The sequence below is a fragment of the Gobius niger genome, assembly GCF_951799975.1.
Source record: "Gobius niger genome assembly, chromosome: 5".
Taxonomy (NCBI): Eukaryota; Metazoa; Chordata; class Actinopteri; order Gobiiformes; family Gobiidae; genus Gobius; species Gobius niger.
Genome location: NC_136856.1, coordinates 12,706,299 through 12,850,477, shown reverse-complemented (window position 1 = coordinate 12,850,477; position 144,179 = coordinate 12,706,299). Strand labels below are relative to the sequence as shown.

Below are 144,179 nucleotides of genomic sequence, written 5' to 3'. Positions count from 1 at the left end.
TCGGACGCATTACATACGTCATAACCAAACGCTAGCGAAAATCAGATCCAATCGTTTCAAAGGAGTTCACCCCTCCCACCTGATAACAGAGCTCAATTGTGAAGGTCCAGACCCATGTACGAAACGAAGTAATTACGAGGGTCTGGTAAAACCAGGCTGGGTCCGATCTGGATTTTCTGGATTTTATTGCCTAACGCAGTGGTTCCCAAAGTGGGGGTCGGGACCCTTCGGGGGGTCGCGAGGCCTTGGGTGGGGATCCCCAAATTTTTCAAGATGAAACAAAAAGAAAAATGCTACTTTTTTGGTACATTTTTTAGTGTAAACCAGCCTATAATTAGTGAAATCCATTCAATTATTCAAAATAAACTGTTTAGATACATATTAACTTGATTATAATGTGTTTATCTTCCCTAAAGTAGCGTAAAAGGCAATATCTTTATACAATGGGGATCCCGAGTTGTTTTTGTGTCATTTTTGGGGTCCCAGCCAAAAAGTTTGGGAACCCCTGGCCTAACGGATAGTATTCAGAAGTGTCCTCTGCATTTTTAAAGTCCATAAACCACCACCAGACCCAATGCATCAATCATATCAATTTACCCATCCCATATTTGAATTATAAATGAAGAACATCAATTTTGAGGTTCTGTAGCATCTATAGCTCACAATGATGCATGAATTGTCCACTGCAAAGCAAGTATTGAAGCCACGACGGTCCAGTTCTTTTGCTGAAATGGTATGTTTTCCTCGACTGTGCTGTGGAAAAAGCTAACTAGCAGAGTTGCGCACACTTGCCTCACCCCAGACACTCCCTCCAGCTCGAGTAAATACAAACGCAGTGTGGGAAAACCGCGCACAAACACCATGATAATAAATGTAACTAATTAGACTTCCCCAGTAAGACTAGCTGAAAACCACTGGCCCAAATCAAATTAAGTTGAACGGCGCTCCGTGACTTATTAAACTTTTTAGCTATGAAACTTCTCCTCAACTCAAACTCAATAACTTTGTTCATAGACGGAGATACGCACCGCTCAGCATAAACTGCACAACACCCTTGTTTCTGCAAATAAAACTGAGCACTTAATAGTAATTATACAAGCTGGACTGGGGTAAAAGTATCGAGCATTTGGATGGCAGCTTGGTTAATTAAAGAGGGGAATATTTGGGCATATCACCAGATCTCACTTCGATTCATCAGCAGCTGCCACATTGTACCTCTAAATGAAAGCAGTGCGTTGTTGCAGAGAGGAACCGGCTAATGTGAAAGATAATATATTGGCTGGGAATTTGGCTGAGCGTTACCCCCCGAAATCTTGGATCTGTGTCTGTGCGCTCTCCTGGTGCCAATTAATTCCCCCCCATAGTCCTACTGTTAAGTGATGTAATTTTTCATCGTCACAAATAATTTTCCGCACAGGACACATCATTGCTCTTAGTATTTATTCTGCTCACTCACACTTTTGCCAAGACAGAAATTAAAATGTTTATCTTCGTTATCTGGATTTTATCTGATATTTGAGCTAACACCGGCCTCGGTGCCAGCGCCGAAGCAAAAGAATGGGCAGTTGGTTTATATACTGGATGGGACACAATTTTTTTTTTTTTTTTTCTTTTTTGTGATCAAGTTTTTATTGGGTTGTGCGGGTTATCAGTTTTACATAACAATTTCATATGCAGCACAGATTTTTTATATTTCCCCCCCCCCTCACCCTTTAATTTTAGTGTTTTCAACAAAATGTTTAAGCTCTCAGTTGTTCAGGAGTTTGGAGTCTGTCATGAGAGGCTGTATATGGATGTGGACAGATATAGTATGGGTTTAACGTGTTATTGGCTACATCCATCTTTACTCACTTCAAGAGGTACCATGGGTTATCTCCAAAAGACTCACAGAAACAAAGTGGCATTAGAAAAGTTGGTAGCACTTTATAATAATGGTACATAAGTTCATGCATGATTTTCATGAACTTATGTATGAATTAATGCATGATTTCATGAAACATTCATGCATTACTAAATCATGACTTCTCAGGAACAAACATGATTACATGTTGGTTCATGGATGACTTCATCTCTGAATTAAATGTGTATGTATGATGTTGTTTGTAATGAATGTACATGAAAATAATAATAATTCATCAGGATCACATAAGAATGCCATGAATTCACTAAAACAGCAATGAAATGACAATAAAATGATGGGGGGGGGTTCAATTTGAATTTTTGTGTGAAAAACACAATTAAAAACTTGTATAACAAATGATTACAAATGATTACAAGTACAGCATCACCAAATAACATCTGCAAAGCTGGACTTTAACAGGTTAAAAAGTTTATTATAATGCACCACTTTAGTTGAGGGGACATAATCGTAATTAATTCATACATAAGTTTTTTTGTTTTCATTTGTATTTCTAACATTTTTGTGAAAGTGACCCTGAAAAGTGACCTTGCAAGTTGTGAAATGTGCCTTTAAACGTGTGCATGTAAAGAATTTGGATACTACAAATATATTCTGAAAGTTACGAATGAGTCTGGACAACAACTAGCATTTTAATTTATTTGCTTCCCCTTTCATTGTTTGCAATAAAAAAAATCAGGTGCAGGGCCTTTAATGTTGGACGCTTTTATCATTTAGTAATGGGTTCTCTTTTCTCACCAAAAATGCCCCCCTTTCAATAATTTGCCTAATCCAGTTTATATTAGACATTTCAAGTTTTACAGTTTGAAAAATAAGGGAGTAAAACTCATTGGTTGGTGTGTGAAATTATTATTCAGGTCTGAACAAAAAAGAGCAAAATAATGAATATTGTGATAACAATATTGTCGAAATATTTGACAAAACCCTTTCAACACAGTTCTATTCAAATAAATTCAGACACAAATGGAAAGCAATTCGTTTCTACATCAAAGTGTGTCAAAACTGAAAATACTAAATCAGGATCAAAACAGAGCTAAGAAAAAAAGGAACTTACTGAACTGAAACTGTTTTTTAATTGACCTGTTTTTGTCGCCAAACAAATGTAAATCTCAGTCGAAGGATCTCAATGATCGTTATATTGTGGCTACTTATGATCTGGATATTTTGCATCACCTGTGATTAGGATAACAAATATGTATAAGGATAAATAATGCGCCGAACTGGTATTTTGTCGTGTCTTGAGTTTGATAATGAAAGTATCGAGGTTAAGTCTGCGTCATTTCTTTGGCCGCTCTGATTTCGGCTGCTCTGTGCACAGCGCTGCTTGTTGAGTGCAGCTGTGGAGGTAAATTAACTGAGGACTGCCGGGGGGCACTTCTGTTGCTCCACTGGAGAGGACCCCATGCCGCCTCACACCCTGAGCTACTCATTAATTACCACTGTTTACCCGAAGATCTGGTTCAACTCAATGCCACTGCTCTGAAGATAACTGACCACGCTGTAAAGCTGCTACTAGAGAAGAGTGTTGGCTCGTAGCAGGTGAGAATATCCGCTCTGTAGTTTTAGTGTTCTGCTTCTGCGTTGGTGTTCTTTGAGTGCTCCAGGTTACTCTCAAAAAATCTGACACTGACTCTACAGTTAAAAACAAGGGCCGGATGTGTCCAAGGCGAACAAGGTCTCCGCTTCAGCCAGCATTAATGCGGGAGGTTGATTGGTATAAACAGGAAGAGTGTCGGTCTAAAGGCCCTGAGCAAGAGCACAAGGGGGCGTTCGATGTGGGTCTACATGTAAAATGAATAATCATGTGCACACAATGGTTAGAATTAAAGGGATATTTCAGGTTATTTGACATAGGGCCTCATTGCCTAGTTATGCAGAGCGTTGCTGATTTCTGGAGATTTTTTTTTTGTAATTCATGCATTTCTTATATTTGAAGAGTTATGTGGCGTAACAGTTTGACCCGCTCCACAGTGCACCTGAGGCAAATCACTTGTAACACCAGGCTAACCATATAAATGTCTGTGTTGATAGAATCATTTTAACCATTTAGCATTAAAAAAAAACGTATATTTGAGCAGCATCAGCTTTGTGGTTGTGCTACGCAGTGGTGGAGTGATATGCTCGAAAATAGTCCCTCAAAATGCGATCATTTATGTGATGCAAGGTCAGTTATATTCCAAAAATTACTCTATCGACACAGACATTTATATGGTTAGTCTGGTGTTATGAGTGATTTGCCTCAGGTGCACTGTGGAGTGTGTCAGACTGATTTTAATGCAGGCTCGCTGATGCCATAGAAATGTGCTAGCCTTGCATTAACCTAACACCACGAAACTCTTCAAATATAAGAACAGCATGAATTACAAAAAAAAAAATCTCTCCAGATATCAACAACACTCTGGATAACTAGGATTTGATTTGATGTAAAATATCCTGAAATGTCCCTTTAAGGCCTTGTCCACACGTACACAGGGTAACTCACAAAACAAAGACATTTTCCTACGATTTTCTTATGATTTCATCCGGAACCAACCGCAGATTTCTGTCATTAAAAACAAAGGTTTCTAAAAACAAAGGTTTCTAAAACCTGCGGCCAAAGTGACGATTTTGGGAAACTCCGGGTACGCGTCTGAGCCTGGACATAAATACTGTAACTGGAATCTGCTCTGAAGTCACACGCGCAGCCTGTGTTTATGTTTATGTGTTTAAGAATGCCTTGAAAACTGTGTTGCTTTTAATGATGGCTCAGACGCTTTTTGCTTGCTTGTTTTTACAAGTGCGAGCACTTTGAGAAGGAAGCCGTGTACCTTGAGGATTGGCGAGACAATTTTCGAATGTCACTTTCCCACGCTCCCGGCGTTGTCAGAGTTATTACGTTCTCGCCACGTCCTCCAGGTCTGAGCACCGTGTTTTGCTTCAAAGCGGGGGTGGGTTGGGCTGAGGTGACCCGGATGTGACGCTGCTCCATGCCAGGATAGTCTCACCGACCTCCTCCACAGCGGCACCTCTTCACCATTAGAATGATTTGCACGTTACATCCAGATATTTAACCTTCATCTGCATTAAACCAAGCACTTGAAAATCTGAATTATATGACACGAAATTCACAGAAATCTAAATAGAAAAGTTCATTAGTTTCCCACTTATCTCATTAGATTTGTTATGTAAAAAATGTCAGTAGCTAATTTGTTTATAAAGCATATACTAAATGTCTGCCGATGCTTTTTTTCTCCCTCTAGATCGAGGCCTTCAATAGATAAATAAGCAGAGTGTGTTGAGCTGACAGCGTCTCTGCAGTACGGCTTGTTTTCAGCCCTCACAGAGAAGACAGGCACTTCCCGCTCCTCGGACAGTAAAGCTCTGGTATTGCCTCCCTGACACCCAGAAATATATAAAAGACAATTGGACTGCACTCCTCCTGGATAAAGCAGTTGTCTCCAGCCGCTCTGCCGCAATGCCACTTACCAGACCAGAAGAAGCAGTCACTTAAACGTGTCTTTGGTCGTTCTGAAGACTGACCAGTAAATTGGGCTGCACTAGTTGAGTTGTTACAAAGCGAGAAAAAAAAGAAAAAGAGTCCAATGGCTGAAAAGAAATGTGTAAAATCGATGAGTACTTGATGGTAATGATGTTTAAAGGCCCTGTGTCATGCTGAATCTTTTTTTTTTTTTGTTTAGCTTTTAATCATGTTATAGCCTATGTTTTATGCCACAACCGGCCCAGGATGCACATATAAGGCAAATGCGCTTCTCTCTGTTTCATTGTAATAGACAGAAAGGAAAATGAAAGCAAAACTGTGCCCCCCTCGCAGCTGTTCAAGTGCACTGTTAAGCAGGGCAGCATAGTTTAGATTATTCTGTATTATTCAATGTATTTTTTAAATGCAAAAGAGTCTTGAAGCCTTTTATTTTAGGAGTGAATGTTTACAAGTTCAAGTATTAATAAAGCATTGGAAATACAAAAACAAAAAAATCTCACTTGTGTCCCTTCATTAGGTCGATAGTCATGACTAATTGTAAATCTCAATATTTTCTCGACACATCTTCACCAGACGTATAGTGATTGGTCAATCTGATTAGCATGTTTGTTGGACGTGCTCACGAAGCACACAATATGAAGAAGTGCCCCCTCTGCTGGCATCTTGTAATGTTGCATTTTATAGAATCTTTTGACAAGGGGTATTTTTCAAAGAATAGCACATCCTGAGGCTTGTCTTTGATATAGACTTTTCTATATGTTTTTCTTATTACCAAAAAATAAGGAGTCTATTCATTAATTTTGGTGGAGATAGTGATTCATTCACACTGATCACAGAGATTTTTTTCTTCCCCTGGGACTGTGCACGTAGCCCCCAAAACAGTTTGAGGTACTGAAGAAACTAACATCTACTCACAAAAATATCAAACAGTGTTCGTCTGAGAACCTACTCTTCATTTCAAGAGAGTGCACACTTCTTTGTTTATTCCCCTTTCTTTGTTTAAAGCGTAAAACTTTTTTCCCTTTGTGTTACTTGACAACTTCTTTGTGAACACAAGGCTGAACCTGGTGCTTTCCCGCTTCATATATTTTACTGCATTTTTAAAGTTTCCTCACCAAAAGTGCGGCTATATTTATCGACTTTTGCTACACCCCGCCGTGAGCGAAACGGTCCTCAACAAAAACTTGGAAGAAAGAGACTTTCTCCATTTTAAGCCTTGCAAATGAATTCAGCCACCTTGTTTCCCTGTCATTATTTATTCATTGTGAGCAAATGTTTTCCTCTGTATCCATACCGCCTCTTCCCCTTCGGAGCACAAGGATACTGTAACCAAGGTGCACAAAATGAAAAGAAATGCCTCTAAAGAAAAGTATTTGAACTCTGCATGGCCTGCCTGCAAATGCTACATTATGCAGATATCCTTCCTGACTTGTTTTTCAATAATTGCTGAGTTTTCTACGCGAGAGACATTTGCATAAAGTTGGAGATTAAAGCAGAGATGTTTTAACTGTTGATGTGGTGTCAGTCATAGTTACCGAGATTTCTTTAGATGCCACTGTACTTCATGTGGAAGTCTCACTTTGAGTTGAGCCAACCCCATAGGTTGCAAGCATTCATTATGGCTTGTTTTTGAAACTGAACTGAAGAAAGCACTGATCTTCTGAAATGGTGTCTCAAAAAGATACTGTTAGATACTGTTTTTGTGGCTCTAATGAGCACTTGGTGAGATTTGCTTACCTTTAGGCAGGCAGCTTTGGTCAGTATTTGCCACTTCAGTCCACAAACCTAATGCCTCATTTTGTAAATGTGTTTATTAAAGGAGTTTGTAGAAAATGTGGCTCCAATCACTGATCATGGACTGTTTGTTTAGACACAAAAACTGACTTAAGAACAAAAAACTGGGCGTCATAACACTCATGTGGCTGAGGATAGATTTAAGATAGGCTGGGAATTTAAGTTTATCCCATGAACCCAAAACATGCATAATATAAACCTTCAGCGACAAATGCAGAAGACAAAATTCACTACTGGGACCATAAAATCTACAAATACACATGCAAAATACATGCTTTCTTTTAAAGGCACACTGTGAAACATGTTGGATCATTGTTGTAATGTCGAGCTGCACTACAGTATCAATGTGCATGTGCACATGTCTTTGTTTCATGGAAGTGACCTCCCTCTCTCCTGGTACTACTGAATTGTTGCCTTTTTCTGCAAACTGCATTTGTGGTTTCTGCTCCACCTCATTTTTCTGGATACTTTGGTATGTCTTTGCTGTGTTCTTGTGGAGGTTTGGTGGATTTGTTAACTTTAACTGTTAGCTGTTAGCTAAACCCATTTCAGACAATTTCTTCTTCTGAGACACTGAAAAGGCCCCAAGAGCCCCCTACACCTGCAGGCATCATAGAGGAGCTACAGGAAACAAAAAAGGGACAAGCGATGAGAAGATGGTGAAAGACTGTTGTGGAGCGGAGGGAGCTGCGCAGGAGGAAGAGGAAGGAGGAGCTGACCAGCGCAGGACACCAGGCTCGAAACTGGGACAAACCCAGGAGCCGCTGCACCGTTTCAGAGGATCAGTAGAGACACAGGGCAACCCATCAGGTTTCCTCTGAGTGCTACAGTTTCCCCGTCCTCCCGTCATACTGGTCAGGTTGACACACAGTGGCAGCACGGCTCAGCTGCAGCAGCTCAGGACTAACACCTGAACACAATTTTGTTGTACACTTGTATGACAATAAAGTACTGTCTTGTAGAATATTACAAAACTAAAGAGCAGGAGAATCTTACGTCAGCAACTTTTATTACTATTAAACGCTCCTGCTTTATGATTATTGACAATTCACTAGCAAGGACCACACCACAACAAATTGCAATTGAAGAATTTATTGATGTTCAAATGTGCAGAGTAAAGCTGGGTGAGACTGTGGGTGGGGGCTTGGTCTCGAATTAACCCAGCTCTTTAGGACCCCCCCTCCAAGCAGAAGAATCAGGGCTGAAAGATAAAACAGACGTAGAGGGAGGGAGGGTGGGGTCGACAGTTTCAAGCAAGCATAAATGAAGAGGCTTGGCCTGGTGTATATGAAATGGCTGGTGGGTAATCAGAGGCGTGGTAAGGTGAAAGCAGGAGGGGTTGGTATGCAGAAGGTGATTGGCTGAGGCGAGGTCCTGCTCCCGAACCTAGTCAATAAATATTGACTCCATAACTTGTACTTTAGGGTGCTTCTAAAAAATGAAAGTTTCAGGGCAGTGTTCTCCAACCCTGCATTACATGATGCTTGTTATAGAGAAGCTGTAAAAAAAGTTTTAGCTGAAAATATTGATATTTAGGACTTGCTCAACTCTATTGAAGTTTTTACCTTTTAAGTCACATGGCGCCAATCCAAGATTCAGACATTTTTATTACTTTCAATTAAATCAAAACAAGCTCAACTATGTATGGTCTAAAAAGACTACAGTTTTGGTGTCAGGTGGTAAAACCGATGTAAATATTGGAAAATGTTACTTTAGTTTAAAAGTCTTCAGTTGTTTTAAAAGAAAATGTTTACCCATGCTAACAAATGCTAACGCTAATTCAAGAGTCCACATAAAAGCCAATTTAATTTGAAATTAGTTGCTAATGTCAGGTGGTGCAACTGCAAAAAACACCAAATTACCATCTAAAAAATATAGGGATGCACCTATGGGTCATATAAAGATTCAGTAGCCAAAATATTATTTAATTCAAAGAATATTTAGAACTTGCTCAATGCGATTTAATATTCAAAAATATAAATAATAGAATCGAATGATCCTGGAGCTCTGTTGTCACAGGCTTCGTGCCCCAGTAGGGTCTCGCAGGGCAAACTGGTCCAAGGTGACGGGTCAGACAAAGAGCGGGTCAGAAGCCCCTTATGAGAGACCAGCAGGCCCGGTCAGAACCATGAGGCCGTCCTTCTGTGGACCCACCACCTGCAGGAGTAGCCATAGGGGCTGGTGCAGCTCCAACAGCTGCCCCCACAATCCGGCAACGGAAAAGTGGAAGAAAATGGATGGATGTGTTGTATTAGGGTCTAAAAGCATATTTTCAAAACGTTTTTTCAAAACTGATGGCATGCATATTTTTGATTCGATAATTTTGTGTTTAAACAAGTTATGTTTGTTAAATAACATTTAACAAGTATCTAAATGTATTTTGATGTATTTGTAGCTTCTCTGTATAAAAAGTGTCAGGTGGAGTTTCCAAAAAAATTGTACAAAGTCAAATCTTTGCCAAGTGTATCTTAGACAGCCTTTCTCCTCTGAACATTTCATCAGTAATTTGTAACTGACTGATGCTGGAATCAGCAATAAAGCCAGAGGACCACGGACAGAGTGCTCGGTGTCAGCCCAAAACAGTGATCGGTTCAGTATCGGATGTTTTAAACCAATATCTGATTTTTTTTCTAGTTTTGACTCTGATAACTTATACAAGTGTTGGATCGGTGCATCCCTATATTTTTTAGATGGTAATTTGGTGTTTTTTGCAGTTGCACCACCTGACATTAGCAACTAATTTCAAATTAAATTGGCTTTTATGTGGACTCTTGCATTAGCGTTAGCATTTGTTAGCATGGGTAAACATTTTCTTTTAAAACAACTGAAGACTTTTAAACTAAAGTAATATTTTCCAATATTTACATCGGTTTTACCACCTGACACCAAAACTGTAGTCTTTTTAGACCATATATAGTTGAGCTTGTTTTGATTTAATTGAAAGTAATAAAAATGTCTGAATCTTGGATTGGCGCCATGTGACTTAAAAGGCAAAAACTTCAATAGAGTTGAGCAAGTCCTAAATATCAATATTTTCAGCTAAAACTTTTTTTACAGCTTCTCTATAACAAGCATCATGTAATGCAGGGTTGGAGGAAAGCAGATTTAAAAAAACTTTTTTTTACATAGTACGAGGAAGCACCCTATTGTACTTGTTTTAGTTTTTAAAGCCTATATTATTAACAGACAGATATTTAAAGGTAAATTGTTTTAGCAGCTACATCATTTACTAATTACATGTAGCCAGCCTAATTAGGACAGCTTAATTCGACAGTTAAATGCATGAAATTATGCCGAAAAAGTAGAACTCGATGGCTGAATGTAAAATGACTCGATAGTTCTGCACATGCGCAGCAACGAGAAGCAGTGATGGTACCGGCCATACAAAACCTGCTCCTAATGACCAGCTGGACACAAAAAGAGTGTATTTTTGCAGCACCAATTTGAATTATTACTTATTTGAATCATCATATTTGGCTGCCTTTAGTCAACACCTCCACGGAGAGGAGCAGGAGACATCCCCACCCCCAGTAAAGTTTACAGTCAGGTCTGAGGAGAGGGGAGCCACTCATTTTTTATTTTATTTTTTTACCATAAAAAATATATGTAGTAAAATAATGCTTGTATTTGATTATAATGGGTGAAATGTTACTGTGTCTTGAACAAAGAATATCAAACGTGCGACTTTCTTTCCATGTGATGAGAGTGCACTGCGCCACCATACAGTCCAATAACGTAATATAGTATCACTTATATTCACGCAACAGAATAAATTTCCCCGCACCAGTCACTAAGCTAACATATATCACAGCAGGAGGCGCATTTAATCAAGGGAGACCCCGGCTTGGACAGGCCGCGATTACTGCGACTGCCTTTTCCCGAACCTTTAAACGTTTTTAAACATACCAAACGTCATAAAAACCTGTATCGATCCTGCTTTAACCGTTAAACTATCAATGCAGTCGTATAATCCATGTGCATTATGATTGAAGCACGTAGGAAAACATAGGCTCACGCGCAGAGGTCAAAAAGAGGTCACCTACTATAAACCTTAGCATTTGTTGATGAGCTTGCCCCACCGCGTCACATCGCTAAGACACGTGATTTAGTGTCTCTGGAACTATTACGTAACAGAGGTGATGAGGCCACTCTACCAACTCCCTATAGTAAACCCTGTTGTCCAAACCTGCATGGTCAAATCCTTACAGCGGTGACACAGAGGAGCCCAGTCTTCCACTATCACAGTGCAAAGACACCTGATCAACTGTGACCAGCAGCACCATGGGAACTATTACGAGTCCCTGTGGCAACTGGACTTCATAAGCTATAGGTATCAATGGGGACAAGCGCTTATATAAATAAAGCTTTGAGAGGACAGGCCGTGTAATTAAAGTGCAGGGGGCGCCGGTGGGCTTGGTGCCACGTTCGCCATTGACTTTCAACAGCCGCGGGAAGGTCAGCGCGAGGTGTTCAGAGCAATCTCCACAAATTGTTGGGACTGAGGCTTGATAATCTCCAAGGCTTTAATGGATCGCGGATCTGTTTACCAAGTGGGTGCACCTTACAAAGTCATTTGGCAATTGTTTTACCCTCTAACACAATAATAGAACTGGAATTGGCTTTTTGATCAATGACATCAGTGGTTAAGTTGATATATTCAATAAGCACGACAACCTTGAGGCTCGTAGCACTACTGCGAGCAGCGAGAACGTAGTGTCTGTGTGCGGGCGGGCGGCGTGGGCGGCAGGGTCTGCCCTGCGCCAGACATCAGCGAGAGAATTCTTACTTTTACTTCTGAGATGTTCCGTTGCATTTACTTAAAGCATCACAGTGCAACTTACTTTCTTCAAAGGATCGGCTGATAAAAACCCAAGAAGTCAAATTTTGAAAACCCTACTCAACATTAATGCTGCTAAACTATGTGGTATATTATTACTGCAGACTGTATAATGCAGCGCTCAGAGTTCCTCAATAAGATGCATTTTAATATTTTGATTTAAACCCATGACTTATCCGCATTCACCTACATTTTTAACATTGTAGCATGACAATCTCTCTGAGTTAGTAACATGTAAGTAACCAGCTCCCTCTAACTTTTCACTGGGACCAGTAGTGTGAAAGAAAATAAGCTCAGTTTGAGTGATACATCTGCACTGCACATGTCTTGATCTCTTTTTGTTTTGACAATTGTCTTTATTTGTTTATTTACTTAAAATGGACATACACATGATATTGGATGAACAGCATATGTGGTAGTCAAGTCAACACCTGTCCATTGTGGGCTTTTAGGTTACAATAGAGAAGACACTTTATTTAACCAAAGCAAGACCAAGCACTTTTTATACATGGAAACAACCCTGGTCTGCTTTTAGTCACTGTTTGAGCTCTCTGCAAAAGAAGTTGATATTAGTCTGCAGTTTTAGTCCAGTGGGGAGAGAGTTCCAGAGTGCGGCCCCGTTTAAGGATAAGCTGGACTGTCTGAAAGATATACTGAACTTTGGGAGCACACTGTTCCCACTGACAAAGGCTTTGGTGGAGGGTCTGGGAGGGAGCCTGGCGTCTCACCGTGGAACAAGGAAACAGTAGTGACACACAGTTTGTAAAATGTACAAAATTTAAATCTGCAAAAAGATAACAAGCTTTTATGACAGCACATTGCCCTCACATAGGTTTGTTGTCCAATAACTTAATTGCCTGTTTAAACAGAGAGGTCAGAGGCTTCAGAGTGGAAGCTGATGTGATGTACAGCAATATGACTGATGTGAAAATAGCATTGCGTGCATAGGAGAAGCACTGTGTGACAACTCTTTTCTGATAAGAAAAAAAAAAACATCAAGGCGGATTATGCTTATCACTTGCCCTTTGAGTTACACAATGATACAAGTAAAAACAAAAATACTTACATGGTAAATGGTCTCAACTTACAATGTTGCACAATGGTTATTTCCTCTAAGGGTCTAGATTCAAGTTGGTCATTTTATACTCTCTGCTGCCACCTCAGCTCTTGTGCGTAACTGCAGCTTCTATATTAAGCTCGTGCATGACGGCACTTCTGATCCAAATAAACAACATTTTGAGTGACAGTGCAGGATTTTAGAGGCAGTTGTGGTGAACAGGTCTGAGCTCATTCTACACATTAGGACATTGCTGGAACATGTAGAAATACATCATTTTAACATTTTACAACTAAACAAATATCAAGGTTAATGTGTGAAAGAGTTTCGAAAAACCTGAATCATGTAGAACCTTTCATCGGGGCAGTTTTATGTTATACTCATAATATTTGATGTATACCTAAAATAGCTGTCTGCACATTAGAAATACACCACGTTTCTCCTGCAGCTTGACCTATAGAATATTTATGTGCCAACAGCTGTTCACAAATTCACTTCCCGGTACTGAACTCCCCTGGTAGCTTCTTATTACATTGCAGGTAGCTATAATTAAAAAAACTTGTACACTAAAAGTGCTGAGTACACAGAAGAGTACATTAAAAAAACGCGAGAGGAAGGGAGGGAGGAGGCGAGCGTTGCCATGTCCTGTCATGTGTGAGAGTCCTTTGCTTTCCCACTGCGGCCGGGGCAAAAGGAAGCTCGAAGCTGGAGGAGGCTGGGGACCTTGGCGTGTTGATCTGCGATGTTTCCTCCGGTCCACTCTGGGGCATTAATGCTTGAATGGGTGGGATTGGACATGCCTGAAGACTCAACCAGCCTCTAGATTTGCTGCGAGCCAATCTCAACAGCCTGCATCTTAAGCTCAAGTGCGCGCTGTGGTCACTGCCCTGATAATTTGCGCGGTTCCCCAGCGAAAAGCCCTATCTCATTTGTAGCTCATTTACTAGATAGTTATGCGGTTGGCAAAGGCACAGACAAACTAAATAGGGAGCGGGACAAGATATGAGCGCCACAAATCATTTCACTTGTACAAGCATGGGGGGGGGAATGAGACGCGTTATTTGAGGTTCCAATCGCTAATACATACTGATGGTTATGGCCTATAAGATTGGTAGTCGCCCAGTCCCTTAGGCTGATATCAAGATAAAAGTAGATGGAGAAACGACTGGGATAGCTTCATAACTCTTAAGCTGCTCATGACTGGCTACGCCGCATTGCAGATCAGCTCATGTTGTGAAAAGTTGACTCTTAGGAGACTCCTTTGAGGCGAGATTCAGAAATGGTCATCTTAATTCCACTGCAGCGATATCCATAATTCAAAGAGATTTTCCCCTAGTCTTTTCCCGTATAAGAGAAAGGTGGGAGATGGATTCCCCCAATACGTTTTGCGGAAAAAAAAGAACGAAAAAGTCCAAATCTCCGGTGAACAATGGGAACACTATTACAAGAGTTGGCGCCTCAAAGGCCTTGGCACAAAAGCCCGTACAAATTGAGAAGATGGAAGTGCAAACCAATTAGCTTACCAGGTTCCCAAATCATTGCTTTTTTTTTTTTTTTACAGGCTGGATGTCTCTGAGTTCCCACCAGAGGAAAGGCAACTTCAAAGGCAGCGCTGAATGTTGTGAAAGACGTCTGGAGCATTTTGCCGAACATGCATGTCGTGAAATTCCATCTAAGAAGCCCATTATCAGCTGTTAGGATGCAGTGCTATCTTCCTCTCAGCCTAGACAGAAAATGATGCATTGTTATGTATGACCGCCAGTACCCAGGGACTATTTTGTACTTTCGCAACATGACAAACTTCTTCCCTTTTTATTCGAGGACTTTTGAGAGCGCCCGTCCAATATAGAGCGAGCTGAGATATTTCCCAAATGGCACGCAATACAGCACAGAAACAATACATGACTCTGTTTCGGGGTTGAGCTGGGTTGGAAACTCGGATGAATCAGACAGTTTGATCTTGCACTTACTGCGCCACAAATTTGGGAAGACAAAAAAAAAAGCGGGCCGAATCAGAAATAGCATTGTCTCGGCTTTGTAACAGGTATAGAGTGCTTCGTGCTCGGGATCTGAATCCAGGTAACACATGCCAACACCATGCACAACAAAGCAACGTTTGATGACAGCGGAGTCACAAATCTGCCTCTGAAAAGCGCTCTTTGTGATGCAGATGAGGCCCTTGTAAACACCTTTGACTTCGATGTTTAAGCACATTTTGATGCTGGCTCGCCTCCTTGTTTGCTTTTCTTCAAACCAGCTGTATTTGTACGTCTTTGCTGCTGCACCATCCAAGACTTTAATCTGAATATTATGATTGCGCTCATTTCATTTACGTAAGTGACTGGATCCAGAGTAGCAGCCGCATACATTCACTCCACCGAGGCTATCAATGTGCTCTACTTTTAATCGTCCCTGTGGGTACACCATATGGGAGATGTGGAAAGATATACTGCTGTCATTCGTGATTCTGTCTTTTTTTTATGCGCTGCCTTGGACAATGATGGTGTAGGTAAGATATTACCCTATTATCCCATTAAGGCAGGTACCTTTGAATCTGCTGCTCATTTTCAGACAGCTCGTCTTCTGCACCATTTTCACTGTTGGTGGAGACTGCAGCGTGGTGCTGCACTACCCTCTGCTGGGGGAGCCACAGGCAGACGCTCCTCTCGGCTCCCGCTGAAACAGAGATTGATTTCTCTGTCTGTCACTGACGACATTGTACGACTGCTGTGTTTAAATTAGAGCCGCTCTGATAAAAGAATGAATAGAATCTCCACAGACTCACAATCTTAGTATTCATTGACAAAAATATTGAAGTGCTGTAGCTGTTACAAAAGCCCCATTGATATAGCTTAAAAGTGACAATGACCTGTGACAGCTCCCATTAATGATTAGGCCGGCGTCTGGCTGCACGCACTAAAGTGAGGGGAGCTCGACTTGAGCAGCCAGTTTCCACAGCTGTTTGACACAGGGAGACACACAACACATTATGTAATGCAATTATGCATCAGCATTAATAGCAGCCAATTGTGCCGGCAACCAGCCAGCTGCAAAGGGTTTATATAACCGCCAAAATTTGACAAATAAAAAAGACAAACGAGCACCTTTCCTGTAAGATGCACACACACATGAATGCAGCTGCACTGGAGCCATCAGTCCTCATTGGGCCCATGTGGTCATCAGCTATCAAACAGTTTAACAAATTGCCCGAACATAACAGTAATATTGCTTCCAGTATGTGACATTGTTAATCTGTATAGCTTGGCTTACATTCAGCTTCTAGTTCAATCATTGGTGAAAGTGCACTCACAAAGATTCATTGAATTAACTTTGCATGCATAAAGAAGATGGAGAATAGCCCAGAGCACTCGCAATGTACAATTTGCATAATGCCTTTAATTTTAGTACATCCTTTACTGTACCCAACGGATACTTCGATCAGCCGACTATAGACAAGGCCCACAATATGTATAATGTATAGAGTATATAAAGGATCTCGAAAACAAATATGTTCACAATTGTTACATAGATTAACGCACATTATTCAAGCGCTGAGAGATGAAAGGTCACTGCTACATTGTTCAGGGCAAATGTAGAAGTAAAAAAAAATACATTAGAAAGTCAACACTTTAGCTTCATTTTGAACAGCAGTAACTTTGTCTGCCGCCATCCCGCTAATAACAACTGCATTGTACCACGAGGGCTCATTGCGATTCATACCTCATGACATGGAACTGTTTGTCAAGATGCAAAAACACACGGAGCTAAGAATAGTCAAGGTGACGACAGGCGGCAGCGTCTCAAACACCACTCTGCCTACTGTAAGTGTCATTCCGGCGCAAACATTTCACTGCGCGCCGTGCATTAGACCAGATCGATTCATGTATGTGCGTTCTTGATGTGCTGTGGTCGCTGCCTTGAATAGTAATCACGCCGAGCGCATAGAGGAGATGCGCGGTCTGTGCTGCCCCCTACAGGCGCTAGACGTAGCATCCACGTAGAAGGGGGAAGAAAAAAAGAACAAAAACATTAGAGAGTTTCTCATCCCTGCGGCAGCTCACCCCTCCTCGTCTGGTTCCCCTCACTGCCAGACGTAGTAAATATTACTAATGCTGTTATTGAACCCACTCATTGTGATTTTTTTAACAGCCTGTGATGCAAAATCGACTTATAATTTTACAGCCTTAGCCTATCCTTTTCATAAACACACTCGCTTTGTTTCTTTCATTTGTGCTTCTGTTCCCTCTTCCGCAGTCAAAACGCCGGCCCACTTCTGTAAATGTCAGACGGAGGAATCCATCAAATTTATGTGAGTATTGAAGTCTAGACTCCACAGTGTTGTAGATTCATAAAAGTAATCCAACTACTGATTACTCTGATGATTGACTATTAGTTACTTTTTTGAAAGGGATCAATCCGGCACGGTTTAGGTTCATCCCTCTTAGTTCCTTTTCATTTGAGAATGTCTATAGATTCACGCACAGAACCGACAATTGACCACAATGTTCTTTGCTTTAGTTACTTGATAAAGCAATTATAATCTAATAAACAGTTTGTGGATTACTTAAAGGAATAGGCCACCGTTTTTATTTCATACTATTATGTTCTTACCTTAGCTTAGACGAGTTCATGTGTACCTGTCTGGTTCTCACGCGTGCCCTCAGTCACGTAAACACAGCACAGACTGCGTTAGCATTTAGCCTCTCCTCCTCTCCTCTATAGCTCCAAATGAAGTGAAGATCGAAGCAACCAAGCTCTTCCACATTTTCCCTTTTTAGATATGGTTGCGTGAAGTGTTACACTATAAAGTATAGTTACTCAAGGAGTGGAGGAGAGGCACGCGTGAAGACCAGACAGGTACAAATGAACTCGTCTAGGCTAAGGTAAGAACATCTCAGTATGTTAAAACAGTGGCCTGTTCCTTTAACGACTTCATCCTGTGCAAGGTCAAAGTCTCTTCCGTGTGCAGATCCGCATGTTTTCCGGTTGTTAATGTTGATGTTACCTTATATTTAAAGCTTTTGCCATCTCACTGCAGGAGTAGAAGGCAGAGCAAGGCGAGGCAAGTTTATTTATAGAGCACAATTAGTGCACAAGGCAATTCAAAGTGCTTTACAGCTACATAAAATTACAAGAAGGCAAATAAAATCAGTCCATAAAACATAATTATAATCATTAATTAATTACATTAAAAGCAAAGAGTGCTGATAAAATACTCTCAGTTGTCACAGCGAAGTAGAACGTGGGTTTGAGCTGAGGCCTGTGTCACATTTCACTAAGCCTGCTCCGTCTTTTGGCCTCATAAAACTGATACGCAGCCTCACCGTGTTTAGTCCTGACTCTGGGCTCCAGCAGGAGACCACTCCCTGAGGTTCACAGAGTACGAGAGGTTCACGTCAAAGACCAGAGCGCAGAATGTAATCAGCATTAGGAGTAGAAGCAGCATTAAACCCTCTGCTGTCCTTTCCGTCGTATTTTCTAGCTACTACAAAACATAACGTCTAATATGTACTAAAGTAGTAGTTGAATACTTTGAATCAAGCCCTGTATAGGACCTTAAAGAAGAAGAAGAAAAAAGAATCTTTTATCGACTTGCTATTTGTATATGCAGACGCCACGGGGAACTGACTTACAGTCCAGACCGCTGTAAATCTCACAGTAGCGCGGCCCCGGCCTGTGTCAAGATTTTATAACTCAGATTGATTGGAATTATATAACGCTCCCAGAGACTGACGGACTCCACTCAATGGACCAGTTAAAGGGGAGAGCATTGTGCATAGGCAGGATTGTAAAAGAGGCACATAGATAGATAAAGGTGGGCTTCACAGAGAGGGCTGCGGCCACAACAGGCTCAGCCAAAACCAGAGACCTCCGCAGTGTGCCACATCTTGGGAGCGGTATTTCACTATTTATTCCCAGAGAATAAAATGCTTGGTGAATCACTTTTATTTTTGGCTCAGTAAAACTCAGGGGCAGCTCTGCGTACGGATTTAACAACTGAGCGGCCACAACTTGAATCCTCTGCTGCCCACTGAACATGTTTTATAGAAGTCAAGCGGAAAGGATTACTCAATTTCCATGATTTTGTTTTGTAATACGCCATGGCTAAGTGTGCGGGATTGTCTTTGTCCAAGTGTGCGGCACAGTAAATGTAGTGAAAGGATCTCTGTTAAATGGATTGGAAAAGCGAGTCCTGGGAGGCCGAACCCCAGACCTTTATTAGCAGCAAACAGTGAGCGGCTTTAATTCAAATCAGCCAAACCTGCTGAGAGGCGCGTTTGCAAAGTGCTGTTCATTAAAATGCTGTTAAGTGGAATTAGCCTCATGGATTTTAACTTGGGGAAGCTGCCTCAACTTTAGCAATTAAAAGTCACACATTTGATTTTTTATTTGATCAGTAGCAAAACATGAAGAATCTAATCATTATCTTTCTCAAAGCTTGTTACACTCGTGTAGCATTTAATGGATTTGGGACAAAACAATGTAGTTTCTCAGTCATCAGGACAGGATACTTTGAATAAAAATTAATCAGGATCACTGTCAGATGAAAGTTACACACTGACAGACATGATGCATTGGGAAGTTGCTGAACTAGGCTCCGGGGGGAGGGAGAAGAAAAAAAAAGAAGCAGAAGAAAAAACAGTACAAAAACAACATAGCCTACGGCAACGCTTATGCATATGATTGGAAAGCTCTCACGTCCAGTGATGCAACCATGGGGTCCATTCTCAATGACGAGCACAACGCCTCTTCATTGTGTGTGCTTCCAGATGCTGTTCTTTTTTGCGTATTTTTGTGTGAGCAAACGTAAATATATCGTTTCCGTGGCAAAGGCCTATAACCGAGGGTTCAATGTATTGAGTAAATCTATTAGTGTTTTGGGGAGTGGCCATGGTCGACGACAAGCACAACTGAACTATGTTCGCCATGCCCATAGCTCTAAATCATGAAGATCTGGGACCTATTCAGCCCCATTCATAGTAGTTTTCTATGGCCTGTGAAATTAACATGGCTGCTCAATCTCCCTCTACGAAAAAATAGGCAGGAAGCCCTGCCCTCCCAGGGCATGTGGACTGGCTATGAGTCTCCACAGAGCTCCAGAGCTCCAGAGCCTGTCAATCATAGATTTAGGCTTCCACTTTTTATTTCTACTATACAAAAACCAGCGTGTTGAAAAATTTATCACCTACACCAGCGTTGTCACATGGGTCATAGCGATTTTTAGAAAACATAAAACTGGTATTACAGCAATGTCAGCTCCCTGAGGACCAGAGAGGACCTTTCCTCACCCATTGGCCATGCCTGTGGTTTTCACCGTTTTTCAAGCAAGCAATGTGCCTAAATCACCAGACGGTCCGCGGTGCCGGGAGTCCCACTATTAGCATTTGGTGCATGGGGAGAACCCCGGCGCACCGTGCAGTTCCAAAAAGGCCTAGTAATATTAATATTAATATTAATTAATATTAATATTAATATTAATATTAATATTAATATTAATATTAATATTAATATTAATATTAATATTAATATTAATAATAGTAATAATAATACATTTTATTTATATTGCACTTAACATTTCAAAGTGCTAAAAGTTTAAATTAGACTTGTGTCTATTAATAATTAATGAGCTTGTAAAATATGTCAGATTTGAGCCCTATGCTAATTTCCATGCATCTAGAGTCACTGTTCCAGTAAATTAACTTTAAAACGGGTAAACCTTTCCTTTACCATAACAGTGAAAGATAAATTGGTCGATATTGTCCATGCAGACTCTCCTAAATCACTTTTTTTCCCTCTCTTATTCTTTTTTATTTATTTTTGTTTCCTTTTCATAATTGTGAATCTCCACTTTCAATATCACCTTGGCAACAGATATGAACTCTTTGCAGCTGAAGATAAGGCAGAGAAGTGTGCTCTCTTCACGCGGTGTGGGAGGAAACGTGTCCGTTCAATAAGCAGCAGGAGGATGTTAGATCTCTTCATCTCTATCTCACTTTTAATTGCAGAAATATGTGTCCCTTACCTTCCCCTTGTCAATCGTTAATTAAGTCCTGCTTGGCGTGTCTGGGCTAATTAGGAGTGCACAGCCTGTACAGTGACAGCCCGGATGTGGCCGTTGAGGAGCCTTTGATTTTTATGGTTTTGTGCTTCCTGTGTGAACGTGCCGAATGAACTGGGCTGTAGACGGATCCATCTCCAGAGCGTGTTTCACTGACGCTGCTCAGTGATCAGCCTAACGAGAAGCCATCTAGTTAGAAGTAGTTAAAGTCACAGCGGCACAGCGATGCCTCTGCATGGGGAAATATTCTGACAATGAGCTCTGTGCTTTTATACTCCATGTCTGCTCCAGGGGCAGGAATTCTTACCATAACCAAATTTGAACTGTAAAAGGTTTTATATTTTTTACTCCTACAGTAAAGCCATAGGGTCAGAAAAAACAAAAAATCCCAATGTATCCACTAGTGACTTTACAAGAGAATTAAACATGTGCACCTTTGTTACAGCCGCCGGTTATAAGACAATAACAGTCGCTCTCTGGAGCCCAGCTCACCTCGAGTGACTCAGCGATGGATATGAGTTTCCTTATAATATTCCTTGAAACTAGAGAACTCATTTTTGGTCCTGATCTTTGAGTTTGTCTGTCTCTGGGGACGTTAATGAAATCACAGAAAAAGGGACTCCTCAGGTAACGCGTATTGAACCATAATATAAAAGTTATAAAATATAAAATGTTAAAATTTTAAATTGACATTGTTTACTTTATGGCATTTAGACTTTTATTAGAACAGCACAGGGTGGCAAGGGGTAAATAGGGAGAGACATTTAGCAAATGGTCAAAGTCAGGACTCAAACTTATTATAGTCATACTTGAAACACTGCAAACTGCTGAGGTCAACACAGTGTACAGCCAGACCTAGGCTGCCAGTGACCTAGACTAGGCCAAAGGTTCTTTCTTTCTTTCTTTCTTTCTTTCTTTCTTTCTTTCTTTCTTTCTTTCTTTCTTTCTTTCTTTCTTTCTTTCTTTCTTTCTTTCTTTCTTTCTTTTGAAAAAGAAAAAAAAAAACGCACAGCTGTGTCATGTGTTACCCACTGCCATAACTTTAAGTTTAAGACATTCGCCTCTTACTTTATGTTTTGCTAGAAACAAACCAATCATGTATTCATTTGTAAATCACACTGCTGTGCTCGTGTGTGTGACTGAAAAAGTAAATAATAACATTTTTGTTATTATATATATATATATATATATATATATATATATATATATATATATATATATATATATATATATATATATATATATATATATATATATATATATATATATATATGTATATTTATTAGTAGTAGTAGTAGCAGTAGTAGTAGTATTAGTATTAGTATTATTAGTATTATTATTATCATTATTATTATTATTAGGACAGTGCTTGAATCAACAGGTCTTTGTGACGAGTTACTGTATTAATTATGCCTAAACCTTATTAATTATGCGGTAACAGTGCAAAATGGCACAACCATTTCATTGTTAGTTGCAATTATTATATTGTTTTGGGGTCAAGGCTTGTCATGAAACGTGAAGAGATTGTCCCAAAGCTGCCGTTGAAAACCATTGTTTTAGCAGCCTCTTGTGGCAAAGGTGTTGATTGCAGTGTTTCAAGTATGACTATAATAACAATTTAACACTAAAATACAAAGTAAATGTAACGTTGATGTAACCCCAGAAATGGAGGGATAACAGGCAAGGTATTGAATAAATACATGTTTAGCCTACTCAATAGTATTCGCTATTCAAAAGTATTCGCTGATTTAGGCCAATCTACTAAATTTCAAATTACAATTGAAGATATTCATGATGCTAATTGAATGTGTAAAGTAATTCTTTTTATAATGTGATATGATAAAGACTGAATACACTTACTGTATGTTTGCAGTTCTGTCCATTGTGATAGTGATACATTTCCCCCGTTCTACAGACATATATTACACCATTTGGCATTATTTGAACACAAACGTGTTTTATTTCACTATGAACATTTAAAATGATTGTAACATCTGCATTTGTCCACCAGGGGGCAGGCGCTACTTACAAGTAAAGCCATGACTGACCGCATCCTAAGCTTTATTAAATGTAAAAATGCATTTGCAATGTGGCTCTGAGTACTGGGCTTTAACAAAGAACTGCCAACTGTTACGTAACATTTGCTCCAGTGTGCCCATTCAAAAAGAACACTCCTTTTGTCCCGTAAAATACGACTGACGTTTCAGGACCATGGATAGAGCACATGTGCGCTTCAGCACCGTGGACAGCTACACTCGCATTACACTGTTCAGCAAGCGGAGGCCTTCCTTTTGCACTTTACACACAATAACCAGACTGCGCTTGGTAAAAAGCTACACAAAGGGTCATTAAGTCTGACGCTCAATTACACGTAGCCAATATTCGCTGTTTTGCCACCGGCTGCCTACTCTACTGGGGCCAAATGAGACACGACACACATCAGAGAGCCAGCTTCATGGGATTTCCTCACAGGAGGGGGAGGAAGGGGAGACGCAGCCACTCGCCCTCGTTCACAAGGATGACGTGTGCCCACGCACGTCAGACGCGGGGGCAACAAGGAAGAGGAGGGTGATTTAACCATAGATTCCTCTGGGTTTAAACCCCTTCTCACTGGATGCAGATCAGTGTAACGTGCCTGATGTGCCACCGGAGACATGTACACGAGCGCAATCTGGGTTTGCTTTGTCAAAAGGCTGCAGCAGCTTGAGAAATGTCGATACTGAACCCGAAGAGAGTCGTGATCGACGCTAGGTCATGCTCTGCTCTGATTGGCCGAGAGCTCACGATTGTAAAACACAAAATTCCGTGCCTGGCGTCGTGTTTCACTTCTCTAAGACACGGTGCACCCAGGTCTGACGACAGAACTACTGTGGAACACGTCAAAGATGAATTGTGAATGTAGCTTCCAGAGCGAAAATCGATCCAGCTTGTAGCCCGCCCCTTTGTAGCGGGCGGAAGTGGCATTACCTTTGCGCTGCTTGGCGGGGTTTATGGGGTTTATTAGTACTCGGTTCAGGATGAGCTCATTACTGCTGGGTCCACTGAGAAAGTGAAGTAATTGGGGCAGGTAAAAAATAAATATAAATCATAATATAATATAGATAGTAGATAATATCATATCATATATCAGGTAGCATAACAAAAGCAACGTCTTTTTGTCACTTTATAATTTAGGCCTTGATATCACGCAGTTGTGTTTGTTTACCTCGTTGTCTGTGTGCACTGGGGTGACAGAATAATAAGATTAGGCTGAGGAGGTAATCTTCAAACTTAATGCTCAGCAGCAGTTGTACAACTGTGTGTTTACATAGTGAACGCACTGGGCCATGCGTTTCAATTCATTTGGACATTTTCTATTCATAAAAGGCAATAATAATGGACAATTCTAATCAGCAAAGGTTCTGTTATTATCATCAAACAGGACATTTACCGAAGTTGAAGTAAAACTTAAGCAGCCCTACCAAGCTCTTATCTGGGCAGTTTTATAAAAGTCGATTATAGATTCTGATCACTTCAGAGACACATCAGAGCTTGCATCTCTTGATCTTATGCCAATGTTATGAATATGAGGAGATGCCATACACCCGAGCAGCTACTCAGAGCCATCATTTAACCATGAAATTGAGATTTTCAATGTGCCGTCTTCTAGCTCTTGAAAGCCACACTTTGACCAACCCAAATGTCCGGGTTGACATCTGGGTTGATCGATAGCAGAGGCAGCCGGTGAAGGAGAGCAGGAGGGCGGGGTGGATGGAGAGGAGAGAGGGAGGAGGGAGGGAGGGAGGGACGTGATAGTCTCCACCGCACTGAGAAGGGGGCCGTGCCTGTTTGTGGAGATCAGCTCGTGGAAGGCCCGTGCGTTCATCTTCTCACGATATCTTCCATTCCGACCAGAGTTTGAAGCTTCCCGTGCGCCTCGGACATAGAGGGACAAGTCGAAGGCTATTTGTAAATAGGTAAGTCGTTTGCTGATCGGGTCACGCTGTGCGTTTTTGGCCAAATTTCACGCGAATAGAGGTCAACACTGTTCGAGGAGCGTGCGCCGAGCGTCGATGGAAAACTGTGCACCTCGCTTCAGCACTGTGGCTACTCCTCTAATTGCAACCCGATCGATTAACTTTGCAAAATAAGAACTGTTGCTGCGATATTACGTGCACACCAACGTGGGGGAAAATGGCAGCACCTACGGTTACTACGTGAAGGCGCGACGCGTAAAATTGCTGCATGTATGAAGCGATTAAAGGCTTGACCCGCTGCTTTCACGATGGGACCCTAGATGGAGTAATTCATGTACAACGTGACTGTGTAGCGAGCTGTCAATCTGCAGATGCCTGATGATTTTTTTTCCTTCTCTCTCACACTCTCATCTCCACCAGTCTTGCCTTTTTTTGCGCGTAAAGCCTTCGCGTCACGTCTCCGTCCATGAAGCCCCATATTAAAACCGTGGCGCGTGTGCATATCAGATTGGATCGCGGCTGCCCACCCTTCCCCCCCACCACCACCCCCCATCAGCAGCGTAATGTACTATATGTGCCCGTACAGCCCCGGTGTCCCTCATACAAAACGGGCCTTGCGCTTTTCGCTGTCCACCCCTTGTCCTCACCCGCGCGCCTCGGCTGAAGCGTTGCGTTACAGCCTCGCAATAATTCATGAGCGCGTTCACAATTAACCGTTTCATTGAAATCTTCGCGCCGCTGAATATTTTATAGGTTGACGGGGGACATGAAAAGGGGGGCTCGTATGCTTGAATGAACACGGGGTTTTTTACTACTGCCTTACTGGGCTGCAAGCTGTCAGGGATGGCCATAGGAGGAGGAGGCGGCGCTGTTTTTTTACGCACCACCATGTAATGCAATAGCCTCAATCAATATGTGTCTTGAAAAATTACCATTATTTCCATTGACTACCAAATGTGATTTATTCTAGTGATTTTCTTTTTTCTACTCCAAGACAATGAAAGCACTGATGGAAGGGTGACGTTTTTCTTGTGTCCCTTACAGTATTTCGGCCAAGATGGATGTGTTTATGAAGGGTATGTCTAAAGCTAAAGAGGGGTTGGCTGTGGCCGCCGAGAAGACCAAGGAAGGAGTCGCAGTGGCGGCCGAAAAGACTAAAGAAGGAGTCATGTTTGTTGGTAAGACAAGTGCAATTTATTTCACACTATTTTACTTGCAATGGAAGCTGTGCACTCACAATCCATTCATTCCTCAGGGCTGTATAAGAGACAGGCTTATTTTTACTATATTTCAGTACACCAGCCTGAAAAAACTCATCTGAGAACTAACGCTGGGGACGCACACGTTTACTATAAGGTTGGCTCTTGCCTTTTAAAATCCTTCAAACTTGGGGCAGAGTGATACGTTTCCTCCACGTTTCCTCACTCACTCCTCCTCTCGCTCAGAGTGAGTGGCGGCTGGATTGGGCCAGTCGCGGCGAAGTGTGCACATACCCGATGATACAGCGTGAAGCCGCAATATGTGTGAAGAAGCATAATCTAGGCTTTAAAAAAAAAAAAGTGATGTTTCCCACCACTTCTACATTTCCTGTATGTGAAATATCACTGAATACCTCAAGCTTTCACTCATGTTGCGCTTTACTAACACTGGGCATTGAGCAGTCTTGTTGCCGTTATATGACCAAGAAAATAGTAGCCGTTTTCTTGTAATTGATGGTTTAGGGGAAAGGTCATGATCGATCTTATTATCATGAGAGAAGCTACCATGTTAATACATTTAGAGTACCATACATTCCCCGTGCTTTCACTGTGCTGCAAAGTAAAATGCCACCATAATCCGAAAGAAAATGATTTGCCTCTTTTCGCAAATCAGCTCAGTTCAAAGGGGCAAAAGATCAGATTTGGTCATCAAAGTCCAATTGTTAACACCATACACCATTGAGCCCGTCTGTGTGTGATTTATCCACCAGCCCGCTCAATGATCCCGCAGAAGACGTAATGAACAGAAGGCCTGCATGTTCCCTCAAAAGAAGAGTTATATATACGAACAGTGGCTCCACAGAGCTGCGATCGCTTTCATTGCATTACAATATCAGAGATCCATCGCCGCCTTTATTGAATTTGCTTTTAGCAATGCAAAGCTCATGTATTTGTATCGGAGGAAGCGGTGATCCAATTGACCGACCTGTCAGGGATTGCCAGATAATCGATACCTTTGCTTTTACAGATTAAGCCACAATGACGTCGTGCAAATGGTTCGATAAGTCTCGAAAACTTTAATTAAAATGCCACGTCATCATTTTGAGTTTTTACTGACCTTTCCCTTCATGCTAACTGGGCTGTAGGCGTGAGGTTGGGGGGGGGGGCGGGGCAGTAGACGGGCAGCAGATTGTAGAACACTCGCCTCCCGGAGACCAAACCATCCTCAACATCTCAGCATCTTGTCCACTTTGCCAAGACCTAATCTGTAACACACACCGCGAGAGAATGGCGCGGATTAACACAGTGAGGGCACAGGAGAAAGGTGGCGAAGGACAGGTATTACGAAATTAATCTGAAATGTTCCGATCAGTGAGCTGTGATGTAACTGTATAGAGCTTTAGGCCAAAGGGGATCAAAAGGTGCGGTCAATGTTGGCCTTTTGAACAATACATTTTTCTTCACAAAACAAGTAATTGGAAAAGAGTGCACTAGGTAACCTTGAGCGTTAAAAAACAACCGTCCATGAATCTATGATCTGATCTACAATTATGATAATGACAGTTTGTCGAGATTACTAGCTATGTTTTTCTTGATTTCACTTATGTAGAACCTGGACTATATGAACAAGATATCATTTGACATATTACAAGTGAGTCTGTAGGCTTTCTGCTTGTCCCATGTCAGGAAAAATGGAGAAAGTTGTATCGCAAATGTCATATCGCTAAATTATAGTAGGCTATCCCATTTACCATTATGTAGTAGCATGAGAGCAATCTGTAATATATTAGTTTAGTTGGTCGGTACAGTGCATGTTAAAGGGACTATACGGAGTTTAAAAATGTCAAAATTAAGTATTTTCCTCCCCCTACATGTTCCAGCCATGTCCAAATGTGTAGAATGAACCCAGACCTGTTCACCACAACTGCCTCTATAATCCTGCACTGTCACTCAAAAAGGTGTTACTGCGGGTCCGAAGTGCCGTCATGCACGAGCTTAATATAGAAGGTGCAGTTACACGTATGACCTGAGGTGGCAGTAGTGAGTATAAAATGGCAAACTTGCATCTAGCCCCTTTAATGAACAGACACAGATACAGAGGGTGTCTTTGAAATTGCCCATATATGGTCTGAATTATGAATATATTTTTCTACTGAATCAAGATAAAGATTCAAAAATGGACAATATTAACCAGGAAGCTACGTTAGCTTCATGCTACATATGCTAACGTTAGCGACGAGTGTTGTTTTTCGCTTATACTGAACAATTTTCTGCAGAAAAAAACATCTATATGGACCTGATTTTGACTTTATTGGTGTGTGATGAATATGTTTTAGGTCCCGCCCCCTTTCCGTCTGTATGCCAGACTAATACATGTAAACTCACCGCGCCGGTTTGTCGCCACAAGCTAACATTTAATTGTCGTCACACACTCACACTCCCTCTCTCATTCATCCTGGCCTATTGTACTATTGTGTATTATTAGTGGTGGAGGAAACCAATCCAGGCACAGGGAGAACGTGCAAACTCCACACAGAGAGGCCCGGGAATCAAATCTTCTACCTTGCTAGGATGCGCTGTGCCACTGTGGAATGAGTAGACCAAACCCCATCTGCCATTCATAGTAGAGTAGCTCATAAAATACAATATAGCATAATGTCATCAACTTTAAAGCCACAGTGCTAAAAGTGTGAAGAGAATCCTAACAGATATTGACTGGGCGAACACTTGTAATTGGCCTCCGCGCTGTGCATTTAATATTTAATCAACTATGGGCAGCACCTGGGCCATTTGGGTATTGCACTTTGGGTATCTGGCCATGCGCGAGTTAAATTATGTCGTCCTTGTTATTCTGCGTTTGTTCGATCGTGGCTGAGCAGAGAGCAGCCGATGACTCAGGGGCCCAGAGCTGGACAGAGGTCCTGGAAACGGCTGGGCTGAACATGACATCAATATCTTAGCTTTAGGAATCGCAATTGTGCTTCAACTTTGTGTGCAAGACATGGCAGGGAGTTAGTGCAGTGGACTAAAGAGCTACAAATCACAATATCCCCACAACCAAGTCACAAGTGCGGAGACGTCGGGGTGTTTTTGTGACAACCCCAACCTCAGATATACAATTATGCAGAAAGGATACTGAAGTGTGATTTTTGGACGATATGTCTCGCTATCCACTCTTAAAAATGGTCAGTATTAATTAAAACCAAGCTGACCATGGTTTAAATAGATTTAAAAAAAAAAAAAACATTGCCAAAGTATTATTCTTGCTACATTAGGAAACATAAGAAGTCACAATGTATCACAGAATCAATGATTTCATTCATCTGACTGAGATTTACAACTGCTTAAAGTGACCTAAAAAAAACTGTATACAAGTGTTTGAATTTGATGAAACTTACTGAACACTTGAATAAGGGAATATACTGTATATCCAAGATTGCTTTGAAAAGTTGAAGTTTGTTGTGCAACCCTATTTCATATGGATAATGCACAGACATCACCAGTAAGTTTCTCCATGCTCTGCAGACCTGTAGTCACGAGTTTGTGAGAGGGTGAAAAGAGACAAAAAAAAAAGCTATTCAGTTTTCTTTCTTCTTGCCGGCAACAAGGCAAGGATCCAATTAGTCCCCAGAACGTATACGTCTCTGTCACTCCCGTACGTGTTTCCTACAGCGCGTGTGAAACAGAAGGGAAAGCAGAAACGCCTGCACCGTGTTGCCGAGCGTGGCCTAGAAAGCCGCGTGTGATTTGCTTGTGGGCTGCTTCTTTTGGAGGAGGGGCAGGAGCCATCCAATAGGTCTGTGGCCCACCTTTTGACAGATGCCACTGCTGCAGACCGCCCACCAGCCCGACGAGGAGACGGGAAGGCACGGATCTGAGAAATGTTCAGCCGCACAATTGGCGGTTCCATTGAAAAGATGAAAAGAAAGGATCAGTCAAAACATTTACTCCGAAAATCATAGCTGTGAATTGCATAATTACAGTGGCGGTTTCAAAAGAACAATGTGTACAGTCTGTGGTTACTATGAAGCCAGTGCGCTTCTCTGGTAGCATATGTGGCTGGAGCAGTTCAGCATTGTTTAGTAATGTGGAAGTATTACAGTAAAGCAGAAACATGTGAGTGCGATAAATACAGTACAATACAGGCATCATCAGATTATCTTGTGTTTGCATTAATAATCTGACACTAAAGGCCCTACAGGTTATTCACGTACAATGAATTTTTAAAAAAAGGCTTTGTCCCAGCCTTTTAATAAATCCTGAAAGTTGTGAAACGTGTTTATAAACAATTTAAAATGTACACACTCTCTCTTTTATTGTTTCTAATCATTAAAAAAAAGCATTGTTACAGGACACTATTACAGATCAAGACATGGTTTTAAGGCGAGACACTGCAGGTGAATAGGGATATTTTTTTAAATTTAAAGATATCAATTTGAAACTTCTGCTGTAGATTATTGGCATGAATATGAAGAAAAAATGTATGTCATTTTATGTGGTCATCTAAGAATAAGGTGTTTTATGCCTAATATTGCCCAAAATGTTGCATTTTTTTTGGCAACGATAACTGAATAATGTATTGAGCCAGATTCAAATATATGGCTTTATTTTGTTGATATATTAGTTACAAAGACTTTGTCAGATGGGATTTTGGATATCATGTTCAGTTTTAAAATTTTACCCTGTTTTTTTGACATTCGAAGCTCAATAAATCAGGCTAGAAATGACATATTAAAAAATCCCTTTGAAAAATCTTCCAAATCTTGTTCAGTCCAAGGTTTGAAAATTTGAAGTCTGTAGGAGCTGCTGACGTCGAGATGTTGTTGCCCCAATGAGAGAAAAATGCATTTTGAGGAAATGGCCCGTAATTTCCCATATAAATCTATGGGGAAACAATCAGTGCGATATTTAAACATGTTATTGTGAAGATTAGATCTGATTTTTATTTCCAGGTGAAAGTTTATATGTTCACAGACTAATTTGGTCCAAAACCTTAAAACTGAACAAATTAAGTTTAGCCTGTAGTGTCTCCCCTTAAAAGAAAAAGCTCAACTTCTAAAAACATTATTACACAAAAGAAGTTCTCCGTCCAACAGCAGTAGTTTCCATGAACCTGATCAAACGGCGTCTAAAGTCGTGATTACCCGCCCGTTTGACAGAAACGGCGCGATGCTAAGAAGTCGTTCCCAGGATGGAGCTGAAATGAACGGTCTGTGTCATCGAGCCGTGTTTTTCTCTGTTAATTAAGGGATCAATATCGCCCTCTGTGATAAATTAGCGCCTTGTTCAGTGCAGTTTAAAACAGATGCCAGTGAGAGATGCAGCCACAACAGACCTGCGAAGCCCCCAGAACTGTAGATAAGGAGGAGAGAGCGACTTGAAAGACTTCATTAATTCAGCGGGACTCTCCGGGCAACTTTAAAAAAAAAAAAACACTCTCACAAATATGTCAGGTTGTTTTGTAGTTTGACACTCAACACTCAAATTCAAGATATACTTATTTTTCCCACGTCTGGAGCAGTGCTTGATACAAAGTGGATGCGCTTTAGCCACACCTACATCAGGAAAGTAGAGAAATGCATACAAGTGCTCGTGATATAACCAGAATATCATGAAAAAGTGCATTTACTTCTGATATTAAACTTAAACTGTGAAACTATTATATGATAGACTCATTAAAGGCAAAGTGAGATATGTAGCCTTTATTTCTCATCATTTTGATTGTTATGACTCACAGCTTTTTTTTAAATATTCTAATTTTGAACTTAAACCTAAATATGTCACTTTGCATGTAATGAGTCTATATCATTTATTAGTTTGAAATGTTAAGTTGAATTACAGAAGTAAATGCTCTTTTTCATGATATTCTAACTATATGACGAGCACCATACATTCATACTGCCTTTGCTCTGCCCTGGGCCTGGTCGGGACTTGGATGGGAGACCGTTTGGGAAACGAAGCCTGGGGTGAATGTAGTGAGTGAGTGGTTGGTGGTGGTCGGAGGGGCCGATGACACAGAGTCTACCCCAAGGCAGCTAATATTATAATTATATATTATTTGGCAGCAGAGATGTATTCTACAGTATATTGCTAGAATGCAGTAAATATACATGATGAAATTACATTGTGTAGATACTTAGCTTGTTTGATATGGTCTTAGTCCTCATGAGTAAGAGATACACAATGGAATAATATGTATTTGTAGCTTGTAGGTATAATGTAATAAGACACAACTCTAACCCTAATCCTAACCTTAAGCCCTAACCCTAAGGGTCTTGTGTCCTATTACATTATGTACTTACAAAGTACTAATATTTATTTATTCCATTGTGTACGTACAACATAGGTACAAGTTATTACAGATTGTTACAGAGCAGATTACATTGTACTAAATGTAGTTAGGTACAATGTATCAAGGTACTGTAAAATAAAGTGATACCAAATTATCATTGCATAAAATATGAAGAAAACTGTACTTATATCTACAGGTTACCATTTGCAGTCCAGTAATAGATTTCAAAGTTGTCACTGTGAATGGGCTGTTTGAGTTAAGGACGTTTGGCCTCTCATCTTCTCAGGAGCATCTTCCCACTCATCGATTTTTTTTTAAATTTTAGAACAATTATCAAAAGAATAAACGCTCCCAAAAAGTCGCTTTAAAACTCCCGCAGCTCAGGGCACGTCCGCACAGTAAGAATCACTTTAGTGTCATGTAAAACGACACGGTGCCGACCTTTCAATAATGACTATATTGTAGGCTCTTAAGCTCTAATCTATTAGGAGAAAGAAGGTCTGTAATGGACTGGATTTTTGGTGCCCTCTAGGGACCACAGCCCTTGGGATACAGCAGAGAGGGGCAGTTTCTGAGGCCCAGTGAGTGTGCTGCCGATTGGGCAAATGTCTCGGCTGAGTGCCCCAGAGATGGATGACGACTGTCGGGGGCCACACACAATTGAACAATGCTGGCTCTGAGTTTAATAAGTCCAAAACAAGAAAACCCGAGGCCAGGCTGCGGCGGGGAAATAAAAATATAGAATACATCAATAAAAAGGTTTATGATTCCCTCTCTTACAATATTGGATTATACATTAGATTTTTGTCACACAATAAAGCCGCTTTATCTGGAAACATGTCGGGTTGAAAAGGATCATCCCAGTGACGAAACAGCCTCTATTCGTGATGTGTGAAATCAGGTTTAGAAAGCTCCTCCGCTTTGTCTCATATCGTTTTTACTGACTCAAACCTCTCTTCTCTTTACAGGAAGCAAGGCCAAAGACAGTGTGGGCTCAGGTGGGTTTTAAATCTTTTTGCTTAAATGTCTGTTGCTCCAGTTTATTACGCCTGGTAAGTGAAAGCAGTGAATGCACTATACTGTGGAGGAGGGCGGAGGCTCGCGGTCGTTATGTGCAATAATCAATTGGAAAACTGAAGAAGGGCAAACATGAGACCAGCCGCCGATGTGGTGCTTTTAATCTGTCTGCAGAACCGGCTCAGATAGAGTTACATATGGAGTGTCCGTGTGGAGAGCCTGTGGTTTTCAGACATTGCTTATCTGATTCTGTTCCTATATAACCCTCAGAAACAAAAACATAGCACTTTTATTTTCTGTTGGTGAATTCTATTGCACTACTCACAGTATTCACGTGTAGCCCATAGTCTTAGTCATAGTGTTTTTGACTTATTATTATTCGAATTAAACCGTTTTACATTGGTGTCGTATTACAGTTTGGTCTCGTCTTGGTTCAGATCAGGTTTAACTCCAGTTTCAATAATTTAATCGTATCTTTGCCCATTTTAGACCTGGTTTAGTTCAGATTTGGGAGTGTTGTCCTGGTGGTGGTTAGAAAGCTACATATACACTGCTTTACAATAGAACTTAAAAAAAAATGCTATGATATAATGGCTTACTCATTAAATTGTTTTCACTCAATGAAAAAATGCCGTCTTATCTTCGATACATGGCTTGAAATGTGCTTGAATTAAGACAATTAATACTAAAGGTTTGGACTACCTTGAAATAAGGTTGCTTAAAATAAGAGCAATTTCCTGGTGCATTTATAATATAGACAAAAATCCTTGAAATGAGACCAATAAAACTTGCTCCATTGGAAATAAGACAGTCCAAAACGTACTCAAAATCAGCACAGTTTCCGATATTTGAAGCACTTTTAATCCTTGTCCAAGATAAAATGGCCGTTTTGGCGTGTGGAAAATGTTATTAGTTGCTGTTTTTGTCATGAATTGAACATTTTGAGTGTCAGGATGGGCTGCAACATCAGTAAATCATGCATTGTGTGTCTGCAGTGGCTGAGAAGACCACTGGAGCCATGGGGAACATCGCCGCCGCCACTGGGCTGGTGAAGAAGGACGAGTTCCCGACTGACATGAACGTAAGCACCGCCAGATTACATTCACAGTTATTATGTTACAAGCCTGATTGAAAGAGTGTGACAGAAATGAATAAGTCAAAGTCAAACAAGAGTCACTTAATGGTCACAAGACTGGTTTGCTTTAAGCCACACTTTGAGTTTGGTTTTAAATATAGGAAGTGTGTGACATTTCCTGACAGTGAGGGGGGAGACTTTTCCATAACTTACAGGCCCTCACAGGCATTTTGTCCAAAGGCTGTTCTTCTGAAAGGCACCTCAGTCATCTCTGGAGGAGGCCCGTGTCCTGCCACCACTGTGAGTTTGTGGTTTAAAGAAGTCCGACGGGGGAGGTGGGGCTAATCCATTTAACACTTTTAAACAAAACAGGCATATTTGAAATGTTTAAAATTAAAAAATTAAAAATTAATTAAATCAATAAGATAAGAAAAGATAAGATAAGATAGCCTTTATTGATCTCACAATGGAGAAATGTTCTTACATTCAGCTTTTAGAGCCACTCAGGGTGTGCTAATAGGCAGGAAATGTGAGGAAAAAAATAATTAGATAGTAAATAGTGGTATCTTATATACAATGACTACCAAGGACTTTGTGGTGACAAAAAGTAGAAACAGTAAATAATAAGTAAGCAGACTATAACAAAAAATGTTACAGTCAGTGTTAGCAGTGCAGGTTTACATCATAGTGCAAGTGATTGATAAAGTGACACAGATAAGTAAATACAGGGATTATTGCATGTGTTCTGTAAAGGGGTTATTGCACATGTTACTTTACAGTCTTGTTGTACAGAAGGCCTTGCAGTTGCGCTCCTTCTTGCACTGAGGGTGCCTCAGTCTGCCACTGAAAGAGCTGCTCAGCTCCTCTACAGTCCCGTGTAGTGGGTGGGAGGTGCTGTCCATGATGGAGGTGAGCTTGGCTAGCACCCTTACCTCCTCTGTGGGACAAGAGGAGCTGCCCAGAACGGAGCTGGCCCTCCTGGCCCTCTGTTCAATAGATTATGCGGTAACGCTTAATATTAAGGTGTTCTCATTAAATATTAATAAGGTATTAATAAGTATTAATAATATGCTTGTAAAATATTAATACACTGGTTAATATACTTTTATCTGTTAACATAATAATTGGCCATTAATAATATGCTTATTCAAAGTCAACCTTTAACCTAACCCTGACCTTAACCCCCAAACCTAACCCTAAAATGATTTTCTAATGCTTATTAATACTTAATGAGAACACCTTAATCTAAAGCGACACCAATAATGCTTTTGTAAAACATTAATCCAGTCCAATCCACTATTTCTATAGCACATGTAAACAACATGACAGTTCAAGCGCTGCACACACAAAAATTTACATAAAAAAGCAGTACACGAAAACATCTCAGTCAATAAAATAATTAAATAAAATTACAAATATGGAAGGACATTGGCCTTTTATCAAAGACTCTTAAGGCATTTTATAGTGATTGTATTAAGTGTGTTCACACCAGGGAATGACCAACCTGTAAAACAATATGCAATATGTGATCAAGTCATTGAATGTAAAAGCACTTGGGCAGCCCCGAATGGTATGAATTGACGAATTTGTTTCAAATTTAAGTGTACTTTTCTGTAGATCCTTGCAAGAATCCCAATCAAGCCGCTCGATGTGACAGGCTAAGCATTCTTTGGCATCCCACGTAAAATACTGTGTCAAGTCGATATTCACAGCTCTGCAGGAGACAGTGGCAAACGAGGCACATCTCAGACTCAAATCTCACATTGCCTGTTCGACATTATAAAACCCTTAATTCTCGGTCGGATGAGATGGACAAAATAAGCCGAGCGAGGAGGACTAAGAAACACAAAAATGCTGGTTTAGTAACTCCTATTGTTGAATAAAAGTCATGTTTAGGTTGAAAGTTTGAATAGACTTTAGATCAAATTTTAACAAACTTGCAGTATATTCATTGCTCTTTGTCGAATGAAATTCCAAAACCTCTGTCCACTTAAAATGAACTCATATATGGAGCTCAAGTTGTATGAGAAGAACAGTTAAGAGAGCGGCTAATGACGACGGCCGGCGGTGTTAATAAGCTCTCAGTCTTTGTTTTGAGGAGACCTAGTTTTGTAGATGCTCAAAGAGACAGAGAGAGAGACGGGAGCAGGGAGAGAGGGGCAGAGCTTTGATCCTAATCCAGGTCTCACTTACACTTGGCAGAAGGCCGTGGGCACTGGTCATTAAAGTCTGGACTGGAGAGACTGCTTTGGACAGCAGGGAGACATATGAGCAAATGAATCTCTGTCACTCTACTGTATCTCTCGTCTGTTCTCTGCGGAAAGAACGAATCAAAGCAAAGACTTAGCTCTTAAATATGATTATTTCATTATTTGGTGAAACTTTATGTCAGCTTTTGATTTGTGTCTGGCATTAGTTTGTTCACTAACATTCACACTCATTTGAATCAGAGATGTACATTATAATATAAACCACAAATGACTCTTCTTACAGTTATATGTACTGCTATTCATCTGCTGCTGCTTCTACATCGGTCGCTCTTACGGCTTTGCTCCAACTAGGCCTAACCAGTGTTGGGAAGTAACTCAATACATGTATTTAGAATACATATTTAGAATACTCATTTTGAGTAACTGGATTCAGGTACAGTCTATCATTTGCAAGTATTTAGAATACAGTTACTTTCCTAAAATCAAAGGAATACATCACTGTTCTCAATAATCACATTTTAGATTCATATTTCACAACATTCTTAAGAAAGAACTTTTAATGATGACATAATGGTAAAAATGGTAAATGGTCTCAACTTATATAGCGCTTTTCCACCTACATTAGGCACTCAAAGCGCTTTACAGCAAGGATCCACTCACCCATTCATACACCAATGTACGCAGACACTGGGGGCAATGTGGGTGAAGTGTCTTGCCCAAGGACACAACGACAGTGTACACTTTCAGCAGGTGGGAATCGAACCCCCAACCTTCCGATCACGAGACGACCCTCTCTACCATCTGCGCCACCGTCGCCCCATACATAAAATGAAATGAAGATTTGAAATATGTTCTTGCAAACAATGTGTGTCACATGACCTGCTGCTTCTGTGCATTTGGCAAGAGCCTTTCCTAATTAGTGGTAAATAAGTTTATAACATCCTTTCCAGCAAGCGTAGCCTAAATATTTGCAAGTATATGGCATATTTTAGGGCCCAACCAATACATTCAACTTCCTGGGCCTCAGGGGAGCAGAGAAACATCGCAGTGAAAATTGGTCACAAGTTTGTACCTCTTTTATACACTTTCTGTTGTAGACGTTTGCATATAATTTTGGAACCGTAAGAGATAGAAACTTACCTTTCTTTGTTTTGGAATCAACTGATGTTTGTCTCTGAAGTACATACTAAATATGGATATACATCGCCCCTGCTGTCACAGTTCAACACTGACATGTTTAGAAACAGCATCAGCCATTCAAAATCCCCAATAATCAGCTTCGACCATTATCGGTCGACCTCTGTTAGATACATTTATATATTTCTATGATTTAAACCTTTACTATGATAATAAATGTTTAGCTATGGACTGTTTGAGAGATTTAAAATACAATGAAAATACTTAAAACATCGGCCAGGCCAACCCCGTTTATATCAGTATCAGACCCAAAAATCCATATCAGTCGGGCCCTAATATTTTTACATATATGTTCGTATACTTTATTGTCCCTGTAGGGAAATTTGTCCTCTGCATTTAACCCATCCTTCGATGCCGCTGGGGCAACCCATAAGGAGCAGTGGTCGACGGCAGTGCCGCGCCTGGGGACCATCTCCATGATGTGGAGCCAGGCTGATGGTCAGAATCACCTGGCTGGAGGATTCACCTATTGCACATGTTTTTAGTTGTATGGGAAACCGGAGTACCCGGAGGAAACCTACAAATCGAACCCAAGACACTCTAGCTGTGAAGTGGAGGCGCTAAACACTGCGCTCGCTAGCCGCCCTCAAATCAACGTGAAAGTATTCTAAGCATTCAGAAATACAATTATCTGATTGGACAAAGCAACTGAATACATAACAAAATACATTTTAAGGCAACTATTTTAAATTCTTTATCTGAATATAATTAAGTATTCTCCTCCACTGGGCCAAACCACTGTAGGATTTACTTTTCACTCATCATTTCACTCAAATATTTTGTTGTGTAACTGTTTTAGCGGAAAACTCAATCTATCTAGCTATCTATCTATAAGACATGGTATCATGTTTTGTGAACTAAACCATTTCCAAAGAAATAGATTAGAAGAAAAAGTTCAGATAAGGTATGAGGTGTTTATTTTCATGTCAACACAAGTTCATTTCTATTGAATATAACAATCAGGCTTTAAAATCTGGTGAAACCCATCTCCATCTGTGGACCAGCCCAAGTAAGCATAGCTTGAACTTGACTTCCCAGAATAGGTTGAAGTGCAAAGCGCCCGTAGGTCACGCGTGTCATGGTGAAACCAGTAAATGAAGCAGGAGGATTGATCGCCGCCTCAGTCTCTGTCCATAGATCTGTCCTCACTCTTTAAGGAGGTCTCAGTTCACAGGGTGCTCTAATTGACCCAAACAATCTCGCCGCGGGACTATCATCTTTCTCTGTCACATGACGTTTCCATTATAGCTCTGCGCCTCTAACCCCTCTGACCTCGGCAAAATGTCACCACTTAGTTCCCTTCGCTGCCCTTGCTCTGTTTGGACCCACTGTGATTGAAAACAGGGGAGAGGCTTGTGTACGACAGCACAAGAGCGATTGGATTTTAGAACAAATCAAGATAGTAAACTCTTTCTTAAAAGATAAGTGCGTGTCAAAGCACGTTTGTCCTTCCTCTCGCAATAACAAGTGCATCTTCCTCAAAAATCCTTTATCTTCAAAAGAAAAAAATATCAATCAAAACTTTGTCCTGTGGCTGCACGGTGGCGGGTTAGGTTGTAGCATTATGGTCGTGTGGCCATTCCCAGCTATGACCACTTGTTGAAATTCAATCTTCTAAAACATGTTCTCAAAGTACTGTTGTGTAAAAACAGTTTATAATAGATGCAAAATTGTACTAGTTATACACATTTTGTAATGTTTTCTATTCTTTTGCATCTTCAAAAATCATCTGAAGTACATGTTTTTTAAGATGTTGGTTTCAAAAACTTGAAGTTGAACCAGATCTTGGGATAAATTGAACCACCAGATTTAAAGGTGAAATTAATACTAAACATCATGAAGTCTCATCTTTTACAATTCAGTGTTTCCAATTAGCAATTTTATTCCAAAAACATATTATAACAAATCTTTTTTTTCTTTTCATATGCTCCTTCTACAGATTATGACATTTTGCCTAAAAAAAATGAAAATAAATAATTTATAGAATTGTACATTAAAATTTTCTGTAATTTATCATTCATTGTTTCTTATGGAGCTGAGGCGGCTCAACGATTTTGGGTCAATTTACCCCATTATTTCTTCTTTGAAAATACCAAAAGAGTTGTGTTTATTTAAGAAATCTTCCTAAATTATGAATCTGCTTTTATACCTAAACTTTATACTTTATAACTTAAAGAAAAAATTTACCTCCATGTTTTTGTTTGTTTGTGACGATCGTTTTTGGGATCAGCAAAAAGTGGGGTTAGTTCACAGCCAAATTGTAAATTTTTGTTGTCTATCAAGTTCAAATCATGTAAAGCTTAAATCTATAATCTCACATTTCCAAAATATAAGGGTGGTTCATCTTACCCACAGACTCATCTTACCTCACTCTCTCCTATAATAATTTTAGACATCCCTCTAAAACTGGTTCTGCTCAATATCTCACCAAATTATGCGTTCTACAAGATTCAATTTATTGTCATTTCTATGTGCACAAAGAAACACTCTGTTCCTCAAAACCCAGACAGTGTGTTAAAAAACAAGATTAATTTGACAAACATAGCCATAAAAATACACAAAGTATGCTAAAGTGCATCCATTATAAGTGTATTCAAAGCAATATACTATAAGTCACAATCATAACTGTCAGAATCGCATTCCTGACAGTTGCTTTGTTAAAACCTTCCTCTGGTTCGCAGCGCCCCGTGACCTTATAGCCTCGAGTTGTCAGGATGTTAACATATCGTCTTGATGTCGAGGCTGTCAGGGAATCGGGGAGGTCCGGGCTCGGCACTAAGCCCTCTCCTGCCTCAGACTTGGACCCTCTCCACTCAGTCGCTGATCTAAACCTGGCAGCCTGCAGTAAAGTAATGGGCTTCTTCTATGCGTCGCTGGAGTGATAAAACTACTAATTTTAGCAGCTGACATCACGCCTCTAATCTGGGGATGGGAACCTCCTCACGATCCGATCCGATACGCGATACATGGCTTACGATAAGAATGATCTCATGATGCGCCGATACTGCGATAATCAATGTATATGCGCACGGCAATCAGTTATTTACTGTGGCATCAGAACGGTTTCAGACCACTTTTAATTTTTTCGATTCAGTTATGTAGCTGTCAGACACTAACTTCAATTCATACGTTTCTCTTCGGAGTGTGGGATGTCGAGCCTCCAGAACTTCCCCATGTTTGGAGGAACAGCAAACATTGTCCTCACACTAACATTTGCCAAGAACAATATTAAAAAGTAGAAAAAAGAGCGGCGGAAAAACTCTGTTCCCTCCCAGGCCACCGCTGGTAAATACTGTGTCTAACATGTCCAAATGCTTTCATGTGAACAATAACTCCAGTATTTTGCATGTTAAATCAAAGCTGGATGTAGAGACTCAAAAATGGAGATATTCATTTGCTACTGGAGCTCATATAGTCAGAAAATGTGCAATAAAAGTAGAACAAGGTACATTTGAAAGAAAAGTAATAATCATCGAATAAAGGTACGTTATGTCCACTTTTGAAAGAATGATAGATGAATAAATCTGTTCTGGCAAACTGGAGCAGATTGAGAGCGCTGAAAGAAGCCGGCCCCACAAGGTCGATGTATTGTTTGTCCTGCTCTAGTTATTTCCTGAAACTGGTCTGTGTTTGATAGTAAGTGCATGGTATATTAGCCTTGGGATGTGCACAGTTAGGCCCCCAAGAACAATTTTGCTGACGGCCACAGAAAGGCCTGTTGAAATCATCCTTGGTTTATTATTATGTATGAATATGAATTATGTATGAGCGTATCCCTTTTCACATCATTAATTGTGACACAAGTATTAAATGCATCCCACAACAACTATAAATCCATCCTATTGCTCTGAGTCATTGCTGTGCTCAAGGCCGGCAGTAGGCATAGGCGACTGAGGTGGCTACGCCGCCAGCAGCGGGAGGGGGGGACGCCGTATTGTGCTTTAATTTAATTCTTGAACCCCATACTCCCGCCACTTACAACATCGGCGACATAACTTTGGAATATAATTGTTTCAGACCCACAACTGGTCCTTCTAGCCTCCGGAAAGTCGTGTAACATTGCGATAAAAATTTGTAAATTTACTTCAATATACACATTTCATGATGCACATGCTCTGTTTTTTTTTTCTTTTTTTATGAATACATAATAATATAATATGACAATCAGAATCAGAATAAAATAAAATACAACTAGCCTTTTCGATATCCAAAGTGTGTCCAAAAGGTAAAAAAGATTATTTGTAAAAAAATAATAATAATAATAAATACAGAAAGCTTTTTGGGTCAAGAAAAAGAAAGAAACACGCAGAAATATAAATATAAAATATGGAAATGAATAAATAAATTATTGATTTTCTATTATATATTTTTTTAATCTTTAAGCTTAAAGGGACTATACAGAGTTTAGAGGGGATAGATGCAAGTTAGTCATTTTTATGCTAACTACTGCCACCTCAGGTCTTATGTGTAACTGCAGCTTCTATATTAAGCTCGTGCATGACGGCACCCTTTTGAGTGACAGTGCAGGATTTTAGAGGCAGTTGTGTTGAATAGGTCTGGGCTCATTCTATATCTTAGCACATTGTGGAAATATGTAGGGGGAGGAAAATACTTAGTTTTTACATTTTTAAACTCTGTATAGTCCCTTTAAGCTTAATCTTGCCTTGGGCACAAAATTGGCAAGGGCCAGACTTCAATTTAATAATGCAGGAATAAAGGTATTGCGTCCTGAACCCACTGCATAGTGTATATTACATTAAACATTAGAATTTCTCCCTGGACTCCGGAGCTATGATTATTTTGCAGGTCATAACGCGCTGTGTTGTGTTTTGCTGAGTCTTGAAGCCAAGTTAAGTATGTAGGTGGGCTTACACTACAGGGCCTGTCGCGGCACATGGGATTATGGGCGGTGCGCCGCTGACCTAATTGACTTGATTAGAGCAGCATTTAAAATTAAATGGTGACCCACTAGTTGGGTTTCCAGGGCTCAGTGCGGCAGGTGCGCTCAGGAGCCTGCACACAGCAGATTATTATGTCTGCAGTGTTATGAAGACCCAGCGGAGGCATAGCCATCATTATGGCATTAGTGGACACTGTTTTACCAAGGTTCATTACCAGTGGTGGTCAAAGTACTTGATTCAAGCAATACATAAAGTGGTGGTTGTGGTTATATTTTTGAGTTCAATTGATTGTTTTTAGGTTCGCCAGTGTTTAAAATGTACCAATGTATCAGGCTGCAATTTAGGGCATGCACTTGTCATAACTCAACATTGTCATCAACAGTGACATCAGCTGCATACCCTCAATAATAAAAGAGAAGTAGCCCACTGTAAATCATTTAGTGTTGTTTAGCCCGGCTCTCGTTCTGTGTACATGCGTGTTGTGAGTTGTTCTTCCGCCTGCATTAACTTGCCCTGTGTCCGTGTGTCTGTGCAGCCTGAGGAGTACGGGCAGGAGGCCATGGAGGGCCAGGGCGAGGCCATGCTGGAGCCAGAAGGGGAGACATATGACGAGTCCCAGCAGGTAATCAGCTCTCTCGACATGCAAGAATCATGCACAGTGGAATATTTGACCAAAATAAGGACGACATTTTACAACTGCAACAGCTCAAACTGGGATTTTTAACCCTATACTGCTGCTGTGTTCTTAAAGGCACTATACCCGATTATTTTGTAGGAAATCCATCTCTCTTGTAGCATATTGAGATGCTACAGACGGCTAGCCTGGTGCAGACTAGTACCATATTTTTCGGACTATAAGTCGCATTTTTTCATAGTTTTGAGTGAGATTTACACTCAGGTGCGACTTATATATCAAAATGTATAATTTCATGTTTGTTATTTTTACACTGACAGCTGTTCAGCTTGTGTACTAGTATCTGCTACTCCTGTATGGTTGTACAATGACAAATAAAGCACATACGTACTTACTTATTTACTGTACCACTGAAAAAGTTTGGAGTGAGCAAGAAACTTGTGAGGGACTGGCAAAAAGTGGAAGTTTCTCTTACTTCAATAAATGGTAAATGGACACAACTTATACAGCGCTTTTCTACCTTCATCAGGCCCAAAGCGCTTTACAGTAAGGAAGCAGTCACCCATTTGCTCTTTCATTCACACATCAATGTATATAGACACTGGAGGCAAGGAGGATGAAGTGTCTTGCCCAAGGACACAACAACAGTGTGCATTTGCGAGAGCTGGGATCCGACCACGACCTTCGGATCATGAGACGACCCGCTCTACCAACTGCGCCACTGAAAAAAACAAAAATAAGCTAATCGCGGGCTAAAAGCTAGATGGCCACAGAGACGTGCTCGCAAATGGGTGCTTGAACAACGTGCTGCCGGGAGAGGCTTGTCAATGGTACAGTTGCACCTCCATGCCCAGGTAGTTGCCAAGGCTGATGCGACTTATACTCTGCTTGCTTGTGAGCACCTCCCCTCAATTCCAGATCTAACCCACATCTATAACAGGACTGAACCAGGTCCAGACTTGGGATAAATAAGGTCTAAACTGTAGTAGTTCTGAACGTACCCAAAAAGGACAGGAACATGAATAATAAAATAAACTAAATTGATATTTATAGCCTAATTGGAAAGGTCACTGCGCACTTTCATCCTTGGTATTGTTTATTTGAGTCCCAGATTCAGTGGTGAATATTCTCCCCACTCTACCCTGCCCTGTCCACCAAAGACTCAACAATTTAAGACGAGAACTACAGTAGAGTCTGAGTTCAACCTGAAGCAGCGGTGCCCCAGAACCAATGCTGTCATACACATCATTTCTTCAGTGAATTATCTTCCTCCCAGATTTTATTCCAAATGGTTCCTGTTTGTCTCACTTGATTTTATTTCGGGACATGCTCAAAGTGAATTGTGATACTGCGTCTCGTCTCTTTTCTAGTCCTGGAAAGCGCTTGCACTTGCCTTCAACAGATCGTATGGAGGCAGCGCTGCGCCATTGACATACAGTAGATCCTCATTACTATTCATTGCTCCGTGTGTTAAGCTGGAGTGCATCTCCACAGCACTAAACCTCTGCCCTTTGCTTCCATCCCACACATGTATTCCAGCGCTTCATTCTCCCCGGGAAATGAGCAGAGGTCTTCACAAGCCAATCGCCCCACACTGACTGTAGTGATAGATTATAGCACCACCTACCACTGCCGGGCACTGCCTGTGTGTAACTGCGCGCATTGACTCTCTCACACACACAAGTTATTTTTAGATTTTTGGCAGCGAAGGAGGAGACAGTAGCAGTACAGGAACTAGTGCTTTGGGAAGACATTTTAATAGCAAGTAGTGTGAGTATAAATATCGCTTAGTGGAGGCTGTTATGTATAGGGGAATAAGAGGCGTCTTGTATCTTCAAATCTCACAAATTGTAGGACTGAGCAAGTTTTTTGTAGTTTATCTTAAAGATTTCTGAGGTTATTTTGAGCCTAGGTTTTGTTGTCTTGGTCGGGCTTGTGTGAGGTTTTGGATTTGACTTAATTCAAGTGTCTGCTACCTTTTCAATCCGAGCAGCTATTTCATCCCCATTATAATAACCTCTCATCTGTAGGACTTTTAAACCAGGGCTAAACCGGCACTAAAACCAAATCTACATGAAGTCTGAACAAGGACTGACTCCAGATTGGAAAACTAAAGCAGGTCTGGACCAGGAATTTACAAAACCATCACTAGATAGACCAAAAGCTGCAAGAGTATAGGGCTAAACCTTTTGTCCCTAGTTCAGTATAGCTGCCATTCCCAACATAGGAGTTTGGACCCAAAAGTGAAGGCCTTTTGTGGGTCCCCAGAGCTTTTCATTACAGGGATCCAACCTATTGTATAAATCATAAAGGGATGGACTGTTTTATGTTAATATTTTTGATTTGATAATTTGTTAACCACTGACAATAAGGACGCTGATGTATCCACAGGGTCACTGAGTCGAAAATGGAAAAGGTTCTTCATGATTGTTCATACAAAGTTTTTAAATTTGGGATTAGAGATAAAGGGGAAGCATCCATTTTGTAGTGAGCATATTAAGATAATGCATAAACAACAAAAAAAACGATATTGGATTTCCTTTGATTTCCATTTTAGCTGGATGTGGCACCAGACTCTCTTTTTCAGTCGATCTTGGCGTGGCCGCTGCTGCTTCTGTCCTGGATCCGCGGATGAATCATTTAAGCAGTAAAATGGAGACGTAAATTAAAAGTGAATTTCTCGTCGACTGTGTGTCCTGCGTCCTCGTCCTCCTCCTCCTCCTCCGCACGCTCCCCTCCCCCACACCTCCCTCCCTCCCTCCCTCCCTCCACGGCCACACCACCACCGCCAGCGTCTGGATCATGGGTGTGGTGATGACGCGCTCGGGCCTCGCTGCATTGTGGGTAGATGTCAGGGTCTCCCCTCCCTGCATCGCTGTCAATATGGAGTCTGCAGTAGAGGGAGGGGACGGGGGACGAGGTTTGGTTTGGTTTTGTCGACATGTTTTGGAGCGTGATTTATAGCTTCAGTGACCGCTCATTGCTGAAGGCTCTGCTGCTCTGCCCGGTGATGTGAGCTCTTCGTGTGACCGTGGAGGAAGAGGAGGAGGAGGAGGAGGAGGAGGAGGAGGATGCACGAGCCCGGGAGGATGAAGGGAACATACTCACGACTCGTCCTTGAAGCAGAAAAAGGCTTGTGCTGCCCTCTGCTGGACAAAGACAGTTATGACACAGGGGATAGTGACATCATCAATGGCTAGTGCTTCCAAAAAAGAAAATTCACATGGTTTTATTCCCATATCACCAGCATTATGCAATAATATTATGTCATAAAACAAAGCTGTGGTGAGTGTTCTACTATTGTATATCGACATCCAGATGGAACGACGCCAAACCAGCCTTTTTTATATTTTAATAACCACAATTGCCTTCAGTGGGGCATGGCATTAAATGTTATAGTGGACCGTAATGGGACTATAAAGGGAGTCAATGCTGCCTCAATGCTCATTATTGACTTTATAATGGCAATTTATAATCTGGTGCAGTTTGTAGCGAAGTGTAGTACTGTTTGAACGAAGGGTGCTCAACAGAATCCCACTCAGGTTCTGGAGGTGAAAATACCATTCATAACTCCCATACAGTTTAAAGGGGGGGGGGAAGTATCTCAAGAGTTTAAAAGCATGGAGGAAGCTAATCAGCTATGCATCTATATGGTAACAACATAATTGCAAGAAAATACCACCTAAAAATGAGTAAATGCTTTTATAAGCCGTTCTTTTCAACTCTTTTAAATTGTCTACCGGAATTTTGAATGACAGTTTTCCTTCATGAACCAAGAGCAGTTCGATGTGGGTGAGACTTTGAGAACTCATGCCCCTTTTTCAAACCGTTTATTGCAGAAAAGTTTAGTTTTATGAAATTACCACAAACAAGTGCAACATCACCATAGACTCTAATAGGCTGCTGGCATGACTTTCTCCACCAATTCACCAAAGGCGATGGAAATCAGTGAGGTTTAGTGCGACCTCATCTACTATATTAACCAAACAAGAGGGTGCCTTTTCACTCACAAAGACCACAACCTCAAAATAGAGTGAAATAAGCTTTATTAAACAAGCAACGGTGACGATAGAAGGTGAGCGTTGTGACGATGGCCGTTTTGGTGCTTTCGGTGACGACAAGCTCTCTGGCTTTCATCCTCCCTGACCTAAACAAAAGAAGGAAAGTGAATTATGGGTGGGAGGGAGGGGAGCATAAACGAGACCGCTGAGGAGAGGTATTTATAGGAAGGACAGAGACCGGAAAGTGCGTGGGTGAGGTGTGGTCCTGCTCCTTACTTAATATAACCCACTTATCTTCATTTAGGGCTGGACAGTATGACGCTTCCTGTTCAAAGCAGCTCATATACAAACCCTTTTTCCCCACCCACTCCTCATATGGATCAATTCAAAAAAAAGTGTGGACTAGCAGATGGCTCTAGTTGCATGTAAAAGGCGATATGAAACAACTGTGCTTGAGTCGTGGCATGATATCGGTGATATGATCTTTGGTATGGGTTTTGTTAGTGTGTAGAATAATGAATATTCTCACCATCGATAGAAATCCCCGAACTGACCTTAATTTCTGTGTGTGCTTTGTCCCCAGGAGAATCAGGACTACGAACCGGAGGCGTAAAAGCACCATTCCAAGTCGACATCCAACCAGCAGCACAACAGTATTTCTAATAATAATAACCACAAAGGACAGATGCTGATACAATTCCAATTACACCCCGTTGCAAAAAAGAAATTCTAAAAAGCATTCCCACTGAAAATGTTCTTCCTTCGAGACAAATCTTTTATTATTATATATTGTAAATGTCATGTTATTAATGTAATGTGTTTGGGTGTAGGTATTTATTGACGCGTAGGACGCCCCGCCGGTCTCACTTCCTTGACTCCCTCCCAATGAACTGAGACCAGGGCCGGGACTTGTGACTTTGTACTCGTGCGTATCTGTATTTAGAAGTGTGCAATAGATGTTCATCAGCTTCCAATGGAAACGTTGGGAGTGCAAAAAATAATAATGTCCGGTTGCAAGCAGATATGAATACAATAATATCCTCTTATAAGTGTCGAACAATGCCTGTTTGTGGGTAATTTTGATTTCGTTACGCGTTTCTTTATGGAGATTGACTTCACGTTTTTTGGAGTAACAATTTTCTTTTCTTTTTTACATTGTACCTCTTTCTAGTTGCTTGTGATCATTCCAGTAAATCTATGTTAGAAATGGACAAAGTATACATGTTTGTGTGCGTGTGTTGGTGTGAAGATTTTAAAAGTCGATATATTATGTCTTGAGGTCATAATGGTTGTCATATCACTATGTGCTTTAAATTGCAGGACTTGTCCATATAAAGGTTTATGTGTAAAGCCAGACATATGATTCCTCTGTAAATAAAAACTAAAAAGAAAAATACAGTTCTTTTGTTGGTGTAAGGATTGAATAGTTATTTGTTCTATAGTTATTCTCAGAGTAGATATTCAATCCAATTCACTGGCTTGTTTTCTTTCTTCTGAGTCATCTTCTTTACTCTCTTATCCGGAAAAAAATAAAAGAGCGATGTAGATTGCTCTTTTTAGTCAAGGTTCAGGCTCACTTCTTAAGGACCTTGACTAAAAGATACATAGCACGTTTTTGGCACCTTTATAGTTCATGAAGGCATGGTGATAAGATATGATGTAAACAGCATAGTATTAAAAAAAAAAAACATGATAACTATGGGGACTTAAAGCAACACTTTGTAATATTTCACCCAATACGAACGTGTGTTTGCTGTGAGCGGGTCACCTCTGCCTGTAACTGGGAGCGGGTACATCTCCAGCTCGTCTCCATGGAGATGTTGACTAAAAGACGACCAAATATGAGATTTAATAGGTTAGGTTTTCATCCAAATCCATTCCTTGATTACCCACTGCAAAAACAGCAGTTCATGTGTTGTGTTGGTCATTAGGAGCCTGGGAAACACTTTATTTTACCCTTTATATGTTGTACCTAATTAAATTTAGTAATTAGGTACAACATATTGTAATGTGCAATATGTTGTACTATTGCAATGTAATAGTACATTGCAATAGTACAATGTAATGTGCTCTGTAACAGCTTGTAATGACTTGTACCTATGGGTTAGATACATAATGGAATAATATGTATTTGTAGTTTGTAGTTTGTAGGTACATAATGTAATAACTGAACTCTAACCCTAAACTTAAGTCCTTACCATCCATCCATCCATTTTCTTCCGCTTTATCCGGGGCCAGGTCGCGGGGGCAGCAGTCTCAGTAGAGATGCCCAAACTTCCCGGTCCACACACACCTCCTCCAGCTGTTCTGGGGGGACCCCAAGGCGACACCAGGCCAGCTCGGAGACATAGTCCCACCACCGTGTCCTGGGTCTTCCACGAGGCCTTGTCCCACTAGGACATGCCTGGAACCAGGAGGCATCCGAAACAGATGCCCGAGCCACCTCAGCTGGCTCCTTTCGACGTGAAGGAGCAGTCCTAACCCTAAGGTTCTATTACATAATGGACCTCCAAAGTACTAATACACATTATTCGATTGTGTATGTAGCACATAGATACAAGTTATTACACACTGTTACAGAGCACATAACATTGTAATACATTAAGTTAAGTACAATGTATGAAGGTAGTGTAAAATGAACTGTTACTGGAGCCTGTTTTATCTTGGCAACAGTATAATCTAAAATGTTACACAGTGTGCCTTTAAGTCACTTCATTTTAATGTGATTAACCCTACCTTAAACCCACACCGCGCAGAATTTTACTTATAAATAAAATTGAAATACTAGCATTTATTTTATGATAGATCATTTCATCATTGGAAAAATACCTCATAAATGTGTTTTTGCTGTGAGCGGCTCAGCTCTCCTAAGACATGACTGTAACTTTACCTGGAGTGGGTACGTCTCCAGCTCGTCTCCATGGAGATGTGACTAAAGTCAGTAGAATTCGAGATTTAAACAGGTTAGGTCCTCATCTAAATCCATTCTTTGATTATTCACTGCAGTAATAGCATTGTCTGTGTTGAGCTGGTCAATAGGAGCGTGTTTTGCACTGATGGCAACAGTATAGTCCAAAATGTTGTGCAGTGTCCCTTTAAATCTGTAATTGACCAGTTCTTGGTGATAATATGAAAATCCCTTTTAGATTCTGTTTCCATTTAAATACCGTATACATTTTTATTAGCTGCACCTTGTGTGGACATGAACATGAGCGCATTAGGGCTATCAGAGGTGTGGACTTGAGAGCCATGCACCAAAAAGACTTGAAAGGACTTAAAGTACTGGATCCGCCTCTAGATAGAAACGTTGGTGCTTGATTTAGTTCATAAACACTTGTTGCTGTTGGAGAATTATCCCCCCTTTTTAAACTGTAGTGTTGTCACAGCTGTTAGATGCACTTTATGCTTTCTATTTCTTTTACTATTTTTGAAACTTTTGCATTGTGTGTTAGTGTTTTCTGTCCCATTTGCAGCTTTGTCCAGGCCCGGCTTACCAAATCTGCTGAGCACGCGCCGGGCCGTTTTGGCAGGACAGGCCCATAGTTGAGATGCCAGTCAGAGGGGGCGTCTTTGGGCTGGTTTTGTTTGGGTTAATCCTTCGCGCTGTCCCGTCACAAAACAGAGGGTATAAACCTCGTCCGCTGTCTGGCTGCGGACTGTCAGATGGTTTTGCGCTGCCTTTGGGACCGAAAGCAGACATGGCCTCTTTCAAGAAGTCCTTTGAAAGCCTGAAGGGCGCGAGCCACTCCGCAGCAAAGGGAGTTTCAGACAGCGCAGGTAAAACAGGAAAGCTGTCAGACTTGCTTTTCAAAATGTGTTACATGTGCAATATATTTCCCCCGAGGTCTCGCTCAAAGTGCAAATTATTTCATTACTTTTTTCTCTTTCAAGCGCAAGCAGCTCAAGATGCCGTGCAGCAGGTGGCAGACTCCTCCAAAGAAACAGTCAATGCAGGTACAAGGTTTTTCACTCTATTAATAGGTTTCTTTCTCTCAGCACAGTCGATGCTCTGTTTGTCCCACACATCACCCAGCTGGATGAGGTTTTTTTTTTTTTCTTTTTGCACAATCTGACTCATTTCGCACTTCACTGCCTCTGGCCTGATTTGAGTATACAGTTTTTTTAAAAGCAGCTGTTTTTCATTTTTATGAGATGAGCTGTCAGAAAAACATGTCTTGTTAGCGCCATGCTTAGTGCTGCCATTATGTTCTTCTTGGGTTTTGTTTTTGAAGCTTTGAAGTGGATTACACACACCTTTGACTGGGTTTTGCAACATACAGTTTTGCAGAGGCTCTCAAAGTTTTTACTCCAAGTACCGAGTAAAAAAAAAAAAAGAAGCTCCCCTGTTTACCACAAGATCTGAAGTCGGGCTAATACAGGACTATATCGTTATGTTCTAAATAAGAACTGCTTGAAAGAGCTTCAATGGCATTAGTAAAATCATCTCTAAATCTAAGTGGACTGATCCAGGGGCGGACTGGCCATATGTCCATTCTGGAAGAGCACAGACGGGCCACTGGCTCTCGGGCCACCGGTCTGGCCTCTCAATTTTCTACCTTTAACCTCTTACCCCCCGCCTTAACCGAGCTTTACCCAAATCTAAAAGCTCAAAAGAGAAGCATTGAAATAGCGACGAAAACGAGGGTGAAAAGCAACAAAAATGCGACAAAAACGTGAAAACATGACGACAAAAAGCCACAAAAAAAGTAATGAAAAGGCAACAAAAAACAACAGAAAATGTGACAAAAATGCAGCGATCACTTTTGTAGGCTTAGCTTTCAAATTAAGCGTTACACCGTTGCTTTCCAGCTGAGAAGCTTTTAGATTTGGGTAAAGCTGAACTCGAGAAAAGGCACTCGGTTAAGACGGGAGGTAAGAGGTGAAAATATGTCTTTGTGGAAGTGCTTGGGCCAGGCTGGTCAGAGTCCAGGGCCGTTTTTCAGTCCCAGTCCGCCCCTGGACTGATCTGTTCCCAAACAATTTCACAGTTTGAGAATCATTGCTGTGTTGCAACATTGAGCAAAGCGTAATGTTTTTGAGGGGTACAGTATATGCTTGCACAGGCAAAACTTGCTTTGAACGTGGGACTGCGCAATTTTCAAAATCAGATTGCAATATATACACATACAAGAACTGCAACTGCGATTGGACTCTTAATTGATGCTTTAAAGTTTATATTTGGTTCACAGTGTGCCTTTTATAGAAGCATTAACCCTTCAAGAGTGAAATATGAACAGCTAAACTAATCCATGTGCACATTAGGACGTGTTTGAAGTAGCAGGGTTAGCAGGTTTTACAGGCGAGTGATTATTTTATTATTCAAATCTTTTTATTGTTTTTAAATGTAAGAACAACAAACACAAATAACAATAACAATAAAACAGCAGCAGTCGGTGCTCACAAATAAGGACAAAGACAGATGAAACAAAAGGGAAACATCTAATTGAGCATAAGTGATATTGTTAGTGATGATCGTTATCAACAAAATAAAATGGTTACATACATGATACAATAGGTAGACAGAAAGTAAGTAAAGAGATGGGCTATACTCTGAAATCAGACTTAAAAAAATTGAGGAATGGTTGCCAGATCTTGTAGTATGTTTGAAGGGAGCCATTCACGGTATGTCGTAAATGTTCTAGTTTTAAATAAGACTTCCTCCATTAGGCCCTTTAAAGAAGGGCCAATTTTCCAATTGAGTAGAATCAAGCGTCTTGCCAGTAATGTTATAAAAGCAGTTGCACAGGCCTGATGCCCCGTTACAAAAATAATTGGTGGAACAACCCCAAACAAAGCTGTAACACGATTTGGTGCAATATCTTTCTTACATACAAATGAAATTGCTACAAATATTCCACCCCAAAAAGAATTAAGTGTGGGACAACCCCAAAACATATGACTTAAGTTAGCTGGGCCATAGCCACACCTTGTGCAAGACCAATCAGCACCTGGATACAATTTAGCAATTTTACTTGGGGAGAAATGCAACCTGTGCAGTACTTTGAACTGTATTAGACTGTGAATGAATTCTTGTAACTGCAGCCGGCCAGGTATTATCAGTAAATTGTTCACCTCGTTCTTCCTCCCATTTACTCTTTAAATGATTCAATGATGGAGATGCAGCATTTTGGATTCTGTTGTACAAGGCTGACACCAGGCCTCGAGTGATTATTTTGGCCGTTTTTGTTTTTAATTCTCAGCTGTAATGACCGTACGCTCTTTGCAGCTGCCCAGGATGTGAGCAGACAGACCCAAGCCACCATCGGCAAAACTGCGGACAAGGCCTCGGACTCCATCAAGGAGTTTGGACAGAGCCTGCACACAAAATGATCTGTAAATTATCACCACCGATATGTATGAGAGACACGCAAAGAAGTAGAAATTCACGTAACACATTTTAGCACATTCCAGATGTTTATACCTTGTCTTTTGTTTTTCATTATATTGTATGTAAATAAAGTTCATTAAAATGGGAGTAACTCTTGTGATGATGTTATGTATCATCTGGTTGAAATGTATGTGTTATCTATTATTTCAGTCATTTACCGTTTAAGTTAAAGGGGCTCGATGCAAGTTGGTCATTTTATACTCATTACTACCACCTCAGGTCTTATGCGGAACTGCAGGTTCTATAGTAAGCTCGAGCATGAAGGCACTTGGGACCCGAATTAACAGCTTTTTGAGTGACAGTGCAGGATTTTAGAGGCAGTTGTGGTGAATAGGAACACATTACACATTAGGACATTGCTGGAACATGTACTTAATGTTAACATTTTTAAACTCTGTATAGTCTCTTTAAGGTGACCAGACATCCCAGTTTTCTTGGGTCTGTCCCATGTCCCGGGATTTCTCCAAGATTCCTTTTTACACAAGCTCGGTGTCCAGGTTTTTCCACCAGTACCATGTGTAGTCTGGGTCAAAGTTTCCATAGCAACTGAAACAATGAAATAGCTCAAAAGTCTTTCGCCTCATTGCTGCTGCTCAATCCATTGAACTGATATTAGACTTTTACACATGGAAAGTTTACATGACTTTATTCAATGTGTTTTTCAGTTTTTATTGTGGCATATCTGGTCACCCTACTTTTAGAAGATAAGTGCATAATGTAACCTGTACTAATATTGTGATGAGTCAAGGTTCAAAAGTTGTGATATGACTTCTATTTTTTATTGGTTTTCTCCTATATTGATTATTCATGGCTTTCTTTAGGCTAAGCAATACTATTAAGCCTATTCTTTCCTGGGCTGCCACATTGCCAACCCCACACTCCCTCACTCACTTTAAATAAAATATATATATATATGGCTAAAGGCCTAAATAAATGTTTTGCAAGCCTATGCATGCGGTTCTGACACTGTTATAACCGGATTGTTGAGTAGTGTCATAAGGCGAGAGCTCATCATCGGTGAATCATGGAAGCATATACCTCACAAAGAGAGGCCTTTAGCGCGCTCGAGGCTCCTACTGTGGCCCTGAGTGAGCTGCACGCGCACACCTCCCTCTCCACATCAAATGGGTTACTATGACAACAGGGCACCGCGTGCGGATCGGCGAGCGGCATCGCCGAGAAATGCTTGTGCACGAGTGAGTAGTACAACATGTTCCTCCGACAAGTGTCACACAGACTGTAGAGAAGATGGATTTTTACAATTGAGACAAAGAAAACAGACTTGCACTTTTACAGAGGGCGAAAATGTCCGCAGCAGTGGAGAAGCCTGTGTGCGCGTGCGTGTGTGTGTGTGTGTGTGTGTGTGTGTGTGTGTGTGTGTGTGTGTGTGTGTGTGTGTGTGTGTGTGTGTGTGTGTGTGTGTGTGTGTGTGCGTGCGTGCGTGCGTGTGTGTGGCGGAGGAGCGCGGAGTTGGAGGCAGTGAGAAAGACAAGTGTTGTGCATGTGTGGGCGGCGCAGCTCGGCTTCCTCTGGGCTCATTCTTCAGCTCAGCTTTTATGTTCCATATTCTGCTGCGAAAACTAGACGCAGCTACACTTAAGTCTATAGTCTCAAATCACTCCCATCTAGTTTTGCAAGAGCTACAGATTACTTCCACCACAAGCACCCGTGGAGCCTTGAAACATTTGCGCAGGAGGTTGGGGGAATTTGGATTGTTATCCAATGTCATTTCAGGTGTCCAGGGTTACAATATGTGCAACAATGAAGCAGTGAAATTACCATCATAAAGCTATTGATTCTTTGCATAGTTTTTCTTCTGTAATGTCAAGTATTCTCCACCTCCACAAACATCTCCCCACACATCTTCTGCGTTTATTTTTTTCAGTCAGCACTACATTATTACTTCAAGTATTAGTCATGCTTGGGGGCGACCACACATGCAAGACAATACAAACAATTGCATAGTCGATTGAATTACTGAAGCCTCTGCGCACCTATTAGACGGCTTCTTTTATGTATTATCATCATGTTTTTTTTTTCTATTCGACTGTACAAGCTGACCACTTTTCGAGTTTATCTCTGCACACAGTCACTGCTTTACGTGTGAGAACCTGTGGTTAATTACTATGATTTGGTGGTGATTTTAGCGCCGAGGAGAGATTCTGTCATTACATTACCACCCCTCACAGCCAGAGCTCGACTGTGGTTTCCAGGGAAACTGGAAATGTGGAGCTTTTCAACACAGCCAGAGCTTAAAGAGAGAGCATTGCCTGAGACAGATTCTTCCAGAGACAAACCTGTAGCCTCCGCGATCAGTTTCACCCAACACCAGCCGCACTGACGGACACTTGTGGACGTCCGACTGCTCTGGGTTTTCTGAGTTTTGACCCGGGTTTGACAGGCAACGATGAGGAGACTTCACGCTGACTTGAACTGCTGAGGTATGTCTCGACAACACAAGAGTAAAACAAGCAGCTCGGACAACGTCTGCTCATTGTTTTCATCATACAACTCTCAAAACGGGTATTCAGTTTGGGCTTTTGTGATTCAGAGAAATGAGCTCAGTTGGGAAAAAAGAAAGATATGATTGGAAAGTTGGTTAGAAAGGAACAGCTATTTTTAGAATCGAGGGATACATTTCACTGCATCCTCTGTGCACCTGAAAACTGTGCGCAAACTGTGCTGCTTCTTGTCGCTCCAATCTTGGGAATCCTACAGCAAGTTGCTCAGTTGTTGAGCTGGGCAGACAGACATTATCGTAATGAGCTTAAACTTTGCATTCTTTTCACTTCTCAGCTTTGCTTTTTGAAATTTTTAGAGATTCATCCCCTCTTTTTTCGAATCTAGATGGAAAATGACAACATGCAAACAAAGAAACAAACAACTATATTATTATATTAAGTATACCCATATAAATCTGTAGTAAAAGCAGGAACAGTGCTGGAATATTGGCTCCTTTGGTTCAGTTCTTGTGCTATATCAGTCTTTTTAATGCCAATGAAGAAACCTGCTGATCTGTATACACATTCACTCAAACATAGGTATAAGGGGTAATATGGATATTGAAGTAAGCTGGATTGAATGGGCAACTCTGTTAATAAAAAAAAGTAAGAATTTAGAAAATGTGCAAAAGCTTTTAGCAAAACTGAATGTATTTGACCATAATTTTAATATTTGCAATGAATGATAATCCAATTGAATGCCTTTTCATGACATTTATGGCCTTCATTTTGTCAGATTGTATTCAATGAGTTGGAAACCCTGTATATTCTCTGTAGGTGCTTGTTCCGTATCGGGAGGATGGGCACTCTTAAGGACGAGATGAGAGAGGATCGTCTGCTCGGTGAAAAGGCAGAAGATGGAGAGGATCCAGGAAGCTCAGATGGCACCGCTGTGACCGACGCCACATTGAAAAACACCGCGGAGTCAACGAGACCGGACAATGAGCCACAAATGGACTACAACGAGGACGGCGTTTGTGTAAAAGCGGATGCAAAAGTGGATATGGAGAGGCGAAGTATTTCAGTGGCCGTGCCATCTACCCCTGATCCCATGGACCCACGATCACCTGCTCCGGTCGGACAACACCACATGCGTACTCAGGTCGGTGTCTACAAATAGGTTTACAGGTAACGTAACTCTGTAAAGGCAAAATTTGATGGAACAAATAGTATTTTAACTCTCAATGCAGTCGCTTTGACCTGGCCTCTGCAATTTTCTGGGCCTGTATCCACAAATGATGGATAACACAGTCAGCCTCACTGTTTCCATGGTATTACCAAGTAAAGACTAATTTAGTTTGCATGACGAGCCTAATTTATACTTGCATTGGACACATAATATGTACGTGTTTTCCACAAAGCTGCAGTCGGTGCTGGTTCTGGGTTGGTGCCAGTTTCAGAACTAGGTTGCCATGGTTTTTGGAACCAAGAGCATTTGTTTGACTGTGTAAAACAGCACAAGTGGTTTTGAAACTGACACCGGACCAGAACCGTATGTTTGCCATAGATGTGAGTGAAGTCAATATGTGTATTGTTGCACTTAAATTAATAATTGCCCTTAGTTAGATGATAAATCTCAAATTACTTGAAATAAGTTGGGTCATTTTAAGGGCAAAAATACTTGTCCACTTGCAGATGTCTGTGTAGGCTCTCAGTCGTACAGGAGTTCTCCATCTTCAATGAAGGTTCTTGAGTCATCTTCTGTATTCTGTAGTTGCAATGTGGAACATTTCGCCTCTCATCCAAAAGGCTTTCTCAGCGACACTTAAGGGGACTATACAGTTTAAAAAATGTCAAAATGATGTGTTTTCCTCCCCCTACATGTTCCAACAATGTCCTAATGTGTAGAATGAGCCCAGACCTATTCACTGCCTCTAAAACCCTGCACATGGGTGTTAATTCGGGTCCGGAGTCCCGTCATGCACGAGCTTTATATAGAGGGTGCAGTTACACATATGACCTGAGGTGGCAGTAGTGAGTATAAAATGACCAACTTGCATCTAGCCCCTTTAAGCCCACAGACTAGATATAGACCACTGGGAAGAGTTTAGCTTGGCTCAGTCCTCTCCCCCCTCTATTTACAGATACTCTCACCTGTTGGTAAACATCTTTGTAGTTCTAAGACTTTGTAGTTCTAAGTCCTAACAACCTAACACACAGTTTTCAGTTTCAGTCTGAACGGCCATAATCTCAGCTGATCCCTGCTAACTACCTGCCTGTATTGTTCTGTCCTGGGGTGAGTTTCAGCCTCATTAGCCTGACAGAGCTCTCCAGGCCTGGAGCGCAGGAGGTTGTTGTACAGGTGAAATCTAAGTCCACCATTCCTGTTCATGGAGGGGTTTTGTTTCTCCACAAAGAAGAAGAAACAACACGTTCTACACCTCTACTACAGAGTACAGAAGATGACGCACTTGAGGATGTCCACTTGCAGATTTTTGACATGGCTAATCAAAGTCAAATATTCTTAATTGTGTGTTAATTTTAAGTTATCAATATATTTGCAGTGCATCCCAATCAGCCTGGGGGAAAGATTGGTAAATAATGAATTGCATGCTGTCAATTCAATACGTAAATGAGCAAAATGAGACACCAAAAAGATATTTAACTTCTCAATATGTGCTTCTTTTAATGCTTTAGTTTCACTGTCAGGACAACCTCTCATTTGCGCCATGTCTAAAGTCACTCTGTGTTTGATGGACTGTAGGTGAGCCTGGAGGTGGTTCAGTGTCAGTCAGCCGCCACCAGCCCCATGACACCTCCGGAGGGCGGCCATGATCACTCCTTCTTCTTCCCATGCTCCTTTGGCAAGGCTGAATCAGCGGGCACTGACACGAAAGACGTGGAACTGCAAGTGGGTCAACAAGTCGAATACAGCTCTGTCGCCACATCCCCCATGACCCCCAAGACGCCATTCTTTAGTAGTACATTCTCCCTGGTCCAGAGCCAAAAGAAAGCTGAAGATGGCGCAAAAAATCCACCAGTGTCTGAAGCTTCGAAAGGCCCGGCTGGTAGTTCAGAGAGCAAGCAGCAGCGAATGGGAAGTATGGATCAAGACATTACAATCCTAGTGACGCACCATGGCAACACAGAGGAGGAAGAGGACAAGGACAGCACTCAGTCCAATGTCCAGTGCACTGTTGAGACAGAGACCGCAAAAGAAGAGGAAGGTGTGCAAAGTCAAGAGGGAAAGGGCTCAGTGGTTGATAAAGAAAACTCCAGCAAAGCGATCAAGAATGAAGAGGCGGCTCTAAAGTCTGAAGTGAAGTCTGAACTGAAGTCTGCCACTTCACTGGAGGCACAAGAGAATAAAGACATAGTACCAGAATCCCCAGCTCCTTTTGGATGCCACAACATGAAGACTCAGGTGGGAGACATTGATTACTATGTTGTAGGGCTGCTCAGTTTATTACCAAATTATTGTCATCGCAATATTAGGTTTTTAAACACAAAAATGCAGTGTAACTTGAAAACAAATGATCAGTTTTAGTCAAGATTTTCCGTTTAGTTCCTTTTTAGCCTCATGTTGATTTCTTTTTTTTTCTTCTAGTTTTAGCATAATTTGATGAGAAGAACGTGTTTTAAAAAAAATGTTTTAAATTTAATGGAACGCACTGTTACAAAATTGTTGAGTAAAATATTATGGAATTGCAATTTTCTTCCTTACATTGGGCAGACATTATGTTGCTTTCAAACTACAGTAAACGTGGACAATAAATGAATAAAGGTCTGGGGCATGAATTGTGATATGGTTAAAAAGTACAACCACTGACAAAAAATCTCAATAAGATGAGATACGACAAGATATGATAATCCTTTATTGATCTCACAACAGAGAAATTCACTTGTTTACAATCGACATTTAAAAAGATCACTCAGGCAGGGCCACCTTGACCACTGGGCTTGCCTGGGCTGGAACAAAAACAAATGTGTTGATTTTTCTGTTGATCACTTTACATTTGCGGCGTCAAAGGGCCAATCAGAACTTAAGTAGCCTAATAAAAAAGCCATTGGTTTATTTATCTGTCAATCACATCATTGCGGCATCAGTTGACCAGCCATATAATAGACTATGACAATTTACAGCCAGTCCCGCTGCAGAGGAAGTTCATGTTATGAGGTGTTTTGTTTGTATTAGTTGCTGCAGTGGATGGCGATGAAGAGAAGGGATAGGGGGGCCTATATTTCATGGTTAGCCCAGGGGCCTATGGGTAGGTTTAGGTGGCCCTGCACTCAGAGTGTGCAAAACAGGACATGTGCAAACAGTTAAATATTAGAAAAAAGAGGTATATTTTACCAGCTACTAAATGATGGAAATTTATACCATTGCCATAAAAAACATACGTGTGCATTATTCGCACACTATATCACACACAGACGTTTATCTACAGTCGTGTTTATCCACAGAGCGTTCGTTTTACGCTCGTCTGTGGTTGGTTAATTGTTGTAGATGAGTCACTCACTGGCTACACTGGCTATTTTTCATCTGTCTGGCTTGAGATATCATCTCACTGATATCACCCCATGACACATTTTAGAAAGCCTTAAATGCATTATGCACATTTAAATATGATTAGCAAATGTATCCAAATTAATTAGACTTGTCCCTGTTGTTATTAAATATTATGTTATTTTTGTAAATCCGTACCAGGAGCCAAAACACTGGGGATTAGTCATTGATAATGTATTTTTTGGATAATTGTGTCATATTCCATGTTTGCACAAAACCCTATGGATTTAGTTTTTCTGCTGCACAGACTTTAACACCCATCTTTAACACCATATTTCCGCGTTGCCAATTTGATATTTTTTGTTTGTTTTTTTGCAAGAAGGCGATAAAAAAACAGCACACTTCAGAAAACAATGCAGTGTTTGAAGCTCTGAAAAAAAGGGGAAAACATGAGGTTATTCCCAGAGTCAAACGAGACTGAACAATAATAAGAAATGTCTATATTGCAAATAATTTTTAATGATTTAAACCCTATATTTACAGACAGAAATGTAAGAAAACAATGGTGACTGTGGGTCATATAGTAAATGTAAAGAAATACGTATAAAGTCAATTTCAAATTTACCATGAACTTGCCACAAACCGCATTTTGGGAACCACTGCTCTGTGTCAAAGGCAATAAGCTAATAAACTGAACTGAGTCTTTCATCTCGTAATATGTTTTACTTTTGTCAAACCTCTCATTGGCTGATTGGATCTTGTTTTCATTGCACTGTAGGTGAGTCTGGAAGTGGTCCAGTGTCACTCCGCCGCCACCAGCCCCATGACGCCTCCAGAGGGCGACCAAGCCTTCTGTTTCCCCACTGTGGTGGGCAAGGACGCAGAGCTGCAGGTGGGGCAACAAGTGGAGTATCGGTCAGTGGCAACAGCCCCCATGACTCCACGGACACCCACGGCCATCACCTTCCCAGAAATCCTCAAGTGTCCCAGCATCGAGGAGAAGATAGTGGAGGAAGAGGAGGAGAGTGAAACTCCCAAAGAGAAATGTGGTGAAGACCGAAAAGAGGATGAAAAAGACAAAAAAGATGATGGAGGTGATGGAGGGGAAGCGGGGAGGGAGGGAAGTAAAGAGGGAGGTGCAGGAGAAGGAGCAGGAGATGGAGAAAGAGGCGATGGTGGCAATGACGGTGAAGGAGGCGATGGAGATGGAGGAGGAGGAGGAGGAAGAGAAGGCGAGGAGCAAACAGAGGAGGAGCGCGAAGAGGAAGAGGACTGTAAAGAGGACAAGTGTGAGGAGCCAGTGCAGGAGGTTTGCTGGGACGAGAAAGGCATGACGTGGGAGGTGTACGGGGCAGTGGTGGAGGTGTCTGTCCTGGGATCAGCCATTCAGAAACATCTGGAGAAACAGGTGAAAAAACAGAAGAAGCAGACCTTGCCCCCTCCGCCTCCACTCAACCCCTCAGCCATGCCCCTCTGCCCCTCTGAGGCCACGCCCCGCAGCACGGGCTCCGGGAAGAGCCGGGGCAGTAAGAGATCAGAGAAACCCAGGAGGAACCGGAGGAACCCCTTCAGGCTGATGATGGAGAACATGCAGCAGCCGCACTGCTGCGCCCGAGCCCACACCACTGAGTGAGTGTGGACACAGTTTACACATTACTGTACTGCATGGTATTTGAGAAACAAGAAGATGGGCTTTGAAAACTGGTTCAGTCTGTTATTATGAACTGAAAAAGAACAACTCGATGACAATCTACATGACATTAACTCTTTAAAAAAAAAAAGAATCAAGAAGCACGAAATCTAATCCAGAATGTGAGACACACATCACTCTCATTGACTTTATACAAAACATCTTCATATCGTTATAATTTGCTTTCACATTTCCAGTGATTTTGAAGCCAGGATTATAGCTGATCAGCAGCTTTTCAATGCCTTCCATTTGCATTAGTACTTTATACATGAACACGACATTTCTCCCACGACGTGACTTGGACTTCACAAGCCAGACTTTTACTATTTCTGTCAGTTTAATGGTGTGTTAGTTGCGGTCAGTGTCTCTACTCGTTCCAAGTCATATTCTGATGAGAGAAGTTGAAGATTCATGTGGGTGGACCCCCCCTACGTGAACAGTCTTTACATAACAGTCTAACAGCATGAGCTCATATGCATCACTGTAGCCAATCATGTAGAGACGGATTTCCACAAACATCCTTACATTTAGTTCAGATAGTTTTCAAACCCCTCTATTCATTTGTATATTGATATATACAGCATTTTTATCACCTTTTTAATTCTTTAAAATTCTACACTCAGGCTTTTACAGAAAGGCGTGCACTGCTCCAAGGCAATCAATGGACTGTATGAATGTTCAAACACAGCAGAGCCATGATTGAGTGTAATGAACAGTTAGTTTAGCTTATGTAAGAAGTTTACAATCTTCATTTTTACAAAGACAGATGCGGATTGTGTGTTCAACATGTTCAAAAATGCACCTGAAATGTGACACAACAAAAGCGAATGTAGAAATGTAGAAAATGCATATGTCGAGGTAAGGGCTGGATAAAAAGGGATCAAACCTGTTGAAGATCCCTGTAGTATACATGCCTTTCAGTCATGTGTAACTTTGTTGTTATGGCGGCCATTTTGAATACCGAAGTACAATTACGCAGTACTACAATATGTAACAATATCTCTAATCAGGATGAAAATGAAAGACAACTGATCGACAGTGGCATTTTTATGTACTAAAACACAGCCCGAGAGACGCACGTTTGGAGAAACCAGTGAGTCAGTGTTTAAGATGTTAGCATTTAGCTTCAACAGCTCAGCTCTGACCTCTCCAAGAGAAAGCCTTGAACCACAAGCATCGAGCCTTGTTACAACTTGTGACAGAGGTCAGAGCTGAGCTGTTACTGTAGTATTTCCTCAGTGTTCCACATGTGTTTATCGTGTTGAAGCCATAGACAGTTGATGGATGACAGTTGCTAACCGGTAGCATGCTAACGTCTTGAGCAGCGTAAACACTGACTCAGACTGAGATTCTGATGATCTGTAAATTCTCAGAGAAAGGTTTTCGGTTTCTTCTTTGATGTGTTAATTTAGTCTGAGGACTGAAACAGATCTGAAGTAAATCCTGCTGTTGCTCGACATAGGACGGCTCTGGGGCCGTGGTTTGTAGTGTTATCTTCTTGAGCAATGATTACATGTACATGAAAATGCCACTGTCAATCAGTTGTCTTTCATTTTCATCCTGAGTAGAGATATTGTTACATGTTGTAGTACTGAATAATTCTACTTCAGTATTCAAAATGGCCGCCGGAACTATACGTGATGTCATTGGAAACACATGTATAGATCTGAATACTCATGTTGATGCCAAATTTGAGATCTTCTTGCTTCATCATTATCAACACCTTTCTAAAAATGTATGTATTCAATTTATTCTTATAGGGTAATTTGTTTAATAATTTTTACCAATGAGAATTCACTCTATTTTTGTGTTGTATAGATATGGGAAATACGACTCGTAAAAAGGGAGCCTGGATACTTTCTGAAACCACTGTAAAGATGGCACCCTTGAAGATCTTTAAGAAACCACACCTCAGGGCTTGGTCTCACAAGCAGCACATGCATAAGCTGCAATTATTCTTGTGACTTGTGGCTGTGGAAAGTTGAAACGTGACTAACAAGACGCGCATAAAAAGCACAAAATCTGCTTGTCTTGTGCACTCGGCCCGTGGGGAATGGTTTAATGTCTATTCCGGTGTTATTTTTCCACACATTAGAAGTGAATGGAGAGATGAATGGGAAACGAGCACAATTTGTCAGCGTCATCGTCGTCGGCTCTTTTCTCCCTTTTATTTTGAAACCACTCAGTCTCTTCTTCAGCTGTTTTGTCCTTCGGAGCCTCGGACAATGTGGGGACATGGCAACCGGCTTCCTCCTGTTTACAGCAAAGAGAAAATACTGCCGAGATATAAAAAAACAAAACTCCTTTTATCTGTAGTTATACGAGCACGTGTTATTTATCTTCAGAACCTCTGCTTTTCCGTGTCGTGTAGATTTTTGTGAATGTTAAGCACAATGAAGACATGGTGACATTTTTTTTGCTTATTGTAGTTCCAGACAACTCTTGACTGATTTAAATACGTGTTGCTGCTGTAGTTGTTTAAGTGTCAGTGTTGTGGCATTAGAGTCAAACCATTTACACAAATACATTTTATTTGTGTCATTACATAATGTTTTGCTTTTTACAATAATTACTTTTGCACGAACTTCTACACATAATTTAAAACACAAGGAACTTTTTCCATTCATACTGGTTTGGCTGACAAAGACAGCCGTTAAATTAGACATTTATACACAATCGTCTTTTATTGCTCATTTAAAAGTAGCAACAAATTTCAATCAGCAACATGTATCAGACAGAAATCAGTTTGCATGTGCAGCAATTTGTCTGTTTGCGAGTAAAAAGTGATGATTTGATTGTTTTGGTTTAGGCTTCAGTCAGGTCAAAGGCTGCACTTTTCCATTTAGGTTTGTAGGTCCCTATTTTACCCTTTCTGTGGGGCATTGTGGGATTACAAAATCTAAAAAAAATGTCTTTTGGATTGGCCTCACTTCAGTTTGAATTTGCAGCGGCTAAAGGGTACAGTATATGCAAAAAGAAACGAGTCAAGCGGTCATTTTAGCTCCAGATATTACTCTTTCTAAAGGCTTCTCCGAGTTCAAAGGCAAATGTTGTGACTTTGGCGAAAGACAGTCAATGTGCGATCCCCAATCACAGGTCGGTGGTGTCAAATACGGGGTTCGTGTCGCCCAAAAGGGGGTTGTTGGAGCGAATCTTCAGGTCCCTCTGAGCCAAAGCTGCACCCAAAGGCTCGATGTGGTCTGGTATGCCGCTGTCTCTGTCCTCCTCTCGGCTTGTTTTCTAATGAGAGACATCAGACTTAGTGTCACAGTATTCATGAATATTTAAATAGATCTCTTTTTTTACATGTTAAAATTACCATGATGGGCTGAGTATCCTTCTCAATCACAGTCATATCATTGCGAATGTCCAAGGAATTGAGGCTGAAAAGAGTGAAGATTTACATTATGTAGAACTGTATTGATTGGATAACTGTTCCATTTCAGTTACAGCATTTGTTTTTGTTTTTATTTGTTTAATTGTGACAATGATGTAACATTATGTAAAATAAACTTTCATAACATATATTTTGTGCACTTTGAAATTTTTCATGTGAAGCCCCTAATTTTGTATCATGTGACCTCCGTAACTTAAAGTGCATACGACACATTAGACACATTCTTTGCTAAAACATAGTTAACACAATTACATTTATGCTTTTGCTAAAGATTGTACACAGCTTTCTTTAGTTTGGCCATTTTTTCTGTTTATAGTTTCACTTCCTTATTGGACACAGACAGGAAGTGACATAGATGAAGGCAAACAATTTCAAACTGTTGCCGTGCCGACCATGTTAAGTCAATGGGAAATGAGTGAGTGAGACTTTACCTCTATGTCACTTCCTCTCAGCAGCTTAAAAATTCAAATAAAAATAACTTTCCTGCCCAACATTTCTTCACTAAAATTGCTGCTTCACTGAAATAAAATGATGATTATGCAACTGATGTTATCCATCTAAATAAGTCATATTAGAGCTTTTGTTGGTAAGAAGCAATAATGTCAATGAGTAACAGTGGCTAAAACAATAATAAAACTGGTCAACACAGGTAAATAGAGCTTGTGATTGTGTCATCAAAAGTTTCTGGCACATTTAATAATAATAAAAATAAGAACATTTTCAATTGTAAAATACTGGAGATTTGTCCACATGAAGCATTTAGACGCTGCAGTTTGTTTGTTTGTTTGTTTTTACTAAGTGCGTCTCTAAAATGTAAATTGTTTTAGTAATTATTAGTCTATGAACAATCAATGTTTGCTGGAGCCACTTAACATGGTGGATTTCCATGGTAGCGTTCAATTAACAATATCCCATCCCCAGCCAATACTATTTCACATTTTAAACTCCGCATTGGTTCAATGTTGCACTAATAGGTGACTTGGCGGTTATGAAAGGCCAGATCTCTTTTCTCCTCACACATGAAAATGTTTTCCAACACTAAGGCTATAAATATGTACCGCATTATGCGATGTTATAGAGTGTGTGGAGTCTGAGATGCCGTCTACTGGACGACATCTCAGATGGTTTCTGTGATGGAGATGCAAAGAGTGCCCTTCCTCCATGAAACCATAGCGACAGACCACAAGACATAAATCAGCCAATCAGATTTACCTGACTCTGTCCACATCGCTGTCCTCTCCCAGGTCCAGAGCGATGCCCGGGTCAATGTTCAGATTGAGCACAGGGTTGGCTCTGAGGAGCAGTAAACACAGTTAGAGCATTTACATTAATCCTATTTTTATTCCCTTAATAAGAGGGAAATACAGTACTTAAGTGGAATATTAACTTATAATAAGTACAATGCTCGAAGACACAGATGTAACAACAGTTATCACACTGTTGTCTCAACAAACAGCCATGCAATACATCCGGGTTTTCAAGCTTTTAAAATAACGAATAAAGAGGCTGGAACCCTCCAATATAAAATGATAGTTTAATAATTTAAAGAAGCGAAACGTTTAAAATCTGGTTTCTAATATTCATTTGAATAGAAAATAATTTTAACTTGTTATAATAAGTGTGTTATCTCAAGTCCCACACCTCATGTATGCTCTTTCCGTTCCCTCTCCTATAAATACTTCCCCGTCCTCAACGTCTCCTCAGCGTTCCCATTTACATTCAAAATCGTCATCTTTGTTTGTTAAATAAAGTTTGGTTCACTCTCTTTTGAGATTTTGGTCCTTGTGAGTGAAACCTTTAATAAAAAATAAAGAAACTTCCTCCCCCCTCTTAAAAATGCTCTTGATAAGTTGAAAGAGGCTCTTACCCCTCCATAGTGTACAGGTTGGTGCCCGGTACCACTTGGCCTCCTCTTTGGTTGTCAGACATCACGGTAGAGGCAGACTTCATAGCATTGGCTGCTTTGAGCTTCCTCCGGAAACTGTTCAGGAAAATACAGTACATAATTAAATATCATAAAAGTGCAAGCTACAGTGATTTTGAAACAGAAGTACAAATTATCAACTCAACTTAAGAAAAAGTGCACACGTTTTAATGAGCAATATTTACAACAAAATAAGGTGCAATATCAAAGATCAACAACCAAAGACAACTAAGCTTAGCAATGTGTATTTTGAATTGACAGATGGTATATATGTCTATAACATATATTTTTGCTTTATTGAACCAATTAAGTCCCACTGAGGTGACTTTGTGTCCCATATTGGACCTGATATACATTGTTCCTAATATTCCTACTTGGGTGTTTGGGGCGCACCGTAGAACCTGAAATAGATATAAAACAAGAATGTCTTACTTTCTACGAGTGCAGAGCAGAGACGTGGTGAGGACGGCGGTCACAACGACGAAGCCTGCAATCATCCCAAACAGGCCGTACCACAATGGGCTCGTTTTAGGATCCTCTGGGCCCCCGGTACCCTGAGAAGAGATGCAATATTTTAGGCTTTGCATTAACTCCAGAATTAATAACATTTCCAATAACTATTTTAAGGAAACAGAAGTTCAGTATCATTGAGGGACAGTCATGCTGAAGGTTCAAAATTATTCTATACTTAATTTGAGCTTTTAACAATATCATAATTTCCTTCACTCAATAAATTATTATAGTTATTCTAGGCCCTATTTAAACTGCCTTGCTCCTCTATGAACCAATGGAGGATGAGCCCTTTTCTTTCAGTTGGTTTCCATTGATATTAGTTAAAGTTGGCAGACATATTCACAGATATTCATACATTTCACATAGCTCAAAGTTGCGAAAGTATACTGATGTTTAGCGTAACTTCTTTGACATAGCTTGTACTCACAACAAAGATCAGGTCGAACGAATCCATGATAATCAGGTTCTCAGGTTTAGATAGTGTATTCAACAGTGTGTCGCCATTGATGGCCGTCCCGTTCCCATAGGTAAAATAGGCTGTCATGATTGTGACTTCCGATTCCCTGAGGAGGAAATAACAGGCTTTGGCTGAGTCAGTGCAGCAATATTTCATGTGTTACATAATAATGTTTGAGCATCATAGGAGAAACAAACAAGAGTCTTGGCGCCACCTAGTGGACCTGCAGTGGTACATGTAGGCTGCTGTCATTTGAGAGAAGAATGAATTACAGGCGACAATAAAGACATTTTAGGACAACAGTTTGTTTGTAGAGCTCTAAACTACCCGGTTAGCAGGTTTTAAGCATAATAAAACCTGATGGCAACAAGATTGTTGTGAAATATGGTATTACCTGGTTCTAAATCATTTTAGATTTTGCATTTCAAATTGTGATTTTGATTTCAACATTCTTATTTTAAGGTGAACAAACTTACAAAATAATGAAATTAATTTAAAAAAAAACCCATAACTTTCAGTTGCTTAAGTGTTTTGCAAACCACTGAGCTCCTGAGATTACCTCTGGAAGCCATTTTGAAATCTGTGGCATTTACAGTGAAATGACACTCACCTGGTTGTTTCAGAGGTTTCTGCAAATATTCCAACCACTTGGACCGAAGCTTGAGTACAAATAGTGAGGGATCTGTGAAAGAGGAAGTATATTATTATTACTCACTAAATCACTTGTACTTGTAAAATAATATAACGCTGTGAAAAAGTACCTTATGATCTCTTCTTTCTGCGCTTGAATTTGGAACAAGGGAGCTCTAAACCTAAGCTCGTTTCTGTAACCTTCGTCGATCACAAAGATCTATAAGTATAAACAAGTGATAGTTTACAAAGAAAAAAGCAACAAAGCAAAACTGTCCAAATCCTTTTTTTTTGCCCAAAGACTTCATTGGACAGAACAGCATAAGAGCAGGAAGATAAAAATGATCGATGCTGTGTCTCAAACCTATGATGCCGAGGACAGTAAAGTGATCTGCCATAAGAGCAGCAGCTTTAACCACGGGAAATTAGGGTGCATTGTAAAAAAATAAATAAATAAAAGAGTAATGAATGAGTTGAGCTCTTGACTATTTTTTTTTCTAGTTTCTTCTTTGTTTATGCCTCAATAAAACCTCTTTCAAGTAAAACCTCTAGATTGAGAGTGAAACATTGGCGTCTTTCCAAATGTAAGCCCACTTTTTTATCTTTTTATCTTTACAAGATTGAGTAAGACTTCTATTTATTCGTTAATGTTAAAATTTCATCAAAATCATTCATTTATAACCAAAACTGTGTAACTCAACTTGATTATTACAGAATATTTCATAGTATAATATAAAATGTAGGATATAGTTACAAAACAACCATGCGTAAGAGATGTTTCTTTACATATTTTGTCTGTATTTGGACACACTTGCTTTGTTTTTCTGTTTTTTTATTGTTACATTGTCAGAAGAACATAATTTATTATCAGTAACATACCTCTGTATTGTGTCGCATCATAATGCAGCATTTTTTTTTTAAACATATCTTCTAATTTATGAGTCATATTAATCAATAATTATAATTTTGTGGGAACAAAATGGCAGACCACACCCAATGTTGGTGAATTGAAACAGTGGCAGTTTCTTTATATTCAACTCCATTTACCTCAAGTTTAGTGGAGTTGGTGAGGCCTCCTGTGTCCGTAGCATCAACGGTCACCAAATATTTCCCTCTGATTTCTACGTTCAGCTTCTCAGTCGATCTGTCAAGGCAAGACTTGTATCAGTGTCAATGATGTGTCACAGTATACTGAAGATTTTTATTGCAAATGCATTATTTATTGTGAAAGGTTCAAAATGCAAAAGTTCTCTGTAATTGCTGGCCCTATCCACATACAATTTCGCAGAAAACTTCTTGTGTGACTTTTCTGTTTGTGTGGCAGTGAAACAAACAGCATGAAGGAAATATCTATCCAGAAAATCCCAAAATGTTGAAAGAATCCCACATTTATATACAGGCCCATGCATTGGCAGTGAAATTGCTTGAAATTTGATTGAAAACTCAATTATTGACATGGGGCTTTTGAAGGAACAGGCCACCATTTTTCCATATTGAGATATGTACTTACCTGAGCTTAGACGAGTTGATACATACCTGTCTGGTCCTTATTGTATGCCCCTGTTTGGAGCTATAGGAATATGCTGGGAGAGGCCAAATGCTAGCAACAGTCGTTTTGCGTGACAGAGGGCACGCAAAAAGACCAGAGAGGTACGTATCAACTCGTCAAAGCTCAGGTAAGAACATATCTCAGAATGGAAAAACGGTGGCCTGTTCCTTTAAACCATCTGGTCTATAGTCCATTCTATAGTGGCAGCAATAGCACCTGGACCTGGTCTGTGGTCTGGAGGGGCAATATGGAAGCTTTGTGTGTGTTAAATGATCCAGGATTGGAAAGCAAAATGTCTGTCTCTTCTTAGTTGTGTTTCATAGTTGTAAATGTATGTACTATTTGAAAATCTAAATTAATCAAGCATGATTATTTTTCTTGCTACATCGCCCTGCCCTATTTCGACAACATCAAATAATCATTGTATTAAAAGATGAATACTCACTGGATAATCCCCACATACGAGTCATCCTGCCTCGTCGTTATGGCTTCAAAGACAATCTTGTTGTCAGGATTTCCACCATTTATGTCTATGAATTGAACTTCTGAGACCTTAAAATTAATCTGGGCATTTATGCCACTGTCTCTGTCTGTAGCCTGGAATCAGAGGCATTTGCATTTAGTATTTGTTTTAAAATACAATTCAATATGTAAATGTTTTTTTCTTTTTCTTAAAGACGTTACTAAAAGGCCCAGAAGAATAGCGTGATGTTGTGGTATTACGTTTCCGTATAATACAGAATGTACGTACACTGACTTGCGCAACCGATGTCCCCTGGCTTGCACTTTCAGACACCACAACTGAAATAATGAGAGAAAAGTCAGTAATCATATAAAAACAACAAGTAGGAAAAAGAAAAGAAATTGACTCACCAAATACTGATTTGGAGTAGATAAACTCTGGAGTGTTGTCATTCACATCCTTAATATCTATCACCATCTCTCCTACAAATATGATTGATATAAACAATAGATCTTTGGGTTGAAACAACACATGTAAAAGCTTGGTTTGATCTGCTGACCTGGAGATGCGCTGTTGGACTCCCCCTTCTCTGTGTTTTCGTCCACCACTTGGGCCTCCACTGTGGCCTGGTCGCAGGATTCATAATCGATTGTAGCCTCTGGGTTGACCTTGACCTCACCATTTGGCTCCAAAACAAACCAGTCACATGGCTTTTCGTCCCCACCGCACCGACAACTGACCGACACCAGTTCGTAAACTAGGGAGGAGTTCGTGTCTGCGTCCACTGCATCAAATTTCCCAATAGGCCCTGTCTCCTTGCTGTTCTCCTCGACTTCGGCTGCAGGGATTGGTCTGAACATTGGTCTCTCATCATTCACGTCAAGCACATGGACCTCCACTGTAGCTTTGGCTTTCTCCTGCAGTAAATCCCTGGCCTCCACTTGAAGTCTGAAGCTCTTTCGTTCGCCCTCGTAGTCCAGCTCAACGTCCTGGTCCACTCTTACATTGCCGAGGTACCCTGGTGCATATGCAACACTGCTGATCATGAAACTGCCAAAGCTGCCTTCGACGATGCTGAAGGAGATGCGATTAAACTCAGCCGTTTGGTCCTTGTCCTCGGCATAAACAGAGCCAACCATTATCCCTGTGGAACAGAGAGAGGGGGACAACTTTTATGGATTATGATGAGGTTAAGTTTCAACAAGCCATAACAATGCAATATTATTATTAATAATTCATTTTCATATCACATTTGGAGTCCTAATAATCTAATACAGGCAATATCAAATGTTACAGAGTTCGGGAAATTCCACAGTTACCATGGAGACCCACCATCTTTGCAGCTGTTAGCATACATTTCCATTGACTATAATAAAAAAAAAGCCGTGGAACAACTCCGTTAGACAACAACTAGACTCTGTGTCGTCCAATTATTTCTGATAATGGACACCTCATCAGGCATTATCCCTTACGTAAATTGTGTGTAACAAGCCAACATATAGCACATCTTTTTCAGCTTGCACCCACTATTTAGCACCTTTCTCCCCTTAGAATGCCTCGCCTATCCCAGAATTAATCTAATTTCAGGACAAAATCAATCAAATCAAAAATATCAATTATAAAACAAAACAGGACTAACCAAACTCAAAACCCACCGCTGCAATATAACTACATGGCATACTGGTTTGACAAATTGAAATACTGACCTTTTTCACCTTCTTTGACAGTAAAATTATAGAAGGGCTTCTCAAACTCTGGTTTGTTATCATTGACATCCTAAACATCGTAAGAAATGCACACGTGAGTCCAACACATCATGAGTTTAAAAAGTGCTGCAGGTAAATCCTTTGACGACTCTGACTCACCTGTACATTGATGACGACTTGGACCACAGTGGAAAGAGGAGGCTCGCCTTTGTCTGATATGTTTACACGGAGCTCGATCTTCCCGTCAAGAGCTGGGTCGATGTCCTCTCTGTCCAATGGGCCGTTGTTGGTAAGGACTCCCGTGTCTGGGTCAATGCTAAAGTTCATACTGTAAGGGCCTGGCTCTATCGTAAACACCAGTTCGCTGTTCGGCGTGTCCGGCTCGTCTCCATCTGTGGCCTGTGTAAAACAGGAAACATAAAGTTACTAAACCCCATTGATGACGCTGATATCTGCTAGTCATGCAAAATCTACCCGCAAGTTTGATGATTACCTCAATTCTGACATTTTCCAGGTTTCCATCCTCGCGCACAAACTCCTGGTAGGTGCCTCTGTTTGGGACGGGGGTCTTGTCATTGATATCAGTGACTGTGATCTCCAGGACGGCGCTCCCCGGTTTGCGGTCGGAGTCCCGGGCCTGTAGCGTCACTGAGTACAAGGCTCTGATTTCACGGTCCAAAAGATCTCCATTCTTCACATAGACACTGCCTGTGGTGGGCTCAACGTCAAAGTACTGCAGTCTGAAACACAAGACAAATACATATTAGGAATATTTACATAGTGTGATTTGGAAATCTACTGTGATGGCAAGTTTTAAAGTAATTCAATTGATCGCATTTCAAGGTCCACTTTAATCCACAGCTTCGGAATTAGGAAGAAGTAATTAACAAATACAATAACATTTAAAACATTGCCTATTGCAGTGTTTCCTTCGGGTGGCGCTCAGCAGTGTTCATTTCGTCCACTAAATACTTCAGCACAATATTAGTGAAGACTAAATTAATAGTACTTAATGAGACATAAGCTACGACAAAAACCTCCTGATATTTTCATTTACAAATAAAGACAAAATACAAATGAAAGCAGGTACTAAGAATGTCTGAACTTCAGAGACACTGTTTGAAAGAGACTCATATAATTTCAATTCACTGTGGTAATGTGGGATAAGCTAAAAAAAAGTGTTTGAATAAAACAAGATACATGTACACATGCCATTGTTTGGCTCAATCTTGACTCAACCCAAATTGAAATATGTACTCAAAACTCACACTGGGTACTCAGGCTCCTCTGTAGGTGTACACTTTTTTATTTGCTTTTCTTATCCTGGGTTTATTTCTCGCTTAAAACCACTGTACTAGTCATGGTCTAATTTTAGACTTATGTTAGATTTTATCCCGAGAAAACACTTGCCAAAAACCACCTGGTTAGATCCAGTGTTACTCGGAAATTGGCTCAATACTTATCCTTTGGTATTTGTTGTGAAAAATGTCTAGTCTAGAACTTTTTCGCTAACGATGGCAATAAAAACACTTCTGATTCTGAGAAGTTTGAGAACCACTTGTAAATTGTATTTTGTGTGTGTGGAGAGTGGACGCACATGCTTTCGGGCAGAAGGCTGTATGTGATCTTGCCCTGGTCCATCGTGTCTGGGTCTTCTGCCTGAGGTGGATAAAATGATAAAACACTTCCGTTATGTTATGCTTCTCAATATTCAATCTTTGTCGATGCCATATTTTTCATAGTGCTCCTCACTAGGGCTGCACACTATATCACCAAGTTAGTGTTTTCGAAATACATAGGTCATGCCCATAAAAGAAGCCACAATATATCACAAAATGTTCCCATGTAGCTTATATTTCCACATTTGTTGCTAACAGTCATTATTGAAACATATATATATATATATTTCTTACGATTTGTTTTCAATTTAATGTAACCCACTGTGTTTAAATTGTCCTGTTAAATGCCGCAATAACAATATCAATGCAATATTGAAGACATTTATCGACAATTTACATTTTCTCTCATATCGCACAGGCCCAGAACTCTGCAATATTATGTTTTCAGATTGTTCAGATTAGACCATTAACCACAGACTCACAGTGATGACAGCCACCACGGTCCCGTCAGGACAGTGCTCGGGCACTTTGGCGTCGTACGTGTCATTTGTAAAAACAGGGCTGTGGTCGTTGGCGTCGAGGATGCTGATTGTGACCTCTGCAGTCGAGCGAAGGTTTTCATCGCCTTTATCCTCAGCTATCACCTGGAAAACAAGATCAGAAAACTTGAAATACATTTTTCTATGTTTTTCTAGAAATTCGTATAATGCATGTGGTAAGTTTTACTCCACCGCTCTGTCTTAAGAGCCAGCATACAAAGAAAAATACCTATTTCAGTTTTTACTTGTCTTTTTTTTTACCTGTGTCCTATGCCCATTCCACTGTAATGAATAGCAGTAAATACCATAAAACTTAATGGTTACCTGTAAGGTTACTTGCTGTATTTTTTCATAGTCCAGGTCTCCCGGGTTTTTGACAGTCAGTTGCACTTCACTGTCGGAAAAGGCTTCAGAGGGCTGGACTGAAAACATCTCTTTACCTTCTCCTTCTAATGACAGTAAGGTTTGGGCATTCTGTAAAAAAAAATCAAAAAAATATACATTGGCTTTTAAGTGTTTGGTCAGGCAGTAGTAGAAGTGTAGGGAAGTTTAAAGATTGAAAAATAAACATGTCACACGTGCTCTCAGGTGTAGAGGAGATTATCAGATATTGTCACCTGGACGGGGTTGATTGAGTCGAGGATGTCTTGCCTTTGATGTTGGTTTACACAAAAGCTTAAGGCCTCCATCTTAAGGCCACTAACTTTGATGAAAGTGATCAAAATTCTCGCAAAAGAAACAATGTCTAACGGTTGCACTAGCTATAAGCTAGCATATTAAAAGAAAAAAATATTGTTTTAAAGTGGGGTAAAGGAGCCATATCTTTTAAGACCAACACTGAACACTGAACCCGCTGGGGGCTCATTTGTCCCCTCTCTACAATGGACTTTTCAGATCGCAGGAGAACATTGTTTGTTGCAAATGGGACCTAATGGCTCAGGGTTTTGTTCTAGTCCAAAACAAACCCTATTTTCATTGGTGAAAGAGCACATGGTGTTTCACCAAGCACCCTCTACACCCTGTCTACTCAGAAGAGTAACCGCAGGAATCTGCATTGCAGAACAGAGTGTTTGAAGAGCACTTCCTTATTACTTTATCTAGTTTTTATGTCTTTATGTATGAATGTAAACACATAAAAACTACAGGACACCCAAACTTCTGTGAGGGATAAATAAATGATTCCTCACATCAAGCGGCGCAAGAGTTAACATAGGCCAATAGCTTGTGTATTGATCTTAAATTTAACCACAATAGCGAGATTAAGTCTCTGAAGAAACATCCTCAAATCAATCACGTCAATCCAGTCGACAATACAGTATTTGAATTAAACAGTTTGTACAGTAAATACAACAGCAAAAACATGACCAGAACATCAATTTTGTATGGCTATGAATCAGATTGACATAGATAAACAGGTTTAGGGACAGTGCATATTAGGTATTTTGGAAATAAAGCCCCAGAGACTCTATTTTAATGTTCTGGAAATATATATGTTCAAGGCAGCAGGATAGTGGTTGTACTGGAGGCTATTTTTGGATGTAGTAGTGAAAAAGGTTTTGATGTTAGCTGGTGTAAGAGAGAGGGGGAAAGTTTTCCCGTCTTTCATCCTCTTACCTTATCAGCATCCTTGATCGTCATGTTGATGAAAACAGCCCCTAGTGAATGTTCAAGCACCTCACCAGAGAAGCTGTCAGCTTGGACACAGTTTGAGTCGGCACACTGGTAAAACGTAGGCGTTTTGTCGTTTATATCGACGATGGTGATGGTGACTTGAGCCGTGGCGGTGGCTTCGTTTCCATGAATGTTCAGTTCGGTCTCTTTCGCCTAAATACAAAGGTTTGGTGATAAAGGATTTGAGCTCATCTGATGTATTCTTAATATGTTTTCAATGACCACACTGATTACGTTCAAGTTTTGCCATTCAAATTATATGTGCTGTCATTCATTTAACTTACACTTATTTAGCATTCATTCAAAGTCAATGTGATGTAAGTGCAATAATCAAAATGCTGTGAAAACATAGCTAATAAAGAATTATTGGTACTTGTGTTTACTACATGGTCCTATGTTAAAAGAGATTACCTTAATAGTCAGAATTACTGTGTCACCGATTTCCTCTCGGTCAATCGCACTGCTCACTGAAATAAGCCCATCCTGGTTTATGCTAAAGAGGCCGTCTTCTGTGGAGTCTGTCAGTTCAACAGGATACAATAATGTTACAAATGCATGTGAGAAAAATGTATCGTTCTGGAGGAGGATGAACCAGCTCACCGTGTATGCTGTAAATGATCTTATCACGGATCCCTGTGTCCTGGTCAACAGCTGAGACAGTAATCACGCTCTGTCCCTAATCGAGACAAAACAATCGTCCGAAAAGGGAAATGGCACACGTATTCATCAATGTACTACTGAAAAAACTGGGCTCACTATATCTGAGTGTTCTTTCACACTCGCCATGTAAGGAGTGCGAGTAAATTCAGGATCAAGGTCTGGGAGATCCACAACCTGGATGTAGGCATAGACAGCACTGGACTGGTATACTGTCTCAGACCCATGACATTTACCTCCATTGTCCTGAAAAAATGTATATATGATTTAGTAAGAACCTATTTATATACTCATTAAATGACAGAACCATACTTACAGATGCATTAATTCTGAGCTGATAGTAGAAGTTGTTATTGTAGTTGAGTTTTTCCTCGAGAATGACATTGCCCATTGTGTCAATACGGAAGGTATCTAGTCCAGAACTAGGGTTAGACTGAAAACACAGGATTGACATTACATTTTTTCAATGTCACGCTACAAATGACTGTTGATCAAACTGTAAATTACCTCATCGATTGTGTATCGAATTTGTGACGCAGTTCCTAAGTCTTGATCTGTGGCCTGTACTTTGAACACAGTGGTTCCAATTGCAGTGTTCTGGTAATTTTAGGGAAACAGGAAATACATTCACTTCAGTTTCAGAAAAATGAATGAATAAAAACAACAAAAACATAAAAAGAATGTCAAAGAATGTATCAAATCCCTGAACGTCTGAGTACAACTAAATTTGACTAAATTATGTAAACATCAGCAATGGAGTCCATTCGGAGGACAGGACTCCCCGGAAAAAGAGGTTCAGAAATCTTATTGGGATGTATCTGGTTAAAGTTAAAGGGATATTTCAGGATTTTTGACATAGTGCCTCATTTCCTAGCTATCCAGAGTGTTGTTGATTTCTGGAGATATACATATATTTTAAATTCATGCAGTCCTTATATTTGAAGAGTTTAGTGGCGCTAGGCTAGTGCTAGGCTAGTGCATGTCTATGGTAAGTAGTAGCTTGCATTAAAAACAGTCTGACCCAAGCACAGTGCACCTGAGTCAAATCACTTATACCACCAGACGACCGATTTAAATGTCTGTGTTGACTGAATAATTTTTGAAATATAACTATTTTGCATTTAAAAGAACTTATATTTGAGCAGCATCAGCTTGCTTGTTGTAAGCTACGCAGTGGCGGAGTGATCTGCTCGGTTACCGGATCTACAGTAGTTTGTTTACCTGCCGCCGGCATTACTACACGTAGAATTAACAAAGGAGCTTTCTACAAATCAGATATGGCAACGTTTGGAGGATAACCCCATGATTTTGACATAGTTTTTAATGTGGGCTACTAGCTACCATACACATGCACTATCCTAGCACTAGCCTAGCCTAAACTCTTCAAATATAAGGACTACATAAATTAAAAAAATATATATCTCCAGAAATCAACAACACTGTGGAGAACTAGAAATTGGAGCCCTATGTCAAACATCCTGAAACATCCCTTTAAGGTCAAAATGTGTTACTCATAAAAAAAATATGTCTAAGTCTAAAGTTGCAGATGACCCCGAGAAGCCCAAGTGTCACAAGTGGTACCACAGTTTGAGAATAACTGCGTTACCCATATTCAGAGTTTCTCATGGAACACAGCTTTACATTGCAAACAGTGTCATAGAAAGTGTCCTGCCCAATAACACAGCAGCAGAGTTTTAAAGCCTGTACTGAAGATCAAACCTGAGCGGCACCTACCTCTGCGACTGATTTGTCATATGTAGACGGATTAAAGATGGGTTTGTTGTCATTGGCATCACCTACAATAATCGTTGTAGATTCCTTAACGACCTGAAAAGAAGTTCCAAAATTGAATAGGAAAGCAGATATTTGTGAAAAGGGGCTTAAAAGGGTTTAATTTCACTCACGTTTCTCCTGTCAGAAACTACGACAGTCAGGTCCATAAATTGCAATGTCTAAAATAAGAAAACAGATAAAGAGCTGTTTACAGTTTTTAAAGTTTATTGCTGCAATTCTTAAATGCAGTTCTTAAAGGTCCTATACATGATTTTAAAATAATAAACAATGAAAAAGGCATTGAGTGAAGATGTTAGATGTGGCCTTTCGTAACACATTTGTATCATCACAATTGTTCACATGGACGAGTTTATAAGCACGTTTCACAACAACTTGCAGGGTCACTTATCAGACTCACAGAAATACTGGGAAATTAACCTGTTAGTTCATGAATTTAAAAATACGATGGAGATTTTAAATTACTTGAATCAACATGCACATTAAAGTCTTTCGATGCTATAGTGTATCAGGGATGTCAAGATTAACCAGTTTTACAGTTACCGTGGTTATAAAAGCTCACGGTAGGTTAATCGTAAGATTTTTAGAGTCCAAGGTAAATTGTCTCATGAGTTATTTGTGGGCACTTGTCATTACTGTTCAATCCGCTCCAAAACACATGAAGTCAACGGCAGGTTCAATAGTCAAATGTGCAAATCTTGTCCATTTTTATAACTGAGGAAGAGTCCCAAAAGAATTTGCTTCATTTTAGCTATGCTGCCTATTTATTGCTTTACTTTTTATCATATTATTTTACTTTGTTTATATAATGACAAAAGCAGAAACATAAAAAATAACATAGGCTGATTCTTCAATAGGTTTTGAATTAAAACAACCCTTAACTAAGAATAAAAAAGTATGTAAAATGTCTTGTTTCTCTGTTTTGAGGACAGGACTGTAAAGGTTTTTGAAATGCTCAAGATTTTCTTCTTTCTTCCTTAAAGGGACTGTATGGGGTTTAAAAATGTAAAAAAAAATATGTATTTTCCTCCACCTACATGTTCCAGAATGTGTAGAATGAGCCCAGACCTGTTCACCACAACTGCCTCTAAAATCCTCACTCAAAAAGTCGTTACTTCGGGTCCGATGTGCCATGTACGAGCTTAATATAGAAGGTGCAGTTACACGTATGACCTGAGGTGGCAGTAGTGAGTATAAAATGGCCAACTTGCATCTAGTCCCTTTAATGGCGCGAATCGTGAATAATTGCAAAATCTCAATATTTTTTCCTCACAATAATCGTGACTCGAAAATTTAGAACCGTTACATCCCTAATCAGACGTATACGCCAGATTTCACCAATTCATCAAACCAGTAGAGACGGCTCTTTTGTTTATTTATTTTGACTTTGACTTGTTTTACAGTGGTATGCTGTGTAATCCAACCTCTCTGTTCAGCAGCTCTTTCACAGAGACAACCCCATTGGACACACTGAAGAAACTCATATGGGCCCCTTCCAGTGAATAGTCCAGCACATCGCCGTCTGGGTCGGTCGCCTCTATGTTACATATAACATAACCTAAGAAGGAGTGACAGAGTTTTAGCTGCCAAATAACAGATGTGTTTATAATATTGGAAATCAAGTTCACAACCTGTAGGGACATCCTCGCACACGGAGTACGTGGGTTCGAGCACAAATGAAGGAGCTCGATTTGCTGTGAAAAAGGTTTATATCGTCAGCCACTTGTAGCTTAGTCGCACTTGACCAAACATTTTACAGTCTTACCATTTGTTAAACTGGACCAGCACAACAAGAGCACACACACATAGATCAGCCCCATGTCTGCAACAACAAAAAAAGAGCAGATTATCTCAGAACCACACCCTTGTCACGAATAACCGAATTACAAAATTGCCTGGTCATAGCTGGGATCAAAAATCAAAAGAATCCAAATCACATTATTCTAATATAGTTGTGTCTTCACATTTTATGTAGATAGAGTTATCCCCACGTCTGTTGGGAACTGAAATTGATTATTTCCACACAAGTTCAAACACCAGCGTACACAGACAGTCAAAGTCAGACGTAGTGTTTTCTTCACACTGTCTTTTTGAATACAGATGAGAGTGTGAGTGTTTCTACATATTCAGTATAAAGAATGATAGATCAAAGCCGGAGAAGTCAGACTTACCATTCGAGCTCCTCTTCGCTCTATACCTCTTTGAGACCTTTGGCTCTTGTTCCTCCGATTATCGCCCTGCAGTAAACATCAATGATTAACACATACACGAATGCACAGGCAATAAAATCATCCCACTAAATCTTTCCTATTAAGTTTCAGCTCCAAAGCGTGACGTTTGTAAACCAGACACAGGGAAAAACATTATGCAAAATAACATGACACTTTGTACTGAGCAATGTCAAATATCTATCGCCAACATTTGAGAGTTTCCATTGAGAAAATTGTTCAAACTTACCCTCACAGCCAGTCAGAGAACCGAGGCCTATTTCAGAAACAACCGATTCATGTGTTTCACTAATGAGCTGCCTCCACTTCCCATGATCCTCTGCTGCTCTCTCCATCGGCCCGAAAACTAAAGAACGATGGATAATTACACTTCATGCTTTGTGCGGCTTTCATTCATAATGAGGAAAACAGTCACAACTTTGTGGAGGCTTGTAAATTTGTAACGGTTGGATGGAGAATGAATGCTCCATCCATGTATGTACTCAAGCAAAATACTTGAAGATGTCATTACTGAAGGACAAAATAAAATTAGGACAACTTAAGGTTTAAAATTAGACACACGATTTTATTCAGAGAGGGTTTGCTTAATCTTTGAGTAAATCAGTATAAAAAAGGAATGAATTGTCAACAAAATCCTAAAATGTGGTTAAGTATGAGGTTGAGTCTGCCAGTGCTACTTTAGATGCCCCTCTAGTGTAAAAAAGGGATTTTAGGATACAATTTATAGTATTTGTGGTAAGTCCATGGAGGAAAGTTAATTCAGCGAAATGATAAAACCATAAACTGATCATTTCAACCTGAAATTACATATGGGGCCTTGACAAAAACCTCAAATTGAAATGAAAGTGTTTTGCCTGCGGTGTCTCCCCTTTAAAAATGACTTTGTTTGGTGCTGACCTTTAAATAAAAGAAATGAACATCTACGTTACGTTGCTGACACACTTTAACACATCAAAAAGGCTTGAATTATGTCTGACGGAAATGAATGCAGCGCCATAAAAGTGGTTAAACTGTTAATCTCTCTAGACTTTGGTTTATTACTTACAACACTGTCTGAGCAACAGACGGAAATACAAACGAAAGGGTGGAGCCAGAACTTGTGCCAAAGTGGTTCCAGTAAAATCAAACCAGGAAATCTGAGAAGACCGGATCAACATGGGGTCAAACTGGGTGTTGTCTTCCACCAAAATATCGATTATAATTTATAAGCCTGTAATGTGCACTTCTATATCTTTAAATAACCTACAGTCACCAATGGTCAACTCGCCCCAGTGACTCTAAACTGAACTATGGGCTCTAGGGTTTTTCAATCTGAGGCGTACCACTGGTGGTATATGGGCTCTTATTTTTAATCAGATTCAATATCACTGCAGTATATTGTTTTATAATGCTTGCTCTATCTTCATAAGGATCTGATTTCTACGCACTTTAAGTGAACAATTAAGAGTCACGTTAAAAACCTGTCATGTGGGAAAACAGAGGGACAGAAGAAGAACAGGGGACAGAAGAAATTGCCTATATTATAATTTTATTTTACAGTTGATCATATTTAACCTGTGAATGTAAAAGTGGGAGGTCCTAGAGCGCATTTCTCCAACATTTCCTAACACTCAGATTTAAATCTTTGAAGGCAGTTGCGCACAGTTGGTCCATTACGGTAAAAATGGCAGCTCGGAGTGCGCGCTCTGCTCTGGAAATACGCAAAAATGGGGGTGTGACGAGGAGCTGCAGAATGCCAAAACAAGAGCGAGGCTGTTTTATTTGAAAAAGAACAACACACTCTGGGTTGAAGGAATCATGTCGGTGTTTTATGAATCGTAGGCGCAAAAGACACTGGCTGGATGCGCGCTGAGTGGTAGAGGACGCCAGATTTAGCAGCTTTTCGCAGCAGTGGTGAAACCCACGGAATGTTCCATTCGCGAACAGCTGACCACAGGATGCCGCACTTAGGCCAGCGACATGTGAACGTTACAAGAAAAACATTGGGATCCAATGACTGCTTTTTAACAATCAGGTAACCGCGCAGCTATACGCTCTTTCTGGCAGTGTTTTTGAGGCACAGAAAGGACGTAGCCTATTTGACTTCTTAGGTATGCTGCTTGTTGTGAGGGTTGCCAGCATCGCAGCCTCCAGCCCCTCCTTGTTATGCTGCTACTAAAAGCGATGTTGTAATGTTTACATTGGCTCTATGTTGCACATCACTGCTCGCTCGCGCGCGCTCTCTCTCCCTTTCTGCACGCGCCGAGATTCGGTTTGGTACAGGTTTCGATAAATGCGCAAAGTCTTCAGCATGTACCACGCAAGCGCATCATCCATTAGTCTTGTTGCACTAATTGGGTCTGACAGAATAATGGCTTGAAACACTGTTAACCTAATTACGGTGCATGGTGTACACGGCAAGGAAATGCAACAAACTGAGGGGATGCAGCCAATACACTCGTGTAAAGGATGGAGAGGGATCAGAGATGGAATGATCTTGCGAGGCCAACATTACATAACCGGCTGGTGTCTACAGCAGGACACTGTGGCCTCCAATGAGAGTCAGAGAGTACGCGTACCAATAACAATCCTGCACTTTAACCGGTGGGATGCGCAAGGACCGATCCGTCTGTTGTAGTTTGACTACTGTATTTTAAGGACAGATGTTTAAGGAAGAGTATGAGTACATCTGCATCTCCTTTAATAAATGTGTGCTGTTGACGTTGTTTTTGTTTTGTTTTGTTTTGTTTTAATAAGACTGGAGGTCACACAGTAATAAGACTTTGGGTGTCCCACAGTGAGACCGAACTAAACAAATTATTTGCCTGTTGTTGATATTGTAGGCTAATAATAATAATAATAATATTAATAATAATAATAATTATTATTATTATTATTATTATTAGTAGTAGTAGTAGTAGTAGTATTAATAATAATAATAATAATAATAATAATAATATTATTATTATTATTATTATTATATTTTACTTTAGGAGTTTTCAAGTTCAAGTTTATTTATGATTTGCTTCAAGTCATTTTCTTATTGCGAAAGTTGAATAGTTTTTGAAAGTATGGCTCATCTGAGCCTATTTGCATGGTCTACTGGCCGTGTCATATAGGCTATCATTGCAAATGACTATGTTATTTATAGTTTGCAATCTGTGCCTTAGTCAGTGGGATATCCATCTTGATAGCTTGAAAGCATTATGTAAATTGGTCTCCTGTGGGGAAACTACAGTATTTTACATTGTTTTAATCAAATGGTGCCACCTGTTAAAGCAGATGTGGATGATTTAACGTGCACTTCCTGCATGGCTTTTTACTTTATTGTTGGTGCGAGTTAATGGCAGGGCGTCTGTCATTGTTTTATGCATAAGCTGCTGCTGGGGATCAACGGGAAGTGCTTGTTGTTTTGATCCGCGGTGCAGCGCTTGTCTAGCATAGACTGTAAAGTCTCAGGGCAGTCTGCTGTCTGTGTTTTCCGCGCGCTGATTGGTGGGATCCGCGCGGGGGGCGAGGTCTGTCCATAACAATGCGATTCAAGGAACATGCACGCGCCAAGTCATGTTGTTATCGCTGCTTAGATACTGCCACATTTGACTGCATTTAACGACACTTTCGGCTCAGGAGGGCTCCGCGTTAAAATAACAGCCCATTTCAACCCGTTTCTGGACTAAACTGGCCCCTTATGCTGCAACTACAGGCACTTGTTAGCAGGTTAGCATTAGCGGGCTATTAGCTCCACCGTCGGGGGACATTGTCAAAAATCTCTCGCAAGCAGCAGGTTTTCGTTTACTGTCAGGTAAGAAGTGATTGAAAACTGACACCTCATTCAGGTTAAGAGGTTTCTGTGAATGAAAGCAGCCGTGTGGCTGAAAGTAGTGTTTGTATTCCCATGTGCTAGCTCTGTTTACCCGAGTTCAGAGGTTGAAAGGCTAAAATAACGTAAGGACGTATCCTAAGAATGTATTATTGTTGGTTTGTCAAGAAATGCTTCCTCTAACCGACGTGCACTTGATTCCACAATTATTTGTGTCATAGTTCAGTGATATTGCTAACGGCTGAAAGAGGTTAACTGTGTTTTATCAGGCTATAACCCATGTAACTAAACTAAACTCAAGAAACATTTAAGTGTTGTTTTAATTGTTAAACTGGTGACGATATAATCTTGGCAATCTCACGTAATTTCCCTGAAGGCAAGTTTTCATGATGTCTTGTTGTGCAGCTGTTGTTGAACAAAGCGCCCGCTAATGGAGCCTGGCTAAAGTTAGCAGCTCTCCTTCAGCTGAGAGGTCGAATGTGCGGAGAAGCTAAACGCTAACCACTGCGCTTTGTGTTATGTGCAAAATGTAAAGCTTTCCCCGGTTTTCTTTGGTACACAAAATAACTGCAGAGGCACCTCCAGTCTTGTGTTCGGCCACGGTCGCGTTTCTCTGCTGTGTCTTTGTTGTTGCTTTGTCTTTGAGCACATGGCTTTCCATGTTTTTGTTCAGGCGCGCCACAGCGACCCCTATTTGTATTTCTCTACTCACTAGTTTAATTAGAAAACATCTACTTGAAATGAACGCTCTCGGTTAATATAGTCAGAGGCGGGGTAGTAGGCTACATAGTAACTTAAAAAAAAAAAAAGTACAGTTTAGTATTATTAATGAAAAGCTTATTTTATTTTTAAGGTAGGAAATGCGAGGTTATATTTTTGTAATAAACATGACCCATATGTATCCTCAGATCTGAGGTAAACTGATCAGATATTAGTTTTACTGAAACAATTGAAAGTGTTGATTTATTACAATTGGACAAACAAAAATATTACACGATGTAAAAAAAAAGAAAGCTGAATAAGCCCTGATTTAAGGCTTTTTGAACTTAAGGCTAAAACTATTTTTTAAAGAAATATAAAATGACTGTCTCCTACTTGCAACACTTGTCCCCAATCAAGTCCTGATGAGTGCTAGTGCAGCCTGAGAAGTGAAATTTCAGTGACTGAACTGTGAAGTTTCTGAGCTTTCAAACAACAAATGGCATGGCTGTATAGAGAAACTAGGGCTGCGTCCGAAACCATCAAATTATAGTCTCTAAGTTGTACTAACTCTAGCAACTAATCCTGAAACTATTTGCACAATTAGACCGTCCTTACCCGGGGTAAGGGAAAGTGACATCACCAACAGCTGTTTTTCTTCTTCTTTAAAGTTATTGGTGGAGTGCAGGCCAAACACAAGTGTCGCCACCTACTGTACAGTGAACAACAACACAGTGTCCAAATAAAGACATTTAAGGAGATTAAAAAATCCAGATGTGCCATCACATTTCCCTTTAGTGTTATTTTATCATCGTGCTTCATAAAGCTACAGTAGCAAATGATCCATGTGGCTTAAGCTTCTACTAAATGAAAGCAAACTGCCTTTATTTGTATTTTGTCACTTTTATAAAGTAGGTTTGTGAAGAATGTTATTTTTTATTATTATTTTTATTATTAAATATGCACTTGTCAATCAACAGAGGTTGCACATACATCACTGGAGGGTGGGGGCGAGGGGGGGTGGGGGGATTGGCGCAGTGGCTTATGGGATGGCACATAGCTCTTATTCACTGGTTAGTTAGCATCAGAGGTCCCTATGCTAAAGTGGCTATGATAGTTAGCATTGAGGCTTCTTTTCCTAACTCCTTCCTAACTGACTGACCAATTCGGAAGCTTCTTGTCATGGCGGAAGCTGACGCACATCCGGTTTTAAGACCTCTTACTAATTTACTGGTTTTGGACGGGGCCTTGTGCTTGGGTCAGATGTCCCATCGATTTCCTCAAATGGCGTCACTTTAGCCTAATGTGCCAATGTCAACGTTCTAATTTTTATTATTTATATATTTTACCCCTTTTTAAAGTTTTTTATTAATTGTATATAAGATGCCTCTTATTTACTACTACTTGTGTGCACGTTGTACTGTCTTGATTGCACATTTTCCTGACTATTTGCACACCCTGAGTGTTCTTGAGAGCTGATGTCACAAGTAATAATTATCCACATGCCTTTTGCAGCATTATTTTCCCCATACCATTGTGTGATTATTAAATAAGGGCAATAAGTTCAGTTTTCCTTTTGATATATGTGTTTTACAGGGTTTAGACAATCAGAGGCCACCTCCAAGTGCCTCCACTGAACACTTTCCATTCCCGGAGCGTGACTCGTCTGCTCGACGTCACCAATGCGACCATGGGAAGTAGCAGTAAATAGGCTGCCACCAACAGCCCCCTTAAATCCCCGGCGGTTCCTCGGAGAGCCCTGCAACACCCCTGCGCATCTCAGGAGAAGGTTAATCTGCATGCATTACACATCCTTTACAAGTGACGCTGGGTTGATCCCCTCAGATAATTGGACAGTGGGACCAGTTGTGTAATTTGGTTGGACGTGGAGAGACATATATGAGAAAGTGAAGCTTTAGATGTCTGATTTACTGTGTCTTCATCTTAGTTCAATGATGGCCCCATTGAGATGAACCTTGTATAAAACATATTCCGTGGTTCTTAATCTGTGTGCACAATTATTGGCCTCTTCTGGTGGTACTCAGTCCTCAGATTTATTTTATTTTACAAATATTTCATGTATTCTCAGATGTAGCCTATGGTTGCTGACTGCTGAGTTTAAGCAAGATTTGGTCCAGATTTAGGTTCATTTTAGCCCCGTTTAAATTCAGTGTACTACTTGGGGAGATTTACAAGGTGGTACTTGGTGCAAAAAATCTTAGAATCATTATCTAGTAAGGAAAAGGCTGCCGTAGGAAGTGCAAAGCTCTGCTGGTAATCTTCAAGGCACACACATTTTGTATTGCAATGTCTTTTTATTCAGCACAGTTCAGGTTTTGGAGTCAGGACTCCAATCTATAATGCCGAGGACTGAACACTGTTCTGCCATATGTGCAGCAGCCTTAACCACTAGGATAGCGTTTCGTAGTTGCCACTCCCAAAGACGAAGGTGTTGATCTCCACAGGGCTTGTTTTCCATTGAACAAAAAAAAAACATGCCTCGCCTTTATGACCTGGTGAGTCGCAGGCACAAATTATCATGTGATCCCTGTGGGGGTCCTGGCCCCCAGGTTGAGAACCACAGCACTAGACCTTCAGCTGTCAGGCTTTTTCTGAAACCTGCATGGCAATAATATTTTGTAAGTTACATATTCCGAACCAGTCAGGAGCCAAAAAAATGTACATTTTATAAATGGGACAGAGTCTTGACTCCTGTCTGGGCTGTAGAACCAAAAGAAGATCTGGTGGTCTCCTTCTGTCCGTCAGAACTTTACATGTTGATGTATAATTTCATCGTATCGGTGTAGATGGACATAAATGGTAAACAGCTTAGATACAGTTAAAAAAGACGATTAGCTGGAGGTGTTCACTGGATCTTCGTACGTATAGCTGGTGCTCTTTAGGATATCGGTCAGCCAGAGGACTGACTTAGTCAGTCTTCATCAGGGCAGTGTCAGACTTGCCTCAGATCTCTTTTGTCTTTAAACGTAGACTGAACTACTAACCCACATGATTTCTATTAATTTGTAACTTTGTCTGCAGCCCACCAGTGAGACGCCAGTGGGGCCGACGAGACAGACCTGTACTGCACGCTTCCCTGGTCCAGGATGAGAACTTGCACCATTTGCTTTTCTCACAGCATCACCACCAACAAGTTCCTTTAGATGACTCCAGACAATACAGCCATACCAGCACAGCGCCACGCATGCTTCACCCCGCGGCCCACCTGCCTCAACAGAGCCCCATCATGGTGGATCTACATGAGCAGGTAACGCACAGAGCAGCCAGAGCCGCGCAGACTGAGGGGATCAGAACAAAAGTGCGAAATATCAATACGCATGGATACAGTGTGTGCCAGAGCCTTAGGTGAACTGTAAAAATATGAAAGACCTGAAACGGCTGGCTGTTCGTTTGGACATGACAGTTACAGTGCCTCTCGAAAGTATTCATACAACTTGAACTTTTGCACATTTTGTCATGTTTACAACGAATGTTCACTCCTTGGCCTAACCATTAAATAGAGGCCACCTGTGTGTAATCTACTCTCAGTATAATTTCAGCTGTTCTTTTAGGCCCCCAGAGCTATGGTTGGAGTGTATTGGTCACTAAACAACATCATGAAGGTAAAGGAGCACCAGAGAGGTCAGGGATAAAGCTGTGGAGAAGTTTAAAGCAGCATTAAGTTATACAAAGATTTTCCAAGATTTAAACATCTCCCGGAGCACTGTTCAATCCATCATTCAGAAATGGAAAGAGTAAAGCACCACTGCCAACTTACCAAGACGTGGTCACTGGTCGTCCACCTAAAATATTAGACCGAACAAGGTGCCAAGTGCCCCAAGATAACTCTGGAGGAGCTGTGAAGTCCTGCCGCTGAGCTCGGGGAATCTGTACATGGGACAACTATAAGTCGTATCTACACAAATCTGGCCTTCATGGACGAGTGGAAGAAGAAAACCATTATTGAAAGGAGGCCATAAGAAATCCCGTTTGAAGTTTGCTAGAAGTCATATGGAGGACACAGCTCCATGTGGAAGAAGGAGCTTTGGTCAGATGAGACAAAAATTGAACTTTTTGGCCCAAATGCAAAACGTTATGTATGGAGCAAACCTGACACTGCTCATCGTCCTGAGTGCACCATCCCCAGTGTCAAATATACGGGGGGAGCATCATACTGTGGGGCTGCTTTTCCTCAGCGGGGATTGGGGAGACTGTAAGAATATTTGGGAAGATGGATGGAGCCAAATACAGGGACATTTTGGAGGAAAACCTGCTGGAGTCAGCAAGAGAACTGAGGCTGGGGCGGAGATTCACCTTCCTGCAGGACAATGACCCTAAACACAAAGATAAATCTTCAATGGAATGGTTCAATAAAAACATATTAATGTTAGAATGGCCCAGTCAAAGTCCTGACCTAAATCCTATTGAAAATATGTGGAAAGATCTGAAAACTGCTGTTCACAAACGCTCTCCTAATGTGACAGAGCTTGAGTTGTTTTGTAAAGAGGAATGGGCTGAAATGTCAGACTCTACATGTGCAAATCTTGTAGAGTCAGACCCCAAAAGACTTGTGCTGTTATTACAGCAAAAGGGGGTTCCACAAAGTATTCATTCATGCTGTATGAATACTTATGCACGCCCCACTTTTCTATTTTTTGAAAAATAACGGAATCATGTATCATTTTGCTTTCACTTCACAGTTGTCGGTTACTTGTGTGTGAACGTTCAGTAAAAAAATAAAATCTTTATGTTTAGGGCTGTAAACGTGACAAAATGTGCAAAAGTTCAAGGTGTATGAATACTTCCGAGAGGCACTGTATTGTCGGCTTCACTGGTTTGCAAACTGTTCCTGTTTGTATATTACTGTGCATCCCTGTGCGGCAGTTGCTGTTGTGATATTGGGCTGTACAAAAACTACTTCACAAGCACTGCATTTGTTCAGAATTCATTGCTTCAGAATTCTGCGGTGTATATTTATTATGCGTGTATTTGGTCAGGGCCATGCATGTTAATATACACAAATGGGACTGCATGCATGTAAACACGCCACACTGGATTGTAGCCTTGGTTCTGACAGGTTTTAATTTGACCAATTGCCTCTTATTTAATAACGTGTCCTGTCTTTTTCACTACAGATGCACCAGGGGTCCGTTCCAATATCATACACTGTTACCACGGTGACGACCCACGGCTTCCCCATCCACACCGGGCAGCCCCTCCCAGGGTGCAGCACTCAGCAGCTGCCTGCATGCTCGGTAATGTTCAGCGGACAGCTCGCTCTGCTCTGCTGCCTTCCTCCTCCTGTGAGTTTGAAAAGGAAGAGCCTAAATGTCAGTGGCATCCATGTAGCGCACCATCCCCGCCGTGCAATCTGTCGCTGGTCACAGTACTGCACTGCTTTTGTTGTGCAAGACACTAGACTATAAGCACCAGCTAACGTTTAATCAAATTCCTACAATCCTTGTTTCTGTGGAAATTGTTGCACCTCACAGTAATGTTTGGTGGTGCTGGAAGAGATTAGTTCCAGGCTTGTGTTGTGGCGTTGTTGTCCGTGCTGCTGTGGTTTATGTAGAACATCACTTTCACCAGAAATTGCATCATCAAATGCCATACTGTATTTGTGTTTAGACCTTTTCACCAAGCGGTCTGGTACTTAACAATAGCAGAGCTAGACACACTGACGTAAAGCACAGTTGTAAATCTTTCAACTTCACTTCTTGGAGTAGCTAATTTATGGACAGTTTGTAGCTCAGAAGTGAAGACAAAGCTATAAATGAGGCAAGTCAATTTTAAATTTACTGTAAAAGATTTTCAACGCTTAAAGGCCTATTACCTATGTTTTGTTTTTTTAGTGGAATGAAATTAGTTTAGTTCTTCAGTATATTGTAAAACATTGTGAGAAAAGACACTGTGCACGTAAATGCCTTTTTATTGATCGTAAACTGCAGCTATTTATTGTTTGCCTTAAATTGGCAGTTTTGCTCTGAAAGTTGTGAAACCTGCTTATAAACCCAACATTAACATTGAAACATAAATCATACTTTTATGCCCAAAGTTGCTCTTACTTTTATATTTTGACCTGAGTAATTCTATATTTGTTGCTTTTGATTTGCTTCACAATTATACTGTATGTAAACACAGTGAGGTTGCTCAGTCAAAGAGTTTTAATTTAATTTTCTGTGCTCCCAGACCACTTGGTGTATAAACATGAAGTTCCTCTGTGTGAGAACATTGATAACTGAACTCATGTGTTCTCTGCTCTGTCTTTCAGCTCATTCAGGCATGCACCATGCAGCACATGCCAGTGTCTTATCAAGCCTTCCCACCCCTGATCTCCAGTGAACATTTTGTATTGCACCCGACGCCCTCTGTCCCGCCCCACCAGCCACCGCACCTTACTCCTTTGAGCCAGTTCGTCCCTTTACAGCCTCAGCACCCACGCATGGTGAGTGCACTTCATCTTGTTCCAAATGGTTTCAGGTTTTACTCTGTGATAATGCTGACCCTGATGAGCAGTTGCAGCAGGCCTTTGACACATCACTGTATTTGTACAAACCAGTCCACCACCAAATTGATTTCAAATGAAACCACTGTTGTGCTTAAACTGCAGACTTTCAGCTTAATTTGAGAGTATTTACATCCAAATCAGATGAATGGTGTAGGAATTACAACCATTTGTATGTGAGCCTCCCACTTTTTCAGGAACCAAAAGTAATGGGACAAGTGGCTGCTCAACTGTTCCATGGCCAGGTATCTGCTCTTCCAACATTATTCCATTCATAAAGAACAGATGAGACATCCAGAGTTCGTTTCAAGTGTGATATTTGCATTTTGCATACTCTTTCTGTTAATTTCTTAATATGAATTGAAGAGGTATCCCTATCAGTGAAGCAAGCCATTATTAGGCTGAAAAATCAAAACAAACCCATCAGAGAGATAGCAAACATATTAGGCGTGGCCAAATCAACAGTTTGGAATAGGGCTGGGCGATAAATCGAATTAATTCAATTAATTCATGCTTTTAACAACAGATGATTTGGAAAATGGCTAAATTGTAAAATCGAGTCCGCTGTTCCATGTCCCCCCAACGTTCGGCCAATTTAGCAGTGTTTTAGACGCTCCAGAGCGAAATGACACCAGCGGAGAAGCCAGCGACTTTCTGACGATCTCTGCTGCTTCACAAACACCACATGTTGTGTTTTAAGAGAACGCGGTGGAGTTTTCTTCCGCTAAAACAGAGTTTCCCACTTTCTTCCGGTTTATTCCTGTGCTGTTCTCTCACTCTGCTCTGAGTGGACCATTTAACTCAGCCCCCTTCCCTTGAGTCTCCATGGAGACTGTTGTCAATCACAGCAGAGGCATGAAGACGATAAAACTTAAACACTTTTGAAAACTCCATGGCTTATTAAACGGGCTAGAGGCAAGTTTGCCATTTTATACTCACTACTGCAACCTCAGGTCATACGTGTAACTGCAGCTTCTATATTAAGCTCGTGCATAACGGCACTTCGGACCCGAATTAACACCTTTTTGAGTGACGGGTGTATGTGTGTCAAAGTCAACAATCAAGAGAAGACTTCACCAGAGAGAATACAGATGATTAACCACAAGTGTACACCACTGGTGAGCCTCAAGAACAGAAGGCTGATTCGTGTTTGCCAAAAACATCTTAAAAGTTACAGTTTTGAAACAACATCCTAGGACAGATGAGACAAAGATCAACTTGTACTATAGTGGTTTGAAGAAAAAAATATGGAGAAAGGAACTACCCATGATTCAAAACACATCCCACCTCATCAGTGAAACATGGTGGTGGAGCATCATGGCACGGGCTTGTATGGGCCAATGGAACCTTGTATTCATTGACGATGTGACTGTTAACATAATCAGCAGGATGAATTCTGATCGCCTGGCCTGCCCGACACACCTCCTTTCTGTTCAAAAGAAGAACCGCCTGGGCGGCTGCTCGCAGCCAATCATTTCGCAATTTTAGCCACATCGGTCCAATCATGAACCAAGAGACGGAAGCCGTCACCTGTCACCGACGACCGATACACTGTTTTCTTCTGCTCTTTCTTCTGTTTTAAATCATTCGGAAAATATAAATCCCTAAAACCGGAGCAACTCCCTTGTAAAAAAGGAAGTTTTTGAAAAGGCTTCCTGCCGCTTGTTACTGCGATGTATCCAGCGTTGCTCTAATTGGGCATATCTGGCCAACTTCACAGCAGCCTGCTCTTTCCTGCTCTGCAGTATAGTTCCTCTCTACATCCTCTCCAGCTGTGCAGCCTGACTTTTGTTGTACCCTCTAAAGGACACTTTCATACTCCAAGCTTGGCTTTGCCAGTGTGCAGAAGATATCCTGATGTAGTTGGCCATATCTTGTTTGGACAGCCAGGAAATGATGGCGCTTTTAGGCTTTCTTCTCCATTAGGTTGATTGTAGGTGCTGGTGGTAGTAACTGGGCCTTCCTTTCCCCAAGGACCAGCCGGCTGTGCCAGATTTTTTGCAAAGCAGATTCGGATCTCCACAAATTTATCTCCTCTGAGCTGCATCTTATTTTCTTTAGCCCTTCTATCTCTATTCTTTATTCTATTGGACTTCTAGGACCATAGTGTTGTCACTGTCAGCATTATCAAGAGGAATGGCCCTTGACAGCATGATCTGTCATCTGCGTATCCAATGTCCAGATGTTCATGAACGGTGTCCTTGTAATGTCTTTGCGTTAGCCTCTGCAGAGGGTGGACAATGAAGTGGACCTAAGAGGGGACCAGCATCCATTAGGGACCTTCTCGTACCCTCCGTCGCACCACCCACCAGCGCTGCCTCCGTCTCTACCCCTTCAGTATCTTCCTCAAGAGCCTCTGCATCAGGAGCTTCCCTTTGGAGTGGTAAGACAAATGAACCCAGCAGCAACTATTTTAGTACGACCTACATAGTCCCTGTTCACGCTGACACAATTATCCACAGAGAACGCTCTGCACTCACCAGGCGTTTACAATGTCCTCATGTTTCAAACCCATGGCCACAGAATACGTTGAATTTAGCCTGTGTATTATTATTTTTTAATTTCTTTGTTTATTTTGTTGCAGCCATACCCCCACATGCTGCCGCGCCGAGTGAACGGACAACGCTACCGGCTACAACAGCCTCTCCCTCCTCCTCCTCCCCCTCCATCCTACTATCCTGGCTTCCTCCCGTACTTCCTGTAAGTCAACTATCCCTCAACAATGCATTTGATCAGCTATACAGTTGAAGATTTGGGAATTGAGTTAAAAAACAGGTGTCGCTCAACAGCGCCCGTCTTTCTATGCTCAGGTCAATGCTTCCTGTGCCCCCCGCAGCTGTCGGCCCGGCCATAAGCCTAGACCTGGATGTCGATGATGTGGAAATGGAAAATTATGAGGTAATGGGGAGCTTTTCCAAAGCAGTCCCATTTGCCAAAGTTGTTTGTTTCCACATTGCTGTGTGCATAGAAACTAGTCATCTTTACGACCATTATTGTGTTTTCAGGCACTTCTAAACTTGGCGGAGAGGCTGGGAGAAGCCAAACCTCGTGGACTCACTAAAGCAGATATAGAGCAGCTTCCGTCCTACAGATTCAACTCAGAGAATCATCTTTCAGAACAAACGCTGTGAGTCCCTTTTACTGCAAACCAGATGTTTTTGATGTTTTATGGACTTGAACTGACTTGTTTTTCCTTTAGGTGTGTTGTATGCTTTAGTGACTTTGAGTGTAGGCAGCTACTTCGGGTATTACCTTGTAACCATGAGTTCCACGCCAAGTGTGTGGATAAATGGTTAAAGGTAAGTTAAAAAGATGTTTATATAATAAAACAGCTGTTTTAGTATTGTCTAATGCAGTGTGGTCTATGCACTTTTTTCAGACCAATCGCACTTGTCCCATTTGCCGCGCGGATGCCTCGGACGTACCGCGGGAGGCGGAGTGAGCACTCTGTGCTGGACTGTGCTGCATTAGAGTGTCCTGAGGCTTACGTCCTCCAGTGTTAGCTTACGGCCCACTCCTGTCCTCTATGAAAAGCAATCCAGGATCGTCTCTGGAGCCTGTTGTACCTCTGCTGTGCGTCATTGTCAGCGTCTCATGAAACCCACTGCCTATCGCAGCATATAGCCACAGTCGTGGACCGCCAGCCACTGCTGTCTCTGCCCCCTCTTCACAGATTCCAAAGATTTCCCTACAATGCATTGTTTGCTGCTTTTGTTTACAGGGTTTCATTTTGATTTGGATTTGATTGTGGTCACATGAACAGTGTTGGACTGGTCAGGAGTTGGGGTAGGAAGGCTGGACACATTGTGCAATTAGCAAAAATAGGATAGGCATACTTCACAGCATGGCTATCTGTGTTTGGTGGCACTGCCTGACCATCATAGATGCATGTGTGGTAGGTGTTGGGCTACGTGACTTGTTAATAATGTATGTTCTGCAATAATGTATTGATCATTTCAACAGTTTTAACCTTACGTTAGATTCGCCAATGCTATTGTGAACGTGTGACTTGCTGTGGTTGATCGCAGATTGAAGCCCCAGGTTGGACTGCAAAGTGAAGGCCATGTAACTGTGGTCTCCAGTCTGCCCCTGATGATCTGCTCTGAAAAAAGGATCACGAGACGCGTCTTTTTCAAGTCATCGACGAAACTGCACAAGTGCTACATCCATCCTCCACGTCAGCCATTTTCCTCTGGCAAGTCGTACCACGCGCTTGTGCATACTGTTTGTCCTGCTCACAGAGCCAACGCATTGTGTAACCACTGGATACAGGGCAGCATGCTAGGATTTGCATGAACTGTTGATTCAGATTAGCAATATTTTAATCAAGCATTGCCACCAAAATCTTAACCTTAAATGTAAGAAAAAGAAGCGACAAAGAAGCATATTAAAAGAACTGCGTGCTTGTTCAGACTGCGCCAGGAGGGAAACTAGCATGTGGTTCCACTGTGACTGCATTTTAAGGATGGACGTCTGAAGGCTGTGCTCGCGCCGTAGAAACAGGCCTGTGCAGAAGCAATATGTGCAGTGAGTGCAGTTTGACCAACTTTCTTCCACTTTTAGGAAGACTGGGCTTCTGATTTCTGTTTGTGAGCCAAATCCATTATACAGATATAGCCTGCTGTTCAATATTTCAGATTTGCCTTCAAATGACCTTGACAAGCACAAACCTATTGTTAACCCTGAAAAAAAAGTTGATTTGTTTGGTTGAAAGTCTGCCGTTTTTAAAGTTTATTTATTGGTTTTATCTTCTACAGAAAATCCATTGAAGGAAACAGACAGAGCACCCACTACGTTTGACAGGTGTGTGTTATTCTCTGGTGACTCGGTCAGGTCATTGTCTTAGGCCATGGTAATGCTATTGTAACAAGCACTGTATGTACGTATAGTGTCAGTGTGAATGCTTTAGATAAACGTTTGAAGACAGAAGAATGTTGAAAATAGTCACTGGTGACACTCGTTACAGCTGTCCCCATCCCGTGATGTGGGGGAGTCTAACACTGCTAGACTTTTACATCTCACAAAAAAAGGAAGATGGGGCGGAAGGGGAGAGCCTCAAATGAATTTTTGCTTTGTATTTACTCTAGTCTCTTAACTGCCCCATAAGCACTAACAGGCAGTTGGACCCTCGCTCGTATCTGTGAAGGGATCTTGCCTTTTCCTTAACTTTGTTTCTTAAGTGAATGTGAGTCTTTGATGTGTGTGCCACCTTCAAGAGAAAAAAGAAGCCATTAATAAGTTTAACCCACAGCTTTGAGAATAACCTATGTGTACATATCTATTCGCTGGCATATATTGTAAGTCTAAAAAATACTCAGGGCCTCTCGGTATAAAACAAAGGATAAGAGTCCATTTCCAATGGAACGGATGCCATGAAAAGGGTATATCTGAGTTTAGTTTGGGTCGTTTTCTTCTGACCATAAATCTTTTAATGTAATCAATTATATTCTGTTTTGTCTGAAATAGTAAAGAAGACATTGTTTAAAGACAGGCATGCAAGAAAAATACAGAAAATATATTAATATTCACTGAAAAGAGGCACTGCTACTCATAACAAATGTATTAATAATACTTTGGACTTTTGTTCTTGTACTTGAACCATATGTTAAACATTGCGGTTGTTATCCCATTTCTAAACGTGCCACAGCGCATACTATCCTACCTATTTTACTCCCAGATCTACTTCAGAGGTGTTTGCATGATTTAAAAAGATTAGCGTGTTCTGGTGGAGGGTATCTCAAAACTCTGGTGGGGACCTATTTAACGGTGCACAATATGCACAATGCATGCTCGTCAACCAGATCCAGCTGATTTAGCTCTAGTTGGCTTCGGGTTCTGATGTTTGGATCTTAATGCTCAGCTGATAACTGCCATGCATTGTACTGCACACATTTTTAATAGAACTGAATGACTACAAGATTTTATTGCGCTAACTTCATTTTATAAGGAAAAAAAAATGCTGGTCTTGAATCCAGATCTTCTTACATACATTGTGTTATTGTTAATGCCCTGATGACTGAAAACACGCTCTGAAACTACTGTAGTTGATCAAAAGCCATAGTGACACGGTGCTAGGTGTTCTGCTTTTAGGTATGAAATCTCACTTTGAATGCAATAGTCTGTCATGGATCCCATGTATTCTTAAAGCATGTTATACTAATATCCCAAAACAATGTCAGTGCAGATCAGTATAGTTTAAGAATTAAAAGAATAACTTAAGTGTTGTCATACTTATTTCAGTGTAGTACTGTACCTGCCTCTATCAGGCTCTTGCGCTCAGTGTATCAATATTTAAAATGTATTGTTCACATATAGATAACCTTAATTCATGTTAATGTTAGCACTATTATGTTTGAAGTAACTATTAAATTGATAAAGTCCAACAACCCGACTAAATAAAGCATATCCCATGAAACCTAGGCATTGAGGTGACTTCTGGTGACAACTGAGATAGAGTCTTGTAGTCGTTCTGTTAAGGGTTACTGAATAATCACAGCTTCTGTGGTGCAAAAACGTGTTCCAATAAGCAGCTAACATTTATTTAGGACTTGTGATTGATTGCTCAGTAGATGCCATTTATTGTTTACCAATGATTTTTGGTGTGGTGGGATCGTGGTTTTCTGTTGTTACTCTCCCTGGCCTCTAGGGGGCCTCACCTGACCACCAGTACCCACCGCCAACAGCCAGGGGCACGTGTTCTGTGTTAGGCAGATGTTTTGCTTTGGTACTTGCACATTTACAGTTACCTCATTTTTTCCATGTTTGTATTGGGCGAAGGGGAGAAAACGACTAATATATATTATATATAGGAAATGGTTCTTATCAATGTTATAATTTTTCATTCCATTGGAAGCATATTGTTTGTAGCATTTAACAGAACTAGTTAGTGTAATATATACATCTGTATACTGTTTGAAATTTTTAAGATTTGTACTTTTTTTAAATGAAAGTTGCTAGTTATGCTTTACCAAGTAGTGCAATCATTTTCTTTTTTTTTCCAATTGTTGTGGCTGATTTGAGAGGGTTGTTCACTAATAAATGTATGATGTATACCAACACTTTATTTACATTTCTTTTTTTTTTGAAGCAGCAAAAATAATTGACCTATTTTATTCTTAATTTGCCAAACGTTTTTCCAAACTTTAAATTCGGCCAGTTGAGTCAACATTATCAAAACATCTCATCGAATTATGGCTTGAAGACAAAGACTATAAATAAAATGTGACATTTGGTTTGGCAGTGTTACGGTGTATGCAGACAAGGAACCAAAAGACAAAAAATCCTCCCGACAAATATGCAATGTACAATTGGGACAGCCCGCTTTTTAAATTGTTTTAATTTATAGTTGGAAAATTACATCTTAACAGGAGCCCATGGAGATGTTACAGGCAAACAGGCATCTATGAGTAACCACAGGCAAACTATGCGCAGACTTGCACTATGCTAGTTCAAACCACATGTAAAAACTGTGGCGAGGTAAATGTCCAATTGTACTTTGCTTCACATAGCCTGCATTTGGTCATTTCACTGTGGCATAAGTAAAAAAAAAAGAGACAAACACTTGTATTGTATGGTAAATCTGGGGTCCTTAAATATCTCACTTATGTACATGTCATGGCTCATTTTAACAGGGTTCCCATTCGTCATTGTGCCCAAATGCACACTCCTTAAAGTCATAGCTGCTCAGCACATTAATAACACAAAGTCACTCCGGTCTAACGGTCTCTGTGGAGGAGACATGAACTTAAGGCATAAATCAATGAATTGGGACAAATGGGTAAACATTGAGCCTGCAGTCCCAGCTTCAAGACGATACCACCATAGAAATGCTAGCTTTGTGTCAGTCGGCTTTAGGGCAGCCTTCTCTGAGTTGCCAGAGCCATGTGGTTATCGTCTTTGCCTAACGCTACGCTGTGGTTGTCCATGGAAGCCAATACATGTTTGTCCCACCAAATGCAAAGATGAGTTCAAGGAAGGACTTCAAGAAATATTTATTTGATAAAATTCAAGACTTTCCAGGCTACTGGGAACCCCGTAAACACAACCAAACAAGGACTGGATAGAGTGTGGTTGAAACTTTCCAGGGTATGTTTCTGTCTCAGTGATCCCTTGTGCATATGGCCATTAAACAAAAAGGGGAAATGGGGCAGCGCTGAAGAAAAATGTGTTTCACGGAGGTAAGTTGTCAATTAATCGTCCGTAAGGTCCTGAACAAACAGAACCTCGCAGCGGCTGAGTCCTGCCTCCTTCAACGTCGGGGGGTTGGGCTGTTCCTCGCTCGGGATGCAGGGCAGGACACGGCGAGGGAAGTTTGTAATTATCTGGAACTTTTCAGGAGTTTCTTTCAATGAGAAAAGGAAGTCGTGTATTACCTGTGAACGAAAGCATAAAGTAAAACACCCACAAAAACCTGGAATTAACAGCTCTTTTGCTTCTAAAACACGTACCGTCAGTGACTGCTCGAACAGGAATCGCCTCTCTACCCGAGTGTCGTTGGGCAGTTTAAAAACTATTTTGACACTTTCTGGATCATCAGCCTGTGGCTCGGGAGGAAGACATTCGGACTTCCTCTCCTTTTCCTCTTCAAGGTTCTGTAGAAAACCAAAAACATTAAAAACCATAATAACTCAGCTCAATCCCGCATTGGGTCTGACCGTGCAGCCACTTACCCTTCGCCTCCGCTCCTCCATGAGGACGCTTTGCCGCACCTGCTCCTCCTGCTGCCTCTTCTGCTCCTGCTCCTCCCGTTTCTTTCTCTCCTTCTCCTGATCGGCACGAAGCGACGCCTCAAACTCCTCGTCCTGACGCTTGCGGATCTCCTGGGTCTGATTCCTCTGCTCCCTTTGGTCATTTTGGTAGAGATGTAAAAAAGGATAGTATTATTATTTGGGTGAGTAAAAAAAAAAAAATCACAATCCTTTCTAGGGCTATCGAGTGCATATACGGCTAGTATTTTGTTTCAAAGCATAATATATAAATTAAAACAAGGATTGGAACTAAACAATGTCAAAAACCAAGATTAAACCAGGACAGAAACTACAGTAGTAAAAGTAACAAACTATTCACAAATGTAACTAAAGGTGACTCGCATACCAAAAATATTACCACCATTTCAACACCACCAACTTCAAAGGAACATATCGTGTAAGGCAGCACAATATATCGCAAAATTATTGTTCTGCCGATTTTCTGTGGCGTATGAACTCGAACAGCGTACCTCTCCATGCGCTCTGACATGAGATAAGACTGGTTGGCCTCCATGATGAAGGTGAGCTGATTGATGAGGTCCTCGGGCTGGATCAGACCCTCCAGACGCCCGACCATTGTCATCTTCCCATCCTTCAGGACGATCATGGCCAGGAATGGGTAGGCGTTCTCCCGCAGGGCCTGGGACGCTGAACACACCAAAAAATATAAGACTTTGAAAAAAAAAAACTCCGGCAAGCTAAAAAGAAGACATTTTTGTAACAACTGATATCACGCCATTACTAAAACCCTTTACAGTCCATGTGCTAGTGAAAGCGTGGTCGGATAAATCATACCTCGATAGCCCTCAGGTTTGCTGGTTGAACATGCCCAGAAGAGCATTCGTGTGTTAAGGAAAGTTATGACCTCTTCTGTGCATAATGTGGAGCTAAAACATACAAACAACACGGGTTACATTGTGCTAAACTATATGAAGAACTGCTCTCATGCAAATAAAGGGCCTTACATCTGGATCTGGATCTAGTTAAAAAAATCTTATAAAAATCGTACCGGCAAAACTCGTCTGTGTCTTGGTGATCGTCCCCATGAAGATAGACTAACAAGTACCGAAGCTCCCGCTTCGCATCATTTAATGCCTTAAACAACAAAAAAAGAGTCAAATTGTCATCCGTAAGTTGTCTTGCTTTTGAGCACTTAAGGAGGATATTCATTTGAAACAAGCATCTCTCTAGAGAAGCGTAGTTTGTTTGGGTCATTCTTTATTAAAAGGGACAACAGGAAATTTGATATATTTCATATTTCACCCTGTCATTAAATATTTAGAAGTGTCCAACATTGCATTTATTTTCAAATAATATGATTTCAGGGCGAGCATGTGACTGCTCGACTACAAAAACATGTCAATTCTCATCAGTACTGGAAAGGAAAGTGTATAATCCTCCTCATCCTGTTTTATTATTTGTTTGTAGTTAACAGATCTTTAATCATTGAAATAATAAAATGAAGCTTCATCCCTGAGATTAATGGTTGCCGCATTACTCTAATGAAGATCGGTCTAAACCAAACCTTTGGTTTTTCTTTTTGTTGCACAACAGTTGACAAGACAGAAGGAAACCTTTGTAAACACCGTCAGCATTGACCAATGAAATTTAATACTTTACATTAATACTTCTCTTCAAGGCCCTAAACATTAAACTTGTCATTAAGTGCGTCTCAGATTTAGGCAAAATATGAATACAAATCTGTATTTGCATCTGCAGCCTTTGCAATTGTTTTATATATAGGTTCATTTGGTTTGGACAGTGCGCGTGATAATGACAAGGGCTCGACTGACATGGATTTTTGGGGTCCGATATCAACACGGATATCTTTGGGCACATTTTTAAACATGTCTATTTCATAATGTATAATCCTGTGTATTGATGCTTCTAAGAGTGTCAGTGTTGAACTGTGACAGCAGGGGGCACTGTATGAATGTCCTGTTTTATTAAGGAAATTCATGTTAGGTACTTTAGTGGGAGCTCTTCTGCTTGTAAATTCCCAAACAACGCTATCACTTATGATTCCAAAATTAAATACAAAAGTTTTCAACATAAAATATATCAAATAGGTGACAAACTTGTGACCGATTTTCACCACATTTGCATCCGTTGTCCCAAACTCAAACACACTCATTCATCCTGGCCTATTGTACATTGTACACGGGGAGAACATGAAACTCCACACCAAAAGGCCCCTTCCAGGTGGGAATCGCTTACACTTCCTTTTCTGAACCATGCCAGTTTTGATTGTGTCAAATTTCACCCAAGGCTAACTTTAAAATCTCCAAACTCGAAATATCTTGACTTACCTGGCTGTATGTTCCCTGGTAAAACACAGGGTGTGACCGGCCATATTTCTCTTCAAAACTATGAATAAAAGAAACGACATCTCCAACTGGGTCAGTCACACGGCCACGAGGGTCTGGCCGAACGAACCTCAGCGCAAACCTGAAAGTCGTTATTAGTCAGTGTTACATTACAATGAATTAGGTTTATATTGTGATCAAAAGGGTAAAGTACCTGAATATGTCCAGAAGTGTGTAATATGTAAATCTGAAAGGTAGCATTATCAAATAGTAACTCCATCCTAGTAGCCCCTGGAAATAGAAGCGTATGTAAATTAAGACATCACAACTAAAACTGAAATGTTCTGCGTAATTTATTAAAATGTGGCCATGTGTCACTGATTACAAACACAATAAATAAGAGGACAATAACATGAGCCTACCCTCGGTTGTGGCCTTGGTACGATGTAACTATATACTCTATGGTCTGCTGTATTGACTTGTAATGGTCTGGGAGGTGGAGGGTTAAACACACTGGGCACTCCTTCCTGCTCATTAAGTCTGTCTTGTACTGCAGCCTGCCGGAGACAAGACATGAAATTATTTGACAAACAAGGATGAGACGTTTCAAAACTGATTTTGAACTTACCTCTATGTTCCAATTATGCTGCTCTAATGTTCGGCGGCATTGGTCCATAGACTCCAAACCAGTTAGGTCCTGTTGGATAACCATCAATAATTCATTTTTAGTCATTATATATACATATATATATATATATACATATATATACATACATATATATACATATATACATATATATATATATACATATATATACATACATATATATACATACATATATATACATACATATATATACATACATATATATACATACATATATATATATATATATATACATACATATATATACATATATACATATATATATATATACATATATATACATACATATATATACATACATATATATACATACATATATATACATACATATATATACATACATATATATATATATATATATATATATATATACATACATACATATATATACATACATATATATATATATACATATATATATACATATATATATATATACATACAGTATATATACATATATATACATACAGTATATATATACATATATATAAATACAGTATATATATATATATTTACACACACATAACAAATGGCTAGTTAAATTAAACATATATATATTTATATATTATTTTTGATTAAATGAATAACACAATTGTGGCAATGCAAATGGATACGTCTTAGCACATGGAAGTCGATGGCTTTTACAACGAATGAGGTAACAATCACCAGACTTTACAATAAAAACATAATTAGTAAAACGTCCTAAGGTCCTGGGGCAGTAGTACGGATATGACATATTTCTGTTATGTACGACACAAGTAGTCCAGTGGCAATAATGCAATAAGAAAGGAAATGATAATATGTCTAAACGCATTACTCAACACTTCTGTCGTTCGGTCTGTTGTGTCGTCAGAATGAAACTGAAGTGACAGTTCAACCATGACTGCTTTGCTAATGTTAACTCAGCAACGTCAGCCCAACAAACGCAAACCAAGTTGAAAAACTCCTCCGGGCAACTCAAACTTAGCATCTGTGACGTTTATTGAAAAGGCTCAGGTCAGAGTACACGTACATTGGCGATGCACTTTATGTTGCAACATTTAAATCCACATTTGGCCCTGAAACTCTTCTTGTTAGCAGTGTGAGCTAGCTGTGCTAACGTTAGCAAAGCTTGAGTCAAGTTGCTGTATCGTTTGGGGGCTGGGGATCGTCGCCGAAGTTGACAGAGCAAAATGCACTCCGTTCATTCAGTCGCTCGGGATTTATGTGGACACTGGCGTATTTAGACACAATCCCTAAGGCAGACTCGTGCTCATGCTTATTTCGAGACGTTTACCTGAAATTGGAGGAGTTTTTCTGTCTGCGCCTGAGATAATTCTGGCTCCTCTGGCGCCGCCATCTTACCTTCGCCAATCACCGTCGGGGCGTAACGCCGACGTAATACGTATCAACGTCAACTGACTTTTCCTGGTGCATGACCACCACTGCCTCCTGGCGGCAGAGATCTGTTCCAACTCCGAGCACTAGTTTGAAAACTTGTCCGGTCTCAAAAGGTTGAATATATGATCACATTTACCACAGACACTGAGGATCTGATTAAATCTATCATGGACAAGTATCCTGGTTGGAGGCGGTTGCTTAATATTTATTTATTGCTCGGTATAAAATACAATTAAAACTTCCCTTCATAAATTGTTTGATACTTTAGGGCAGTGGTATGGCGGACAGTGGTTGGTTGAACTGAGGATGTTATTTATGGAAACAGGAGCAAAACTTAAAAAAAGAGAAGAAAGTGACTTGACCAATAAACTTGTCTCTATCTTCTATTACCAGAACATATGTCTGATTCTCAACAAGCTGAGGTATTAACACAGTTAAATGTATTCCATCCAAAGCAACATAGAAGAAGGTGAACAGAATTCAAGATACTTTTTCAAACCAGAAAACCGAAGGCAAATAAAATAGCATAGACAGACTTTCCACTAATGGTGACACTGCTGTCATAGAAAATCCCCAAATCATTTCTAAAAAAAAATGGGGGAATTTTTTTTTACAAAGATAGCCTTCATGTGAATGAATTCTTTAAACATGTATATCAGGTGAAATTCATTGGAACAAATCTCCAGGTACAGACGGTTCAACCTCTGAGTTTCATAAAGCCTTCTGTCCTCTGCTTGCTCCATTTCTTTTGAAAGTCTTTTCAGGAAGTATAAACGAAGAATAACTTCCACCTACACTATGCCAAGGCTTGATTATCTTAATTAAAGATATTACACTATTAGACAATTGGTTGCCTTCATGTTTTATAATGTGATGATGTCATAATGTCAGGTGGAGGGCATGAAAACAACTCTATGAGAGAAATGCAGTTTTTGTAAGAAATCTCCAAAACGAAGATTGTCAAATGTTTTTCCTCATCAGTATTTGACAGTGACTGGATTCACAAACCTGTGATATTATTGTATGTCTGAAAGTCCTTTCTGCTGGACAACACCACAATCATGTTTTTGAATATTGTCACCACTTTTTGACGCCTTTCGGAGAAAATAATTTGACATTTGTTCATTTGTGCTGAAAGAGGAGACAATGAACTTTGTGACAGTTTTTGTTTTTTTCATGTGGATTTTTCCAGTAATAACTGAGATATGAGCCAAAAACAAAGACATACAAATCTGCATTTTGTCAGTTACAGCAGTTCCCATAGTTACCACCATGGAATTTCCAGCTGCCCTCCACCTCAATTTTAAACTAGAATGCTGTGATGTCATGTGAACGCAACCTCAATAATGATTACAACATTTTAGCTCTTTCTCTTGCAACTACTGTACACTAAAAAAGATGCTTCATTGTGTATTAGTCTATTACACAATGAAGCATCTTTTCTATTATAGAGGAATCCCAGAATGTTTTCATGACTGGCCATACATTATTGACAATATAACACTATTTGAGAGATTTCATCTCAGAAAACAGCTTTGTTTTGTTCTTGGACTTAAAGAAAGCATTTTGATTGGGTGGAGCATACATTTTTGTTCAAAACATTAGATCTTTTTGGCTTTGTTGATCTTTTTAAGAAATCGCTCCGAACCTTATACTCTGCCGCAAATAGCTCTATCAAATTACCTCATGCAACTAAGTAGATTCAATGTTGAACGTGGTGTCCGCCAAGGGTGTCCCCTAAATGCCTTCTTATTCCTTCTACCTATGTACATTTTAGCAAATTCAATTCAAAATAGTTGTCTAAAGCATATCGCCAGTGCTTTATTTGTAAATTTGTATTTTCAGGAACATTTTTGGTCTGATGTTATGGATTCGGGGAACAGGCCAAAGCATTTGCCGGAACACTCTCATTAAACACCTCTATATCAGATCAATTTTTTGCCGGATCCTCCTAAATATTTCCCGGATCCTTTATCCTGAAAAACTGAGAATTGGGGGAATGCGTTCCCCCAAACCTGGGATCAAATAAAGCACTGGGTATCGCCATTGGTAGAGAAATAAGGTAATGATTGCTGATGATTAATTTTTTGCTCTTAATTTAGCCATAACGTTTTCCATATTTGTCTGTTTGTTTGTTTGTTTGTTTGTTTGTTTGTTTGTTTGTTTGTTTGTTTGTTTGTTTGTTACAAAACATATTTTGACCATTATCAAAATATTATTTTAAAATGTTATATTGGACATGGATGCAAACTGTACAAATTCACTACCCTAATCCCATGTTAGTGGCATTTTATGCCCCATTTGACTCCCATAATAAACTCACTTGTTCATCGCTCGGCAGTCACATAGTAAAATCATGTTGAACTGAATTTTGAGGATTTTTACCCTGAAAATGCATTTTCAAGGGGAAACCATAACATCACAGTGACGCTGTTTCTGTGGAGGCTCATGGGGGATATGCTTATATATGCTTATATCCCCCATGAGGGCATTGGGGGAGGTTTGTGGGGAGGTGCTGGGGGTGGTTGGAGGGTTTGTTAGTTGGGGGTGGTTGTCCATGGTGGGGGGTAGTTGTCTGGTGTTTTTGTTTACAAACATGTTTACAAAGGCCCCCAAAACACCAACACCCCACTGAGGGCTGGTATATCCCCCACATACACCTACACCCCACCTGGGCCAGACCTCCCCCAACTTCCCGTATAAGCATATCCCCCATGAGCCTCAGAACTCCACAGAAACAGCCTCACTGTGATAATAATGTTTTTCCCATAGAAATGCATTGGAAATTCAGTCTGAACTGTAAAAATCACAAAGGTTACCTCCTCTGAACTGAAGAAACTACAAATAATGAATTTATTTGTGGTGGAGCATAAAATGCCACTAACATGAGATTAGGGAGAAAATATGAAAACACAATTTTACATAAAAACTAAAAAACAAATCAAAATCAAAGACTACAGATCTTTGACACACCCAATGGTGTTTTAAAATGTAAATCCAAATTCTTTAAGGTTTTTTGGTCTTTTTTTTTAATTTGCTATAAAATAGAAAATATTTTGATTTGATTTTTCAAACTTTAGTAGTTTTGTGCAGAAGAAGTTCATTAACATAATTATGTAAAAAAAAAAAGGTGTCACAAAAAGCCACTAAGATAAGATTAGGGTAGTGTTTCTTAACACAAGGGTTAGTGATGCCTCTCAAATAGACTGTGCTATAAAGCTATGAGATATTTTTACATTAGCCTCAGGCCTCAAACTCAACCTTTTTTAACTATTCCGTGTCAAAGACTGCTGTCAGTCAGAAATATTAGGAATCTCTGTGAAACAGAAAGTGAAATAGTTGGGAATTACTATTATGAGAGAAGAAAAACTAAGACAGAGAGAACATTTTAATCCCCTTTGTTAGTACAAAATAAATTTATGTGTGGCTCTGGAGAGTTTAGTTTATGCCATCTCTGCACTTGAAGTCTCTAATGACATGAATATGTTGCCCCCTCGAAATCACCAGGGAGAATCAGTTGGCTTTTCAAAGTTTATTTCGAGCTCAAATAGTACAGAAAAGAAAAGGGTAAACATAGGTCCCACGTCCCAGATGTAACAAGGCTTAGGCCACGGCCCGACTACTGCGCCACAGCTTCTGCCCTGAGGCTGTGGGCCTAGTTCTTTTAAACTAGCATCAACAGGTCACATGATGGACGCGCTTCCGGTTTCAATTAATAAAAGACAGTGTTTAATTTAGCGAAAAGATTAATAAATACTGTTATTTACAGTGAACCATTTACCAACAATAATAAAAAGTGCTTAAATACTTTGTTGAAAATGGGCGGACAACACCCTCCCCCACTAAAAATAATGTTAAACCAACATTCCCTTAATCCTACTGGGGGGTCTTACTTGACTTAAACCATAAATTGTAGTAAATAAACAATTTGAACCACAACAATACTTCACAAAAGAGTCCAGGCTAAATGAATAGTGTCCGTTATCCAAGAGTCCTTTGGCACGGCGGTACGCGCAGGTTTAAAGGTCCATTTCCGTATTTGGGTAGATAGTCCGTTGAAGCATTGGTGGGCCCCAGAATCTTCAGAATTGACTCAAGGAAAATACCTTCTACCCAAGATTTTGTAGCAGCATAGCAAACCAACTTAACAAATAGCATGTACTACTTAAACAATAATTAAAGTACATTTACTACTATTGCACATATCTCTATTGCACACAAGCCACATACTTTAAAGTGCAAAGTGCAAAGTGCAACTCAATTAGCAGGTACATAAAGTGCATGTTACTACTGCATTACGACTGGGAATTAAAAAGGATATAGGTTGGCCGAGGTGCTGAAGAAGCCGTCTCGGACCTTCGCTGGTTTGGACACACCGACAGGACAGGTCTGCACTTCCAGGACCGTGGGCTCACCAAGCTGGTCGTAGGTGTACAAGCGCCTGGGCCGTCTGGTTCTGACAGGTCTTGCAGGTCGCTCCGAGGAGTCAGAGGAGGATGCCTCTCGCTCAGATGAATCCGCTTCCTGTACTGGCTCTGGCTCCGGCTCAGGGTCAACCTCTGGGATCAGGATCACCACTTCAGCTCTCTCAGCAGGTGCAGCTCCCTGTTCCGGCTGTCTTGGAGTGGGGACTCTCGGTTGGAACTCTCTGGCAGTTGGATTGAGCGGCTGAAAAACGGGTTGGGGTGGCATGACGAGATGGTAGTCTTCCTCACTAGAGCTCTCTGTACCTGCAGGCTGGATGTTGCACTTAACACTTGTCCCTCTTCCTGGCGACGTTCTGGTTCTCCTGCTTCTCCTTTTAGGGTTGGGTACGACAGGCGCTGGTTCAACCAGGTAAGGACAAGGTAAGAGTAAGTTTCTGTGCAGCACACGTCTTCTCCCTACAGCATTCAGAGGCTCAACCACATAGACAGGGCTTCCAGGACCTTTGCTCTCCCTCACCACATGGACAGTGTCCTCCCAGTGACTGCGGAGCTTCCCCGGACCACCTCGAGGCGTGAGATTTCTCACCAATACATGGTCACCTGGGTTCAGCGTGGAGCTCCAGGCGCGCTGATTGTAATAATCTTGGCCCTTTTTTGCAGACTTCCTCATGTTCGTCAGGGCAATGGAATAGGCTTCCTGCATTGCCTCTCTCCACTTCTCCGCATAACCAGCAGGGGTCTGTTTCTCTGCGTCACCGAGCTTCTTGGGAAACAAGAGGTCAACTGGGAGGGTTGGTTCACGTCCAAAAAGCAAGAAGAAAGGGGAGTACCCTGTCGCCTCGTGGATGGTGGAGTTGTAGGCATGAACTACTTTGTTGAGGTGCTCCTTCCATCTGGCCTTTTGTGTCTCCTCCAGTGTCCGCAGCATACTCAACAGAGTCCTGTTAAAACGTTCGGCAGGGTTAGCTTGGGGGTGGTAAGGTGTAGTGCGAGAGTGTTGAATACCACCATATTCCTGGAGCTTCCGAAACAGCTGGTTCTCAAACTCTCTCCCTTGGTCGTGGTGGATCCTGGATGGGAACCCAAAGCGTGGGATAAATTCGTCAAACAGCTTTCTGGCAGCAGTTTTCCCGGCCTTGTCTTTGGTTGCGTAGGCCTGAGCGTATTTAGTGAAATGGTCCACTAAAACCAGGATATACTCTTCCCCCCCGTTGCTTTTCTCCAGATGTAAAAAGTCTATTGAGACCATCTCGAATGGTGCAGAAGTTTCAATGCTTTGAAGTGGTGTCCTTGTGACTCTGTTGGGCCTTTTGTTTTTGATGCAGCTGCAGACACGTGTAACGTAGTGCTCCATCTCCTGCCTCATTTTTGGCCAAAAGAAGCGCTCTCGGGCCAGGGCCACCATCCGGTCAGCACCCAAGTGTCCCATCTCCTCATGGAGGTACTTGTACACCAGGGGCTTCAAGGGCTCTGGCACCACCAGTTGCAGCCTGTTGTTGGTCTTCCTCCACAGGAGTCCATCTTCACCCAGCTGCAGCTTTGGCCATTCTCTCAGGAGAACCCGGACTTGCTCACTCTCTGCAGCTTTGTCTCTGTACTTCAGGTAAGTGTTTTCTCTTTTCAGGTTGGAGACCCTCTGGATGGCTGGATCTGCATTCTGCTGGGCCTGGATGTCTTGGATGGAGAAGGGCTGAAGGGGTGGTACAGCACTGCCATCTGGTGGTAGGACATCCACATTACAGGTGACAGCAGAAATCCAGTTGATCTCACCTGTTTGGCTGCTTTTGACTGCTTTACAGATGCTGTCCATGACCTCCGGCTCACACTCTTCCGTGCACTCCTGCATGATGGTTTTGATGGGCTTAGGTCTGCGAGAGAGAAAGTCAGCATCTGTGTTAGCTGTTCCAGGTCTGTACTTGAGTGTGAATCTATAGTCTGCCAGCTCTGCAACCCAGCGGTGACCCGTGGCGTTGAGTTTTGCCGACTTGGTAACGTAAGTGAGTGGGTTATTGTCACTGTAGACTGTGAAGTGTGGCGCGTGAAACAGGTAGTCACGGAAACGCTCTGTGATGGCCCATTTCAGTGCGAGGAATTCCAGTTTTCCTGAGTGCAGCTTGTAGTTCTTCTCTGCAGGCGTCAGGGTTCTGGATCCGTAGCCAATCACTCTCAGTGCGCCATCTTGTCGCTGGTACAGCACAGCACCGAGCCCTTGCTCTGAAGCGTCAACATGGAGAATGAAAGGCTGCTCGAGGTCCGGATATGCCATAACAGGTGGATTTGTAAGTTGGTTCACAAGCGTCTCTAAAACTGCTCTGTGTATTTCTGTCCACTGAACCGGCGAGGAGGGTGGGAGCTGAGCACCTGAATGTTTTGTCCCCTTTTTGTGGCAGTGTTTTGGCTCACCTTTGGGCTTTGCCAGCAGCTCATACAGTGGCTTTGCAGTCCTGGAGAAGTCCTGGATGTAAGCTCTGTAGTAGCTCAAGAATCCCAGGAGCTTCCTCACCTCTCTCACTGTAGCTGGGGTCTGGTACGTGAGCGCCTTTACTGCCTCCACCTCCCTCGGGTTCATCCTGTATCCTTCTGCAGAGATCACTCGACCAACATACGTTACTTGTGGCTTAAACAACTCACATTTTTCGGCTCTCAGCTTCATCCCACAGGCTCTCTGTCGCCGCAGGACTTGTCTGACGTTTTCCACATGTTGGTCAAATGTGCGGCTGAAAACAAGGACATCATCCAGATAGGGCACACAGACTTCATCCCTCAGATCTCCCAGGCATCCCTCCATGTGGCGTTGAAAAGCGGCCGGGGCATTTGAGAGGCCAAATGGGATCCTGGTCCACTCATAGAGTCCCCATGGTGTAATAAAGGCTGTGTATGGTCTGCTCTTCTCGCTCATGAAGCCTTGGTGGTATGCTTTGCCCTGGTCCAGGACGGTGAACCAGGAGTTTCCACCCAAGTTTTCCAGGATTTCTTGGATCCGGGGGATGGGATGACGGTCTGGCCAGGTCTTCTCATTCAGCAGCCTGTAATCAATGCATAACCGGAGAGTGCCGTCCTTTTTCCTGACGCAGACTACCGGTGAAGAGTAAGAGGAATAGGACTTTTGAACCCAACCTCTACTCAACAAATCCTGAATGTGAGCCTTGACTTCCTGATACAGGTGTCGGGGTATGGCATTGTATGTTCTCTGGACAGGAACAGAGTCTTTCAAATTAATGTCCATTTGCAAATCAGTGATACAACCAGCATCCCACTCATCTCTGGCAAACACGTCACCCTCCTCCACCAGCATCTGACGAACTCTGTGCTGCTGCTCTGCCGAGAGGTGACTCAGATCTACAGGCGGGACCCAGGGCTCCCTCTGTGGTGCTTGACTGGGCTGCTCCGGTGAGGATGTGGCACTGCCCTCTGGTGACTTGGGCTCTAGTGGATAAACAGCATCAACACTGTGTAACCAGCCAAGTGTTGTGCGGCCACAAAGAGTAATATCACAGTCTGTTGCGTTTTCAACAGTTACCTTAATCCTTGTATTCTCTTGATGTTGAATGAGCTGTTCTCTTACTTTGAGTCCTGTGGGCCACGGTGTCTCCGGGTTAGGCTCCAACACAACGTGAGTTCCACAGAGCAACCCTTGCTGTAGATAGTTGCATTGCACTTGGATGGCGTTCCTCTTTGGGACAGTAACTGGCATTCTTCCCAGACGAGCAATGTGGGGGTTGTTTTCAGGTGACGGCTTCTGTAAAACAGTTAGAACAGCCCTCGCAGTTTCCTGACCCACATCAAGTGCTGAACAAAATCTCCTTACCATGTGACCAGAAGGAAAACAGCTTCCAAGACCCTCATTTGCTAAAGCCAGCTCCTCAATTACATTAAATCCAATAATAGGACGTTCCAGATCTGTAGAGGCGACTAAGATAGGAACAACTACTGGTTCATCACTCATCCCAGCAACAGCATCTTGTGACAGTGCAAACTTCACTTCAATCCAGCCCTGATATGGAATCTTTGTCCCATTTGCTGCGGACAGATCCAGCCCTCCTTCTTCCAGTAACTCTTCCACAGGCCTCACAGTAACATGGGGTAAGTGTCTCTGCTTCCACTCATCCCCAATAATGGACACTTGTGAGCCAGTGTCCCACAGCACTTTGGTGTCAACATTGTTCATTGTGGCTCGAACAAGGCACCTCCTCCCCACCAGCTTAGCAGTTTGATGTTGTTTACCAGTGAGGGGCGCTGTGGTGCAGAATATGTCTGTGTTCTTACCAAGATGTACGCTGGTTTCGATCTTGTTGGTGGAGGCTGTGGTGTTCCTAGGCGCTCTGCGGCAACCAACGGCCCAGTGGTCTATGCTCCCACACTTGTAGCAGTGGTCGCATTCCCCCCCTGGATTGGTCCGCTGGCACTGGTGACACTGCCGGTTGGGGCGTGTCCTTGGTGGTGGTCTGTTGTAGCTGTGGCTGGCTTGTCCCCATGGTGGTGGTTGTCCGGGTGGCTGGTGCAGGCTTGACAGCTGAGTGGTGAGATTCTGAATGGCTTCACAGATTGCTTTGTTCCCCTGGTCTACTTTCTCCATCAATGCGTCACGTTTTTCAAACTTTTGCTTTTTATGACTGGTAGAGTTACTGTCATAACTGCTGCTCTCTGAATCAGTGAAATGTGGATTACTCACCGCTAACACCTTGGCTCTGGATTTGCTTGACAGCTTGCCCTTCCTCTCCATCTCCAGGTTGTAGGCGGCGGTCATTTTCTCCAGCAGAACTTCATCAGTTACTTTTGGATTTTGCAAATGTGACTTTATGTCAATACGGATGGTGTCATCTTGGAGTCCGGTAAGTATGGTTTGCAAAAACTGATTTTGGATGAGCTCTGGGCTGTACTTCAAGCCAGTGTCTGCTCTTTCTGAAGCAAAGAGTATCTGTTGCCTCAAGTCCATAGCTCGAACTAAAAACTGGACTGGAGTCTCTCCGTGATCTTGTGCAGCACGAGTTAAGGAGTGGTACAGCTCATTAGCATCTTTTTCAACAAAATGAGTCCGCAATATTTGTTTCAGAGCTTGCAATGACAAATCATCTCTACTTTCCAGATAACTTCGCAGTTTTGTTCCTGGAATAATAGCTTGAAGGACTGCATCAATAATTTCGCATTCATCATATCCCTTCTTTAATGCTTTTGTAATTTGTCTTTCTAAACTTGCATATCCCAGCTTATCCGTTTGATTATGTTCACCAATTTGTCCATTAATTTTAAAGTCTTTTCTATACATTGGGTGAACAACAGTTTGAGTTCTTTCAGACAAATTAGCGGCAGTAAGCGTGGTGGCAGAGGTGCGTGGTCTTACCACAGGTTCCGTGTTGCTGGGCGCAGTACCAGCTGTGTCCGCCAGAGGGCGGCGTGGCGACGTGGGACCAGACGTAGGCAGCGTTTTTCTCAGTTCATCAATTCTGTCATTTATTTTCAATAACAATGACATTCCTCCATCTTCAAGCGACGTGACATCCTCACACTCCAAATGCCGCAGAATTAGCCTTCTCAATTTGCGAGGTGAGTTTTTTTCTTCATCTTCAACATTGATTTCAAGTGTAGTGCATATTTTAAGAAGTTCCGAAGCAGGTAAGGCAATTAGCTTTCCCTCGATTTCTTCCAGCATATTTTCCCATTCAGACACTTGTTCGTGAAAGTCTGGCATGATTGGAAAGTCTTTTACCTTGGCTTTGATCGTGACTTGCGGTGGGTTGTGTAGTCTTCCTTGACCTCGCTTCCGTTAGCATTAGCTCCGTGATAGCTTCGTGTTGGCGTCTCTCGTAGCGTATTCCACTCACGAATATAGTCCACACACGCGCTCCGGTAGCCACAATCCACGGTAGCGATCCAGGTCATCCACAAACTTAATCCAACCGGGCAGAAACACCAAGATTTTGTTGCCCCCTCGAAATCACCAGGGAGAATCAGTTGGCTTTTCAAAGTTTATTTCGAGCTCAAATAGTACAGAAAAGAAAAGGGTAAACATAGGTCCCACGTCCCAGATGTAACAAGGCTTAGGCCACGGCCCGACTACTGCGCCACAGCTTCTGCCCTGAGGCTGTGGGCCTAGTTCTTTTAAACTAGCATCAACAGGTCACATGATGGACGCGCTTCCGGTTTCAATTAATAAAAGACAGTGTTTAATTTAGCGAAAAGATTAATAAATACTGTTATTTACAGTGAACCATTTACCAACAATAATAAAAAGTGCTTAAATACTTTGTTGAAAATGGGCGGACAACAAATACGAAAGTATATGTTATTTGACTAAATTTGGGGAAAAAAAGAATATAATGATAAACAAATCAGGACCTTCAGCACGCTCTGGGGCGGTTTGCAGCCGAGTGTGTATGAGAATCAGCACCTCCAAATCTGAGGCCATGGTTCTCCACCGGAAAAAGGTGGCTTCCCCTCTACAGGTCGGTGGGGAGTCCTTACCTTAAGTGGAGGAGTTCAAGTATCTCGGGGTCTTGTTTACGAGGACGGATGGAGCGTGACATCGAGAGACTGATCTGTGCGGCGTCAGCAGTGATGCGGTCGCTGTATCGGTCTGTCGTGGTGAAGAGGGAGCTGAGTCGGAGGGCAAAGCTCTCGATTGACCAAATGATCTACGTTCTCACTCTCACCTATGGTCATGAGATTTGGGTAATGACCGAAAGGACAAGATCACGGATACAAGCGGCCGAAATTAGTCTCCTTCGCAGGGTGGCTGGGCGCACCCTTCGAGATCGGGTGAGGAGCTCAGTTACCCGAGAGGAGCTCGGAGTAGAGTCGCTGCTCCTTCACGTCGAAAGGAGCCAGCTGAGGTGGCTCGGGCATCTGTTCCGGATGCCTCCTGGTCGCCTCCCGCGGGAGGTGTTCCAGGCATGTCCTATTGGGACAAAGCCTCGTAGAAGGCCCAGGACACGCTGGAGGGACTATGTCGCTTCGGGGTCCCCCCAGAACAGCTGGAGGAGGTGTGCGTGGATCGGGAGGTTTGGGCATCTCTGCCGCGACCCAGCCCCGGATAAAGCGGAAGAAAATGGATGGATGGATAATTATACACAAGTTATCCTCTGGGGGTTTCAGTGTTCTAGATTTCAAAACCTTACTTCTTTCAAAATTAAATTGATTATAAACATAAAATACTTACAGAATCCAAATTCTCTATGGAATTGTATTTCTACACATGTATTTGAAGCTTTAGCTCCCTGTTAAACGTTTTAATTTTCACAAATAGTTTATCGGACAAGTGGAAGAAAATGGATGGATGGAGTTTATCGTTATCCCAGTCTCTATAAACATAATTTGTCACCTCACAAGTACTGTATATGGAATAATATGGATATATGCTTCAAGCACAAATCACTTTTCATGGAAAAAAGAGTTAACAATGGTATAACTTACCTACATCAATTGTTCAATTGTAGGAAAAGCGGCTTAACGTATTCGTTCGATGAAGTCTATATAAATTCTCAGTGTTGCCAAAGGAATTTGCAATTGTTTTTGATTCTATTCTGTCGGGTGTCAAAATGCTGACGTCAACTTATGTTCACAATCCTAATGTAGATTCATCCCAAGAATGAATGAATTAAGAGTTATATGTTGGTAACTCTGACCTCTTCTTAAGTGTCAAAACAAATACCTTATTGCATAGATGCTGTCCTGTTGTTGACCCTCTTTGCTCATTTTGTCCTGGTACTGAAGATTGGATTCTTTTCTGGTAATGTTCTTATACACAAGTTCTGTTTGTGAATAGAAAACTTACTATAGATTTACAAGTTACAATCTAACTGTAAAAATGCAATGTTCGGTATTCATCTGATGAATCTCCCCTAAATGAACATTTCATTTTGAATTTAATATTAATAATGGCCAAATATCATATCCAGCTGTAAGTACTTCAACCAAACACCCAAACCTGTTGTATTTGAATCACTAATGTCCTCGTAGATCTCCTTGAATTAAAGCCCTGAAGACTAACATTGTAAACTGTAAAATGTATTTTTATTTCCACTGAAAACTGAAGCCTTGCACCCCTGAGCCTTGTTTCTGTTAATGTTATATATTTTTAAAAAAAAAAAATAAATAAAAATTGCCAGTAGTCGGGACGGGATTTTTTATTCCAGGATGGGAAAGGCCACATTTGCATATCGACTCCCTGGTTGGTCAGATTCGTACTAGCGCCTGAAAGAAACTCCAGTATCCTTAAGGTTAGGGTTAAGGAAAGGCTAGGGTTACTTTGGAAAACTTCACTTAGGGCTAGGATTAGGGTCAGGTATCCCGTTTCATTTGGATCAATAGGGCTCTATGGACCATCACAAATCAAGCGGGGTCAATACAACGCTCTCTGCTTCATTGAAAATAATGGGAGATCACTGAGATTGGGTGGTTGTCATTGGATTTGAGAGTGTTTATTACGGTGAAGAATTGTCGGATTGTGATGAAATGTAATTTGATTACCACGATAACCTGCCTATTGAGGCAAATGTCTGATATAAAGAGAAATTGGACTTCATTGGTCTTGTTGAATGTTTGTACAAACTGCCAAGAGGTAGCCTAGCGCGCATCAATAATCCATCTTAACTTTGTACTGAATTTCCGCATTTTTGTTCAAAATAATCATTTTCAAAGTTAAACGTAATGCAGACGAGAAAATGTTTTCGAAGCTCTTAGGTGACGTTCTTTCTAGTTTATTCGGCTTTAGATTTAGCTAAGGCATGACTTAGCTAACGCGTGTCATGACATTAAAGGAACAGGCCACCGATTTTACAGAAATATGTTCTTACCTGAGCTTAGACGAGTTGATGCGTACCTGTCTGGTCTTTGTGCGTGCCCTCAGTCACGCAAAACAACCAAACATGTTGCTAGCATTTGGCCCCTCCCAATGTATTCTTATAGCTCCAAACGGGGGTGACGTTGGAAGCTACCACGCTCTTCCACAGGCACGCACAAAGACCAGACAGGTATGCATCAACTCGTCTAACCTCAGGGAAGAACATATCTCAGTATGGAATAACGGTGGCCTGTTCCTTTAAACATCTAAACCATTAGTCAGGAAGCAACTAGCAATCCACAATCACCCTTGGATGACAAGCAGCGACCCAAATATGAGATTTATAACATATAATGTAAAATATTGCTTTCCTAAAAAAAAAAAAAAATGTTGTTCAATAATCCCCACATTTTGTTCCCGGCACACCAGTTGGGAAGCACTGTTTTAGGGTGAAAATAAAACATTGCGCACCAATATTGGACCTCTCAAACTAACACTAAAGGCCTACAGTAATTTAGAACTTCTTACAATGCAAAATTTTGTAAAACTTTCATAGACCCTACCAGACACAAACAGAACTAGTTGTAGAACATTGTTAGAACATTAGCATAACTGCAGCTTTGTACAACAGTATAGAAAATATAATGAGAAATTTAAGTGGTATTGCTGTATTGATGTATGGATGTATTTTATGATGCAGAGATACATTTATTGTCAATCAAACAATGTAAACAAAAAGACAGTCAATTTTACATTTCCGTGTTTTAAAAAGTGCTTGTGTAGCCTTGCATCACTTTTTTCCTTCCACCATAATAATGTGGTAGCCAAATTTGGTCTTCACAGGAGGATCTGTGTAGACGGGTTTGTCCATGGTGCTGACGGGTAAAGCGAACGCAGCATCCTGGAAAGGTCCTACCATCGATCCTCTTGTCATCCAGCCCAAGTCGCCCTGTGGGGAAAGAAACGACAACATTTGTAGTAAAAAAAAAAAAAAAAATCTATAAACATCAAAGGCAAACTTAGCACAGGGACTTTTTGTGGAAGAAAGTGTCATTACAACCTTGTGTAGGTGTTTATTAGAACACCGATTTCACAGTGGAAGCGCTCACTTTCCACTATACCAGCTCTTAATATGCAAGAGTGCGCATATGTTCGAAAACGAAGTTGTGCACTTAATCAAATTTCAGGTATTATTATTATACGATACAATTAGATGGTTTACAGCGTAATCAATGAGTAGTTGTGGTTTCAATTAATTATGGCAAGTAATTAATCTGGAGTGCCTCTAATACAGGGGTCACCAGCCTGTTTAGAGCTGAGGAGTACTTCCAGAGCATTAAAGGGACTAGACAGAGTTTAAAAATGTTAAAACTATGTATTTTCCCCATTACAGCAATGTCCTAATGTGCAAAATGAGCCCAGACCTATTTTTTATTTTTTCACCTCAACTGCCTCTAAAATCCTGCACTGTCACTCAAAAAGTTGTTAATTCGTGTGCATGACAAGTGTTGTCATGCACAAGCTTAATATAGAGACTGCCCTGGAGGATAGAGTGGGCATAGAGTTGGTGACTCTTGCTCTAACGAATAGCTATAGAGTTTTGTTCAGAAAGTACATCACAAGTGTACATACAAGTGTCTTGGCGAGTGGACAATTGTTTGTAAATGCCTTTGTGAAATGTCTTATATCTGTATGTCTTTGTATTTTGTGTTGATACGGAGCTGCTGAACTGCAAAACAAACTTCAGATTCTGTTATCAGATCAATGCTGTGCGCTCTTACTCCTTGTCTGGCTTTGTCTTCACTGTACTGCGAGGCCACTTCACTGAAACGAACTCCAGCTTTCAGCTTCTCCATCGCCTCCATGCACTTCCCATGTTTTTCACAAAGAATGTGTCGAACCTGAAAATCGGAAAATATTAATCATGTGTGATGCAATGCTGGATTTTTTTTATTGTTTTGAGTCATATGCAGGGTGCGATTTGCCAGGGGGAGGGGGGGGGACAAGCAGAAACCCCTTCTGGTTTTCTTGTCCCTGTCTGTTTCTTTTACCCCTATCCCTACTTCTGTCGTATTATTGTATTAAACATATAGCAGGAGATAGAATCGAAAAATTGGCTGTTTGTTCACCCGCTGGCCAATAGGTTGCGTTCAGGGCAGGTGCCAATACAACTCTATGAGAGAAAAACAGCTTTTGAAAGACATTTCCAAAAAGAACATGTCCAAATGTTTTCTCTGATCATCATTTGATAGTGATTGGATTCACAAACCTGGCATATGAATTTTATGGCTGAAAGTCCTTTCTACTGACCAACATCAAGCACATGTTTTTGAATATTATCTCTACTTTTGGACGCCTTTGTGAGGAAATAATTAGACATATGTTCATATGTGCTGGAAGATATGACTTTGAACTTTGTGACTATTTGTGTTTCATGTGATTTGGCCCAGGAAAGATATTAGCAATGATTTAAGCCCTCAAACTCAATTTTGAATTATTCACCTTATTCCGGAGGCTCGCGTGGGCGCCACCATTAAATATGCCCGCGCCTTTTTCTCCTATCTGTTAACATGGTCCACATAAAATCTGTTACTACGCGAAAACAAAGCAGTTTTTTGGCCGCGCAGAGAAACGGTGCAGTGTTGACGTGTTGGTGCAAGTGAACATTGGATATTTTACTCAATTTAATCTACTAAACATCAGATTTGAGCAGAGAATATTTTCCCTCGTTCTCCGTTTAAATGAACGGGCTTTGCACTCGACCGGAAGTGTCAGGACAATGGAAGTGCCGAGACAAAGCAAAAAGTGGCAAAAGTGGGCGGGGCGGAATAAGGTGAATATAGAGACGACATCTCGTCATAGAAGGGGGCGTGGCCTCGCCAAGGGGGAAAATAGAATCTTTTGGAAAAAACAGTTTTTCACTCTTTTTAGCCATTTCCTGGCGAAATATAAACTTATTTATCACATACAAATAAAGTCAAGTGTAAATCAGGTCCATATAGAATATAGATATTAATTCACAGCAGATTGTTCAGTAGAAGCGAAAACACGGCAGTCATAGCAAGCGCTAGCTAGCGCTAGCATTAACGAGGCGACAGTGGCGCAGATGGTAGAGCGGGTCGTCTCATGATCGGAAGGTCGGGGTTCGAATCCCACCTCCTGAAAGTGTACACTGTCGTTGTGTCCTTGGGCAAGACACTTCACTCACATTGCCACTTCACTCACATTGCCCCCAGTGTCTGCGTACACTGATGTACTCTCATTCATACACCAATGGTGTATGAATGAGAGTACATCGGTCATTGGTCAGAGTACATCGGCTCATTCATACTCCGATGGTGTATGAATGAGCGTATCTCCAGTAATGACTGAGATATGAGCCAAAAAACAAAGACATAAAAATATGCATATTGTCAGTTACCACAGTTACCGTCAGTTGCCCTCCCCCTTAATTTTAAACTATAGGCTCTTTAGAATGTTGTGATGTCACGTGAACGCTACCTATATAGAGTTTTGTAATGTGATGTCATATCGCTAAGCATTATGGGATTAGCAGCTGCTGACTGCTGTAAAGCGCTTTGAGTGCCTAATGTAGGTAAAGTTGAGACCATTTACCATTAGCATTCTGTTAGCATTCTCCGTTATTTATGGGCTGTTGAACCATTTTGCTCCTCTCCATGTCTTTTTATCTTTATTTAGTAGAAAACTATATTCATATTTCAGCATTTGTTAAAGTAGTTTTTGAATGATGAGAAAGTTAAGATTTTTCTCAAAATTGTTTTCCCCCTTAACTGTTTTCAAACATGACCATATATGGGCGATTCCAGAGATGCCCTGTTGTGATGTCACATGAACGCAACCTATTGATTTAATTTTACATGAGGCGGGGTGGATCTCTGCTTTAGCGGGCTTTGATGCCTCGGGAGTCAGAAACACTCATGGATGGCATGTCTCGTCACCAGCACCAGGATTTTTGCAGAACTTTGCAAATAAGTGTTTCTTTATGAATGCCCGGGATGGCACAGGCTGTTTGAAGTCTCTCATCTCCTGTCTCCCTCACTGCTCCTCGCTGAATGTAAACCAAAACTATACAGAGGAACACGTAACATAGGCCTATGCGTCTCATATATAAATATCTGCCTCGGAGTAGGCTAGAGGCCGGATCATTACGGCAGCGCTCACGCTCGCACCAAACACACGCACACACACACACACACACACACACACACACACAGTCATGCCAGACACACTGAGCAACTACTAGACAGTTACAACACTTCTTACAGCTTTCAAGATCAACAGCATGAAACACATGTGCTTTTTATGCACTTAAGTGATTGAGTAACTATCCTCCCTTCTGTCGCACTCTGGTCACAAGCTTTACTACTTCGCAAACATGAAAGGAAAAGGAAAGAGAAAACAAGACACCCCACATATTGCACTATCTTTTTAAAATGATTCATGATGAGTTCACTACATCTCTTCCTGGTGTGCCATGTTTTCATTGTTGTGATTAAGTTGTTAGTAATACATATAGATTAGATAGAGGTTACTAGCCACAATGTAATTGTGATAGCTAAGGCATCGAGCAGAGGTTCCCAAACCTCAGGTCATGACCCGCAAAATTCTCATGCCAACAAAACCGGTCAAAAATCAAGCTTAATTAATAAAATACGTAATATTGAGAAAATCGACAATTCAAATCTAGTTTAGTGTGTTTAAATTCTTTACTTCACAAATCTATGCTGTTTAGAATAAGGGTTGCAAAATTCTGGGAATCTTCAACGTTGGGCAGTTTCAATAGTAATTACCGGGAATTACAGGAATTAATGGGAATAAACAGGGAATTAATACAACTGACAGACATGTATAAACTGTATTATGAGAATCAGATTTGATATAAAGTGAAATATATCACAGCAGAGATGAAAAGTGTCAAAGAAATCATCGTCATGTCTGAGCACGAGGATGTGTTGGGGACGGTGTTTGAACGAGACATAACAAAGGGATTTTGTAAATGGATTCCATGTTTGTATCTGTCTGCTGAGTTCGGGAAATTCCATAGTTACCATGGAGATCCGCCATCTTTGCAGCTGTTAGCATACATTTCCAGAGACTAACATTAGCTAAAAACAGCATAAAAAGTGGAGAAAAAAGCTGGAATGGAAAATATCCATTAGTTTACAATTGCTGCTAATCCCATAATGCTTAGCGATATGACATCACATTACAAAACTCTATATAGGTAGCGTTCACGTGACATCACAACATTCTAAAGAGCCTATAGTTTAAAATTAAGGGGGAGGGCAACTGACGGTAACTGTGGTAACTGACAATATGCATATTTTTATGTCTTTGTTTTTTGGCTCATATCTCAGTCATTACTAGAGGAATCCACATGAAACAAAAACTGTTACAAAGTTCATTATCTCCTCGGTCGGCACATATGAACTAATGTCCAATTATTTTCCCTGAAAAACGTCAAAAAGTGATGACAATATGCGAAAACATGACCATGATGTTGTCCTATAGAAAGGACTTTCAGACATAAAAATAATATCACAGGTTTGTGAATCCAATCACGATCAAAAACTGATGAGGAAAAACATTTGTCAATTTTCGTTTTGGAGATTTCTTACAAAAACTGCATTTCTACATAGAGTTGTATTGGCCCTGCCCTCCACCTGACATTATGACATCATCACATTCTAAATCGTGAACACCACCTATTCACCAAGTGTTTACAGTATTACAGTATCATACTGTTTTGGGTATGTGCCTGGGGTGTGACATTTATGGTTAAAAAAAAAAGAAAAGTGAACTAATTGTTTACTCAACGAAAAATGAAAGTGTTTTGACAGGTAAGTTTTGCAAATTCTCAACATGTTCCAATTGAAACTTTCCAGAAAACGTGCAGGACAGTGCTCGCGACCCGACCCTCGCTTTGGGAACCACTGGCCTCGAGTAAGGGCACCATATTTGTACAAATCTAAAACCAGACCTAGAGAGACTTATCCATGCATTTGTCTCCAGCATGTTAGACTACTGTAACGGCTGCTCACTGGCCTCTCTAAACGAGCTATCAGACAGCTACAGTACATCCAGAACGCTGCTGCTCGAGTCCTGACAAGAACCAGGAAATACGACCATATTAGTCCAGTGCTCCGGTCTCTGCACTGGCTTCCTGTCACTCAGAGAATAGACTTTAAAACAGCTCTGCTTGTTACAAGTCTTTTCATGGTTTAGCGCCGAAGTACATCTCTGACATGTTACAGCCGTATGAACCATCTCGGGCCCAGAGAACCTCAGGGAGGGGCCTCCTGGTGGTTCCAGAGTCAATAATAAACACGGTGAGGCTGCGTTTCAGTTTCATGCAGCTAAAATCTGGAACAGTCTTCATGAGGATGTGAGACAGGCCTGACAAAACTCAAATCCAGGCTGAGAACAGTTCTTTTTCCCCAGCATATGACTGAAAGTATTTTATCTGCACTCTTGCCTTTTACTGTAATTGATTAATTTCATGTTGATGTTTTTATTGATTCTATTTGCTCTCTTGTATTTATGCAACTGTGAAGCACTTTGAATTGCCTTGTGTATGAATTGTGCTCTACAAATAAACTTGCCTTGCCTATTTATTGTCTGCGAAGTAAAACGGTTACTACGAGCCAAAATATGAATCTATAATTGAGCTATGTGTTTATGCTGAGCCCTGATCATTATTACCTTGACAGCAGTGCCTCCTTTGGGTGTTTTTTCTTTCTTATCAGCCTCTGCGCTCCCAGAAGCGGCTCCTGCACAACAAAATAAGTTTGCGTTTACAATAATGTAATTACTGTAAGAAAACGCAACTATAAACACCAGCATGTTGCATTGACACATTTAAGAGAGTTGTTAGCCATCAATTTATCAACTTGATCATCTAAATTTAAGCCGAATGAGGCACAATCGAACTCAACGACAGCACGGACCTTTACCCCCTTTACCCGCTTTGCTTTTTGGTGCCATTCTGGATTTATATCAGACAAAACGAGAGAAAAGTGAGCACTACTTCCAGGACGTGTGCTACCTGCGCAGGAGGGTGCGCAGACGACACACGGCGCTTCTTCTTCCGTTATGAGGTTGCATGGGTTTTGACAGCGCCACCTCCTGGACAACATGTGGCAAAGCGTGTAAGCAAATACAATAAGAAAAACCTTTTAACCTCTTAACTCCCGCCTGAACCGAGAGGAAAAGATCCTCTCTCGGCTCATGTCATCAGATTTTTTTTCCTTTATTTTTTCGTCAATTTTTTGTCTTTTTATTTGTCACTTTTAGTCACTTTTTGTCATATTTTTGTAATTTTTTCCCCAATTTTTTATCATTTTTTTGGTAATTTTTGTCACATTTTTGTCATTTTTTCGTCAATTTTTTTGTCAATTTCTTGTGACATTTTTGCCACTTTTTCATCAATTTTTCGTCACTTTTTTTGTCAATGTTTTCTACCTTTTTTGTCACATTTCCATCATTATTTTCATCTCAGTTGTGTTGCTATTTTCACAGCTTTTTTCCAGAAGCTTTTGGATTGGGGTAAAGCCAAACTGGAGAAATGTAGTCAAAAAAATATCTTCAATTTTAGTCGACTAAAATTGCAAGTAAATAGAGTCGACTACATTTAAGCTGAATTTAGTCGACTTTGCATTTATAATATTCATCATAATCATATTTAATCTTGTTCCTCTGCTTCATGGAGCTGCTCCCACATGAACAAAGCTCAGAGCTGATCCTTTGGCAGAGAATTTACATGATCTGAGGCTCTTTCAGACTGTCAATAGATGTTTGGATGATTTCAGTCTCTCCTTTTCATTTTTCTTATTTTAGTCGACTAAAATACCTGGACATTTTACTCATAGTTTCAGTCTCATGAAGAAAACGTTTAATTTAGTTTTAATCCAATTTTAGTCGTCAAAATTATCACTTTGACTAATATTTTAGTTGACAAAATTAACACTGCTGAACCGAGCACATTTTCTTTTGGCTTTACCCAAATCTAAAAGCTTCAAAACGGGGATGAAAATGCAACAAAAAAGCGATGGAAAAAATGACAAAAAAGTGATGAAAATGCAATAAGAAAAGAGCAACAAAAAAAGTGACAAAAAGCGATAAAAAAAAAAATGTGGCAAAACACTTGATAAAGCGCAGCAACAACGCGAGGAAAAAGATCAGTTCAGATCAGTTTTGCAGGTCTTAGCTTTCAAATGAGGCGTTACACTGGTCTATAGGCTGTCACCTTATACACTGCGTTCCAAATTATTATGCAAATTGGATTTTTGTGTCAAAAAGGTAAACAAAAAAACAATAATAATGAAACTCATGGATGGTATCGTGTCTTGGGGCTCTATGAATCACTGACATTAATCTCAGTGACCTGGGATGATTAGTTGTCGGGTTAAGCCCAGTTAAGGGAAAAACTACTGAAAAAGGGTGTTTCAATTTATTATGCAGATCATCATTTTTAAGCAATATGGGAAAGAAAAAGGGACTTTCTGCTGATGAAAAGCGTGAAATAGTTGAATGCCTTGGTCTAGGTATGAAAACCTTCGATATTTCATGAAAGATTAAGTGTAATCATCATACTGATAAGAGATTTGTGGATTATTCAGAGCACACTCCGGTTTGTGCCGATAAAGGCACAATATGGACGGTTTCTGCCAGACAAACACATCAGATTAGGAGAACAGATGCCACAAAGCAGCATACAGGTATTTGAAGCTGCTGGTGCCTCTGGAGTCTCCCGAACATCAAGTTGTAGGACCCTCCAGAGGCTGCAGTTGTGCATAAACCTTCTATCCGGGCCTCCCCTAAACGGTTAATTGCTGGGTTGCAGGTGACATCACAGCATTCTAAAGGCCTATACTATTATATAGAGGAAAAATAATTTTGTTTTTGAGGACATTTTTGGTCTTGTACAGAGAGATCATGGACCCAGTGACTGATATTAATGATCATTTTTCTAATTCATACATTTTTTTTTTAGCTACAACTTGTGAAAGTGTAATGCTGTTAATAGGAAAAACTGGCTCCTGCCCCCCGTTGGGTCCGATGACGTCATCATATTCTAGAACCTGCAACCCAGCAATTGAAGCTGATGAACAGAAACGGCTGCAGTGGCTCAGAAATACATGAAGACTCATTTTCAAACAGTCTTGTTCACTGATGAGGCTGTGTAACCCTGGATGGTCAAATCAATGGAGTAGTGGATGGTTGGTGAATGACCACAATGTCCCAACAAGGCTGTGACGTCAGTAAGGAGGTGGCGGAGTCATGTTTTGGGCCAGAATCATGGTGAGAGAGCTGGTCGGCCCCTTTAGGCCCTTTTAGGCTCCCTGAAGGTGTGAAAATGACCTTTGAAAGATATGTGGAGTTTCTGACTGACAACTGTCTTCTATGCTACAAAAAGAAGAGCCGTGCTTTTCCCTAACAAGATCCTCTTCATGCATGACAACGCACCATAAAGAATACCTCTGCATCACTGGCTGCTATGGGCAAAAAAGGAGAGAAACTCATGATGTGGACCCCCTCCTCCCCTGACCTCAACCCTATTGAGAACCTTTGGAGCCTCAACAAAAAAAACTTCTATGAGGGTGGGAGGCAGTTTTCATCCAAACGGCAGCTCTGGGAGGCTATTCTAACATCCTGCAAAGAAATCCAAACAGAAACTGTCCAAAAACTTACAATTTTAATGGATTTAAGAATTTTAAAGCTGCTATCACCCAAGGGCTCCTATGTTAAAATATAACTTGACCTGTTAATATTTTTTTGATTGAAATAGCTTTTTTTCATTTCAGTAAATATGACCTCCTAATGCTACAAATATAACAAATGACCATTTTCAGTTAACTACAAGCTTTAAAATGCATTGAAACGATGAGTTGCATAATAACTTGGAACAGTGGATTTTGAGGTTTTTACTATATTTATTTTTGAAAAAAATACTGTTATCACTAGGAATTTTTTTCAACCACATTTAAAGTATCCTCTACCAGTTAAAGACTTAAAAATTATGCAGACTCTCATTTGAGTTGACAATTTAGAAAATCTTAGAAAAATGTCATTTGCATAATAATTTGGAACGCAGTGTAGATTTGGCTAATGCTGAATGGGACAACATGCACTTGGTTAAGGCAGGGGTTAATAAAGGCATATCTGGGGAAAAGCTGAAGTTAAAATATGATGGTTTCTGCAAATGGATAATGATCATAGTATCTCAATAGGCGATGCAAGTTTATTTGTAGAGCAAATCAAAATGCTTCACAGTTGCATAAAATTACAAGAAAACAGATAAAATTACAAGAAAACAGAACAAAAAACATCAACATAAAAATGAATTCATTACAATAAAAGGCAAGAGTGCAGATAAAATACTTTCAGCTGTCATATACACGGGCAAAAAGAACTGTTTTCAGCCTGGATTTGAACATTGTCAGAGTTGAGGCCTGTCTCACATCCTCGTGAAAACTGTTTAGCTGCATGAAACTGAAACGCAGCCTCACCGTGATTATTATTGACTCTGGAACCACCAGGAGGCCCCTCCCTGAGGTTCTCAGGGCCCGAGATGGTTCATACGGCTGCAACATGTCAGAGATGTACTTCGGTGCTAAACCATGAAAAGACTTGTACACAAGCAGAGCTGTTTTAAATTCTACTCTCTGAGTGACAGGAAGACTGATATGGTCATATTTCCTGGTTCATGTCAGGACTCGAGCAGTAGCGTTCTGGATGTACTGCAGCTCGGACAGCTCGTTTAGAGAGGCCAGTGAGCAGCCGTTACAGTCGTCTAACCTGCTGGAGACAAATGCATGGATAAGTCTCTCTAAGTCTGGTTTTTGCACAATTTGTGTGATCTTAGTAATGCTTTTCAGATGGTAAAAAGCTACTTATTGCTTTGATGTGGCTGTTTAAGTTCAATACACAGTCTACTGATAGACCGTCGTTAAAAATACAAGACAGCCCTGAAATCTCTGTGAGCAAGGCAAACCTGAAAGACAAGACAACATGTGTGCAAGACAGTCCAAAAAAACTCTCAGAACTGGAAGACTTTTGTAAGGAAGAATAGGCAAAGAGTCTTGGCATGCTCACAATAAGAAATTTCAAAACTGAGATAAGCTCTTTTTCTGTTATTTAGAAAATCTAAAAGATGAATTATTAAAATATAGCATAATAGGAATGTCTCATCTGTAACTTTATTTGCAGATCATTTCTTCTGCTCCCTGTCACCGATTTCTCTCTCCATCTCTCACACAGACAACACTCCATGAGAGTGTGAAAGATTAACTTTTCACACTCTCCGTGAAAGGCTAATCTTTGTTCGGTCAAAGTTGATAAACCTCACCTACCCACTTCTTACAGTCAAAGATCCAATTTTACTTTCAGTTGAGATCAGATAAGAGGAGTTACTAGAAGATCGTTTACATATTTTGAATACCCTTTTTTTGGTGCAATTTTACAATGTCTTGTCTTATAACACGCCTCTCAGCACCTAAACCATGGTGAAATCGCTGATTGGCGGGTTTTATTTTCCCTTCCCCCACGCTTCACGGAAGAGCTGCACCGCACGGTTATCAATTTAGATGGTGTGAGACAAGGCGATAACGCAGCTTCCATGATGAGAGTGTACCCCACTGCGTTGTCAAAATGACTCACAAACCCCTGTCTATCCCCAGTGTCAGCCAGCTGAAAGTGGCATTGTACCGCAGATTTAGTTTTGGGGGTCTTCTGCCCCATACAAATCTTTAGAAATGAATTACCATGCCATACAAGTCAAACAATGGCTTACCCTATTCTATTCTATACTCAGTGGTGGTAAGCTAACCACAGCTGCCCTTGGGGTAGACTGACAGAAGCAAGGCTGCCAGTCTGTGCCAGCCCCTCTGACCACCACCAACCACACACATGAACACGAACGAAAAATCTTGTACTTCTATTTTTGTGAGGACACTAGTAGACATAATGTATTACCCAGACCCTAACCCTAATCTAAACTCAATTCTAACCCGAACCCTAAAACCACATCTTGACCCTCCTTCAAATAAGTGAGGACCACCTAAAATGTCCTCACTTTACAAAAATGCTCTCACTCGGTTGGTTAAAAACTCAAACTGGTCCTCACGATGTCGTGAGTACAAGAACACACACCCACACACTGCTTTATTCGTCAATATACAACAACTGTACAACAAACTGCTACATTCATTCTGGCCTATGGTTTTTAGTGGTGGAGCAACCAGGGAGAACAGGCACCCTCCACACAGAAAGGCCCCTCCGGCCCATCAAACCCGAGGACCAGCTGTGAAGCACAAGCACTAACCGCTGTACCACCCGTATTTACTGTATGACAGATATATCATAATGACAAAAGACACATTATTATCCATGATCAGTATATTCAGAGCATCCACGCAGTTCTGCCTTACTGCCACAACTTATGAAATAAATGCTCAAACTTGCCAAATCTACAGAGCAACAACCTGCATGGTTACAAGTAAATAAAACATCAACGCCCTCAGAGTTGTTGCAAGAGGAAAGTCCATCTTTAGAAACAATAATATTCTTTGAAACCAGGCTTGTTTTGGCATGTGTAAAGGATTCCATATTGTGCCATGCTTTCTGGAGTTGCGTCTGGGCACACGGTGGTGGCATCACATCACCGTGATGTCACCCCGCCATCACAACATTCTTGTTTTGTGGGGCTTTGTTTAATATCCATGCCACCGGGATTGACCTGCAGCCTTCTCTCCACTTAAAACTCCGAGCGCACATACCGAAACAATACTTCAAGTCTCGCGAATTGGCAACAATCAATGGCGCAATCGATCATTAAAAAAAGGGTTTTTCCAAATGTTTTATTAATGAGCTAGAGAAACACATTTCAACTTTTCAACAACCTCATCACTGACATCACGGATAATTGACTTCACACCTCACTCTTCATTCTTGGCACAACTACAGTGGAATTTCCATGGGCGCAAACCACATCAATGACCACAAATGATAAACCTGAAGCATATGAAGGAAGTCAAGATGCCCCTGTGGGACGTTTACCAATAAATTAATGATACCTCAAACTAGGGAAAATACTCAATGAAGAAGTTCATCCCGGGGTTTGTGCTCGTGCAAAGTGTCTGGGTTATGGGTTAAAAGAGCATTTGGCTAAAGATTATACTGAAAATGTGTGCAGTTCATTTTGTGTTCATTTTTCGTTACCACTGAGTTCATTTACAATGAACCTGCAAAGGACTTAACATGTCAACCACAGATAACATCCTGGTTTCCACGCCATGCAGATTCATTTGCAATGTTAAGAGTGAAAACAGTGCAGAAGCATGAATAAATCAAGGTCTCCCGTCTGGCTGTAACTCATTTGGAACTGATATATATATAATAGGTAAAAGGAGGCAATCTTGATGTTGTGAAACTGGCAGATCTTTATCCCAGGACGAGCTGAGACATAGCCCCAGTGTGTGCCCGGGGGGTGGGCACCTCTATATCTAAACTTATTTCTATACAAATGCATTTATTCCAAAGAGGAAAAACCTTGTATTGTTGTGTAGTTCCAACTTTCTTGTGATATTTTGCAACAACAAAGCAGTCAGCATTTTACACCCAAAAATCGCTTGATAAATTGATTTGTTGCAATTATCAATGAGTCTTTTGATATGGTGATGTCACTAAATGTTCAATATTGCTTCATCTGAGCAGTTTCTGTAGAACAGTCTTTGCCCACAAAACGGTCATACAAAAGGGCTTTGCATTGATAACATATTTTTAGCAGACCTTACATGATTTTAGTTTCACATTTCTTAAGTGAAACTCTCCTTCCTTTGTGGTTACTACCCTGGGATATTCCCATGTGTGCCTCATGTCGTGTCAATGTGTGTATTAATAGTCTTTAACGGACCACTGTAAGTAGTTCCTCAGAACAAAAGCAGAAGTCTTAATCAGACAGGTTTGTTTTTTTTGTTTTTTTGCTTTTTGCCTAGAAACTTTTCTCTTGTTCCTAGAGAGTGAACTGAAACCCTTTCATAGCATTAGACAGCATTTAACCTCGTAACCCCCACATGAACCGGGCACATTTTCTCGTTTTATTTTTTTCTTTATCCAAATTTAAAAGCAAAGAAGTGGCCAAAGTGCTGGGAAAGCAACAATAACGCAATAATAAAAGCGACAAAAACACACAAATAAAGAGTGATGAAAAAAGTGACCAAAAACACGACAAAAAAGCGATCCAAAAAGTGATAAGTACACGGCAACAGAGCGACCTAAACGTGCTGGAGAAGCGACAGAAACGCGACTAAAGAGTGAGGAAGCAGCAACAAAAGAAATCAACAAGAAAGCCACGAACGAGCCACAAAATAGTAACCAAAACACAACAAAAAAACTACAGAAACCTGTCAAAGTTACAATCAGTTTTGTAGGCCTTAGCTTGCATATGAGGCGTTACTCTGGTCTACAGGCTGTCAGCTCCAGTCAAGAAGCTTTTAGATTTGGGTAAAGCCGAACTGGAGAAAATGCGCTTGGTTAAAGGCGGGAGGTAAGAGGTGTTAACAACAATAAATACAAGCCTTATCAATATTCGGACTGCTCAATGCTTTTTCCCCTCATATTTTGCTGCCATAGCTAATATAACATTTTACATTTTGAAATTCAAACTCAAACCCTTCACAACACATCAAAATATATTTGGATTTCCAAGTAAAGAGTAATAACCCTAATTCTGGTCAATGAAGGCTGAATCAGGGAAAAATTAAACTACATCTTATTATTACATCAAAGTTAACCCACAATCAGGACTGGAAGAGAGAGGACCACAGCAGGTCTCAGTTGAGTTAAATCCAGTCTACATTTTAAATAAAAGTGGATTATAGGAACTGGGAATAAAGCATGCCTAAATCAGGACTGTGCACAGATTCGGGCAGACACAGGTGAGAGCCTTCACTTGTTAATTCCAATGTGACTGGATGAAGCTGTACCACAATTTGAGAACCTCAGATTCTTACAATTACCTTCAATGTGGAAAAATATCACACATGCGTGGCCAAACATCCCCAATACACTCATTTTATAATTTTAGGTAAAACAGTAGCCCCCATATTGCCGAAGAGGTGGTGAGATTGCAAAAGATAAGCCACAATTATATTCAGATGTGTGTAGGTGTCATGACATCGACAATGTTTCCTCTGCCGTGAGTATAAAGACTGGTACAAATCTCCCTTTCACCAACACAACAAGGAAGGAAGTGCCTGGAGGAAGAAAGTAAAGAGAGAGAGAGTTGAGAGATTGAGATAGAGAATGAAGTTCATTTTTGTTTTTCTGGCTTTGCTGCACTTTCATCAGCTGCAGGTACAGAGCAAGCCCTTCAATCCCATCAGGCCTCTCATCGACAGACTAAGGAGCCTCAATGAACATTCAACGATTAACAGCACTTTGGTAAGAAGGAAGAACATCATTGTTTTGACTATTTTAATGCAACTTTCATTAACTGTTTTTAATTACTTTTTTCTTTTTACATTTAGTCAGAACTTCAAGTGCCAACGAGCAATATGGTAGAACATACTGTAAGTACTGCTCTTAATCTGTAAAGACTAAAGTTGACTAAAAAGTAGGATAAATCACGACTAAACATTTTAAAATGTGAAAGTAAATGAGTAAAAACTTGTCATAAAAAGGTAAAACTACTAAAGCAGAGTTACTTATTGCACTACTGATGATCCACAATGAAAAGCAAAATATGGAACAACGCGCATATTATTTAAGAAAAATAGAAATTGTAGAATTCATTACCATTTCTATTCTTCAGTTTTTCAAAAAATAATTCTGTATATTTTAATTTAGTTTTAGTCTTAGTCTTTTGACGAAAATGTAATTTATATTTAGTCGAGATTTAGTCAAAAAAAATCTTCAATTTTAGTCTACTTTTAGTCGACTAAAATTGTAAGTAAATTTAGTCGACTAAATTTAAAACAAATTTAGTCGACTTTGCATTTATAATATTCATTATAATCATATTTAATAAAGCTCTTCTGCTTCATGGAGCTGCTCCCACATGAACAACGCTCAGAGCTGTTCCTTTGGCAGTGAATTTACATGATATGAGGCTCTTTCAGACTGTCAAAAGTTTGCATGATTTTAGTCTCTCCTTTTCATTTTTATTTAGTCGACTAAAGTATCTGGACATTTTAGTCATAGTTTTAGTCTCATGAAAAACCTTTAATTTAGTTTTAGTCCAATTTTAGTTATGAAAAATCACTTTGACTAAAATCAAGACTGAATATTTTAGTCGACGAAATTAACACTGCTTAAGTGGTTGAATTGTTTTCATACCTCACCCCTATGTCTGCCTCTGTACAGGTGTGCTGTGTGATGAAGTTTAAGAAGATCACGAAGGAGGCGCTGAACTCTGTGAACGTGTCTGCAGGTCACAAGCACCTCATTGGAGAGGCCAAAAGATTGCTGGCAAAACTTCCCTCACTAGAGGTTGGTCAAACTCAACGCAAAGCCTCACCTGTATTCATTGTTTCTTTATTTAAGCAATATTTATCTTAAAAAGTGAAAAAAACATGTTACATGTGTCATATAGTCAACACATTGATGATCTCATTCGTGGAAACAGTCATATGTTTTTCTTTATTATTTATCTGAAACTTTGCCAAAGGGCTTCAAGTATTTGTGACATTCTCATTTAAAATATTCTCATTATATGCAGTATTATTATTATTAAATTAATGGAAAATATACTTACACAACCCAGACGGGGGCAGGACTGTTCTCCATTAGGCCTCAGATAATATGAGGTATCAGTTCTTGGGCCATATTGCTCCCTTTAAAAGGACATGTGCACCAAGTTAAGCACAAGCAGGCAAGTCAGGGCACAAAGACTTTGGACATAAGTGTCTCAAAAGTTGCTTTTCTTGGAACTTCAGCAACAGTACCTGACAGTTTGTCACAGCTCTGCAGACTGTTTCACTTCTTGGTTTGAGCTATGTGACTATGAGTAGCACAACAAATGACACTTAAGTCAAATATTTTGAGCCACAAGAGACAGGTGTGAACCAACGACGCCACTCAGCACATCTCTGAGCCGTCTGCAGTTTAGTTTGGTGCTTTTTGTCCACACTAGATCACACCAGAGAAGACATGTCTGAAAAAAACAAAAAAAAACATAAATCTGAATAAGAAGATTTACCATCATTTCTGTCTTAGGCCCATCATGACTGCACCAATGCACAGGAGAAGTGCAAAACCGAACCAGCGACGACTGCCGAACTGAAGAGGAAACCTTTCGCAAAGCACATAGAATACCTGAAGCACTTGAACTTGAATATAAGTAATTGAATTTGTGGGATAATCACTAAGAAATGTATTTTTTTAACTTAGGTATTTATTTATTTATTCATTTATTTATGTATTTATTTATTGAGTATGAATTCGATTATTTATTTAAACATTATTTATTCATTCAACGTATTTATTGTAACCTAAAACACTGGATTTGCCCCTCCACTTTTTTATGATTGTTCAATAAATCTGATTCTGTTATTATAGAAATGTGCCATGTGTTGCTTTGACATTACATGATCCTCCGACAAATCACATACTGTATCATAAGTCTGTCCAGCCAGCACACGCTTCGACAATCAATCCAATCTTTGTATGAATCAGATATCGCCCTTGCCAATGCTCAGAATGAAAACTGGCTCCCCTTCACTGAGCGAGTTTGTAAACTTCAGATCGAGTGCAGCCAGAGAAACTAGAGGAGTGAGGGAAGGTTGGATCCTCCCCCTCAGAAAAAACTGCACTTAGACGTTCGAACACACAGCCTGAAGCAATTAGAAAGTCTCCCTCAGTCTATTCATTTCATTTTATGCACTTCCCTATTATTACTATATTGTGTAAATTGCCACGTGATTTGAATTCTGTGTTTATTAGGCTGGCTTTGACATCTGACAAAGGGATTATCGCTGAAAATGATCTTATTCTGCCCACTCGGACACATTCACATGAATAAATAAGAATTGCAAACAGCACAAACTAATTTAACAATGCTCATAGTTACTGAATGTTGCCCAAAATAGGTCAAAATCGATTGTCGTTGAACTGCAAGCCTAACTGGATTCCTAAAAAAACAAAACTATGACCAGGTCTAAATTATAACACACAAAAGCAGGACACATCTCCCTCACCATCACCTCCCACGCACTCTATCAGCGTCTATTTCCAGCCTTCAGATTACACACAACTATGAACATGTCACTAACCTATGTAGTGGAAAGTACTGATGACTTTTAAGATAAAGGATTGTTTTGCTTTTGACATCTCACTTACACACAGTTTCTGAGTGCATAATATTGGTGATTAAGTAACTGATGTGATGGCGTGATCGATGTAAAATAAGAGCCGTTTCAACACCTACACAGGAAACTGATAATGATAAATACTCGACAGATTAGTTATTTTGTCTATGTTGTCTTAACAACATTCTTGGCTCTGGCTGGAGATTTGGATAAGGGTCCTGGGGTGCACTGCAAAATTTATTACATGTTTTTCTTATTTGTTTTGTTTCTACATGTGTGTCAATTGTTGATTTGTTCACTTTTTATAAATGGATGAGATGTGAATAAACATGCATGTTAATAATTTTTTGAACTTGTAAAACAGTGACTGTTTGTATTCTGTGAGTTGACTCAGACTCTGCTCTTCAGTCTGGTAGAGTTGCAGGTGACATCACAGCGTTCTAAAGGCCCATAATATTATATAGAGGTAAAATGATTGGGTTTTTGAGGTAATTTTCTTGTACAGAGAGATCATGGACCCAGTGACTGATATCAATGGTCATTTATATAATTCATACATGCTATTTTTAGATACAGATACCCACAGATACTGGGTCCAGTGACATCATCACATTATAAAACCTGCAACCCACCAATTACACACAAAAGGTTGTTTAGTGTAGGGACCCTGTACGCAAGTCCATCTTGGGCTCCAAAATTACTGAAACAGCCAAAGGTGAATTACAGAGCGGGGAGAGTGGTGGAGGGTTATCCCCACTTGACACCTTAACCATGGTGCAGAAAACACAGTCACATGGTCTGGTTGTGAGATGCATTTGAGTCATAACATTCTGCTGGAAGAGAGTCATTAAGAGACAAAATACCTCAACCATTTCAAGTTGTATCACTAATTCTTGGTAGTACCGGCACATTTACTATTATAATTATCATTATTATAATTGCGCATTGAGTTGCCCTGTGTACAAAATGTATGGCATAAATAAACATGCCTTGCCATTATACTTATTCTTATTATGTTTCTTTAAAATGCTTGTGTTTTCCATTTGCTGTCCTGGGTGCAAACCATGAGACATCAAACTTGAGTGATGATCGTTCTATTTTAGAGACAACAAAAAAACGTGTTAGTACTGTATATGCGCTGTTCCCTGTAAACTGATTTTCCGAAGCTGCTTTGGGTCTATGTTTCAGGGATTTGGTCTTGGTTCATACCATTATTCAGATGTTACTATTCCATATACTCTCCAGTGGAAATAGGCTCTGGGCAGCCTGCTACTACATGGTCGATGATTTCTTCAAATTTCCCCACATATCCTACATTCAGGATGTGTTCCATCCTATATGATATAATGATGGTCTGCTATTATCATCATTATTATTATTATTATTATTATTATTATTATTATTACAGAAGAAATTGTGAGGGGAAAAAAATGTCCCCACATGACACTATTGAGTCACTATTCTTGCTATACTTTACACATTTACGACAGGACTTCCTGTTTGGCTGAGATCAACGTTAAATGTAGACTTCCTCAGGAAACTGATGCTCTCGTGGGCCACATTATACGATACCCTAGGATTCTCATTGAGGCTCACTGTTTATGTTTGTCATTCTCAGAAAGCTTTTTGCAAACAAACATAAAAGAAACTATATGATTGACAAATTAAGATTAAATTCCTCTCTTTAATTTAACTTCATAGATAAAGAGAGGAATGCACAAAATCAGACTGAACCTGATTTTGCACATTATTTACTGCACCATTGTCCAATAATGAGTTCTATCCCTTAAGGAGAGGAGCAGCTGCCTTGCTTTTGAACAATGCAGGTGGAAGGTGACGCTCTGAAGTAAAGTGCAGCCCGGGGTTCACCTTCTGACCTGCCCCCAGCTTTGATATCAGTGCTGAGGAAGAGACGCAAATGCCGCCCCCATGATACAGCACGACCAAAACAACATCATGCACCAAATGGACAAAACATTCTTGTGTCCTCATTTTAGGTCTCTAAGAACTCAATGCAGAGTCAGAATTAAAATGTGTAAGAACAACACAAACGTTGGGTATATTTGGGGAAAAGAAAATTGCATATTTGGTAAACAGTACTTGGAAAATGGTAAAATGATGCACAAAAGGTCTGCATTTAAGTCCAAGATGTACATTTCTTTCTTTTTCTTTCTTTCTTTCTTTCTTTCTTTCTTTCTTTCTTTCTTTCTTTCTTTCTTTCTTTCTTTCTTTCTTTCTTTCTTTCTTTCTTTCTTTCTTTCTTTCTTTCTTTCTTTCTTTCTTTCCCAGCAAAGGCAACATAAAACAGACACATGCACAGGCACAATGACAACTGTGACTGTCATTGTTACTCATAGTCATAGTCTTTTGATTAGTCACATGGGTCCGAAAAACAATTGCCTTTTGTGACGGAGCCACATATATAAAAGAATAAAGAAATATGTTATTGTATTTACTTTTCAGAAAATGCGCTGGTCCACACAGTTCTCTTTGCAAGTCATTCAAAGGACACTGCTTGTTCCTACATGCCTCTGCTGTCTGGGAACTGCCCACAAGAAGCACAGTTGTTTATTTGTAGGGATGCCCCATTAGCTAAAAGCTTATATAATCAAATACTACCCTTGGGGCATAAAAAGTCTCTTTCTTCTGTGCATTTACTTTCAGGGTCACAACAGCAGATAATTCGCACGATCCAATGTGACACGGTATTTGAAATAGCCTTTTAGACATACCCTCCTCCACTTGTTCAAGACTGGGACTAGCACAAAAGAGGCAGCCTCTGTCACAGCACAAGGATCAGTAAAGTAAGTAAGTAAGTAATTAAGTGCTTTATTTGTCATTGTACAAGCGTACAATGAAATTGTGTTCAGTTGTTAGTCCCGAGCCACTGCAACTAAGTCGCATTGCCACTTTGGGTCATTGACCAGCATGTTCTTGGAGGTCGGGGAAACCTGGCTGGTGCAGCGCCTCCTGGGTTTGTTCCAGTTACAGAGCGTGGTGTCCTGCACTGGTCAGCTCCTCCTTCCTCTTCCTCCTGCGCAGCTCCCTCTGCACCACAACAGTCTTTCACCATCTTCTCCTCGTTTCCTGTAGCTCCTCTTGTGACGCCTCCTCTGTGCTGCAGGTGTGGGGGCTCTTGGTGTCTCAGTAGAAGAAATTTGTAGGTCTCAAATGGATTTAGCTGGCTAACTTTTAATTTACTTTTAAAAAGCTGCTTTCTTCAGGACCATTATGGATTATTATCCAGTAAAACAATGTGGGGCACAGAAACCACAAATGCAGAAATACAGCTGTACCAAGAGACCAGGGGTCTCCAAACTCAGGCTCGGGATCCCTCGGGAGGGAGAGACACTGAGGTGGGGGTCAAAAGATGTTTCCAAGACAGTATTTTTAAGATTTATAACAATTCATTTGAAGTATTTTTGATTGAAAGTAGTATACTTAACTGAAATCAAGTCACGCATCAAAACTAGCATTAATAAACTAGCAGCACCTGAATTTATTGTAAAAAAAACTAATTACGTTAGTTATTGGGGGTCGCAGCCTGAAAGGTTTGAGAACCCCTGAGTTAGACAACAAGCCTGATATGGATGGACCTTCACAAGCAACAAACACTTGTGCACACTTGTCCCTCTCAGAGCCAGCATTAGCTTCCTGATCAGGGTGATTAGGGAACTTGTGCTTTACTGCTAGAAGGTCCCGGGTTTGAGTTCCACCTGGACGGGGCCTTTCTGTGTGGAGTTTGCATGTTGTCCCCGGGTCCCCATAGGTTTCCACCACGTACTCCAGTTTACCCCACCACTAAAACATGCACAATAGGTTTCATCTGGGGACAGGAATCCCCTGAAAAAGAGATTCTTAATCTCAGTTGGACTTTCCTATTTAAATAAAGGTCAAATAAAAAAAAAATACTTTTTCTACTGAATGAAGAGATTGCTATAGAATACATCTCTTTGTTCATATCTTTATTATCAGTATAAAAATCCTGTCTCACCAATATCAAAATATAGCCTATTATGCTGCACAGCAAAGTCTAAAAACAACTATTTTTCTATTTTCTCAATACCTTTAACATTATGCTTCTCCATTTATCTCATGTTTTATCCTCGCGCTAAGGTTATTTTTGCTAAAAGTATCCTTAGTCTATATGTCAGACAGATGGCGTGTCAGCATTGTTCTGCGTCCCACGATTTCTTAAGCAGCTTAAGATGAAAAAAGCGACTGGGGGTAATATATGCTGAGATATTATTGCAGATAATACAGGGATATTATTTTACAAGCTGTGCACGATTTATTAGTAGGAGCCTTTCGAGAGGTGCGGACTGTAGCTCAAGGTGACTTTGGTCTCCACATGAAACAAAGCACACAGCGTTGGGATTAAATGTGTTGTCATAGACCTGTCACAAATTCTTACAATTGTTTTATCTGAATTAAGATGATAAGACTATTATATAGAGTAATGGTATTTGCAGTCCTTAGCAGTACTTTAGAACTTTCAATATTTCTGGAATGACTGTTTATAATGATAGAATAATAGGCCACTTAAATATTATTCTCGCCATTATAACAACATTATCTGCAGGTTTTTAAATGAAGAGATTGAAAATAAAATTCCCAATAAAGATTAATGGGACCTGTCAGACGCAGAACGCTCTTCATGGTCATGCGATCGTCATCTCTGTCCATTAGGTGGCCCCAGAGACACACAACCGCGTGTTTAACTGACCCTGATTCAGTGTGACCTGCTCCTTTTATAAGTTGGGCTCAAAGAGCATCAAGCTTTGGACGCTTTAAGCTTCATTCATTCTTTGTAAATCAACAGAGGACAATACTTTAATCAGGACAGATTCAATCTTGATGCAAACATAACGTTGATTGGACTTGTCGGCTACCTGATGATTAGTCAGCCACGGTCACGTGCTTCGAGCTACCTTACTTTTTCTTGAATGGGTCACGTCAGCGGCGCGCGCCTGGGAGCGCACTCTCTCCTGGATCTGGTCACAGACGCGCTCTGGCTCTGCGAGGAGCAGGGCGAGCCGTGCAGCCACATGTGAGTGACATTTGAACCACGGAGCGTTTCTTTGTCATTTCTTATCTTAAGTTACTCGTCATGGCCTCACTCTTCTGTTTTTTGACGGCACGGAGGATGCCCTTTGCTTTGGATTTTACGCAATGGAGTCATTCCTTGTATACGATGACTGGATTATTATCAAATTCTCAAGTTAAAGCCACGGTGAGTAAAAATAATAATTGTGCAAAGGAGCATTGCATGTTGAGCTTCAGTAATGCTTTCATAACTGGGTTAATGCCGCCAACGTGGAAGAACGACATGTTCAAAAGTCAAACAGCAGCAACAAATGGGAAACTACTATTCTAAGATTAAGATTACTATAAACAGATTTATGTAATTCATTTTCCTTTGCTCTCCAGGGCGGCTACGACTTTTAAGAGGATTCCTGGAATTATCATGTCCAGCTACAAGAACATGGAATGTCCTGGGAATGAAGTGAAATAAAATTTTCAAAGTCAGGGGCTGAACGTTGAGCCTCATGTCTCAGCTGTGATCATGTTTTAAAAGACACAAAGATGGAGAGTGACCAGGCAGAGACGACAGGAGCGATTGTCCCGGTGCTGCCTCTCTGATGTGATGTAGCCCCTTGTAGCCTGCGCCTCCCAAAGCCACTGAGGATGGATGTCCAGAACTACACCACGGTCATCGACAGCGGCTTTCTGGACGAGGCGCCTCCGAGCCGAGTTTTAACTGGATGCTTCCTGTCTCTGCTCATCCTCACCACTTTACTGGGCAACACTCTGGTCTGCGCTGCCGTCACCAAGTTCCGTCACCTGCGCACCAAAGTCACCAACTTCTTTGTGATCTCGCTGGCCGTGTCTGACCTGCTCGTGGCCATATTGGTGATGCCCTGGAAAGCCGTGGCGGAGATAGCAGGGTTTTGGCCGTTCGGCTCCTTCTGTGACACCTGGGTGGCTTTTGACATCATGTGCTCCACAGCTTCCATTTTGAACTTGTGCGTGATAAGTCTTGACCGCTACTGGGCCATCTCCAGTCCCTTCCGCTACGAGAGGAAGATGACACCAAAAGTGGCCTACGTAATGATCAGTGTTGCCTGGACGCTGTCTGTTCTCATTTCCTTCATCCCGGTACAACTGAACTGGCACAAGGCCCAGACTCAAACTTACACCTCCGCTCTAGGATCGAATGGTACATCTTCTTACCAAGCCCCAGAAAACTGTGACTCGAGCCTAAACAGGACGTACGCCATCTCCACCTCTCTCATTAGCTTTTACATTCCCGTCATAATCATGATCATCACGTACACGCAAATCTATCGTATCGCGCACAGGCAGATACGGAGGATCTCGGCGCTGGAGCGGGCCGCGGAAAGTGCCAAAAACCGGCACGACAGCATGGGCCGCGGCTCCAGCATCACAGAGTCCGAGAGCTCCTTTAAAGTGACATTCAAGAAAGAGACCAAGGTGCTAAAAACCTTGTCAGTCATTATGGGGGTGTTTGTGTGCTGCTGGCTGCCGTTCTTCATCCTGAACTGCATGGTGCCGTTCTGCGAGAAGTCCAGCGAAGGGGCGGAGGCGTTCCCCTGCATCAGCCCAACTACCTTCGATGTGTTCGTGTGGTTCGGCTGGGCAAACTCCTCCCTTAACCCCATCATTTATGCATTCAACGCCGACTTCCGCAGGGCCTTTGCCATCCTACTGGGCTGCCACAAACTCCA

General features: G+C 40.8%; 8 protein-coding genes across 13 annotated transcripts in view; 5 read left to right on the top strand and 3 right to left on the bottom strand.

Annotated features, from left to right (window-relative positions):
* Positions 1-24,933: 24,933 nt before the first annotated feature.
* On the top strand, positions 24,934-48,361 carry sncb (synuclein, beta). Its single transcript, XM_079556448.1, has 6 exons — positions 24,934-25,099; positions 26,144-26,277; positions 33,559-33,588; positions 34,603-34,688; positions 43,526-43,612; positions 48,209-48,361. The coding sequence occupies exons 2-6, from the start codon at positions 26,157-26,159 to the stop codon at positions 48,236-48,238; spliced, it is 354 nt and encodes a 117-aa protein (XP_079412574.1). The 5' UTR covers positions 24,934-25,099; positions 26,144-26,156; the 3' UTR covers positions 48,239-48,361.
* Positions 48,362-51,017: 2,656 nt separating this feature from the next.
* adirf (adipogenesis regulatory factor) lies at positions 51,018-54,045 on the top strand. Its single transcript, XM_079556969.1, has 3 exons — positions 51,018-51,402; positions 51,517-51,579; positions 53,852-54,045. Exons 1-3 carry the CDS (start codon positions 51,174-51,176, stop codon positions 53,953-53,955), a joined length of 396 nt encoding a protein of 131 aa, XP_079413095.1. The 5' UTR covers positions 51,018-51,173; the 3' UTR covers positions 53,956-54,045.
* Positions 54,046-56,127: 2,082 nt separating this feature from the next.
* On the top strand, positions 56,128-64,951 carry gprin1 (G protein regulated inducer of neurite outgrowth 1). 2 transcript variants are annotated; one of them, XM_079557352.1, is made up of 5 exons: positions 56,128-56,454; positions 57,292-57,616; positions 59,219-59,878; positions 61,740-62,590; positions 64,470-64,951. In XM_079557352.1, the coding sequence occupies exons 2-5, from the start codon at positions 57,314-57,316 to the stop codon at positions 64,489-64,491; spliced, it is 1,836 nt and encodes a 611-aa protein (XP_079413478.1). In that variant the 5' UTR covers positions 56,128-56,454; positions 57,292-57,313; the 3' UTR covers positions 64,492-64,951. The 2 variants fall into 2 exon arrangements, with proteins under 2 accessions (XP_079413478.1, XP_079413479.1); XM_079557353.1 differs by lacking the exon at positions 64,470-64,951 and having other exon boundaries at positions 56,129-56,454; positions 61,740-62,752.
* Positions 64,952-65,533: 582 nt separating this feature from the next.
* cdhr2 (cadherin related family member 2) lies at positions 65,534-78,167 on the bottom strand (the record flags this gene model as incomplete). Its single annotated transcript, XM_079557038.1, has 23 exons — positions 65,534-65,891; positions 65,971-66,034; positions 67,261-67,341; positions 67,916-68,029; positions 68,405-68,526; positions 68,913-69,099; positions 69,704-69,792; positions 70,620-70,716; positions 71,567-71,718; positions 71,873-71,922; positions 71,995-72,066; positions 72,144-72,753; positions 73,310-73,360; positions 73,450-73,689; positions 73,784-74,030; positions 74,888-74,949; positions 75,392-75,553; positions 75,773-75,922; positions 77,063-77,272; positions 77,531-77,637; positions 77,720-77,795; positions 77,876-78,022; positions 78,093-78,167. The coding sequence occupies 23 exons, from the start codon at positions 78,165-78,167 to the stop codon at positions 65,742-65,744; spliced, it is 3,315 nt and encodes a 1,104-aa protein (XP_079413164.1). The 3' UTR covers positions 65,534-65,741.
* A 5,268-nt stretch (positions 78,168-83,435) lies between these two features.
* On the top strand, positions 83,436-99,843 carry rnf44 (ring finger protein 44). 5 transcript variants are annotated; one of them, XM_079556436.1, is made up of 11 exons: positions 83,436-83,809; positions 87,890-88,082; positions 89,336-89,561; positions 91,429-91,596; positions 92,565-92,738; positions 95,020-95,181; positions 95,383-95,498; positions 95,588-95,696; positions 95,804-95,925; positions 95,998-96,097; positions 96,178-99,843. In XM_079556436.1, the coding sequence occupies exons 2-11, from the start codon at positions 87,976-87,978 to the stop codon at positions 96,238-96,240; spliced, it is 1,347 nt and encodes a 448-aa protein (XP_079412562.1). In that variant the 5' UTR covers positions 83,436-83,809; positions 87,890-87,975; the 3' UTR covers positions 96,241-99,843. The 5 variants fall into 5 exon arrangements, with proteins under 5 accessions (XP_079412562.1, XP_079412565.1, XP_079412564.1 ...); XM_079556439.1 differs by having other exon boundaries at positions 83,437-83,809; positions 91,429-91,548; XM_079556438.1 differs by having other exon boundaries at positions 83,437-83,809; positions 95,609-95,696.
* Positions 99,844-100,027: 184 nt separating this feature from the next.
* On the bottom strand, positions 100,028-105,943 carry faf2 (Fas associated factor family member 2). Its single transcript, XM_079556580.1, has 11 exons — positions 105,795-105,943; positions 104,480-104,548; positions 104,274-104,408; positions 104,066-104,142; positions 103,855-103,993; positions 102,555-102,640; positions 102,341-102,432; positions 102,016-102,193; positions 101,468-101,639; positions 101,246-101,389; positions 100,028-101,170 (listed from the first exon to the last, which is right to left on the bottom strand). The coding sequence occupies exons 1-11, from the start codon at positions 105,855-105,857 to the stop codon at positions 100,988-100,990; spliced, it is 1,338 nt and encodes a 445-aa protein (XP_079412706.1). The 5' UTR covers positions 105,858-105,943; the 3' UTR covers positions 100,028-100,987.
* A 13,869-nt stretch (positions 105,944-119,812) lies between these two features.
* Positions 119,813-126,193, bottom strand: pin4 (protein (peptidylprolyl cis/trans isomerase) NIMA-interacting, 4 (parvulin)). The gene is made up of 4 exons (XM_079556447.1): positions 126,073-126,193; positions 125,828-125,895; positions 120,886-121,005; positions 119,813-120,053 (listed from the first exon to the last, which is right to left on the bottom strand). The coding sequence occupies exons 1-4, from the start codon at positions 126,107-126,109 to the stop codon at positions 119,895-119,897; spliced, it is 384 nt and encodes a 127-aa protein (XP_079412573.1). The 5' UTR covers positions 126,110-126,193; the 3' UTR covers positions 119,813-119,894.
* Positions 126,194-142,417: 16,224 nt separating this feature from the next.
* Positions 142,418-144,179, top strand: part of drd1a (dopamine receptor D1a) — a 1,885-nt gene continuing 123 nt past the window's right edge. Inside the window, exons 1-2 of the mRNA XM_079556107.1 lie at positions 142,418-142,663; positions 142,861-144,179. The exon at positions 142,861-144,179 is cut by the window's right edge and continues 123 nt beyond it. Of these exons, the coding sequence (XP_079412233.1) occupies positions 143,119-144,179 (1,061 nt within the window). The 5' untranslated portion in view covers positions 142,418-142,663; positions 142,861-143,118. The remainder of the gene's footprint in view (positions 142,664-142,860) is intronic.

Excerpts from the sequence above, each read along its gene's own strand:
- sncb (XM_079556448.1), top strand. The coding sequence starts at position 26,157 with ATGGATGTGTTTATGAAGGGTATGTCTAAAGCTAAAGAGGGGTTGGCT. Across the intron at positions 26,278-33,558 it reads AGAAGGAGTCATGTTTGTTG|GAAGCAAGGCCAAAGACAGT; the intron begins GTAAGACAAGTG and ends TTCTCTTTACAG. Across the intron at positions 33,589-34,602 it reads CAAAGACAGTGTGGGCTCAG|TGGCTGAGAAGACCACTGGA; the intron begins GTGGGTTTTAAA and ends GTGTGTCTGCAG.
- adirf (XM_079556969.1), top strand. The coding sequence starts at position 51,174 with ATGCCAGTCAGAGGGGGCGTCTTTGGGCTGGTTTTGTTTGGGTTAATC. Across the intron at positions 51,403-51,516 it reads GGGAGTTTCAGACAGCGCAG|CGCAAGCAGCTCAAGATGCC; the intron begins GTAAAACAGGAA and ends TTCTCTTTCAAG. Across the intron at positions 51,580-53,851 it reads CAAAGAAACAGTCAATGCAG|CTGCCCAGGATGTGAGCAGA; the intron begins GTACAAGGTTTT and ends CGCTCTTTGCAG.
- gprin1 (XM_079557352.1), top strand. The coding sequence starts at position 57,314 with ATGGGCACTCTTAAGGACGAGATGAGAGAGGATCGTCTGCTCGGTGAA. Across the intron at positions 57,617-59,218 it reads AACACCACATGCGTACTCAG|GTGAGCCTGGAGGTGGTTCA; the intron begins GTCGGTGTCTAC and ends GATGGACTGTAG. Across the intron at positions 62,591-64,469 it reads GCCCGAGCCCACACCACTGA|ATATGGGAAATACGACTCGT; the intron begins GTGAGTGTGGAC and ends TGTGTTGTATAG.
- rnf44 (XM_079556436.1), top strand. The coding sequence starts at position 87,976 with ATGCGACCATGGGAAGTAGCAGTAAATAGGCTGCCACCAACAGCCCCC. Across the intron at positions 88,083-89,335 it reads CCTGCGCATCTCAGGAGAAG|CCCACCAGTGAGACGCCAGT; the intron begins GTTAATCTGCAT and ends CTTTGTCTGCAG. Across the intron at positions 95,182-95,382 it reads AGGAGCTTCCCTTTGGAGTG|CCATACCCCCACATGCTGCC; the intron begins GTAAGACAAATG and ends ATTTTGTTGCAG.
- faf2 (XM_079556580.1), bottom strand. The coding sequence starts at position 105,857 with ATGGCGGCGCCAGAGGAGCCAGAATTATCTCAGGCGCAGACAGAAAAA. Across the intron at positions 104,143-104,273 it reads TACCAAGGCCACAACCGAGG|GGGCTACTAGGATGGAGTTA; the intron begins GTAGGCTCATGT and ends TTCTATTTCCAG. Across the intron at positions 102,194-102,340 it reads CAAACCTGAGGGCTATCGAG|CGTCCCAGGCCCTGCGGGAG; the intron begins GTATGATTTATC and ends TGGTGTGTTCAG.
- pin4 (XM_079556447.1), bottom strand. The coding sequence starts at position 126,109 with ATGGCACCAAAAAGCAAAGCGGGTAAAGGGGGTAAAG. Across the intron at positions 125,896-126,072 it reads AGCGGGTAAAGGGGGTAAAG|GAGCCGCTTCTGGGAGCGCA; the intron begins GTCCGTGCTGTC and ends TTTGTTGTGCAG. Across the intron at positions 121,006-125,827 it reads AAGGAGGCACTGCTGTCAAG|GTTCGACACATTCTTTGTGA; the intron begins GTAATAATGATC and ends TCCGATTTTCAG.